Raw genomic sequence first — 144,179 nt, forward strand, 5'->3', positions numbered from 1 at the left:
GTCGAGACGGGCAAAGTGTTCAGTTCAAAGGCAAAAAGGTCCTGAGGATTATTAGAATTATCACTTATCATGAAATGACCATCAGGTTTGGAATCAAATAGCTCCACCTTCACTCACCAAATCAAGAGACTTACTCCTCATTACAACGTTAAAAGCACAGCAAATCCTTTCTTCACCAGCTTCAGTGAGTCTGCAAAGGGGTGATAAGAGCCATCAGCACAGTAAAAGTATAGAGGGGTTAATACTTGTTCAATTTTTAAATGTAAAGATCAGTCGTAAGTTGAAGCAAAGCATCCTGAAGGAAGAATCTCCAGCACCTTGCCTGAAATACTGTACATCTCTATGCTAAGGGCCACATCATCTGTTGCCTATGTATCAGAGTCAGTGACGGTCTGGGGTGGAGTCACTGTGGATTTGGGGTGCACTAGAAATGCAGGACTGATCAATAACCTATACATGTTGATGTAAACAGATCTTTTCTATTCATAAAAATTATAATTAAACCTTATCAGGAAAGGACAGGATCATCCCTATTTTACAGGTGGCAAAACTAAGACTCAAGGAGGTTAAGTGATTGACCCATGTTGGCAGAGGTGGGAATAGGGCCCAGGTCTTTTGGAGAAAAAAAATACAGCAAGATTGAAATTGCTTCATGGGAATTATGAACATTTTGGACAAAGCTGAGCTAAATTATGGGGAAACCTGCTTCCTTTTTTCCTCTCTGCCCCCAGTACTGGGGAGGATTTGTGGTTTGCTATGCCACATTCAGTTGGTTCATGGCTGCCATCACAAGTCACAAGATTTTGACTTGAAACTGGAGATACGTCTGAACCACACAATGCAGAACCAAATGCAGATCCTGAATCCTCCATAGTTCCAGAGTGTTCAGAACTGGTGTTTTGGCTAAGGCAAATCTAAACTGGTTGCATGCCTCTGTCTATCTTTTAGATTCCTCCCTTTTCCCCAAAGTTTGGATTCAGGGTTCTGGTTCATGTCTACTTGAAACATGGCTAGGTTTTGCTTCAAGTTTTCAGATGTTGGCAACCCAAGCTCAGAGTGAAATTCAAGGGCTGTGAATCCACACAAATCAAACCAAAATACAGGTTTGTCAGACTGCCTGTGAATCAAAACAGCACGGCTCTGCTATTAGCGTGAACCACTTTCTTCTCTTCCGCACTAACCACTTTACATATTTTCTTTTCTAAACATGGAGAGTTTAAAAAAAAAAGTTAAACATCAGTCTAGGAAGAGGAAAAAGCTAAACGGACGGGACAGGTGGCATGTGACTAGCAGGTTTCTTCGGCCTGCTTATGCCCTGAAGGCATATGACAGAATGGGGACTGCTCCGTTTTACCATCATAAATTCCACCTGGTTTTTTGATCATATGACTAGCCTTTCTGTGGATAAATCAGCATGTTCTGGGTCCATAAAAATAACTACTCAGCCAAATTCTCTTCCCATTTGCCATGCCAGTGCAAAGCCACGTAAAAGTAATTCACTGTTCACCTCCTGTGCAAAAGTATACATAGAGGAAGATACACTACAGCTTCCCTGAAGACACGAGGGTGAAATTCAGGCCCCAGTGAAGTCAAATGGGAGTTTTGCCATTGACTTAAATGAGAACAGGATTTCACCCATGGAGTCTGCACATTTTCCTCCCCTTCCCGGTCATTCAGGACTCAAAAGGCAATGGTGAGGGATCTGTGGAGATCCCCAACCCCAACCATGCAAACACAGAGGGACTCTCCCTTTGCATTCACCTGCAGCATCCCCAGAGCTTGTCAGTAGGACAGGACCAGTAACTGTGATGCCATTTGCTGCAGGGACCCCCATCACGCTTTGTGACACTAGAAGAGTGAAGCATCGACCCTCAGCAGTATTACCGCTCTTCAGCTGAGGTAGAGCATGGAAGTTAGTGTGGTTTCTTCTTGGGTCAGCCTTTAACCTCTAGCCACGCCCACTTTTTCATGGCACAGGAGCCACTTGCATATTTTGCCGAGGAGGAAGATAGTTAAGGGAAGGCAGTCAGTACAGCTGAGGAGGGAGATTGCATTTAGTTATTTGCCCCATCCAGGGGGCCCCACCAGAGTTTTCTCCGTGAATTTGATCCCCTCCTCACCACACAGCCAGCAGAAGGAGCATATGAGCCAATATGATCATGTTTAATAATGAAATGTCTCTCTTTTAGGTTTCAGAGTAGCAGCCGTGTTAGTCTGTATCCGCAAAAAGAAAAGGAATACTTGTGGCACCTTAGAGACTAACAAATTTGTTTGAGCATAAGCTTTCGTGAGCTACAGCTCACTGCATGCATCCGATGAAGTGAGCTGTAGCTCACGAAAGCTTATGCTCAAATAAATTTGTTAGTCTCTAAGGTGCCACAAGTCCTCCTTTTCTCTTTTAGGTGTGTATAATAGACAAAAGCATGCAAAATGTCTCTTTGTTCATTTAAAACATGAGAATTCCTTAGGAGTGACTGTATTATTGTTCTGTAAATATACCCTTTAAATTTTCCAGGGTTGGACGTCAGAAGGCAAGAGCTGTTGCAGAACAGACATTTTGAAAAGCATCTAAACTATTTGCCTGCAATGGTCCCTGTAAACTTCACACATGCATTGCCATGCAGCAATTTTCAATATACTGTGCATGCCACAAGCCACTTTCTCTGTCCCTGGGGCGGGCACTGTGAGGGCCAAGCTGGTGACTTGGGTCGGGCAGAGCACCACAGCTGCTGAGAGGTAGAGGCAAGAGCAGGACCCAGAGGGGCTGGAACCGCTGCCATGGGGCCGGGGTCAGGATCAGAGGGCAGGTAGAAATGGGAGTGATCGGGTCTGGGCCAAAGGCAGCTATCCCTGGAGACAGAGGATACACCTTCCCAGCCTGGAGCTGGCTGCCCCTTACTTCCCCCATTGAGTCTCAGTTGCAATGAGCTCCCCAAGCAAAGCACCCACACTGAATCCCTTTCTATCCCTGGCACCCCGACAACCCCGCTCTGCCCCATAATCTTTGATTCACCTACTCCTGACATAGAGCAGCCAGCCTGACTCCCCCTTCTATTCCTGACACCCCAAGTTCCCCGACACCCCAACTTCTTCCCACCTCCCCTGGCTCTCCATACTCACCATTCAGAGCCCCATTGTGATAACTGGGCCTACAAATGTGCCCTAATCATCAGCTCCACTGTAAGAAGTGAGTGAAAGTTTATAAAGTGTCACCGTGTCCTATAATAACAAATGTTGATGGGAAAAGGTGCAAAAAGGAGACAGAGAAAGTGAATTAACCCAAACAAAAAGGCCTAATGATATCATTCAAGGACTCTGCTAAGGTCATGCCTGGTAAACACGAGAAGTGTGGGACCTGAAATCAGTGTGACCCAGAATTGGTGTGTCAGTAATTAGACCTCGGTGTTGGACAAAATAATGAAGGGATGAGTTATTCTTCCCATCACTTATTTTTGGGGCCCTCAGAAAGAGCCTTTGGGGGGGAAAACACAGCTACTGTGATGCTGGCTGATGGAAACGTAAGCGAAGGAAAGAAGAGAACTTCCTCATGGCTGCCCTCCCCACCATCTTCTGGGACCCCAGATGTTCTTCATCCTACTCCTGAGAGATATCTTCACCAGAACAGGGTAGAGAGACAGCATTGCCGCCTCCACCGGTTCCAGCTAAATCCCAAACATCACCATGGACATGAGACTTTGTCACCCACCCCAATACACACACACACCTTGTGTGTTCCTTTCCTTCCCCACCTCATTTCTTCTCTTTCCTGTCCCTCTTCTTTTGCTTTCTGTCTATCAGAGTCTGGTTTAGCACGCCAAGAGTGTATATTTTGCAACACTGCTATAAGCCTGTGACCACAAAGAGGCAGCTTAAAGCAAGGTTCTAAACAGCCTGACACTGGTACAAGTTTGCCAGGTCTCAGCATGGCTGATAAAACCACATGCTGGGCCTGTGTCTTTTGAGAGGTGAGGTTGCAAGTGAGAATTAACACCAGAGAGAGAAGTTGCATTTCTATCTTTGTTGTTCTTTTCTCTTCTCTCTTGTGTGTGATTTCCGTTGACTCTTAAGAACAGATCCTCTAATTTGGATTAGATTCCTAGGCACTTTTGAAAATCCCACTAGGCACCTATTCTGGATCCTTAGGCACCTAAATACTTTTAAAAATCTGGTTTTTTATTTGTAGAAAATAATTTTTGGAGTTACTGAAATATATTGCAATAAACTGGTCAGATTAAGGGTATAGAAAACTCAGTGCTTGTCTTGAATTTTGGATCAGATTACTACGTGATTTCAATCCATACAGAAATACTTTTTAAGACTACCTTTTTTCTTCGGAAAAGACTCTCAGAATCACTTGACAACACTATCTTCTTTTAAGAACTGAAAACTATTTTTATTTCCTTGTACCAAAGACATTTCACTAGCTACTCCTTGTGAGGAAGATGTCATTGTATACCAGATGTCATTTCAATTATAATCAAGCATTTAAAAGAAATAGTTTCAGCCCTTGTACATTTTTCAGCTTTCTTTTGATCTCAATATTTTCATCTGTTAATGGCCCAGTCCTGCCCTGAAAAAAACTGTTTGAGATCCTTGTAGAGGAGCCTTAGATATTATGAGAGAACACTGAGAAAGGCTGAATTTTGCAAAAGAAAAGTCAGTGGGAATTGAGGGCCCTTAGCACATCATAGAATTGGACTCTAAGATAAATCAGGGGAGACATAAATCAACGATTCAGGAATAATCACTATTGTCCTTATTTTAAAATGTCCCGTTTGTACTGTGGTTGTCTTCTTTAGCACTAAGGCATGCTTTTCCCCACCACAGAAAACACCACACAATTTGCCATAATCCATCAGGATTGGTAGTCTCATCCCAAAAGAGGCCAAAGCCTGGAATGACCTAAGGACACTCAGGTGGAGATGCTCAGATGCATTGCTAGAGACTTGGGGATAATCTTAAGCAGCACCTGCCACTGCCACTGGGCAAGCTGATGAGGGTATAGGTAGGGTCCAAACATGGACTCTGGAGAGTTCTGGGGTAGAGATCCCTCCTCCAAAAGAGTATGCTAAAATGTTAATTTGATTGTGGGGAATATTCGCCAGCTTTCATTCTTAGTCTTACATTTACACACAGAAATCACAGGAAATCAACATATTCTGCCCACCTGCGACATGATCAAATGCCCCCTTAAGTCAATGAAAAGACTCCCATTGACAGTGGTTGTTAGGTCACGTCCATGCAAAGGAAAAATGACCCAAATGCAAAAAATATGTATTAACATTATATGTACTGTACCATTAAATGATCCATTTTGATGCCTAACTCCACTCTATTTTCTGTGTGTTTTGTAACTATAATTACAGTTCAAATTATAAATATTTAACTCGGGGAACTCCCCTTCCATCTGCCTTTTCCTTAATTAATTGTTAATTTAACACATTTATTTTTATATCTTGACAAGGTCAATTGCGTTCCTCCTCCTTTCCTCCTCTCCCCCACCCAATGAGCATTGCTTTTCAATTTGCACACATAAGTATCAGAGTAGCAGCCATGTTAGTCTGTATCCGCAAAAAGAAAAGGAGTACGTGTGGCACCTTAGAGACTAACAAATTTATCTGAGCATAAGCTTTCGTGAGCTACAGCCACGTACTCCTTTTCTTTTTACACACAGGTAGTGATTTCTGTCAAAGACAAATAAACATTTCTGGAACAGTATCTATAAAAGGTTGGACCTGCAAACAGCATGTCTTCAGATCAGCTGATGCTATGGCCCATATTGACATGACTACTCCCCTTCAATTCAGTGGGTAAAGGCTGCAGATCCGCCCTTTATTATAGTGTACTTTACAATATATTGTCATACAAAATGTAAAATATTATATTGTTTGGCCAGTTAGTGGTCCCAATCCTGCACTGAAATCCAGTCGTTTGGTGGTGGTGTTCAGTGATCACTCAGTACTCCAGGAGTTTCCAATCATAGAATCATAGGACTGGAAAGGACCTCGAGAGGTCTTCTAGTCCAGTTCCCTGCACTCAAGGCAGGACTAAGTGTTATCTGCTTTCTTCTGTATCTGGTTCCAGCTATCTGTGTGCATAACAATAAGAACTTCACAGCACCTGGCCCAGACACTGTGTCTGGGAGCTCAGCTCTTTAAAGGCATAGTCCTCAATACCACAGCATGGACCTGGCAACTCTGCAGACTTCCGCTTGCTTTGCTAGTGTCTCCCAATGCAGAAATAGAGAAATTATGAGGCACCATAATATTCTGGCCCAGATTCTGCCCTGCACTGAGATCCACTTAATGCAGGAGATCAGAGGGCTGTCAGAGAATCAGTTATGGCTCCCCAAGTCTCTGACCTGATATACCATTCTCAACCCCAGTGTAAGCTAGACTACCCTTAGAGTTTCCAGTAGTTTGCAAGGAATCCACCTGCCCACGACATGTCCCTGCTCCCCCAACACATCCTGCGCAGTCAAGGGTGGTTGGTGCAGGAACCTGGTACGATTCCTATCCCTTTACAATGAAAAGGACCATGGGATCTCTAGAAGAGCTGAGCAAATAATTCAAATCCACACTTATCAAATAATTTCTCTGAAAAAAACTGCCAAATTACGTCCAATATACTATTGGATTAGCTCTAATCTTTAACAGCCACATGTGTTTAAGATCTCAGTTAAAGATTCCATTGAGAAGGCCTCTTTTCAGCAGCACCATGACTCATGGGCCAGTACTGGGGGCAAGATTCAGTACTGATTCAGATGGAGGAGGAGGATGAACTATTGTGTCATCAAAACCACTTCCTATGGCATCTCGGTGCTCTTCGACAGCTTTCCTTGCAAATACTGACTAGCTTTGACCCCAATTCACTTGTATTATGAAATCTGATGGGATCGCAAAGTATAAAATTAATCTCAACACACATACTCAACTAGTAATTGAAGCAAGAAAAAATGTCATATATTTTACATAGGAAAACAACATCTGTTACACTAAAATGTGACTATTCACTTAAACCTGGAAGAGAGGTATAGTGCTATCACTGAGCAGGTATGCACAAAACATAAACGTGACTCCGCAACTCAGGACCTTAACTCTGTTATTATGCAGCCACTGGGCTTTTTTTTCCACATTTAAAAGTTAATCCAAGTGACAACAGGATTAGCTATTGCATATCCCCTTACCCGTAAGTTTGTAACCTCAAGATGGGCAAATGTTTGGAGGCTGCTTGCCAGGATTCCTGCTCTCCCCAACCACAGTTGACACAGATACGTGGTATTTTGACTACCAACCTTGAGTTAGGTCACACCCATGTATTGTGATAGTTTCATGCCTGCCCTTAAATTGAATGGCCTATGCATAAGAACACAGATAACAAAGAAACATTTAGCTGAGCAGCCTGCATAACACTGTAAGTGCTATATGTCTCAATAAACTATAGGGCATGCTTAAAATGGAGAAATTAACAGATAGTCAAAGATGGGAATATCTCCTTTATATACAATGTAGCATTCTCTTCTGGGTCTGGGTGGGACTTCATCAGACAAGATAAATAAAGAACTTGTATAGTGATATACATATTGCCTTCACCTTTTCTGTACTAGTTTTATCTTCTCTATGTATAGCTCTGTAATTCATACCATTGTGTGGATTCCATATTACGGCCTCAATTTTACCACTGTGTATTGATGATTATTCAAGATTATTTTTATGGGACAATGATATGGTAACTAGAGAACTTTCTGTTCACTCTGTGTGCCCTGACTAAAAATTCCCATAGAATTTAATAGAAAATTAGGGAATTCCATGGAATGCTTCAAAAAAATACGGCAATGTAATATAGCACACAGATGAAGGATGACCCTGTGGTAACGAACTGGGACTCAGGAGTCCTGGGTTTGATTCCTAGTTCTGTTATAGATTCCTATAGGCCCTGGGAAAATGCTTAATTTCTCTGTGCCTCAATGTAATAGAGAGCTTGGAGATTGCAGGATTTTATTATTCTGTGTGTTAGTGTTTATTTGTACTGCAGTAGCAGTCAACCCCGCAGGGATCAGAAAACACTGTGCTAGGCCATGTACAAACACAGAACAAAAAGATGGTCCCTGACACAGGCACTGAGTTTCCAATGTGCCAGGAAGTGCTTGATCCCCGGCTCTGCCCTAGGCATTGCCCCCACTCCACCCCTTCCCCAAGGCCCCCCCCTCCCTGCCTCTTCCTGCCCCCACCCCGCCTCTTCCCGCTATGACTGGGAGCTGCCACCTGATGTGCCAAGACTACTTCTGCCCTTGCTTTCCCTGCCAGTTTAGGACTCCAGCACCCTGTCTTGCTGAGCCAGACATGCCAGTCTGCTCCGACACAGACCCAGGGTCTGATCCACGTGCCCCAAAGCTGCAGGCTTGATTGAAAGCCATTTAGGAAGTGTACCTGTCCTTGACACTCAGATGCCCAACTCCCAATGGGGTCCAAACCCTAAATAAATTCATTTTACCCTGTATAAAGCTTATACAGGGTAAACTCATAAATTGTTTGCCCTCTATAACACTGATAGAGAGATATGCATAGCTGTTTGTTTCCCCCCCCCCCCCCCGGTACTAATACATACTCTGGGTTAATTAATAAGTAAAAAGTGATTTTATTAAATACAGAAAGTAGGATTTAAGTGGTTCCAAGTAGTAACAGACAGAACAAAGTGAATTACCAAGCAAAATAAAATACAACATGCAAGTCTAAGTCTAGTACAGTAATAAAACTGAATTCAGATAATATCTCACCCTCCGAGATATTTCAATAAGTTTCTTTCACAGACTGGACACCTTCCTAGTCTGGGCACAATCCTTTCCCCTGGTATAGCTCTTGTTCCAGCTCAGGTGGTAGCTAGGGGATTTCTCATGATGACCTCCCCCTTGTTCTGTTCCACCCACTTATATATCTTTTGCATAAGGTGGGAGTCCTTTGTCCCTCTGGGTTCCCACCCCTTCTTCTCAATGGAAAAACACCAGGTTAAAGATGGATTCCAGTTCAGGTGACATGATCACATGTCACTGTGAAACTCCAAGCCTTCATTCCTCCCAGCCTGACTCACAGGAAGGCTTCCCTGCAAACAGAGCCATCCACAGTCAATTGTCCTGGCTGATGGGAGCCATCAAGATTCCAAACCACCATTAATGGCCCACACTTTGCATAATTACAATAGGCCCTCAGAGTTATATTTCATATTTCTAGTTTCAGATACAAGAGTGATACATTTATACAAATAGGATGACCACACTCAGCAGATTATTAGCTTTGTAAAGATACCTTACAAGAGACCTTTTGCATGAAGCATAGTTTAGTTACATTATATTCACACTCATCAGAATACTTTCATAAAATCATATAGAGTGCAATGTCACACCCATCCCCTCCCTTGAGCTCACCCCATCCCCGCTCTCCCCTCTCCCCAGAGACTCCTGCACACTGCGAAATAGGTGATTGCAGCAGGTGGGAGGCATGGGGAGGGAGGGGGAGGCGCTGATCAGTGGGGCTCACCGGCAGACAGGAAGCACTTGGGAAGAGGGGGAAGCTGATAGAGGGGCTGCCAGTGGGTGCTCAACACCCACCATTTTTCCCCTGTGGGAGCACCTACGGAGTTGGCACCTATGGTCCCTGACCCAAAAAGCTTCCAGTTTAAGTTGCCATCCAGATGTGCTGTTTTTCGCTTTTGTATGATAAAAGATATAACATGAAAGTGTTGCCTGAAAGCACCTTATTTTATACCTGTGGCACAAGTTTAGCCACAAAAGATGAAGCCATAACTGTCCAATACACAAATATTGCATGTATTCTAATACAGTGCAATGGGCAGTACAGACAGAACAGAGTGGAGAATGAAGTCCCATCCCGGTGAACAAAGGCCAACCCCCTGTCATTTCCAAAAGTTTGCCTATGTTGGTTTTGTTTGAGGGATAATCCCTAATCAAGTGAGCCATACAGTAAAAGCACAGACCACCTGGTTCCTAGACACAGTCATCCAACTGACAGTCTGAAATACTTCCATTTGAGCTTTTCTTCTCTTTTCCAGGTCTGTGCATCACCAATTTCCTGTTCCTACAGGATGTTCTATCTTGATCCCAGTGCTGATTAACAGACAAGTGCTGTGAATGGAGTCTGCCTATGTGGATGAAGCAAAGCCTCCTGTTTTCTTGATTTTCAATGCCTTTCAGAGCATCAAGAAAGCAGCACTCATGAAAAAGAAGAGGGGTACAAAGGTAAAATAGAAGAACCTAAGGTTCTGGTAATTCTTAGCAAATACCTACAGCTCTTATGCAACATCATGTGTCACTTTAGGGAGTCCTTACTTTCCCCGTCCTTGCAATAACATTTAGCTTTAGGTTGATGTTGGAGTTGAGTACTCTTAGTACAGGCAGGTGCTGATTTATGACTGCTGATATTGAGATAGTCTCCCAAGGTGTGTGACTAGATCTGGCTATCAGTTTTACCCACTACCAAAGCTCTGCTGAAATCCAGGCACCCTTAATATACAATAAGGAAAGAGTTATTTGGAGCTTAGAACATTTCTCTTTATGTGGCAAGTGAGGTCATTTTATTGTCCATATGAATGAGAACTCTCTGCAGTGGCTCATGAATTGGTCAGATCTCCTCTCTAAGCAAATACCCTGGAATCTCTCACCTGAAGTATTTGTTCTCAGAAGAAGTGACTGGACCTGATGCTCCTTCCAGCTATGAAGACCCAATAGTGCCCCCTTCATCCTTCTTTAGCTGGTCTAACCTATATAAACCTTGCCCTGCTATCTTGTCATAATTTCAAAAACCAGCCACCTGTGAAAATAGCAAAGGAAAATTTCCATCAATAGTCAGAGCTTTGTTGCTCTGCCCAATAATGGGAACCCCGCACCGTGCTACCTGGATGAGTCACTGTATTTTGTTGAAACATGTTAACTGTCAAGTCTTCCCTTGAGAAAAGTACTGTATACAATTATAAGTGCCCACGTAATTACAAGATGAGCTGTTCTGTACCATTATGATCAGCTATTTCCAGGCCACCCTGGGATTGCTAAATTTTGATTGATACCTCACTGTGTGCACTGCCCAGAAATTTGGACTGACATTGGCAGGCATATCAGATACTTGATTATTTGCCAGATGACAAATCCAAATCAACATCAAGCTTCCGACACATGAGAACATGCAGCTGCTGATTTTCTGAGAACTGTTCCAAGAAGTATTGGAGGTGACGAGTTTTCTCATTATGCAGGTAGATTATTTTATGACATAGACAGAAACTCTTCCTTCAGCTAGTTGGAAATGGTAGGTATTTTCCACCCAAAAAAGGGGAAGAAATGAAAACTTTCAATTTTTTTTACAACCCCTCCAAAAAGAATTAAATCTATTTTTTTTCCTTTCTCACTTGTATTTTATTTCCAAAACTTTTTAAAAAAAGTTTTGGTTATTTTCAGTTTTTGAACACACACCTGCCAAAAATATTCTGGTTTCATTTGTTTCATTACAAAAATAGATATTTAAAAAAAGCTGTAGGGAGGGTTCGTTGGAGCTTGTCCCTCTCCGTGGTGGCAGGGAACCACACCGCCTCCCTTCGTCCTTGCACTGGCCGCTGGGGGAATCAGTCAGGCCACAGGAGTCCTGGCTCAAACCGTCTGGCAGGGGCTGAGCACGCACAGGGAGCAGTTAACAAGCCCAGGCCCTAGGGCAGGGCAGTAGAGAGTCACAGCTCAAGCCCTTAGGCAGGGGCTGAGCAAACACAGGTTACATCGTCAGCAGGCCCAGGCCCTGGGTCAGGGCGGGGCAGCAAGGAGTTCATGGCTCAGGTCCTGAGACGGGGCTGAGTAAACACAGGTAAAGAGCACACCCAGGCTTAAGGCTCCGAGCAGCCTGGGAGACTGCCACCTATGCGTTGGGTGGCAGGGGGGATGCAGGCCCTCCCACTCCACTGCATCCCAGCCAGGGGCCCTCGGAGCAGCCAAAGGCCCACTGCTGTGTCAGTGGGGATCCTGGCCAAAACACACTGGCATGGGTTCCAGCAGTGTTGCAGCCAGACTTGGGTCAGCTGCCCCCAGGCTACTTCCCAACTCCCCCTCTGAAGGTACCTGGGTCAAGGATATTTTTCAAGGCATCATAAAAATCTCTTAGACTAATATTTAAAAAAGTGATTAACAAGGCAAAAGTGTTTCTCGGTTTTTGTATCTACAAAGATAAGTAATGAGAATTTCTAACGGCAGAGTGAACAAGTGAGGAGTTCAGATATACACCTGCCTCCTGGAATAACTTCCACAGTCTGCTGAGTCAGCTGAAGTTCCTGTTGCCACAGTGAATTCTATTTTTAGAAATGTTCAGCACATTCTGCAAACCATTTTGTGAGTTCATTTCACCTGTGATGCTAAAGCAACAACTGGCCTGACCCTGGGCAGTTCTGCACACCAGATAACTAATGTTTTAGCAATAGTTATATGGTGGAAGATGCTTTAAGTCTTTTAAAAATAGGAGCAAGTATACTGTAGTCAAGGAGACAGTAATCTCATACGATGCAGAAATGGAAGTGCAGTTTTTAAGTGTCTCCTTACAGGCAACACATAGGCTATGCCACTGAATTTTTAATGATGTTACTCTTTTTCCTCTTTTTAATTCTTGGTTTGGGTTCTATGGCATGCATTGGTGCTGATGTATTTATTCCTTATATTTGATTTTCTGTACAGAGCCTGCCTGGAGTGCCTTGAGGGAGTGTGGGAAGAGGTGCTTTACAAATAATATTAGCATCAAATTAGTCATTAGTCAACAACATCTCATAAATGTGTTGACCCTTTTAGTAAATTAAACAGCTCTAATCCAAATGAGAAAATTAAAGTGAATACACAAATGCTGTAGAAATGAACTAGTAAAACAAGAATCAAGTATTTCAATGAATTACTTGAATCAGTATCTCACTATTGGGAGTTATAATAATTCTTCTAAACAAAACCTCTTTGGACAGTGATTTTGGAAAACAGTTGTAGAGAATTCATTGCATTGACTCTCTTGTGTGTGTTGTCCAAGGGCATTTATTATTGGCTAGCTGAGGCCCTGATTTGATCAGCCAGATACATAAGCACATGCTTAACTGGGAGCATATAAGTATTCCCATCAGCTTTAAAGGTACTACTCATGTGCTTAAAGCTAGGCTTGTGCTTAGGTGCCTTGCTGTACTGGGATCTTTGGCCCAGATCCACAAAGATATTTATCCATCTAACTCCTAGATTTAGGTGCCTACATCTCTTTTTAGGCACCACTGTGATCCACAACACTCTTGCTCATCTGCCACGTAACCCTGTAGGTTCATAAACATACTTCGTTCTAAGGTTTTGCAGTAAAAATTCCCTAGGCATTCATGTTTCTGCCCCAGGCCTGTGCGCTAACACCTATCTTGTGTCTACGCTCCAGCATGGTCCACAAGCCAGGGGAGATGGGTGCTCCTCCATCTAACTCACATGCAGGGCCTGATCCAACGGGCATGCTCAGAGGCCACCTAGATTTACAAAACTGATGTTGTGGGGGAATCCTCCCCTAATCTTTAGTGCAGCGGTTATGGTACTCACTCAGGAGCTGGGAGGCCCCCACTTCAAGTTCCATCTCTGACAGACAAGAGATTTGAAGGAGGATCAGTGGTTTGAGCATTGGCCTGCTAAACTCAGGGTTGTGAGTTCAATCCTTAAGGGGGCCATTTAGGGATCTGGGGCAAAAATTGGGGGATTGGTCCTGCTTTGAGCAGGGGTTGGACTAGATGACCTCCTGAGGTCCCTTCCAACCTTGATATTCTATGATTCTATGATGATTCTAAGGAGGTGTCCTCAGGGGGGTTCATCACCACTGGATCCTCGGAGGAGCTGGCAAGGGGTAAGTTCAGCAACTCTTCTGGGTAGCTGGTGAGGGATAGGCTCAGTGACTCTCCCACACGCTGATCCATGTCAAGTATCAGCCGGTCGGGCCAGTCTTCAAGTCTGCCACTGGTTGCTGGAGTCTCCCTGGAGGGAGCTGGGCCAAACACATCTGGCCTCTCCAGCGGCTGCCTCTCAAGTGAGCTCTGGGGTTGGGATCTTATACTTCCTGTCCAGCACCTGACCCTCTGGCTCTGCCCACTCTGGTGTCTGGCGGAGCTCGTCCCTCTTCAGGACGGCAGGGAACCACACCACCTCCCTACACAAGCATTTTTGAAAACAGGGCATTTTTCATCCCCCCAAAATTCCAAATTAAAAATTTTAATGAGCCGTAATTGCAAGAAAACAACAAAAAAGTTCAGTGAATGAGGTGATTCTACAAAGCAGAACAACTCCAAAATGTCTCCTTTCTCCCTGGGAAATCCACTTGACTTGTGGGATGCTTGCAGCGGAGAAGAAGCTGAATCAGACCATCATATCTGAATATGCCCAGTGTGAAAGGTAGCGTGTGAAGCTGCATGCATGCTTATGTTCATGAATAAATAATCACTACATCTTGCAGGAGTGATGCTACAGTGTGGCATCTTTAGAAGGAGATCTACAGATGTACTATACATACTCACCAGAAAGTCTGGTAGATCATACCTTAAGAGCATAACATGAGGAGAGAGAGCACCTGGATCAGTGCCCCAATCACAAAACCACCGCTCTCGATGTTGATACCTCCACTAAGAGGCAAAGGATTGAGCACATGGAAGCTGGAGGACCACTGCTATCTGTTCCCCCAATCTGTATCTGTACTATGGATAGCTAGATGGCTTAACTTGCCAGGACTCTCAGCCAGGCACCTTTGAGCGGCACTAAGGGTGAAGTTTACCTGTGAAGGGCCTGTCTAAAGCACTCTCCCACAGGTGTCATTTTAGCCCTCTTCAGGTGAGAATGAACGTGGGTGGAGCAGCTGTTGGAGGGGAGTCTCTGCAGCCTGATTCAGCACAGTCCCTGCACCAGTCATGAATGGGCTGACTAAGGGGTAAGCCATAATTATACAGATCCAGTGCCCCAAAACCCCTGCACAGGGTGTTCACAAGAGCAGCAGTCAATCTTACAGTTAATGCATACCCTCAAACCAAATTTGGTTCCTCAATACAAAATCCAGTTACTTGTGCTGGGATGAATTTTACCCTAAATGCATTTAAATATTGGTAATGATTTATATTGTTTCATAACTCACAGCAGAAATCTTTCTAAACAGAGGACCAAACGCTGGACCCATTAAAATAAATGAGTGTGCCGTTGATTTCAGTGTGAGAAGGATGTATACAGAATGGTAGAGAAAATATACATTTGAATATTAAAATGAAGTCACTTGAACATCATTTTCCATTTGACTCACCGATCATTCCTACACTTTTTAAGATACTTTTTCTTTTTCTTCACAGGATAAGTATAAATCCACGCAATTTACATCAAACTCCACTCCCAAGCCTGACCCAGGTAATTATTCCAAATTACCCAATTTGACAGAGTCTGAAGTGGCACTTAACTCAGGTGTAGCATTATGCCTTTTTTTTTTTTCATCCTCTTCTTTGAATCGGAAAATTTCAAGGTTGAAGTAAATGACTGGAAAAAATAACTCTAAGAAATAAAAACATAGCCATCGATATCATCTTACTTTGCACACTAACTGGAGTACAATTAGGAAGACTTTGAATTTTCTAATGCCCCTTTTCCTCCTCTGCACTCGGATACCCAGCTCACATTTTCTAAAAATCCTTCCTGGGACATGTGGCAGTCTGAGCTGTCACTGGCTCCAGAGAGCCAGTACCTGCTTGAAGAATTATGTATCTGAAGATGGAGCTGGGTGGATCACTCTTTTGTTTCTTCTAGAGAACCACATTTCCAATACAGATGCTCCATTTGCTGCTTCTTAATGACTGTGATCACTGAGCACAATAGAATTTGGAGTTTTGAATTAGACACAACTGTCACCTTAACATATGTAGGTACTACAACTATGACTGTCTTCGTTAATTCTAAGGAACCTACAACCCTGGTATCTAAACACCAGTTTATACACATATATGTTATATAGTTGCATACAAGTAATTACTTATGTATGCATGCAGTCTCTTTATATCAATCTGTGTTTCTAAGATTTTGGGGGCAAAAAAAAACAGTCATAAGAAATTTTAAAATATCCTTGAAACTATCAGGCTATATGGAAATAGCTTTGTTATTAAATCTCATTAGATCCCTTTATAAATATTGAAGCTGTGAAGGGATCTGTGGTCCTCAGCATGCATGCAATCTGCCTAAAATGCTAAAAGAATTGCTTTACAACCTGACACTCAGTTGCAAGCCTCTATCTACAGCTCCAGTGAAACAGTTTGATAGCATGGCCATTTGCTGTACACTTGGGGTTTCAGTGAATGGCTCTTGGCATGGATTCCAAACCCCACAGCTTTTGTGTTTGAGTATCACAATAGTGGGGTACAATTACAGCAGTGAATTGGCCCATTAAACCTTGGGAATAATGACAGCTGCTGGTAATTACTCCTAATCCACTAATGAGCTATTGTTTGCTACCAGTATTAAATGTAAGCCTAATGACATGGAAAAAGCACAATAGAGCCAAAACCTTCTACTAAATCAATTTAATTGTATAGATGCTTGCTGAGCACCTGTCTTGTGATGCTGATTCATACAGAATTGTTTTAACTGCAACATGATCTTCTGTGGATTATGTTTCCTTCACCTTAGGGCAGGTTCAGAAATCAGAAAACAGGAACCGATTAATTTGCTGGTTTTAGTATTAAGATTTATTGTACATATTGTGGCTTTTCCTTGAAGTTGATTGGCAGACATATGAAATTGACCAATAGCAGTGAAAGCACTGAAGCAATAAGAAGGGTAGACCATTAAAATTCCCTAATAGGAAGGGAAAAATTCAAACCAACTGCAGTACAATTTAATGTCAGGTCTATTGGAACTATACATTTATTAAGCAAAAGAAATGATAAATGAAAGATATAAATTATCATGACAGCAGTTGTGTAAAACTAATCAACTTTAGCTTAATACACTTTAAATGCCACGGCTCATGTTTTCATTACTTTTCTCAAGATTTGGCATAGGTTAATATTTTTACAAATTCAAGACAGTAAATTTATTACTTTCACAGCAAGCTCAGCAAAGTTCTACACCACGAAAATTGCAAAAATGTTCTGAGTTTAATGAAAACTCCTTTTTCTGAAAAAATTGAATTTTTGCTGGTGACACCTGCCTTTTGCTGTGTGTGTGTGTGTGTACATAGGGGTCGTGGCTGGTTTTTTGGCAAGGGTGTGTGTTTGTTGCAAAACTATCAATATTAAAATTGAACTCTGCAATTCCATGAACTCACAATGCTCATTTACTCCTTTTGCTCCTCCTTTCCTAATGTGAACTTCCCATGGTGTCACTGTCTCCTAAAGAGGAGGAGAGCATACGGCAATAGTATGATGCAGTGTGACCTGGCAGGCTAGCTGCTACTTCTGGTAGATTCCATGTTGTTATAGCTGTGTTGGTCCCAGGACATTAGAGGACAAAGTGGGTGAGGTAATATCTTTATTGGGCCTACTTCAGTTGGTGAGCGAGACAAGCTTTCAAGCTTACACAGAGCTCTTTTTCTTCTTCTGGCCCATGGCAGATTCAGCTCCTGTTGGGAACTTGATTCGGACTGCCACAGATTTCCTGTACAACCATGAGCAAATCACATTGACGTTACTCTCATGCTGGGGTAAATTAGAAAGAACTCCACTGAAGTCAAGGGAGTAAAAAATGTGAGATCAGAGACTGTGCCCTTAACAATTCTGAAGTCCTTACTTGAGATAAGGATTTGATTTTGCCAGAGTAATAGTCTTCAGGATTTGGCCCTCTTTATATATAGGGTCAGATCCTCAGCTGGTGTTAATTGGTACAGTTCCCTTAAAGACAATAGAGCTTTGGTGTCCTGGTTGACACCAGCTGAGAATCTGGCCAAATGTTTTCTCTTCTGTGAGACTGGGATAATACCACCAGCTACCTCACCAGGAAACATTTTGTAAAGTGCTTTGAGATCCTGGGGTAGAAATCACTATAGCTATGGACGTGATTATTGTTACTGCATGTAAATAAAGCAGGCTGTATTTTTTTATATTAATCATTCAAGGTCTCTGTATTATAATTATTCTGATATGAAAAAAAATCTGTCCTTCAGAAAATTTGTAGTCTGGTCCAGATTATTCATCCCTCTGATCTTCTTTGGTGAACCCCGCACCAACATTTAGCTTCTGCTTCTCCATAGCACCCAGCTATAAATTTGTGTTTGGTGTGAAAGCTGAGTGACTCTGGCCCACAAACTGATGCTCATCCGTCTGTATTTATTCAAAGAGTTCCCATAAAAAAACCACTGGTCTCCGCCGTATAAGCAATGTGATGAGGAATTTTTAGTCTGAATGCAAAAATCTTCATATTATATTATATTTATGATTTCTCAGTGCCGAGGCAGCTCTTGGCATCATAATGTTTTTCTTTTTCTTTTCCCTTCCTTATCCCTGTCAAAGGATTTGTTGCTTCCTAAACATTCTCAGACCACATGAGGAGACTGAAAGCATTAAACCAAAAGAGCAAGTAGTGCAGTGTGGAAATTAATGCGTTGCTGGTTTTTATGAAAGCTATTTGACTCTCAGTACAAACAAAAGGTACAAGTCTATTGTGCCACCCATGCTGGGAATTCCAAAGCCTGAAGATTGTTCAAACTGCTTTTGAAAAGCCAGGCGTGTTTTGCTTAACTGGATTGGGAACTTTTTCAAGGCACAACTTTTGAATGAGAAGAAATAAGAGATTATTAACAAAAGAAGGGGATAGAAACGCAGTGTTCACCAAAAAGTATCCAGCTTATAATATTGAATATGCCTAGGTATTTTCTGACAAGAGGTATTTAATCTTGTAATTTATTTTGTGAGTCCAAATAAATTAGGTTAAATTCTGATATTTATCTGTCCAATGATCTGGTCATTTGTATTTCTCTGGGAATCATTTTGTGCATATTTTCCCCTGGTGTGTAAGCTGGACACTGATCAGAATGCCTGGCTGTGGACTTAATCTATTAATTTTCCAATTATCATTCTTTTTCAGATTCATTCAGTGAATATGGGCTCATCAGTAAAAATCTGGTGAATAATCACCATTAACCCACATAATCCCTAATATGATATTTAAAATAATGTAAAGTCCTTTGGCGAGCAGGGGTGAAAAATGAATATATATAATATAAAGTTGTATTAATGTCTCATGTGTCTTTAAAACCAGGGGCATGCATGAAAGGATTGGTCTGAGTAAGGGATGAGGTGGAGCTGTCTTTTGCAAACTTAACTTATGCTGGCCTTTTTAGCCTATTAATTTGCACCTTTTCCCCTTTTGTCTCCTTCCCATGTATCCCAACAAAGCTCCTGTGCATAAACCTGACGTCAGAATTCAGAGAGATTAAAATTTAACTGAAAAACCAATTTACACACACCTGTTCCTTAAATTCCTTTCAAATCCCCAGATAAGTGCTAAATATCTGGGGGTAGAACTGTTGGCCCTAACAATATGTATTTCAAGCATTTTGATGTAAACTGTATCCTGTGATTGTAGAACCTCCCCTACTCATTAAAACATTCCAGGCAGTAATAAATCTGTCTAGTTGGGGCTAATTTATGTCTAAGCAAATGATTTCCCATTTTTTTATAATATAAATGTTTAGACTGCAACATTCTCCCCTCTCTGGAGATTGTGTATCTCCAATCATGGGAGCAGCGATCTCACTAACACCGTTTCACGCACACTACTTTTACTGTGCCCGGCTCAGCAGGCCAGTGATCTCTTGAGTGCCTGGAGAACACTTTCCAGATCATATGAACGTCTAATGCCAAGCAGACAACACTGCGACAGCTGAGAAACAAAGATAACAATTACAGCATCTGAAAAGGAGAAGGAACTCTCTTCGCTGAACCGCCAAGAAAAGCAATTGTGCCCTTTCGTAGAAATCAAGAGAAGGGAAGAAAAGGAGTTAGGGCTTCAAGGATTTTACAGATCAGAGCAAAACTCTACACTCCAAAAAATACCTTTGTTCCAAAACGTATGCCAGGCTTTTTTATTTAAAATATATTTTGTGAAGCTTCCAATATGTTTAAAGAAACAAGACAAACAAAGGGAAAAGTGAGAGTACAGATACTAAACATAATACAACAAGGAATTAATCCAATACATTCACTCTGGCAAAAATGCCATGGTACACGCGCGAGGGCAAAATTATAATTACTTTAGTCTGATTGTTACATTATTTTAATTGCTCACTCTGGGGATCACTTACTCAAGTAGTCCCAAGGGATTCAATGAGACTGCTCGCATGAGTAAATGCTCACTAGTGTCAGTAAGAGCTCCACGATCTGGCCTGATATAACAAATCATAGATTCATAGATACTAAGGTCAGAAGGGACCATTATGATCATCTAGTCTGACCTCCTGCACACCGCAGGCCACAGAATCTCACCCACCCACTCCTGCGAAAAACCTCACCTATGTCTGAGTTATTGAAGTCCTCAAATCGTGGTTTAAAGTCTTCAAGGAGCAGAGAATCCTCCAGCAAGTGACCCTTGCCCCATGCTACAGACGAAGGCAAAAAACCTCCAGGGCCTCTTCCAATCTGCCCTGGAGGAAAATTCCTTCCCAACCCCAAATATGGTGATCAGCTAAACCCTGAGCATATGGGCAAGATTCACCAGCCAGATACTACAGAAAATTCTTTCCTGGGTAACTCAGATCCCACCCCATCTAACATCCCATCACAGGCCATTAGGCCTATTTACCATGAATATTTAAAGATCAATTAATTTCCAAAATCATGTTATCCCATCATATCATCTCCTCCATAAACTTATCAAGTTTAATCTTAAAGCCAGATAGATCTTTTGCCCCCACTGCTTCCCTTGGAAGGCTATTCCAACACTTCACTCCTCTGATGGTTAGAAACCTTCGTCTAATTTCAAGTCTAAACTTCCTGGTAGCCAGTTTATATCCATTTGTTCTTGTGTCCACATTGGTACTGAGCTTAAATAATTCCTCTTCCTCTCCAGTATTTATCCCTCTGATATATTTATAGAGCAATCATATCTCCCCTCAACCTTCTTTTAGTTAGGCTAAACATTCCTCGGATCATCCTAGTAGCCCTGCTCTGTACCTGTTCCAGTTTGAATTCATCCTTCTTAAACATGGGAGACCAGAACTGCACACAGTATTCCAGGTGAGGTCTCACCAGTGCCTTGTATAATGGTACTAAAACCTCCCTATCCCTACTGGAAATACCTCTCCTGGTGCATCCCAAGACTGCATTAGCTTTTTTCACGGCCATATCACATTGGCGGCTCATAGTCATCCTATGATCAACCAGTACTCCAAGGTCCTTCTCCTCCTCCGTTACTTCTAATTGATGCGTCCCCAGCTTATAACTAAAATTCTTGTTATTAATCCCTAAATGCATAACCTTACACTTCTCACTATTAAATTTCATCCTATTACTATTACTCCAGTTTACAAGGTCATCCAGATCCTCCTGTATGATATCCGGGTCCTTCTCTAAATTGGCAATACCTCCCAGCTCTGTATCATCCGCAAACTTTATTAGCACACTCCCACTTTTTGTGCCAAGGTCAGTAATAAAAAGATTAAATAAGATTGGTCCCAAAACTGATCCTTGAGGAACTCCACTGGTAACCTCCCTCCAGCCTGACAGTTCACCTTTCAGCAGGACCCGTTGTAGTCTCCCCTTTAACCAATTCCTTATCCACCTTTCAATGTTCATATTGATCCCCATCTTATCCAATTTAACTAATAATTCCCCATGTGGCACGGTATCAGACACCTTACTGAAATTGAGGTAAATTAGATCTACTGCGTTTCCTTTGTCTAAAAAATCTGTTACTTTCTCAAAGAAGGAGATCAGGTTGGTTTGGCACGATCTACCTTTTGTAAAACCATGTTGTATTTTGTCCCATTTACCATTGACTTCAATGTCCTTAACTACTTTCTCCTTCAAAATTTTTTCGAAGACCTTGCATACTATAGATGTCAAACTAACAGGCCTGTAGTTACCCGGATCACTTTTTTTTCCTTTCTTAAAAATAGGAACTATGTTAGCAATTCTCTAATCATACGGTACAACTCCTGAGTTTACAGATTCATTAAAAATTCTTGCTAATGGGCTTGCAATTTCGGGTACCAATTCCTTTAATATTCTTAGATGAAGATTATCTGGGCCCCCCGATTTAGTCCCATTAAGCTGTTTGAGTTTCGCTTCTACCTCAGATATGGTAATATCTACCTCCATATCCTCATTCCCATTTGTCATGCTACCATTATCCCTAAGATCCTCTTTAGCCTTATTAAAGACTGAGGCAAAGTATTTGTTTAAATATTGGGCCATGCCTAGATTATCCTTGACCTCCACTCCATCCTCAGTGTTTAGCGGTCCCACTTCTTCTTTCTTTGTTTTCTTCTTATTTATATGGCTATAGAACCTTTTACTATTGGTTTTAATTCCCTTTGCAAGGTCCAACTCTACTTGACTTTTAGCCTGTCTCACTTTATCCCTACATGTTCTGACCTCAATAAGGTAGCGTTCCTTGCTGATCCCTCCCATCTTCCACTCCTTGTATGCTTTCTGCTTTTTCTTAATCACCCCTCTGAGATGCTTGCTCATCCAGCTTGGTCTACAACTCCTGCCTATGAATTTTTTCCCCTTTCTTGGGATGCAGGCTTCCGATAGCTTCTGCCGCTTTGATTTAAAGTAATCCCAGGCCTCCTCTACCTTTAGATCCATAAATTCTTCAGTCCAGATACAATTACAGTATTTTGTGGGTCAAATTCAGTCCCTTTTTGGTTATGTGACAGGCAAACATTAAGGAATGAAAAGCAGTTTTATATTCCAGCTGCTCCTAGTCCTATATAGACTTCTCCCACTCAGATTCTTCCCACTAGGGCCAGGCATACTCTGTGAGCTGAGGTAGGCCATGAATGCACTATAATATTCCAAGCACCCTCCCTAATCCCAACCCAGAAAAAACCCTTCATGGTGTGAATTGTGCAGGTTAAGCAAAACCTGGAGTGAGAAGGAACATCCCACCAGGCTGCCTCTTGTCTTGCATATGCCTATATGGAAGAGACAAACTGCATTTGGCTGTAGGAATAATGCAATTTTTATTGAGCCATTAATATCAATACAGTGCTAAGTGACATACAGGGGAAAGCATGTATTCCAAGGCTGAACCTCAAGTCTTCTCCTCAGTTTGTAATATTTGCAGACATGAAGATTTCCCAAGGCTGAAGCTAAGTAGGTCATTCTGCTGTTACCCACCCATGGGTCAATTTGTAACTGGGCTGCAAATTGCTCTATTCTATTTTCCTACATTTATCAAGAGATTAGCCCTAACAGGGATCCTAACTCTAAAAACACCCTCCAATTTTAGGAGGGCTGAAACTGCAGCTCTGAACCCAGATCAGTTTTTCATCAGTTTTTAAGTCCAAAAAGGACCATTATGATCCTCTGGTCTCACTCCCGGTATAACACAGGCCAATGAATTTCACCCATTAATTTCCGCATCAATACCATAACTTGTGCTTGAGCTATGGCATATGTCTGTTAGAAACACGATAGCTTGTCTCTGCAATGCACAGAACCAGAACCTCAGATGGGAACATCCGACGTTTGCAGGTGCAGGTTCATAATCCAGGTCTGAAGCCTGAGGTGAGGCTGTAGATCCAATCATCTCTAGTTTTATTGCACACACTGGCGTGAGGGCTATCAATGGGATGACTCAAGTGCCTGAAGTTACTTATGTTCTGAAGTTACTTATGTTAGTTTTGTCTGCCTTTCTGCCCCAAACACATCAGAGACCATTTTATCTCTAAGACAGCAGATTCCAACCTCCCTTTCTTTTTGTTAGGTTTCCCCATCTAATAATACTTAGCCATGAACAGAAAATTATGTGGGATTATCAAGGATTTTTAATTCATTAATTTGGATACATTTTATGTGCAGAATCACCATGTGTTCAGATCAAGACTGAGCTAGAACCACACAAATATTACACACTGCCTTGTTAATGCCAGCAAAGCCCTTTTTATTGCATAATTCTGCAGCCTGTCCGTCGTTTTTATTTCATTAATTTTTATCCTGATAATTGGAAGCAGCTTCTCACTTTATTTTCTTAAGGTTTAATGAGCTTTATAACTTCATGCCTCCCACTGAGGGGGGCTTTAGGTCACTTTGCACTCTAGAGGACTGCAACACCTTTCACCTTTTACTATACAGCAATATAAGACCATGCTTATTGCTTTTTGGTGATCATAGAACTGTAGAAATGTAGGGCTGGAAAGGATCTTGAGAAGTCATGTAGTCCAGCTCGCTGCACTGAGGCAGGACCAAATAAACCTAGACCATCGCTGACAGGTGTTTGTCCAACCTGTTCTTAAAAACCTCCAGTGATAGGGATTCCACCTCCTCCCTTGGTTCCCTATTGCAGTGCTTTAACTATCCTTATAGTTAGAAAGTTTCTCCTGATATCTAAGCTCCCTTGCTGCAGATTAACCCCATTACTACTTGTCCTGCCTTCAGTGGATGTGGAGAATGACTAATCACAATCCTCTTTATAAACAGCCATTCATATATGTGAAGACTGTTATCAGGTCCTCTCCATCCCCACTCCCAATCTTCTTTTCTCCAGCCTGCATATGCCCTGTTTTTTTAAACCTTTCCTTATGGGTCAGGTATTCTAAACTTTTATCATTTTGCTGCTCTCCTCTGGACTCTTTATGTGCATATTAGATGCGTATATATACATGGATATCATGTGGAGATGCCACACATCATGCCACACATCATTCTAAGATTTTAAGGTTCCTTATTGCAGTGACAACGGTGGGACAACAGAATACGACACTAGAACCTCTATGTCTCCTCCATATATAATGCATATCTTGGTTGCAATGTCTCAGGCTGTGACACAGACCTCTCCAAAATGTTCCATGCCCAATCTATATGAAGTAGAGTTCTCCTGTGTTCCTGGGGTGCCTCATTCTCCAAGGTATCATTTCCTTCTTGCATACACTCTTGATTTGCATGATTTTTAAAGCAATCTGGCCACTTAGGTGGAGGTTAGGATGGCTGCCTTGGCAATGATGTGCTTTCCAACTGGGGTTTCTTTATGAGGAAAGATTAAAAGCACTAAATATGAATAGCTTTTAGGGGGCACATATCTTCCTACAAGGGTGAGAGGAAATGTTTTGGGTATATGACTAAGAGTGTTGGTTTCCAGGGAGGAGAAAGACTATGACTGTAACTAGGCCTTTTGCAGGTTCTCAAGGAGGTAGGGGAATGCGTCTCGAACTCTCTCATTTTCCTTGTATACCTACTTGTTCATGGCTAGTCATGATCTAATTCAATATATGCTTTGAATCTCTTCTCCTATAAAAATGGTTACTCCCCGGCTGGAATTGGGTATAGGACAAATATTCTCATACATCCTCTAAATCTCCATGATGCTTGTTTCTCCCGCCCTCGCAAAAAAACCTCAACCCATCTGGTTATATTGAGAATTTTAAAGACTCGTCATGTCGAGTCCAGGATGGTAAGGGAAGTAAAAGAAGGGACAAACCCACGATTGATATCCATTTGGTTCAATGCTACGTTGCTGATTAATTAGTGCTTGGGCTCACTGGAGGAGCTATTGCAGTCATTCTTGCAAGGCTGTGATGGGAAAAGATAATCTTGTTACATTTTAAAATCTCAGACACAGAGACAGTCTCCCAGCCCATTTCAATTTCCACTGACTGAGTATGTAATTGCACTTTTCAAACATAATTATTATGAGTTCTCTCATGTGGTTCATCTGTCTTTGATAACGACCACAAGGCCCATAAAGATGATAAGAAAAAGTCAGTAGTAGCCCTTCAGGTCTTAAAAAAGCTTGGAAAAGAGCCATGTCAGTCAATGAGAACGTAAGAGCTGCCATACTGAGTCAGACCAATGATCCATTTTGCCCAATATCCAGTCTTCCGACAGTGACTGGTGCCGAAAGCTCCAAAGGGAATGAACAGAACAATTATCAAGTGATCTATCCCCTGCTGTCCAGTCCCAGCTTCTGGCAGTCAGAGGCTTAGTGACATTGAGAGCATGGTGTTAAATCCCTGCCCATCCTGGCTAATAGCCATTGATGGACCTATCCTCCAGGAGCTTATCTAATACTTTTTTGAACCCTGTTATAGTTCTGACCTTCACAACATCCTCTGGCAAGGAGTTCCACTGGTTGACGGTGCGTTGTGTGAAGAAGCATTTCCTTTTGTTTGTTTTAAACCTGCTGCCTATTAATTTAATTGGGTGACCACTGGTTCTTGTGTTATGAGAAGGAATAAATAACACTTCCTTATTTACTCTCTCCACCCCAGTCATGATTTTATAGACCTCGATCAGATCTCCCCCCCCAGTCATCGCTTTTCTAAACTGTGAACAGTCCCAGTCTTTTTAATCTCTCCTCACATGGAAGCTGTTCCATCCCCCTAACCATTTTTGTTGCCCTTCTCTGTACTTTCTCTAATTCTAATATATCTTTTTTGAGATGGTAGAAAATGTGAGAAGCTTTGGAAATTAACTTCATTCATGGAATCATCATATTATATACTCTACAGATCAATCAAACTCCAATATTAATGAACAGAGATGGTCATAGATGTTTGTCAGTCTTGTGACTCATGTAGGTGTCAATGCTGGATAATAAGTTCATTCTGACTAAGATATAAAAGTTTATCCCCATACATATAAAGTCAGATTTTTGTATCTCTTCCTCTTTAATTCTTTTGAAGGGTTTTGAGGTTACAGATGACTGAACTAAGCAGCATGTGATAAATGTTCTTACAGCGTGTGTGCACGTATGCACATGCCTCATAGGGACAAAAACCTATCTGGTCAAAAAGGTCCAAAGTCATCATTAAGGAATAATTTTGTAAAGAAGGTGTTAGAAGCCCATCAGTTGAGACCTTTAACTAGATGTAGGGCAGAAAATTAGACTAGAGAATGACCTAGAAAATATATAATACTGTAGGGAATTACTCTGTACTTGTCTGCATTCGATTGACAAGATATAGGTCTTTTCCTCTCTAGCTTATATGGTATACGTCTTATAAACCCCAGAGTGTTTTTACTCCATGGGCTAAAAGTGTCTTGGGTCCATTACCTTTTCAGAGGGGATTTACGAGGCTATGTTGATCCAGAAGCTTTTTCATGTATATACGACACAGCATACTAGTGAGTTGGAACCTCATACTGCAGTTGGTGTCCAAACGGATTCCTGGAGCTCATTCGAGATGCTTCTGACTTTGAAAGAGTGTGATCATAAACTTTAAGCAACTGACAGAGCATGGTAAGTGTATGTAACCACCATCCTTCACCGCGTGGACAATGTTAGCACCACTGCCTGATATGACAGCCCTGTGTCTCAGAGGGCTATGGGCAAAGCCATGCTCCAGACTACAGCTGTGTGGTCTGTATAAAAATATTTAATGCAAAGAGCTACGTGTTTCTTAATGGCATGTGGTTTGGAGTAAGACAGTTTTCTGTAGGAATGTTCTCACATCGCCCAAGGTGCTTTGGATAGGACACAAAATGAACTCTGTAACTCTGAGCCACGTAACAGGGCACCTGGCTTCTGATTAGTCATTTCCAGGGATCCTCGTTTTCTGTGATTAAAAAAAACCCAACATTTTCCCCTCAAAAATTAAAATTCGCATTTTTCTGTGATTAAAATGAAACGCTGAACTTTAGTTTCCCTAGCCACAATATATATGGGTCTCAGTTGAACACAATGTTTATTGATATACAGCAGAACCCCGTTTATCCGAGCCCCCATTATCTGGCTCGCTGTACCGCCAGCTGCCCGGGGCTCGGGCTGTCAGCTCTGTGTGAAGTTGTGTGGGGCTAACAGCCTAAGCTCCAGCCACCTGGGGCTGACAGCCTGAGCCTCCCTCCCCACCCCATCCAATCTTAAAATAAGAGTTAGAAAGCTGTTTGCCAATGCCCCTGATTGTCCTAATTTTTGATTATCCAATCTGGCCTCCGCCCCAATTAGATTGGATAAACAGGGGTTGCACTGTAAATTTAAAGCACATTCAAAAATCAACCAGAAGAGGGGGCGGTTGAGCGCATTGAATAAGTGACACTGGTACTTTCAGTAAAATGTAGTTAAGAGTTCATCTATTATTTTATTTTTTCACAAAATGTAAAAATTAAAGATTCGTTGTAAAAACGCAAATTACTCATTTTTCTGTGGCAAGAGGATTTGTAAGTTGCCTGGTGTCATGGGGCTGATAGATCCCATCACCCCTTGGGGGCGGGGGAGAGGTGCCTCACAGTCCTGCAGTCGAGTCTGAAGGCCTGCCCTGTGTCTTGGGGCTGTGCAGCTTTGTTGCCTTGGTCCTCAATACAGCCCTTGCTCTCAGGGCAGCAAAGCCCAATGGCCAGAATCAGGGATATGGCCCTTGCTCTCAGGGCAGTGCAGCCTAGTGGCCAGAGTCCATAATACTGGTGAGTGGGGCCAGCACCCCGGGGTGGGTGGTGGCCAGGAGAGGGGGACTCGGGCCCACCCTCTCCACCGGGTCCCAATCCAGGGCCCTATCAGCGGCGGGGTTGCCCACCACCAGCTTGGCGGGGCTCCAACTGAAACACGCCGAGCCTTGGTCTTGTTCTGTCACCATTTCCCTGCAATACTTCCCGTGGTTACTTCCTACCCGAGTCTCTGGGATTCTCTATCTCTGGGATTCTCCGGGATCTCCCCTCTCCGCAATCTCCTGTGCTGGTGTGTCGGGGTCTGTCTTCGACTGGCTGGCCTCCACGTCTTGGAGTGCAGGCGGTCCTCCGTCAGGAGCTGACGACACACCTCCTTCCCTGCCAGCGGTAAGCCCCGACTGAGCTGTTTCATTGCACACGCCTCAGCTCAGTAGCTGATTCTCACCCCAACCCTATGGAAATGTAAGGCTCCTTGTATACGTGTTGCCCTTGGGCTACCAATTGCCTCTTGTCTTGAACATACTGCAAAATATTCTCCTTTTGTGCTCTCAGGAACGCTCCGCTTTCTCATGGCTGCTCACTGATTATGGCCACCCAAACTTTTATTTTCATGGCCTAATGCTGAGGGAGACCAACTTTCAAATGTAATCTTTATTCCTTTTTAATCCCATCTGCTGTCCACAAGTGATAAGCCATCCTCAGAAGTCCTGGCTTCTTATCCCAAGCTTCTCCAGTCACTTAGCAGCTCCTTTCCTACACACAAATACGCAAACACAACAATGAAGGCTTTCTGAACCTACAATAGTACTTCTGCTCCCCTTCTCCCGTGGTCACTTCAGCTTGGGTGAATACTGAGCTGTGACTTCTGTAGCAAAACCATCTTTTCAATACAGAGAGCATAGTATCAATATCAGGATTTCTCACTTCACACTGGATATCATGTATTTTTAACTTTGACAACCAGGCCGTTGTACTCTTACAAGGCAGAAATAAATAGCTTTCCTTTGCTGAAATCCCCATTTGTGTGGGGTGCTCAGTTATGAACACTATTTTCTGGGACACTACTTCAAACTGGGGCCCTTGTGAAAAGGCTATGAAATCTTCCAGATCCATAAATTAGGTGGAAAGTAGGTTTTACGTTTTGGATTAGATTATACACACACACCTGCCCCTAAATTGTCTCACCTCAGATGCCTTTTTACTTTTCCTAATTGCATCCTTAATTAAATGTTCTAAACATTTTCCCCGGATAACTCCCTTACACGCAGGCAATAATGTAGCACATACATTTCCATCTCAATAGACAACTTTGGAACCAGCGGGCCTAGGTCTGAAAAGTGTGGAGCATCCTCAAATCCCATTGATTTAAGAATGCTCAGCATACTCTAAGAGGTGCTTTGCAACTCGCATGATCGGGCCCAATATAACCTTTTATCAGTTTTGCAACTGAAATAGGGCTCCAGGTATCAGCTGGTTGGTTAAGACATCACATCATTACATGTTAAGATCTGAGTCTTTTTTCAAATTCTACTTTCTTTGTTTATGTGCTTCTTCAATGTATTCTGGGTTCAGATCATGTATTTGTTTGTTGCCCTATCCTAAAGCACTAGGCATTGTCTGAAAGGCATTTTTGTGATTCAGCACAGGATAATAATTTTAATAAACGTTTGTTTTTCCTAGAAGCAGCTATTACTCAACCTTATTGACTATTCATCAGAAACCATATTTCTTTCATTCACATCTAACTTCTAATCCAGACAAACAATGTTACAATAGAGATCCATTCGCTGCTGACTTCCACACCAAAACTGCTGTTGTCGAGTCCGTTCTACCCTACCTGACAGTTGCGAAGGCTCTACAGACCCGAGGAGACCTGGCTGAAGTATTTCATGAGAAATTCTGGGCACTGATAAAATCTTAACAAAACAAAGCATATGTTTAAGTAGCTCAAGATTACATTTGCCTCTTTATGTGCAAACCACAGTTTAAAAGAACAGCCAGCAATGAAGCCATCAGGTGGGTGTAAACCTGTGTCATAATGTCACCAAACCACACGTAAGCCAGTGAAATAGTCAGATATTTGAAAAAAGAGGGGATAAGTAATCCCCATAACAATGGCAGTGCCAATCCCATCTCAGATGAAATAAAGATAGCATTGGGGAACATGGCCTTCCCCAAATACCACTGAGTACAGGAGATTTAAAGAGTAGCAAATTCAGCAAACAATGGTAGTATGCTCAGGAGTAAATGTTTCTGTAGCAAACGACTTAAAAAATATAAGTTCTCTCATCTGTTAGCACAGGGAAAGCAAGGGTTTGATAACAAGATCTTGTCCTATCAAATTCGCTGCTTGCTACAGCTGCCACCAGGCACTGCAGTTATTAGTATGGTTTTATCATCCTTTGCCCACTACCATCTCTCCTCTTCTTTTGGATACTGAAATACCCTGAGCCTGGCTGCTACAACTCATGAACCGATGGAGAGGGAACACATTCAATGCTATATTAATTATACCATTTGGCAATGGTTAGGCTGTAAAACACACGGAACTTTACTAATGGGACTATTGTTGAACCTAATTTATTCATACACACTTGTCTCAACTGATACCTTGTCCTTCCAACAGCCCCTCCCTATTGTCTTACCTGTCATGTTTTGTCTACATTTAAATAGTGAACATCCTGGGATAAAGGCGCTCTATGTGTTTGTTTTTACAATGTGTAGAATGATAGGGACCTGACCCTTCACTGAGCGCCCAAGGCATTGCCAAAAGGCCTGGCTTGACAAAGCCTTGGCTGGGATGATTTAGTTGGTGTTGGTCCTGCTTTGAGCAGGGGATTGGACTAGATGACCTCCTGAGGTCTCTTCCAAACCTAACATTCTAGAGGCAATGTTTTGATTTTGGTAAATGTCATTGGAATTGTTCAAAATTTTGAAATTTCAAAAACATATTAACATTTTTGAAAAAAATGTTTGTGAAATTATTACTGGGTAGGGGTGGGGTCAACAAAATGGATTGAATTTTAAACCTGTGATGATTAAATGGGTTAAAATTCTCCAAAACGACTTGCGAGTGTCTCTGTGAAACATGGCTAAAATACGAACAGCCTACGTGCGTCACCTACAAGTATCATTCTGCTCAAGTTCACAAGCATAAATCGGGATGAAATTGAACTAAGGAAAATTCAGGCTGGACTTGAGGTAAATGTCCCACCAGCAATTCCAATTACTGCACTTAATTCCCACAAGTACCTTTTTCACAAGGTGCTAATTCCAGGAATGCCAAAATCAAGATGCAGTCCCCCAAATGGGAGGAGACCAGCACAGAGAATAAACCACCTGATCTCCACTTCCTAATATGCAGATATCTAAGGAGGCCTCCAGAGTTTGCCAGATTACTTCTTCTCATGCCTAATGTGTTTACAAGGCAAATTAAAAAGCAGTCACAGTTGTGCTAGCTTTTAAGGGATGAATTACTCTACACAAACTGAAAGACCATTCACAGCAGGATTTACACTCCCAAAAGCACGTTTATGAAGCAACGTGCTAAGTGACCTGGAAAAGTACACAATAAATAAGAATCTTGTCTATACAGGAGCTTTGCATTGTATGATTAGACTATAGCTGTATATGGATCATGTTGAATAGAAAGCTATTTACTTATTTCTGTACATAATTCCACCTAAGATGAGTCAACAGTCAGTGTAAATAAAAGCTTTATAGTCACTTGACACCAGAAAGAACTGCTTCAAAAGCTGTCCGTTGAATTTGGAAGGCAATCTATAGTGTGCACCACGCACATGAAAATGAAAGACCCTGTGCCTCAAATCCACACCAGTCCATGTATTGTTGCCATCATTTTACAGCAATCTTAAGATCAGTATCTCAATGGTCTGGTTTGTAAAATTAGTCTGCCCTGTGGTGAGGTTTCAGTTTAGGCCCTTGGTCAGCTTTCTGGGTTTCCTTTGTGGGAGGTCTTATTGCACAGACCTGACTACACAGCAAGGTACATAGCTTAACACACTAGCATTGTTGGTGATACGCTAAGAAACAGACGTCTAAAAGGTTTGGCTTTTGTAAGATTCCAACCCGCCCTGCCCTTTCAATCAATTAGCTCTCCGGCACTGGGCAGATAGAATCTTCTGAAACTGAATTCAACCCTATAAAGTCCTTGCTCAGTAAGCTAGCTCAGCCATGAACTGTGAAACAACACGACTGATCAAGTGAGCTCAGAGTTCAAAGCTACTCACGGAAAAAATACACTACTTAATTTAATGGAGATTTACATTTAAAGGAGGCTTCTTCTTTACAATATGGTCTTCCTGAAATGAAGTGGATAGTACGTGTGCCCTCTACTGCTTGGATCAGAACTGCCCTGCTGTGTGTCATAGGCTCCTAAATATCTTTTAAAATGTGGTTCTATATTGCTAACTGCTAATGGAGATTCTCCGATATTCAAGTGCTCGAGCCTGCTTTTTCAGAGAAAGATCTGAGTTCCTTTCCTGTTGTCACCATGAGATTCCCTCAAGTCACTTTGTGCAACAGACTGTTATATGGCCGTGTCAATGGCCACAGATTTGTTCCATCATATTTGTTCTGAGATTTCAGCCTCTCCCATTTTTGTCCTCCTTTATATAAAAAAAAAATACTAATAATAAAATGGTTGGGCTTTTGTGATTTGCGCCAGAAATCACAAACTACAAAGGAGCAAAATGAGATACTAATGACAGAATGTTTGCAACTGCCTTATGGAAAGAACAGTAGCTACATTTTAAGAGATTCCACACCCTTGTTTAATTTAGGTTCCCTATTTTTTAAAAACTATCACAGCACACAAGCTCAATGCTTTTGGATTAACAACAAATACTTGTCAGCAAATAGTACATTAGCTGGTTCTTGGCAGTTTATCAAAACACATCATGGAATTGAGCTGCTCATGTTTACAGTGAGAAAGGGAAGGGCAGGATATGCTGTATAACGGGTAGCAACTCATTCTCTTCACACAGGACTGAACTCATAGAAGAAAAGATTCAGTGAAGCCATTCCTTGAATAAAAGAAGGGAAATATTTTTTTAATCAGTTAAAACTGTTTTATGGGCTGTGATTAATTAAATGTCCACCCATTTCTTTACATTCATTGTAGTAGCATCCATCAAATGGCATGCAGGCTTTTTATTAAATCCACAAACCATTCTAATAGAAATAGACAGGACATGACCAAAGTTACTAAACTAATTTGTATTTCCAAGTTATATAATTCGTCCTGCACCCAACAGAAAATATTGACCATTTACGATGAATGCATTAAAAACCCCTGACTCAGTCTCTAACACTATGTTTTTCTTTTAGTTATTATTATATTTAACATTTATACTGCAGTGGCGCCTAGGAGTCCCAATCAAGGGTCCCATTGTTCCAGGCACTGTAGAAAAGGGTTTACAATCCAAAGAGAAGTGGGAGGGGTGACAGTGTCACTGGAATGATTAATAAATGAAGTATTCATTAGGTACATAAGTGAGCACTTAAGTACAGATATATCAAGATCAGGTTTAAGCTGTGTATTAAAAACTGGCTGTCATTTAATCTTATTGATAGATATAAAATGTATTCAGCGATAAAATAATTCTGCAATATTGCTACTTCTCACCTAGACTGAGTGTAACTGAACAGTGGAAAAATGAAGAACAAGAAGCCATTGGCTTCTGTAATTCAGATTTCAGGTTTGCTCAAGAGTATTGAATGAATTTTCAGATACATCTTTCATGCCATAAAATACTTCTCATTTGCTATAACGAACCAATTTGCAGAGGTGCAAGGGATAGTTAAACAGCTGTCAAGAAGGTTAATTTCATATTCAAAAGTCCTTGCTTTAGGAAGTGTATGTTTCACAGACAGGTTTCTCTTAGGTGTATTTAATTACAGTTTTATTAATGTGGAAATTGGCTGAATGCGGGTTCATCCCATCTGCCATTCAGTCTCTCCCCTAGTTCAGGAAAAGGTCTAAAGTTAACTAGCAACCGTAACAACGTAGATTCTGTGACATTATTGAAAAACAAACATAGATAGCAGCCTCATGCCCCTGACTTGGGTTGTCACTTGAGGACAAATTTTATCTTCCCAACCTCTCTGCGCTCCACCCACATAAGTCTTGATCACTTGGCCTTCATATGGATGTAGTGGGTTGCACCCATAAGGAATTGGTCAACTTTAACAGCCTACCTTAACCATTATGGGCTAACCTTTCTGACAGTGAGTACCATCTTACTCCACAAGTGGTCCCACTGACTTCAGTGTGACTATTGGGGAAGTAAGTAGTAAACAACATGAATAAGATTATCAGAATCTGGCTGCATGGGATGGTCACAGTCATTGTAAAACCGAAGAAGCCCCAATGCCGACTGAATTGTCCCACTGATTTCAGTGAGTAAATCCTTATCAGTGTGAGTAAAGGTTCCACAATGTAATATAATACAGAATATAGAATAGCATTTATTTTATTGTATTGTACTGTGATGTTGCTGACCTGCAGCCTGTGTGACCTTTCACGTAACAGAGAGTCTATTTAAGTTTATTATTTAACACATATGAATTCCATGGTAAAAATACATAATGTAGTATATATCTGCTATGCCTGCATTTCCCAAACTACATATGAACATTTGATTTTACAATAATCATTCACTGTTTAAAATAAAAAGAACAGCCTTATCATTTATAAGGAATTAGATCTAACTCATTACTTTTTCCACTGCACAATGCTTCTTAAAAGCTATTGACATTCACATATTCCTAAACTTCCAGCTCCTGCTCCATAAAACCCCAAGGCTCTTTCCAATTGGATTGATATTGTGTGTTGTTTTTAATGCCAATTGATCGTTACTGAGTTGTAATGATTATAGGCCAGATCTACAAAGGTGCTTAGGCTCCTAACTGCAATGAAAAGGAAATCAGTGGAAGTTAGAGGCCTCACTACCTTTGTGGTTCTGAGCCATATATGACTAATCTGTCTTTGTTAAATGGTTTTTTAATTGGGTAGCTATTATTCTGCAGAGGCACCTAATGGTTTGAGTATGTGACTGAGAGCCAGGAATTCCTGAATTCTAAACCCAGCTCTGATCCTGGCTTCTTCTGTAGCCACTGTTTGGCAAGCCCACTCAACTTCTCTTTGTCTCAGTTTCCCATCTCAATAATATTTACTCACCTGTTTCATAGGGTATTGTGAGGGTTAGTTTATGTTCGTAAAGATCCTTGGAAGATGTAGAACACTACAGAAATGCTAAATGTCACTATTATTTTTCTAATCGGATGGTATTTAACATATAAAACTGTCTTAATACATCTAAATTAAATGCATATTAGAGGGCTTTTAATTTAAAACATTCTTGTAACCTGAAATATCTTGCTCAAACTTAAGATACCAAAATTCTTAAAGCGGAAAGGGCTGCAAGAACCGTAAGATGAAAGGCATTAAAATAAAAACATGTACTCCAAAGGTAAAGAGGCAAAACTGAGTAACCTTGAAGATCAGGAGAGCATTCTGGAAGGTTAAGTTTCCTGAGAATGAGCCAGATGTTTTATTAGCTTTTTCCTGCAATAACATACCAGAACATGGTCTTATGCCATTTATCTGCACGCAGAATAATAGTAGAGGAATGTATGGTAGAAACTGTTGAAAAGTGTTGCCTTGAACTGAAGGATTTTGCAAGAAATCTGCATCCCATGGTGGTACTGCATCTGGATGGTGGTACTGGTTTAGAACTGGCTTGAACTACTGCTATCCCTCCATCGATTCCATCAACTGGATTTGAACTCCAAACCCCTTTTTTCCCGAGACTCAGAAGTATCACTTCTTTTGTTTGGTAAGTGAGTTTGCCTTTTTGTTTTGCTTTTAAAAGTTTTCATCTACCTCTCAGTATTTCTAATGGCAACTGGGACAGGAAGCAGAAATACCTTAAGAAAGGGTAATTTTGCCATTTTTCTAACAGCAAATGCCAGGAACTGTTGGGAAATTCACCAGACTGCTCATTATCATGACATTGCTACTCACTTTTCTGAAACAAGAAGTCACAACGTGCTCTGGATAAGCATGCAGAGTTCTGGACTATGTTCACTGGAAGCAGACTTCTGACCATTATGAGCATCGCCTAGCCCTAATTATTTTTTTCTCTCTTGTGAGGTGGGATCCCATAATGCATGTGAAAAGTACCATTTCTCAGTTGTAGAGTATGTGAATGGAGTATATATGTCCATTACTGAAAGTACATCACTTTGGACCAAATTCTGTGCCTGGTTTACATCCAAAGGAATCATAGAGGGTGTTCTCAGTGCAGTGTTCTCTCTTTGCCCAGGTGTAGCTACATCTAATAAAAAGAAAAGGAGTACTTGTGGCACCTTAGAGACTAACAATTTATTTGAGCATAAGCTTTCGTGAGCTACAGCTCACTGCTACTCTGAAACCTCTCCATCTAATGTAACTCAGACACAGGACTCTGGTTGTTGACATACACCTTTACTTAGAAACTAGAACTTATGACGATTCCCAGGGTCATCACAAAATTATTGGTCACCCAAGGATATTGTAGGCCACGTCATATTGGTTAGAAAATCATTTATTCTCGCTTACCAGTATTTTCAAACTGAATCGCTTGCAAAGGATGCTGGTTTTGATTCAGTATGAAGTAAATATGAAGCAAATGCAATTTCTGGCTAATTATAATGACATAATTCTGTGTTGTTTGTGGGGAGGTAATTCAGCTGCTGTTATTATGAATAAGGTGAACTGCTTCTCTCAGCAGTTTGGGATAACCTCAGTCAAGAAAATCCTGATGGCACTAAAGATCAAGAAATTACTTTTTTTCCCCAGATAAAAAGAATCCGTCAGAGGTGAATGCCCAGGATGATCCTGTTGAAAGTGATTGAATAAGTGTTGACAATTGAACTCTGTCATTTCACTGAGAGGGTGGTCTTTGTATTTCCTGAGGGGGGCAGCCCCCGCAGCAAAGTGGACTGCTTGCCAAGTGATGGAGTATTAGGGGCGTGCTCACTGGCAGCAATGGTTACCAATTTTCTCCATCTATATTTTCCTTCCTTTTCTTAGTACACATCTGATCTGACAGCTATTGTGTACCGCAGGCTTGAAAAATAATGAAACAGCATTTTGTGACGTATCTTCTGAGGCTGAGTTGAAAACATAGTGCAATTTCTGTCCCTTTCAATTCTAACATCCACTGGGCATAGATTCTTCACCCTGCCCCTTGAGAACACAGGAACAATTCTACCTTTTGCCTAATGCATCCTATACTGTCTATAGAGGACCCTGTCAATTTCAACTGACTTGCAAGTGGCAATTGCAAAGAACTTAATGGTGGCCCCTAGAAGGGGAGTGATGTTCAAACAGGGTATTTTGGCATCTTCTGAGCTCTGCTCCAATAGGATGACACTGATGTTCGTTACTCCTTGCTAGAAAGATTTTTCCCACCTCATCACCCAGTGGAAGTGTAAACATAACAAATTGTATTCAGCCTCAATACAGAATTCCATCTGAAAGCTGTACAAGTGGCTCCAAATAAAGCCTTGCCGATAATGCAAAGAAACATCATTGTTTGTGTAAGAGACAGATTGGCAGAGAGGCTCTGATATGCTATGAAGCTGCACTTTCAATGAGTAGGGCCTGAAGAAACGGTTCAATGAGGGCTGGGTGCAGATAGTAAGAGAGAGAAATGTGCGCAGCTGAGATTGGAAGTCTTCAGACCAACTGGTGAAGTGAAAGAAGCTGTGAAAGAGTCTTGAGTATAACATAGCTTTGCAAGTATTGCTACTGCCCAATAAGGACCTTCATTGACTGTCCTCTTGCTTTTGTCACATAGAAAACTCAATACATTATCTCATGTTATTGTTTCCCTCTGAAGCTCTTGAAATCTAAAGGCTAAGCTGGCCTCAGTCAGAAGTTGCTCTTTACCAATCACTTCTTATTGGGTTGTATTGTGCTGTTTATTCCTGATATTGCTAGAAAGCTGGTAGATTCTACAACACATATCTAATGCACACCCATGCTTTGCTCTGACTCGAGATCTGATCCAGCTCCAACTGAAGCCAACGGAAGTTGAACCTAGCCCTTGTGTGTAGTACCCTTCTATCCTTCCAAAAATCCACACACCCACAGGCAAGTCTTCTTGCGATATAGCTTTGTCATTTTGAAGTGGCAATGCAGTTGCAAAAACAAGTTGATACATCAGTGTTATTGTAGTGCTTGCTCTCCTTAGCTCGCCTTTTGCAACCACATGTTCTCCTAACACTCGGCATTGGAGACAACACCCATTACCACACATGCAGTGTGCTTGGCAGCTGCAGGATTTCAAATCCCATGCTCTGGGATAGATTTTCTAGCAGTCCCTGACTGGTGCCTTAAAAGGCTTCTTCGTTCGCCTCTTGTCTGTTTATAAGCATGACTAAGGCATATGGAAATACCATGGAACCCTATGAAGGCTCTGGATGCTGAGTGGCTGTTTTGATCTAATATTGGAACAAAGGCTACTTTGCTGCAAGGCATTGTTGACAGGGGAAAAAATAACTGAACCTGATTATATTTTTAACCATAAGATCTGGTATAAAAGCTTCATCTCTTCCATGCTGAACACACAACTTTTTGTAAAAAAAATAGTTTTTCCTCTATGCCTCTGTCTTTGTGGTCCAGAAATACTGTCATCAGTCTAAGATATATTTGCATAGCTGTGTGCAACCCACCTGAAAAGAATTTCCCCTCAAAATCCAAAATGTACAGGCTCTTTACAACTTGTCCCAGCAAAACCAAGGATAGGATATGATGGAGAGGTCCTCAACGGGTGTAAATCAGCAAAACTCTATTGACGTCAAAGAAATTATGCCAATATTCGAAGATCTGGCCCTATGTAGTCTGAAATGAGGAAGCAAATGTCACATTTGCAATTAATTCTGATCTTTGCGGGGGGGTTAAAAATGTAGCAAGCAACAACAACACCACTAAAATCAGATTTTTCTTTCATATTTCCAAATAGTTGCCAAAATAAATAGTTTCAACAGATCTCAGCAAAAATCCATTTGCCTTTGTATCAGCTTAGTCTTCTTTGCCACTGCACTCAGTTAATGAGTTAATTATGAATATTTTCTGTTTCTCCATAAAACAGGTTTTCTTCAAGGTGTTAGCAGAAAAAGTACAATTTTTATTTTCTCCTCTGATAATTCTAAAAGGGCCAAACTTTCCATCCACCTTTATATTGAGACCAGACACGGGAAGTTCAAGTCTTAAGGGAGAGTTTTACAGAAAGTTAGATGCAGATAAAGTTATCTGTTAACATTAAAGTTAGATGCAGAGTTTTACAGAAAGTTAGATGCATGCTTGTAATAGACACTGCATTGCAGCCTGAACCATAACATTTTGCAATAAGGAAATACAAAGCCTCTACCAAGTTTCTGAACCAAAAGAAAGATTAATAATTTGTTGCAAACCTTTGCAATGCGATGTCCTTTCTAGCTCCATTGAAGTTGCTGATTTACCCCCGCTGTGGATCTGGCTCTTTAATTTTTTTAAAGTTAAAATACACCTTCTACATTACCTTCTACAATGGCTTGCAGTTCATTTCCACACATTCCAGATTTGTTCTGTGAGCGATGTGCTGGCTCCTATCTTATTCAAAGATAGGCAAGAGAAGTGTTGGTGACATTCTGCACTCAAGGTATAGCCTATGTAAACACACCATTACTGTTTTGCTTGTTTTCATAAAAATATGGAATGACCCCTTGGCTGCTGATTCCATTTTCCATATTTAAGGGAGTATTTTCACTTACAAAATTTGGCTGCCCACTCTCTTCTGTGTAAAAGACGAATACGGTTTTCTCATTGTTGAAGTGTTAAGTTGTTAATTTCCTTCATATTTCCTCTGAAAAGTAGACCTGTGCAGCAAGGAGATTTCATTTTGAATGTCACCGTATTTGTAACTTACAAGATAAGTACATTTCAAAAGTTGTCTTCAGAATATTTCAGTAAATCTCAAGGAGGGACCCAGTTGCATGGTTTGGCCATGGACTGATATTCATAACCTTTCCTGAATTCGAAGCCTACCTCTGACATCAGTTCCTTCTCTAGCCTCAGGTAAGTCACTTACACTCCTGACCTCCTTTTTCCTTTTCATAAAACAAAGGTAATACTTACTCACCTGCTTCACAGAAGTGATGACAAGACTGAGGTAAGAGTGGAAAGTCCTATAAACACTTCAAAAAAGGGACGATGTTTTCTAAACTTCTGGTCCTGTATGAGCAAACTGAGAGCCAAACACTGCCCTCAACTTTTGGGCACAGCTTTCATTGACATCAGTATATGGCCCATTGTTTGACCGGTTGCTCTGCTGTATGTGGTTGAACAGGGATTGCTGCAGCCTGTGAAATACACAAACACTGACATTAATGGAGTGCCAAAAAAGGGATGGACTATAACATTAATGCAGATTCTACCATCTCGGAACTGGAGAGAATTGTGGCCACTGAAGAAAAGATTCTTCCTCCCTCCGGTGGATGAATTGTTCTTCAACCGTCTCCATAAAGAGAAAAATATGAAGCAGTGGCCAAATATATCTATCCACACATGAAGATCCGCCAGTGTTACAGTCCTAAGTGGTCAGGAATGTGCATTCAGTTATGGGCATTCCCAAAAGGTTACATTCGCCCAGACCCCGTGACATTAGGCTGGCAGCTTTGTCAACCTTCTAAAATGTAGGTAACAGTATTCACCCCACCCACCACCCAGAAATGTTCAGATGCCTCTAGAATCATGGGAGGAAATGACATGTCTGTGTATCATTACAACAATACGCATATCCATGTTCCCAAATAAGCCTCAAATCCAGGTATCCTCAGCCACAGAAAAAAAATTCAGGCCATCGTGAGTTTTCTATCCCTGTTGGACAATGGAGATATTTCAAAGATGATGAGTTTTTAAATAGAAGTTGCCCCTAGCTTGCCATACTTACAATGAGCATCTATTGCATCAATATTCACACCCAGAGAAAAAACCTCGAATCTTGGGAAATAATTTTCCCAAAGACTCAACTTTCATAGGCATCCTCACAGTGTGTTATTTTTAAACACAATTATGTACAGTACTGTGATAAACTTGCATCTTTTGTTTCACCTAGCTAGGAGCTTCTAGATGCTTTGTGAGAGGGCAAGACTGGGGACAAGAAGTGTGTTCTTGTTTCAGCTGAAAAGGGCAAGAACCGCAGAGCAGGAACAGCTGATATAAATCATCCATTTTATAAGTTATAATACAGATAATGCAAGGAAAAGAAACATTTAACAGAAACCAGATCTTTCAGTGCCATTGCTGCATGCCACACATCGCTGAGCAATCTGAATTGCTTTAAACGCTTCTTTTCAGCTTTCACATGCTTGTTGCAGGAATTGACTTAGAGGCTGGTCAAAACTGAACACTTATATCCAATGCGCTTCACATTTAAGGGGGGAGTTGGTTTCAAACCTCTGGACTCCTATAGTACCAGGTCAGATCCCAAATCAGAAGTAGTCTCTTTTCTGGTTCCGGTCAACTGGAGCTGAAATCTCATAGGAATGTTTGTCCTCATGAAATTTTGCCCCAAAATGGCAGAAAGCTTGGGAGAACAACTGATGCAAGAGGGTGGAAATCTTACAAACTCAGCTAATCTCTTGAGATTCCTGCTGTTTAGGTCTTAAATCTTGTGAGAATACCTCATAAGATTTCACTCTCCTCAGTGCTCCTAGTCTGATTTGGCCTCACACTTGAACCCTGAATCCTAAACTAAACTAATGAGGATCCAAACTTTGCCTCTCAAGCTAGGTCTAAGTGAGTACATCTCATGGTGCAGAATAGCTTTCTTTGGAATTTTCATTCTGTTAAATTATAAAGAGCAATTTGTTCTGATTGCTTCCTTAAATAAATGCTAGAACCCCTGTAAATGGTGACTCAGGGTAATGTCAAAATGCTGCCAAGTTTTGAAGTAGATTAAAATGAAACAATAGATAGGATTTTCATAGAGGTGGCTACCTTGTTATTCAGAAGTGGAAACCGCACTGCAGGGGAAAAGGTGGAGGGCATATGTTGTATAGCCACACCGTATAGTTCAAGCACACCAACAACTCCCACACATGCAGGAAAAATGTCCTAACACACTCTTACTTAAACTGAACTGTTTAAATTTCTACTCCGAAACCTTTGTTTTCTTTTAAACTTGTTTTTCCTCCTTCCAAAGGTCACCTGAAGTAGTTCCTATGTTCATTTCTCCAGGTTGCTTTTGAGCATATATTGACTGTTGCCAATTGTCAGCCTTGCTGATTGCCTTTTTATAACATGCTAAACAGCTGGGATTTTCCCCTGCTTCAAAAATGTCCTCTGCAAATCTGACCCCTTTGTCTCTCTTGCTCGCTGGCCCTGCCTCCAGCTGCTATGCTGTTACATATGTTGCTCTCCCGCAGTCCTTCACCAGGCTATTCCTCTGTGCTGTCTACCCTTCCTCCCACTTGCCCTCTAGTCCCAGCTTGTCAATGACAGCAACTTGCTCCAAGCCAGGCATACAACACTGGTAGCTGAGCACGGAGTCAGCTCCTGTCCCAACAACTGTTGCTGTTCTCTGTGTGTCATGTAGGAGATACACAGTGCAAGCTCTGGAAATGGCGATACACCTCAGACTTTAGCTGATTCTTCATGCCGTTGTTTTGTTCCCATTTTGTTGGTGAAGAGGCAAGGTTGTGCCAGAGGTAGCTGGTCACCTCCACAGCCTGGGAGAATATGTCTTGATGGTAGACAGATTGCAAAATGCTCAAATAAATTGGTTAGTCTCTAAGGTGCCACAAGTCCTCCTTTTCTTTTTGAAAATAACTGTAGGTTATCCTCTGTAATATAAATCATGATTAGTTCAACATCCAGACTAACTGCAGTCATTAAAGACTTCATGGTAGTTTTTCTAACAGTAATTATGAGGTTCAGGACACATTTCAGCTACCTTCCTCCTACCAATATTAGGTTTCAGTTTAGATACATATTGTAATTCTTCTTTTCCTGTAGTGTTTTTATGTGCTTTTAAATAGCTGTCATGCCCCGCCTCTTCCCCCCACCTGAAGAAGCTACAATTCAGCAGTGGATTAAATAATTTCTGTATGAGCAATATACTGTGCGCAGTCAGTCTGCTGAATTCTGTAAACAGATCTGAAGTCAATGGCAAAACTCTCATTGATTTCACTGCGGCCACGATGTCACCTTGGACACCCATCCAAATGACTGTAAGATTGTTAAAAGTGGTGAAAATTTTATAATGAGCAATTTATTCCCCCTTCTTTTTTCTGTTCACAAATGAATTGTGAGTATATTGCGATTTTCTCAACATTTATTCGTTATTTGATAATATTCCCCCAATAATTTTTGAAATTTACCTGCTTTGTGAGGATTTGAAATTTGAGACATTTTTGGTTAATTTTAGTTAAATCCATTGGTCCAGAGATTTATTTCTGAATCCTGATTGGATGAGCATAGCTCAGAGTCAGGTTTCCAATGCAATATTTGCATTTATCAACCCAAAAATTCCTTTCCAGGAACATTCTCCATTAATTACTTACAAATCACTGTTTCCATTAACTTCCTACCAGTAATCTCATTCACTAGAATATTAGTGGAAATTGAACACAATAGAGGGTCAAACACTATAGATCCAAATTTGTTTAAAAATTTAAATAAATATTCAGACATACACAAAAATCAGTCTGCAGCCATCTCTGCTTTAGATCACTCTAGCATGCCAAAATCTTATTCAATTTTTAAATTATCAGACCAAGCTTAACCAGAGTATAAGAAAGTAGTCCTTTTTGTAAGAACATCAAATAATAAGTGACACGGATATTTGATCAGTGCTAGGGAACCGGTTTTGATACCGGCCTGGTTCTGATGTAGCAAAGGACAGTATTTTTTTTATTTGTGTTAATAATTTTTTATCAGATTGTGCGCAGATAGGTTTTCTAACCAAACGGAGGCTTCACAACCATTTATCAGGAGCTCCTCCTCTTTCTATAGGCTATACCGCATTCAGTGTAAATGCTGAAATATTTAAGAAGGTGAAACTGTCCCGTATGACCACTAGGTGGCATAAAGCAGTTCCCCTTAGTGCAAGTAAAAGGTTACACTGAAATATTGATATACACAACAATATAATCAGTTACTAAGAATTGGTTTTTGTCTACTAAACATAAAACCCATAGCACAGGAAAAACTGTGATGAATGGCTATACAGATATCTCAGATATCTCAACCCTGCAATGGTTCCATGAACTATGTAAGTTTCACTAGAGCTGGGTAAATGCCACAAAACATTTCCTGAGAGTACACACTCAGATTTTAAAACACGTTTGCTTTGGCCATACACATGCCTCATTTGTGTTTGTTTTCTGCAGGTGTTTGACCAATCTAGACGTAGTTGCATCAATGCTTGTAGAAAGCTCAAATGCTAGATAAGGTATATTTCATGTGGGATGCTGTTTGACACCACAAGGGACCAGGATTTCCAAACGCCTTGGAAATGGTGACACAATAAGAGACAAGAGCAGGCAAGTGGGGACAGGCAGGTCTGTGTCGGGCCTTGAAGGTGAAGACAAGAAGCTTGAAACTGATGTGGTGAAATGGGGGGGGGGGTCACTGGAGGAATTCAAAGAGGGTGGATGACTTGGTCATAGCAAAGGGCAAAGAAGATGATCTTGGCATGACCTGGAAAGGGGATATTGTGGTTGTCAAAGATCCAGATAGGAGGAGATTGGACACAGGCTGGATGTGTGGGGCAAAAGAGAGGGAAGAAACAAAGACAATCCCGAGATCATGGGATGCTGGTATTGTCAGAGATGGCAGGGTTGATAATGGTGTGAAGAAGGCTTTGGAGGAAAGATCAGGAGGTCAGTGTTGACCGTGAACGTGTAGATAAGCGTAGGAGATGACAGAGTGACAGGCTGATGTGCAGGATTGGATGGAAAGAGAGGTTAGGAGTGAAAAGGTAAATCTGTGACTCATCAGCAGAAACTGTCTGAGTAGATGAGATCACCTGGAAAGGGTGTAAATGGTAAAGAGAAGGTGCCAAGGATGGAGGCCAGTGGGACCACCCGTGAGAGTGGGGTGGGGGAGGGGACGTCAGAACCACCAGAGGAGATGCTGATGGGGAAATCAATAGGATAAGAGGAAGCAGGAGAGGAGGAAAGTACTACATGCAAAAGGACAGATGTTTTCAGGGGCCGTAATTAAGAAAGCCAGTGTCCAAAGCAGCAGAGAGATCAAGAAGGGTGAGGATGGATTACAGGCCTTTGGATCTGTCCAAGGAAACATCAGTAAAAGCCTTGGTGAAAGCAGTTTGGAGTAGTCTGGATGGCAGAATCCAGACTGAAAGAAATCCAGGATAGAGTTGGAAGTGGGGAATTTGGCAGAAAAGCTGAAAGTGACACATTCAGTGGGTTTCAATGTGAAGGGTAGAAAGGAGATGGGGTGGTGACGAAGGAGGAAGATGAGTCAATGGTGGATTCTTTTAATGCTGGTAAGAGCCAGGCTCCCTTTTATTTTGAGGGGAAAGCGTCAGAAGAGAGCAAGAGTTTGGGGAGGGAAAGGATGAGAGTGGGGCCAAAGAAGGCTAGTAGCCTGTGGGGTCCCTGGATCAGCAGGCGGGGTCAGTGAGATCTAGCGCAGAGTCCAGGAAAATGTAAGAAGGAGTCAAAGGTAGCAAATAAATGACAGCAAAAAATGCATCTGAGGGTAAAAATAAGCCAACTGTGAATCTTCCTGGACAGAGAACCTGAAATTTACAGGAGAAACTAGCCCATGCCATCAGGTATGCAAAATCTCCAAGGCAAAGTCTACATGTTTAACTATCTGTTTGGTATATTTGAGTGGTGAGAGGTTTGAGTCAACATTCTTGACCCTTATTATTGTAGTCAGGCTACCAAAGAGAAAGATCACTGTTCAGTATGGTACATGGAGTCAATACAGCTAATAGAGCCCAGCTATTTCGAAGCTGCTTCTGCAGTTGCATTCAAAAATGTTTACATCATGCTTCCTTATTAAATATAAGCAATTTTCTTCTTGTATACATTTTCACATCATTTGTGCAATCTGTTTTGTATCAGACTTTGAAATATCAGTATATTCTGTGAAATGTTAGTTTTCTGTTAATATAAATAATGTACCGACATTAAATCTGCTTTTCAAAAACACTTGCATTACAATAAATTTGTAGAACTTGAAGGATTTTAATCACCTTCTACTTAGTTACTCAGTGATGGGCCAAAGAGGCATTCTTTTCACAAATTTAACTAAACCCGGCTTGGCTAAGACATTCTTATCTCATGTAATTGCTTTCTCTACAGCTCTTTGCACTTAGGCTAAGAAAACATTTCAAAATTTTACACAGTAAAATATCTGACTCTCTTAATTTTTTTTAGCACCTTAAGTTTTGATCCAAAGAAAACTCATTGTGGCTATTTTTCCTTTTCCATTGCAAAGAATCATAACCCAAAGAGTTGTGGTGATTACCCGTTAAGATACTGCTAATGTAGGCCTTTTAGTGCTCTGCTGGATCAGGGTCAGAGACAGTGGCTCCCTCTGTTGAGTTCAGGGCCTGCAGAAGTGGCAGTTTAGGTACTCTGGTATGGTCCCATCGAAGTGAATGGACTGTAGAAGCAGGACCGGCTCTAGGCACCAGCAAAGCAAGCACGTGTTTGGGGTGGCACAATTCCAGGGGCGGCATTCCGGACGTCCCTTTTTTATTTTGGCTTGGGCAGTTGCGCTCTCGGAGCTTGGGGCAGAAAAAAACCTAGAGCTGGCCCTGTGTAGAACTCTCATTTACTTCCACCGCATAATGGACCCCATGGAGAGATCTGAAGCGGAGGATAGTCCTTTTGTGGAAGAGCTTAGAGAGAAAGCTTCTTGTGTAACAATGGTGGGAAAGAAAGTGCAAAGGTGCTTCTGAGCGACACTGAGATGCTAGGTTTCAGAGTAGCAGCCGTGTTAGTCTGTATTCGCAAAAAGAAAAGGAGTACTTGTGGCACCTTAGAGACTAACCAATTTATTTGAGCATAAGCTTTCGTGAGCTACAGCTCACTTCATCGGATGCATACTGTGGAAAGTGTAGAAGATCTTTTTATACACACAAAGCATGAAAAAATACCTCCCCCACCCCACTCTCCTGCTGGTAATAGCTTATCTAAAGTGATCACTCTCCTTACAATGTGTATGATAATCAAGGTGGGCCATTTCCAGCACAAATCCAGGGTTTAACAAGAACGTCTGAGGAGGGGGGGGAGTAGGAAAAAACAAGGGGAAATAGGTTACCTTGCATAATGACTTAGCCACTCCCAGTCTCTATTCAAGCCTAAGTTAATTGTATCCAATTTGCAAATGAATTCCAATTCAACAATCTCTCGCTGGAGTCTGGATTTGAAGTTTTTTTGTTGTAATATCGCAACTTTCATGTCTGTAATCGCGTGACCAGAGAGATTGAAGTGTTCTCCGACTGGTTTATGAATGTTATAATTCTTGACATCTGATTTGTGTCCATTTATTCTTTTACGTAGAGACTGTCCAGTTTGACCAATGTACATGGCAGAGGGGCATTGTTGGCACATGATGGCATATATCACATTGGTGGATGTGCAGGTGAACGAGCCTCTGATAGTGTGGCTGATGTTATTAGGCCCTGTGATGATGTCACCTGAATAGATATGTGGGCACAGTTGGCAACGGGCTTTGTTGCAAGGATAGGTTCCTGAGTTAGTGATTCTGTTGTGTGGTATGTGGTTGCTGGTGAGTATTTGCTTCAGGTTGGGGGGCTATCTGTAGGCAAGGACTGGCCTGTCTCCCAAGATTTGTGAGAGTGTTGGGTCATCCTTCAGGATAGGTTGTAGATCCTTAATAATACGTTGGAGGGGTTTTAGTTGGGGACTGAAGGTGACGGCTAGTGGCCTTCTATTATTTTCTTTTTTAGGCCTGTCCTGTAGTAGGTGACTTCTGGGAACTCTTCTGGCTCTATCAATCTGTTTCTTCACTTCCGCAGGTGGGTATTGTAGTTGTAAGAATGCTTGATAGAGATCTTGTAGGTGTTTGTCTCTGTCTGAGGAGTTGTATCGCAGAGCTTGGCTGTAGATGATGGATCGTGTGGTGTGGTCAGGGTGAAAGCTGGAGGCATGTAGTTAGGAATAGCGGTCAGTAGGTTTCCGGTATAGGGTGGTGTTTATGTGACCATCGTTTATTAGCACTGTAGTGTCCAGGAAGTGGATCTCTTGTGTGGACTGGTCCAGGCTGAGGTTGATGGTGGGATGGAAATTGTTGAAATCATGGTGGAATTCCTCAAGGGCTTCTTTTCCATGGGTCCAGATGATGAAGATGTCATCAATATAGCGCAAGTAGAGTAGGGGCGTTAGGGGACGAGAGCTGAGGAAGCGTTGTTCTAAGTCAGCCATAAAAATGTTGGCATACTGTGGGGCCATGCGGGTTCCCATAGCAGTGCCGTTGATCTGAAGGTATACATTGTCCCCAAATGTGAAATAGTTATGGGTAAGGACAAAGTCACAAAGTTCAGCCACCAGGTTAGCCATGACATTATCGGGGATAGTGTTCTTGACGGCTTGTAGTCTATCTTTGTGTGGAATGTTGGTGTAGAGGGCTTCTACATCCATAGTAGCCAGGATGGTGTTATCAGGAAGATCACCGATGGATTGTAGTTTCCTCAGGAAGTCAGTGGTGTCTCAAAGGTAGCTGGGAGTGCTGGTAGCGTAGGGCCTGAGGAGGGAGTCTACATAGCCAGACAATCCTGCTGTCAGGGTGCCAATGCCTGAGATGATGGGGCGCCCAGGATTTCCAGGTTTATGGATCTTGGGTAGTAGATAGAATATCCCAGGTCGGGGTTCCAGGGGTGTGTCTGTGCGGATTTGATCTTGTGCTTTTTCAGGGAGTTTCTTGAGCAAATGCTGTAGTTTCTTTTGGTAACTCTCAGTGGGATCAGAGGGTAATGGCTTGTAGAAAGTGGTGTTGGAGAGCTGCCGAGCAGCCTCTTGTTCATATTCCGACCTATTCATGATGACAATAGCACCTCCTGTGTCAGCCTTTTTGATTATGATGTCAGAGTTGTTTCTGAGGCTGTGGATGGCATTGTGTTCTGCACAGCTGAGGTTATGGGGCAAGTGATGCTGCTTTTCCACAATTTCAGCCCGTGCACGTTGGCGGAAGCACTCTATGTAGAAGTCCAGTCTGCTGTTTCGACCCTCAGGAGGAGTCCACCTAGAATCCTTCTTTTTGTAGTGTTGGTAGGGAGGTCTCTGTGGATTAGTATGTTGTTCAGAGGTATGTTGGAAATATTCCTTGAGTCGGAGACGTCGAAAATAGGATTCTAGGTCACCACAGAACTGTATCATGTTTGTGGGGGTGGAGGGGCAGAAGGAGAGGCCCCGAGATAGGACAGCTGCTTCTGCTGGGCTAAGAGTATAGTTGGATAGGTTAACAATATTGCTGGGTGGGTTGAGGGAACCATTGCTGTGGCCCCTTGTGTCATGTAGAAGTTTAGAAAGTTTAGTGTCCTTTTTCTTTTGTAGAGAAGCAAAGTGTGTGTTGTAAATGGCTTGTCTAGTTTTAGTAAAATCCAGCCACGAGGAAGTTTGTGTGGAAGGTTGGTTTTTTGTGAGAGTATCCAGTTTGAGAGCTCATTCTTTATCTCTCCCTGTTTGCTGTAGAGGATGTTGATCAAGTGGTTCTGCAGTTTCTTTGAGAGCGTGTGGCACAAGCTGTCAGCATAGTCTGTGTGGTATGTAGATTGTAATGGATTTTTTACCTTCAGTCCTTTTGGCATGATGTCCACCTGTTTGCATTTGGAAAGGAAGAAATTAAGATGCTTTAATTCAGTCGACTATGAGAAAAAGGATGGCTATGTAAGTAATGCACTGGAGTGGGACTCAGGAGCTCTTGATTCAGATCTGAGCTCTGCCACCGACTTCTTATATAACCTTGGGCAAGTCACACAGGGCCCAGTTCTGCAAAGATTTACGGTATATGTAACTTTACTCCCTGAATAACCACACTGAACTCTGTGGGACTGCTCATGTAAATCAAACAACAGTCTTTACAAGGCTGGCCTCTTAATCTCTAAAGTGGGGAATGCTTTGAGGATAAATTAATTAATGTATGTGAGGTGCTGAGATGCTTTGTTGCTAATATACCCATAGCAAAGCCGATCAACAAAATTCTGTGTGACTGATTTTTAAGTACAACTCGATGGACCAAATTCAGTGGAAAGTTCTGCTTAAAATCAGTGATGTGACATGTCCCAGTGTAATTACCTTGAAAATAAAATTGTGTGCCTTTCTTTTGACATAAGAAAATAGACTTTGAATATATGTCATGCTTAAGCAGCATAGAAAATAGAATAATGATACAGTGTGTCACAAAATATATACCACCTGTTTACATTTAGAATAATATAATATAAAAACAAATCTCAAACTTCTTACAGAAAAACAGAAGCCCAGTACATTCAAATACACTTTTTCCTAGACTTAAAAAAAAATAATAACCTTTAATAAAATATAAATGAAGCAGATAAATGTGATTTTCTAACATGGATCCCAGGTTCCCATTTATGGTAATCAGTTATATTTAAAGTCAGCAAATTAAAAGCTCTGCTTCCTAATTAAATTAAGACCAACTCCACTCTCTATTACGCAGCAAGAGGAAATCTTTGGAAAATGCCACACGTAGCTGCACACAAATTGCCTTTTCCCAAAGAGAGCGTCAACGTCTAGCAAAATGTACCGGATGGAAGCAGTTGTATCAATAAAGTACACCATTAATTGGCAGTCTGGAGGGTTTTTACCCTTGGCACTTGAGAAATAATGAGAATCAAAACCATTAGTAGGCAGGGGAAAAAAGGAGGTCGAAATGCTAGCTTGAGCTTCTCTGTCTTCTCAATATTATGTTAACTCTCAACTAGAACTTCCAAATTATTTTGCTCTTGCAGTACAGCAGTTGTTTCTTTTATGTAATAAACGTATGATGACTACAGCATGGCACTGAACAATGTTTGTAACATTTCTGCAAGCAGAAAATCAGAGTATATAGATGACAAACAAAGAAAATTATACTATACTGTTCTTGATAGACTGGATTGAGTTTTTTAAAAAGGCTCTTGCAATTGAACTGTAAGTGGGGAAAGATGTGATTTCTCTCAGTGGTGAATATTTTGCATTTTTCTTGATGCTCGTAAAAAGAAAGGATCAAATGCTTGTGTGAATTTCTTCATACTTCAAGATGGGTGGCTGCTCAGAATCACACTGGAAATGAGTCTGGATACCAGAATTGTACTCCTGTGGTTATTCTCAGAATAAATCAAACGTGGGGTGTCCATGAAGTGTGAAATCCTTTTGGCTGACAAATCAGAAGTACACAATTTCTCAAAATCAAAGCATTAAAACACATTTGGAGACTGCTGGGGCACCATAGATTTTTGGGATAAAACTCTACTAATAATCAGTGATATTACCAAAATGTCCAGTACCAACTTCTCCTACCCTGTGTATATTAGCTACCAGCTTAGAGTTAAACAGTGTATCCCAGGAGACCATTAAATGGGTCCAATTAAGCCTAATGATTAAAAAAACAACGTAAAACAAAGACATTAGAAAGAAATATCAGGCCAACAGACAGAGGGATTGTCTGTGAAAGAAACAGCGTCCGCTTTGCATGAATGATCCTGAATCCCTTGTGCAGCCAAAGTTCCCATTGACTTCAGCTGAGTGAAAGTTTTGTGTGCAAAAGTCATATTGTCTTGTACGTATGAAAAAGTACTGCAGAGCACTTCGGAATTCACTTATGCATGAGTAACTTTATGCCTGTGTGTGTGAGACCCAAGGGTCAGGGTCTGTTATGTTCCCCTCATGGCCAATCCAAAGAGGATATGAGCCTGGCTCTTTAGCTCATGCTTTTACCTCCAGACTCCCCTGTTCAACTCCCAGCATGTCATGTCAACCAAGACTGTGGCCATTACATATGTGGGGGGCCTGCTGATCTACAGCTTCAGCTAAAGAGCCAATGTCCCTAGCTGAGGCAGTAACAGACCCATATCCTCTGTTGGTCAGGACCATGTACACACATTGACCAATGGGTTACCTGCGTCTTCTGGACAAAGGAATCTCACCCTGACCTTCTGAGGTTCAGAGAAGCGCAAATCTCAGACAAGTCAGCCCTTCTGTCATGACCAACATTTCGACCAGTGAATTGATCCTGGGACATCCAGAGCTGAACACGTAAGCCAAAGAACCAAGTTCTATAGCCGGGAGCTGTAACAAACCCAGATCTGTGGATCAGGCACGGAGCAGGACATGTAACAAACACAGGTTCTGTTGAAGGTGTGATTGCAGCTGGGGTAGGCATACCCTCACTAGCTTTAATCTAGCTAGTATGACTAACATTGGCACAGCTGCGTGAATCCAGGCACAGGCTAACAATGCAACTATGCACCTAAGGCAATGAAGCCCATGTTGCCATGTATGTTACGTTTAGCTGTGCGAGCAACCTCAGGTGCCTACCTGAGCTGCAATCACACCTGCAATTGCCCTGTAGACAACCCACAGTCCAGTGGGTTATGTTAATTACAAGCTCAGGTCCAAAATAGAAGCATTTTCATTTAATAAAAAAAAAAAAAATGCAATCCTTTGTTCATTATTGGCCCGGCCCAACAGCCACTGAAACCAGTTAAAAAACTCCCACTGATTTCAAGAAGCTTTGAATCAGGCCACCCATATTCCCAAAATGGCTTGACCGAGAAACTCTAAGGGAGTTTTATTTTGCTGGCCAATGAGGACTGTACTTTTGACTAGACTTGGATACTGAACTATTTAGACATTAATTAAGACCTGACTTTTGGAGGTGCTGAGCAACCACAAGTCAAATTGTAGTTAGGCCTTGGCTGTAGTTTACACATACATAATAAAGTCCACATGGCTGATGCACTGCTTAAAAATCAGACCTCAAACCTTGGGGATAGGACTGTTTAGGGCTTTTTTGTAAAGCATTGCCTTAACACTGAACAGCCAGGCTTCCAAAAGTGTGCATGTTCTGAGAAAACTGCAATGTTATCTTAAGCTTTGTTGCTGCGTGATGGGTTATATGCTTGAAATGATAGATTCTTTCCTTTCTAGCTACAAGTTAATGAAGTTTTTTGCATGGGATCTCTCTTTTATCTGGGAGAATTTAATTAATGCTGAAAGTGGTGCAGACAAAATATAGCATGGTTATTTGATTGTAATTTTGCTTGGGAAGAATATGCTATATTGAGTTATTTGGCTAGTTTTCCTTGTAGTTAATATGAATCCTTTCATCTTACACAAATAACAATAATCAAGCTTGTGTATACTCGTGACAGGAGAAAAAAAAGTGCCAATGCAAAATTACTTTCAAATTACTGTAGAAGTTCACTAATTCTCACTTGTCCAATCTGCTACCCTGATAAATCTCACCCATCTTCTCAGCAAAGATTAAATACCAGTAGTGGAATACCGGAGAGAAGTTTCATGTTACTAAGCCTTCACTATGTGAATGAGTCTTGCAGTCATGAATGCAAATTCATGGGGCTCTACTCTATAACTGCCCAATGCACAATAACACCATGAACTCTTCAAAACCACGAAGGAGAATCATCTAACCATAGAAAGCTGCAGGAATAACTCACACCAGATCTGTTACTGTTAATAAAATCTGTGTGTGCGTGTAACTCCTCCGTGCTACGTAGAATCCTTTGCACAGAACTCGTCTCATCCTATTACCTCATGGGACATGTAGTTTCATTTAGATATTTAGGCCCAGTTTCGTGCATATGGTTTGGCTGTTTTGTGGCAAAGCAAGACAACTGTAACCCTTGAGTCATTGCGTGGTTAAGCTAAGTTAGCAGCTGCTTTGCATCCTTGGAGCAGTGCAAATAGAATATCAGTGAAACTAATCCTTAGTTTCCTGCAGTATTTCTTCCCCCAGTTTTTGTCCTTCCCATAAAATTTATACCTAAAATAAGATCAGGTCTACATTACAGATTTGTGCTAACATAGCTGTCAGTTAGGGGCGTGAATAGGTATGATCCCGAACCAACAACTGTGCTGGCAGAAATCCATATTGTAAAAAGCACAGCTTGGCGGGATAGTTGTATGCACAGTGGGCATACTTTCCTTATATGGTATACTGGGGTTCCTGTATTAGTAAAGCACTCTGAGTGTAGACGTGGCCTAACACTCATCTGTATATTGTGAGATTAATTGCCACAGAGTGTCTAGTGCCATGTGTGCCTCTAGTTTTGAAAAAATATTCAGATTTTTTCCCCCTCCATCAATTATCACAGGGTCTGAGTCTGGGGCAAATTATGTTGGTAAGAGCTTTTGCATTTGGGCATAGTTCTTTTGTTTCATTTATATGGGCTGTTCTACTCAGGGGAAAAGAGGACTGAGGAATAACAGAAATGGTCTTAGAATTGTAGTTAAAATGTAACACTAAGTGGAAAGACTAGATGCACCAGAAAAATATTAAGGGCCCGATGGTACAGACACGTATTCACATGGTTTTGCCACAGAAGTAGCCCCAAGAAGCCAGTGGAAATTCTCATGGTAACAAGCATTTTGCCCACAAGTAACTATTTGCAGATCCGGTCTTAATTCCTCAATCTGCTATTCCCTAAAGTACAGGCAAATTCTAGAGACTGGGTGAGAAATTTGACCGAAAAAATACTTTTGCAATGACAGTCTCCTACAACAGAGTCAGTAATGTCAGTCTAGAGCAGGCAGAAGAGAGAAGAGTGGTAACCAGGAATAACAAGAATGGTCGTCATGTTTCTACTGAATTAGGACAACCGCACCAAAAGGCCACAGTCGTGCTTGGGCAGTGGTTAGGGAGTGGGAAGGTTCTTATTTTATTCCAAATGGTTTGCCCTTCCTTAATGTAAACCATACAACAATATGTTGAACCATTAGAAGTCAAGGTGCTCAGAATAAGATGTATGCAGCTGTAGAAAGCCATGGAGCCGAGGGATTGTTGCAATGTGTCGTGGAGAGAACCAAAGGCTAAGAGTTTGGTGCAGAGCAGTGCATCGCCAGCAGAGATTGCCTGACGGATGCGCAGGAGGAGTTAGACCTTCAAATTAAGATGAAACAAAATAATATTATGGAAAAGAACAACACAGAAGTTGGTCATCTGACCCTGGATGGTTCTTAGGGTTATAAAAATAGAGACTACAGCCACTGCACTTACACTACACAGTGTCGTTTAAATTAAAGTCACTTCCCTATTCAATTTCCCTAGATAAACATTAGCTGGCCTGGCATTCACTTTGAAATTGAATCTAAGAAATGGAAATCCTGAGCTGTCAATGATCAGCCTTTGTTCGGATTGCCAGGCCCCTCCCACAGACCAGAACTCAACTGCGAGGGTGTGGGCAATGTCACATGAAACAGCCACATCTGCTTGTATTTCATCACGAAAACGTTCCAGTTCAATTTCAGCCTGACCTTGAAATTCACAAGCTCAAGCAAAAAAAAGCAAAATAACCGAAAGCAGCTACAAAGTAAGCAGGGACTAAAGCAAGCTGTAACCACATGGTGCAGAAAGAATTAAAACCAAATGAGTAACACGTCAAAGTAGACAGTTTACTGCACAGTTTCAGCTCGGGCGGAAAGGCCTGGGCTACACTAGGAAATTAGGTTGGCGTAACCGCGTTGATCAGGGGTGTGAAAAATCCACACCCCAAAGCAAAGCAGTTAAACTGACCTAGCCCCCAGTGTAGACAGTACTAGGCTGGCGGGAGAATTCTAAGCCTCACTACTGCCTCTCAGGGAGATGAACGATCTACGCTGATGGAGAACCCCCCCCCCCATCGGCGTAGGTAGCATCTTCGTTGCCAGCGGTGAACTGTGGTGGTTTATGTGTAGACGGGCCCTAAGTAATGCAAAAGTACTGAGCTAGTCTACTTACCTGCTACCTAATCCAACCTGTACACTACCTATGGGACACAATCTGGACCTGGGAGTTATTTGAGAAATAAAAATTAAAATTCCTCTGATTCGGGCATCTAATGACTCCTTGATGACAATATTCAGGTAAACTTTGCTTTCCAAATTTCCCACAGAACACAGGGGGAAAATGCTTGATAATTATTATTCACTGAAGGCTATGGGTCAGATCCTCAGCTGCTGCAACCTGGCCTGTGTCCCACGGATCTGACCCAGGGGCCCCCTCACATGAGGCGGACAAGCAGCACATATTTATGGGAAAAAGAAGCAACCCTCTTCTAATACAGGAGTTTCCCGTTTGTGCAAGTACAATGGGCCAAATCCTTCTTTCATTCAAACTAGTAGTACCACTGACTTGAGATGGATGCCTCACACGTGTACATTTAAGCATGTGTCAAAGTGGAGAATTGGGGCTCCCCCAAACCTTTTACATTTTCAGCGTAGTGTGTGACCGTGAACACATTCGGCTTCACGACATCCGCCGGTAGCTATGCACGTATCATTTTTACGATTTATAGATTAACAAAAGTAGAGAAGAGATTTTAAGCGATTTACCCAAGGCCATACAATGTGCCAGTGGCCGGGTTGGGATTAGAACTAGGGTGACCAGATGTCCTGATTTTATAGGGACAGTCCCAATATTTGGGGCTTTGTCTGATACAGGTGCCTATTACCCCCCACACCCTGTCCCGATTTTTCACCCTTATTATCTGGTCACCCTAATTAGAACTCAGCAGCTTTCAGCTCCAAGTTCCAAGTTCCTACTGTGCAATCTAAAAATATACCTTTGTGTACATATTGGAACATATTTCAACTAGGCTAAGGCCCTGTTTGTGGCCACAGTTTGAACTCAGAAAATGTAATGCAGGTGCAAAAAGTGTACGAAAGGGGAGGCACCTTTCTGACAATGTACCCCATTATCTCAGAATGACAGTCAGTCGGCAAGCATGTGATTTTTATGTTTATTTATTTACATAAGCAGATGTGAGAAGTGGTGTGTATCAAAGATGTCATCTAGTCCATCCTCTGCAAAATACAGGATTATCCATCCCTACTGAGTGTTCATTAGTCCTTTACCCAACCTGCTTTTGAAAATCTCCAGTGATAGCTTTTTCACAAGTAGACTGTTTTATATACCAAATTTTCCATTTGCCATTATAGATCTGACTATTGATAGACATAAATTATCCAGCACTTTTATAAACCTAATCACAGTGTTGCAGCCCCCTCTTGCCAGTTCCTTTTCCTCTTCAGTGTGTACACTCCACAGCAATATCATGCTATATCATGCCACCTCTTATTGCTTTCTCTTATATTCCATATGCCAGCAAAACTCCCACTGCCTTAATGCCAGGTTGGTCGTTTCTCGTGCTAAGTCCACTGAATGGAATCCTCACCCTAGGGAAGGCAATGGTAAAACTCCCATTGACTTCAATGGGACCAAGATTTTACTGACTTAATTTGCCTGTGTTCGCTGTATTTATATTACAGGTGGCCCCAAATCAAAAATCAGACCCAAGCTCCTTGGGGGAGGGAGCCAAATTATTCCGTATTTACAATTTTCATTGGGTTGGATCCTACGCCCGTTGAAGTCAATGGAAAAGCTCCCGTTCAATTCAGTTGTGCAAGATCAGACCCATAGTGAGTTATTATACCACTGGTCTCACTAGTCCCATTTCTAGTAAAGTTTTCATTGGAATGATTAAGATGTAACTATGTCAGCAAGTTTTATGTCCAGGTTTTATTTTATGCAGAAATTCAGACAGATGGGGAGCACTACACTCTCTTCATTTGAGGAATCTAGCTCTCTACTTGTTTCCTAATAAAAAGTTTACAGTCTCTTCTAATAACTGTTCTTGGGGCAACATGTGTAGCACTGACCATGTTCTGGGAACCAGCGATCCTTCCAGAGAATTACACTGTGGTTTTTTAAATTGTTCTTGTTGAGCTTTTTTCCTTTTCCCTTTAATCCACACTGAGTGTTGCCTGAATAGGAACCACAAGGTCTGGCCCTTCCTATGTCCAGGATCCAATAATCACCTTTTAATAGGTACTTTATAGAACATAAGAATCTGGGATGATGTGTTCATTAACTAAAGCAATGAGGCTGTAGCAAGCAAACAAACCTGCTCTGGATTCTGAAGTCCAGTCCAAACACAGTGATTTCTCTTTCCTGTTTCAGTTACTACAGTGCTGTCTGAACTTTTGAACTGTCCTAATGAGTCACTTTCATTCAGCAAATTATCTACAGTATCCTACCTGAAAACAAACACAAATAAACAAAATTAATCCCCTCTGTAACTTCACTGATTTCAATGGATCTACAGCCGAAACAAATTCCATCTGCTGTCTTAACCTGTGTTCTGTGCAATACTGCTGAGTTTGCATGGTCTTTGCCTTGTTCCCAAGCCAGTGTAGAACCTAAACGCTAGAGTCCATTCTCAGTCATTTCTGGTTGACTAAGAGTTCACTTTAAAGTTGGAAAATTACAAATCTTACTTTGAAAAATATTAGGGTCTGCACAAGATTAAAAGAAACGCCTAGCCCCTGATTCTACTACATTTTAAAGCTGTGCATCAAAACCAGTTTCTTGGATTTCCAGCCATCTCAGTACCAAATATGAAATAGCCTTTCTGCTTCAAGATATATTTAATTCCTACTGCCGGGCCCTGCCCTCATTTGCACCCCTTTAACTGTACTGAAGCCATGGGAGTGGCTTGGCTGGGCTAAGGGCAAAATTTAGACCCTTCTGTGTAATTGCAAAATCAGCCTATTGCTCAAACAAATGTTTTAGTGCTGGATAGCAAATCGCCTTTGTAAATATGCAAGCAGACAGGTGAACATGCAAAGTGTCACAGTGCATTTGAAAGCCTTCACATGAAAAGATATGCCTTTTAAAGCAATCAAGACTGCCCATCCCCCACCATAAAGCTTATTCCTTTTTATTTATTTTTCATCCGAGAACTCTGTCCACCGTGTTTTGCAGTTGAGAGATTTGTGACAGTGATTGGCAGAGGCTAAACAACAGCGATATGCCAAGGAAGCCCAAGTTTTGGCTTTAGCTTTGGGTTGGGTTTTGTTTAGGTTTGTTTTTTCAAAGAGAAAAAGACACTTGCATCTGACAGCTGTCCATAAAAACTGCAATGTACAAGTGGTATAATATAAACTACAGAGAGCCCAAAAGTACCTCTGGAAAAAAAGAAAAATGAGCTTGTTAGAACATTCTGTATTACAGCTGTTTCCCTTGACAGTTTTCTGTACCCTAATATGCTCAACAAATTGGCAACCTGTCCTTATATATTTGCATCAGGATTCCCTTAAGGGAAATGTCTATATTATTCTGTTTTGGATAAAGAAAGCAGTTTGATATGACAGGTAGGTCAAGTGTTTCTTTAATAAAGCATATGGGTAGCAAGAAAGAAATAGGATATTGTCAGTGACTTGACAAATAGGTAGATTTGCTCCCCTTGGGTATAGCCAAAGCTACTAGCTAAATCACCCTTGTTATTTTGATTTAACCCCTTCATTGCTGAATGGATATTTCTTTCCCTAAAAGTGCAGGCGGCAGCAAGCAGTGGACTAAAGGTTTCCTTATAAATTCTGTAGTATTGAGCCTAAATAGGTTTAGGTTTTAATGAACTGACGTAGGACAAATCTTGATCAAAGTGTTTAAATTGCTATATATTATATATACATGCATTAGCCATACACAAACACACACATAGGGACGTGTGCACACAAGCGTCTGTATGTATATGTGTGTGTGTGACATGTGATATATACAACCTCCCTAGCCAAGATAGTGCTTCTCTCACCGTGAGACACCACCACAGTGTCATTCAGTGAAGCCACCTGAAATGGAGCCACCTGGGAATGAAAGAGATGGGGCTTATGGTAGGCTGTTCTCTGTTTATGTTAATGATGCCCTGCCAGGCCCATCTGAGTTGTGGGTGATGAGTCGGGTTGGGCAGCAACGATGCAGGGCTCCAATATGGAGTCTGTGAACGGATTCAATGAAATGTTGGTATATCTGTGCCATTCCTGGAATATTTCACCGATGAGTAATTGATGGGCATTGTGGATTGTAAATTGTTTGTTTATTTGCATATTTTTAAAAGATTGTCAAAGGCACCTGGAGCTTTGTCTGGATGCTCTTTTATTGCAGAGTTGGAAAAAACCAAAATAAATACATAGAGGGCATGTGTCCAAATTCTGGCAGGTACCTCAACTAGATGTAAAAACAACGAGGAGTCCTTGTAGCACCTTAGAGACTAACAAATGTACCTGGGCATAAGCTTTCGTGGGCTAAAACCCACTTTATCAGATGCATGGAGTGGAAAATTAGGTTTAGGTGTATTGCCCACCAAATGGAAACTCATATATGTTGCAAAAGCAGCGTTAATTTAAAGCCATGGGTCAGATCCTGGCCTTTGCCTCTGTACCAAAAACATAAGGCTAACAGGGCAACAGGGGAATTCCCAAGTCATGCGAAGCCAGTTGTACCCCACCCACTGCCCCGTTCCATGGTTCTACATTCTCCAGCTACCTTCTCCAGCTCATCAGCCAGCAGAGTGCTCTATAGGGATCCTCTCTAATCAGCATACCGTAAAGCAGCCCTAAGGCTTCTCTGGGCTATGCCATGGGGCTGTTCAAATGACAAAGCTACCCAAGTGACAAAGCATCAGTTATAAAAATCCTCCCTTTTCCCCGACCAGTAACTGTTTAACAGGTGAATCAACTACATAACACTTATGATTCTGCCTTCTTCATACATAGAGCTCCCACAGCTATTGAAGTTAATGGCAAAATTCCTATTAACTTCCATGATGTATCTCTTTGCATAAGTGCACGGCGCTGTTCATGCCCACAAAGAGAATACAGAGTATAAAAAGTTTACTTTGGTTGCAAACAATCTCCAGGAAAAGCATTCGGCTGGTGCCATTCAAATGATGTCAAAGGGAACCACCAATTCATGCAGAGGTGGCACTCAATGAGAGTCACTCTTTTTATGAACGTATTCTAAGGACTTTGCTTCATAGTGGAAGGTTTAAAATAATATCGTTTGAAGGTGAAGGCAGACCAAATTTCCACAGAGACATGTTTGAATTCTGTCCCCATGCAGCACAGAATCCTTTCAGGAGGAGAGGCTAACATGACAGAACAAATCTAGGGGTTAAGTAATTGTGCTAGCGTCTTCTGATCGAGACCTTAAAAACTGAGGTCCTTTTCCCCCCTGAAATCCCCTTTTCCCCCCACCTCCCACGTATGCTTGTGGGGGAGGGGTTGGTCTCCTTCCTTTCAAGAATCAGAGTTGGCCATGGCTGGAGATGGAACACAGCCCTGAGGTGGGCCAGTGCCCTGTGGTGGCATTGAGCATTCTCTCTCTCAGGTGCGTGGCTGGCTGGTTCTCACTCACACCCTCAGGGTCTAACTGATTGCCAGTGTGTGGTGGGGAAGGAATTTTCCCCCAGGTCAGACTAGCAGTGACCTTGGGGTTTTTTCACCTTCCTATGCAGCGCGAGGTGCGGGTCACTTTCCAGGATCATATGGTTATTATATCTCACTTAATCATTTCCCTGCCATCGCAGGGGCCCCGGGCATTTTGTGCACCTCGGTCCCTTCTAGTCTCTGCCCATGGCACATAATGGTCTGGACTCCTTCGGGATGTAATAATTTGGTGGGTGCTGTTGATGACCTGTGATACACAGGAAATCAGACCAGGTGGTCTGGTGGTCCCTTCTGGCACTGAACTGTATGACTCTACGATAGTAAGGCACCCATGGCACTGTTTATAAGAATAGGCCCTTGGCCAAAGCTTTTCCCTCCCTCCCCTTCGCTGCAGAATGTTTCTATATGGGGCATTCACTAGACTCAACTCAAAATTGCTGCATTTCTGTGGTGGGTGATCTGAGTCCTATATATGTGCATGGATCCTAATTCCCCATTGCTCTGCATCTTGTGCAGTCCTTTACACTAGTGTTAAGTAGGTGTCAAACCCGACCCTTCTGCTTTAGTGGCATTTTCCACTTTGCACTGGTGTAAATGATGACACAATATGTATAGCAATGGTGAGTAAGGCCCACAGCTTGTAAAGTTCTTTGGAGTATTTTGGGGTGAAAATATGAAATGTATTATTGACTATTAATTATTATTATTGCATTGGTACTTAGAGATGATGACAGTAATTATTTTATCATGCAGACGCCAGATGAAGATTGTGGGCCACTTTGTCTCAAGGTGAGTGCTTTTGCCGCTGAAGGAATCTGGATTTGTGCACAACAATCAGTTACATGTGCAGCATTGGTCTGCGCGTGCAGACGTGCCAGTTGCTCTCGCCTTGGGCAATTTGACCCACTATGTCCAGAAGGCAGTGGAGAGGTTAAGTAGGGTCTGACTATGAATTCCCCTTATTTTCTAAAGACAATTTTTGGAAGCGGTGTGTCTGATCTGACAAGATGCACGATGATGTGTGCCCCTCGGACCTGTGACAGCTACTCACGTAAATACATTTGACTAGAGTTTTCAAAGCGTGGATTAGATAAATATTTTAAGGGACTTTTTAAAATACAGATTATTCCCCCACATTAACTTTAAGGGCCCTTTGAAGCTGTTAGGGTCTATTGTGTAAACATGTGGTGCAGAACATTTGTTCAGCTCTTATTAATTTCCCAGTAGACCGGAGTTTACAACTCTACAGTAAAAATTCCCTCAGAGCTGCAACTTGGCAGATAGGTTCATAGCCTGGGAGGGAATTCTCTTCTGAAATCTGAATAAAGAATTAAAGATCCAAGTCATTTTAACCTCGTGCCAATAAAAAAAAACGATAATCGCTATAGAAATTTCTGATCTCCTTGTGCCCAAAGAAAACACAGCAGGTTTTTAAAATATCAGATTTCTTGGGCACTTTGGACTCCGTTTTTGGAATCTCTCATGTCATGTGCATATCCAACCAGTGCAAATTAAAACTAAGATTCTACGCTGGTGCAATGGGGAAAGAGGATGTAAAGGAGCTTTCCCGTCTCACCTCCTACCAACCACAACCCTGAAGCTATAAGGCATGATTTCTCCTAGCATTCAAGATGCAACCAGAGAATAGTGTTCAGATACTCTGCGTTTAGAATGTGTTTAGTGTTTAGATACTATGGCGATGTATTCTATTGAAACATCTGGGTAGATGGATCAATGGGAGAAACAGCCAGAGAGACACAAAGTGAGAGAGAGAGATGGTGTATTTGTCTGTCTGTCAAAGGTTTCTCTCTTCAATATCATTCAAAAGTGATCCACTCTGAACCTTCAGCATGCAGTAGCATAATCAATGCTTCCGTCTCTTTGTTGTGTTATACTTGCTTTGATGTTTTATGATAAATGCTTCAATTATGCCAGATTTTTGAGAGGATTTAACATGAGCCAATTTTGGACTAATTCTAAGTTACTTTCCAGTTCTTTTACCCATGGTTAAAGTCAAAAGCATTGACTTTTAAAATATCTTATTAGTTAATATTTTAACATAGCATTGCCTTTCCAGCACATTAACCTAATTTACACCTGCCAGGCTGCTAATATCAGCATACATTCCTGCCTTCATTACTTGCCACTAAGCACATTTTTCTCCTACTTGTAACTAGTAGCTTTGTATTCTCTTTTATTCATTCTAGATGCAGAGTGCAGACTGTATTCTTCTGGTTTATGAAAGTCATTCCTTTTCCCCATAGATGGTAGTACGCGGAGTTTGGCAGAAGCTTGTTGTGTTTTCCTTATTAAGCAATATACAAGGATAGCAAATAGAGAGCTGTTGTCTGTTCTGGGTTACAAAAATCAGAGAAGTCAAAAAAGAAGACAATGTAAAGCCATACTCCAGCTGTGGCTTAACTGCTATCTTCAGTCCTTCTCATACATAGTAACTCAGACAACTGGTGTAAATAGCCGGGCCCTTCAGAGGCGTAAAATAGGAAGAATAATTACAATGCCAGAAAACCAGAGTAACTCAGCAGTGAATCTGTCCCACACAGTCTGTTTAATTATTACGTGTGTTACTATAACATCTCTCCTTGTTTAAAGCAAAATAATGTTTTCTAATCTAATTTACAAGAAGGGAGGATGGACCAACGTGGTATAAATAGGTGAACATCATGCTGTCTGAGCTGTCTCTCTTTCTCAAACTCCAGATGTCATGATACCTACAGACAGAAATCTAGATGCCTGGATGCAATCTCTGAGAGGTCTTATGATTTATTAAGAACACTGTTGCCCTTGTTTATGGTACCAATGTCCCATTTAGGCAGGAGTCATCCCTCTGTCAAGCAGTAGCGGATGTCTGGGGCTTTGCAGGGCTGCTTCGCAATGCAGAAGAATCAGTGATGCAGAATCTGGGTATATTCTACCAGTCTTGAAATGAGGCAGTCAAATGGTAAGCAGGGCAATCCTTTCTGTCAGGAATGTCAGTCCAATATCAATGCCCAGTTCCCCAGGAGCAATTCTGCCTCAAGACTTAACTCAAATCATAGCCCAAGAAAGTGAGTAACCTGTCCTGCTGCTCACACAGTTCCCTCTCTCCCAAAGCTGCCTCTACCCTAAACGTTGCATAACCCTAACCCAAAATTAACAGCAATGTAGAATGTCCTCCCAAGAGTCAAAGCTTGCTCACACATGAAAGACTATATGTAACAGCACCACCTAGTGACGCCTGCCATAATGCTATCTTTACCTTTGTAACTCATTTTATCAGCCTTGCCAAAAGTTTTTAGCTAATTTTCATGAATGTGTTTTCTTCATAAACCAACTTTATTTCAATTTTTCCTCCAATAGGTGTTTTGGGGGCTTTTAAATAGTGCTTATACCTGGTCAGAAAATGGTAAATGTTTTCCAGTAATATTTTCCAAAGAAACAAACATTCAATTTTTTCACAAAAAATGAAAACTGAATACCTGTATACTAGTTTTTTGGTATTTCAACATTGTATACTGAAAATCTGGGGGGTTGATTTTCATTGAAAAACCAGAACATTTGTAAATGACAGGAACATTTTCCCGCCACATTTTTAGTTTAGATAAAAGGCCATTTTTGCATCAAAAAAGATTTTTGATAGAAAACTTTCAAGCAGTTCTAGTAGTATTTGTTTCACTCAACTTGGACAATGAAATCACTGCTCCTTTTCACTACGGTTTCTGGTCAGTTTCATTCTTTGTTTCTCATCCACTAACACAATGATGATGTTGTTGTTGTTGTTATTGATTATTTATTTATTTATTTATTTATTTCAGTTGATTATTTGTATTACCATGGTATGTAGTAGCCTCAGTCCTGGACCAGGACCCCATTGTACTATATGCTCTACAAATATGTAATGATTTACAAGGCTTCCAGGGCATTTATCAAATCTCAAGGTAACCAGTTTTAAGATATTTTTAATGTATTTAGAACATTTCTACTTAGACAGTGTTTTGCAAAATCTTCTGTCTCTCTCTTTTTGTCCCCTTTCCTCCCCTCCTTGTCCCATGTCTTAAACCTACATTTTAACCTGAACTGAGCTGACATAGTCCCTTTAATGTTGTTTTTTAAAATATGTTTAATGGTGCTGAAAGCTAAGGAAGCTCAAATATCATTCCAAAAGCCTGAACCCACCAGAAGATGAATGCTAACATTCTTATAAAAAGTCTAAAATGGTTAGAGGTTTCGAGGAAACCTTGGTGTTCATTAACAAAATCAGAAATATTACTAGGAAGGAGAAAATGAGCTTTGTCATTTGGCATCTTGACTACCGTTCAGTGTTCCTTTCTTCTGCACTCAGAAAATCTGTTTCCAATAGGCGCACCAGTTGGTGCAAGGGAGGAAGGGGATTGACGATCGTTATTCAGCTCACATAAATGATACGCACACTCCCACATACTCAGGGGAAAAAGACAGTGAATACACAGATTCATGGATGAAGGAAGAGAAAGAGAATATTCCTCTGACTGGTATGGGACAGGCATGTGAATTGTTATAGGGCCTTACATTTTCAAAACAACATTCAAACAATAACTGGTTAGCCCTTGCAAGGCTTCAGCAAGGAAAGTAAGTGTTATCCCAGTTTTACAGATGAGAGAATAGGCAGAGCCAGGATCAGATCTCAGGAGCTCCTGGCTTGCAGGCCTCACTCAGTCCATTAGACAATGCTGCCTCTCACAGGGCTTATTGAAGTCAATGCGAAGATTCCCTTTGACTCCTGTGGGCTTTGGATCAGGCCCATGCACAGCGCTACCGGCTGGAAAAGTGTGCCAGAGTCATGCACATTTTGGAAGTGCTCAGATGAGCACTCAGGAGCACAGTCACAAGAGGTAAAAGGATGTCCCTCAAATCCCCTTGCTGTACCCTGTAAATATATCGCAGCCATAGGGCACTCTGGGATCACCCCATTTATCCTGACTTGAAAGGACAGGAGCAAATGCTTCTGAATAGCCAAGAGAATACTGGACAAAATGTAACTGTTTGCATACAAGAAAACTACAGCAATTTGGCTTACTGTAGGAATGAAAACAACCTGATAGAATGATGTCTCTGAGTAGATGGGTCAGTTTCAGGTGTCTGGTTTCAGAGTAACAGCCGTGTTAGTCTGTATTCGCAAAAAGAAAAGGAGGACTTGTGGCACCTTAGAGACTAACCAAAATTGGTTAGTCTCTAAGGTGCCACAAGTACTCCTTTTCTTTCAGGTGTCTGTAGTTTTAAATAGAAGTAGTCTCTTCCTTTTACTCACTCTGGCATTAGAGTCTACTTAAGGCAGAAAAATTCAGCTGTCTTTGGTGGTGGCTTGTACTTTATTATTCACACAGCACTATTGCCACTTTTGTTAAATGTTTGCTATTTGCATGGAAGTTACCTGCCGATTCTTCCTCCCAAGAGAAGAAACACTAGTGGTTTCTATAGATAATATTCTCTGCTCTTCCACCTCAGCATGGTGGGAGTGTGGTTTGTTTCATTTAGTACCAAACCCACCCCTTCCACCGCTGGGCTTTTGGTTTTCAACTAAAGCCTTTCGTGTAAGTGGAGAAAAGCCAAACCAACAACAGCAAAAATAGTCTTCCTGGACAGCAAAAATAGTCTTCCAGCACAGAACTAGCATTGTTAGGAATTTCTTTTTTCCCCAGGAGGCAGGATTTAGTACCATATCAGAGGACTCCTACCTGTATTCCCTTGGGTCAATGCAGGGTGCTTACATGGCCAACTCATAGTGCATCTTCCTCCCATCCCTCTTGGAGATTCACTATTGGTTTACACTTTTTTGTAAATAGGATGTGCCATGTACATTACTGGGGCCCTACCAAATTCACAGCCATGAAAAACATGTCATGAACCGGGAAATCCATTCTCCCCCTGTGAAATCTTGTCTTTTGTTTGCTTATACTATACAGATTTCACAGGGGAGACCAGTATTTCTCAAACTGCGGGTCCTGACCCAAAAGGGAGTTACGGGGGGGGTCATAAGGTTATTTAAGGGGGATTGTGGTATTGCCACCCTTACTTCTGCGCTGCCTTCAGAGCTGGGTGGCCAGAGAGCGGCAGCTGTTGGCTGGGTGCCCAGCTCTGAAGGCAGCGCCCTGCCAACAGTGGCGCAGAAGGAAGGGTGGCAATACCAGACCATGCCACCCTTACTTCTGCGCGGCTGCTGGCGGCAGCTCTGCCTTCAGAGCTGGGCTCCCAGCCACCAGCCGCTGCTCTCCAGCTACCCGGCTCTGGAGTCAGGCCCGCCCCCAGCAGCAGCACAGAAGTTAGAGAAGCAGTACCACAACCCCCCCCCCAACAATAATCTTGTGACCTCCCACCCTCCCACCCCAGCTCCTTTTTGGGTCAAGACCCCTACAATTACAACACCGTGAAATTTCAGATTTAAGTAGCTGAAGTCATGAAATTTATGATTTTTTAAATCCTATGATTGTGAAATCAACCAAAATGGACCATGAATTTGGTAGGGCCCTCTACATTACAGACCAATCACCATATGCATATTCTGAATGAGAACCTCAGTGCACATACATTATCTCTCTGCAGTGAACCTGAATTAAGAGCACATAGCTGCTATCAAGGCTACTTTGCATCAACAGGCTTTTGCCAAAACAAGGACAGCATCTGTGCAGCATGAATGGGACCCTACCTGGGTGCAGAGATCTTTCAACACAGATCAGATTGCAGGATTGGGGCCTTTTTTGCCTACCTACTGCACTGAGCACTATGACATCTAGTATATTTAGCGTGGGATACTTACACAAACTAGAAACATCCTGTCTTGCTCGCAGCCAGTCGGGATAAATTGGCACCCAGCCTCCGTGAGTATTTCCTGTACCTACTGTTTTTCTAGTGAGTTACTTCTATAGCTGAGCAAAATCCCAAATTTTCATTACATGGAATTTCACTTTCCCATTTTCAAGCTTTGTTTTGCACATCATTTCACATCACTCATATTTTGCTTTTTTTTTTTTCCAGAACTAACAAAAACCTCTGGTGGTTGTTGGTTTTTTTACATCTACATTTCCACGGTGTTTCAGAGGGGAAACTTTATTTGCTAGGGTTTCTTTTTGTTTGGAAAATATATTTACAAATGTTTTCCCTGAGCATAGGCTCGGTGGTGTTTGCCACACGCACACAAAAATTCTGAACTCAATGAACCATGAGCAAGCTAATCGAAGGCAATCAACATGTTTCTCTACAGACATTTCAGAATAGCCATCACTAGAACAGTCAGGTCCCCTGGAAGAGGACACTCCCATTAATCTCAGTAAATGGCTGATGATTTTATCACAAATCTTGCAACATTTGGTATTTTTCTTACAGCATCCCCTGCTGGAATCAGGTTGTTACCCGACAATCTCTGACTTCATTTTTTTTTTAAGTACATTTCTCATCACTCTGACTTCAGAGTAAAGTTTGAAAACAATGAAGCCAAAATGTTCCAACATCAAAAAGCAAATAAAAAGAACCCAAAGTAAAATCATGGGAATTTTAAAAGGTTATAAGTCGATCTCATGATTTTTTGGAGCCTTGTTTATGTTTTTTTGAAAGCTTGGAGGTGGCAACACTGAGCCCATATTTTTTAAATAGAAAAGACTTTACATAACATAAAAGTGTAAGGGACTAAAAAGTGTATTCCTTACACTTTGTCTTCATTTGATCCTTATTTCTTTTATTAATTAATTAATGTATTAGTATTATTATTAATCTAGTCACTTCTTTTAACAGTCTGATAAATTGGTGTGAAACCCTGCATAACACTTAACCACTTAGTACTAGCCAAATGCATCCCTATCAAGTGGAATTTGTACTAATTCTCTCCAGATTAAGCAGTAAACCTTACCATTCATTATCATTAGGCTAAACTGGTTTCCTGGGAGATGTCTCCAAGTCTATGTCTATTTTTCATTCTTAATATTTCCCACCATTGCAGAGACACCAGGGGAAGCACAAGCGGGGGAGTGGAGGGGTGAGTATATTAGTGTAGTCTGGTCACCTGCGCCATTTAACCCTAATTTCAGTGGGACTACCCCTGTAACAATGAACTACATGACTTCAGTTAAAGAATGGCAGATCTGGCAATTTACAGGGAAATCCACACCTGTGCAGAGAGTCAGGATAAGGCATTTGCACCTCTGAAATCCCTGGGTTCGTGGTCGTCATGGCTACCTTGGCCTTGGGCGGGTCCTCTGCTGAATATCACCCTGGATGAGTTGCCGACATTGCAGTGGGGCTGTATGAGCCAAGGCATCCCAATGGAGATTTCCATCCACTGTTGCAGCAAAGCAACTCATCTAAGGGACCCTTGAGGGGTAAGCTACAGCAGCAGAATAATGCCGGCTACAATTTCATGAAAGCCTTGCTGTTGTTGTTGTTGTTGGCTGTTTGCAATAATAAAAACGTGTTACAACCGCAGCAGATCTAACAAACCCTTTCATGTTCTGACAGCAAACCATGGCCCGGGCTCTATAGGAACCTGGGTATAAATAATAATCTGTAGGTCTGTTCTGTCATGTCGTACAGCCATGTATATGAATTGCCAACTGACTTATACAAGCTCATGAAAAACTTTATTCATTTTTGTTCTGGTTTGTGCAAATATTGTCAAGGAAAAATACTATCATTCTACAGATCTGTCATCGTGCTCCATTTTGTTTTGACAGTGATGAGTCACATTATGTTGGAGTTATATAGTATGTACATACCATTAGGATTGCACATTTCATAGTCAGCTTCTGTCACCACAAGTGGTTTAAATCTTTTAATGACGCTCAGCCACACAGAGACCCTGCCATGGCAGTATTAAAAGCGATGAAAACCTGCAAAGAACAGCACATAGCCTCTTCTGTTTTTTATCACTCAGTTAAACAAACAAATACAATTTTCACAGCAGCTTTCTGATGCTGAATTGTCTTCGTCTGAGGAAAAGCTAAACAATCAGAGGTAGCCTGTATGCAGGAAAACAAGCAAGGCACCGTAAATCATATTTATTCTGACATAGCCTCAGAATCATAAAACAACTGAAAGGGATACTTTATTTAGAAAACACATATGGCAACACTAAGGAATGAAATCATTTTTGCTGGTTAAGCATCGTTTGTTCTATAGTTGGAGATAATTAAAAAATAAAAAGCAAAATTATCAATGGTATATCTACATACAGTGGTTGAAAATAAATATGATTTGTGCTGGGTCTACAGTAAATTACACAAACTGTACTCTCTGGGCCTGTTCATGAGAGATGAGAAAGAAGAAAAAAAATAATTTATAAAAATATTTTGTTATATCGTATCTTTGTCTTATTTTAAAGGCATGTACTATCTTATAGCTGAGTGTTCAAGGGATACCAGTAGCTTGCAAATTTCCTGTCAGTCAGACTATTTCATTTTGGTAAAAGTAACCCCAACCATTACTAGGATGTAAGAGAGTCAACTGCATTTGAATTTCACAGTTTTGTTTCTGGTCAGTTGCACTCGTAAGCACTCTTCCCCAGATGCTGCAAAAGACGGTTCACCAAGGACAACAGCCGTAAAGCTGAAAGTGGAGAGGCAGGAGCCAGAAGGCAGGTGTGTGGACAGAGAAAGGGACTAGGACAAAGAATATTTGTGTTGTTGCTCTCAGGCCTATTACTATTAATTATTAATTATTATTATTATTTTATTTTATTGAAGAAAAACCTAGGAAACCCCAGTCATGGACCGAGACCTCATTATACTAAGCACAGTACAAACACAGAATATGCAAAAGACACTTATACACACTGCATGGGGGTAGGATCAAGTTCCTATTTTACATAGTATTATTATTATTATTTATTTCAAGAGTGCTCCTGTAGAAATCTGATTTTTTTTAATTAGGTTGCTTTATTCAGGTTAACAGTGACCCTTTAATTCATCTGTTCTTCTGCTTGGAATATTCACATGCTGTATATTATTCCTCTTTTGCTGTATTCAGATGGGCCTGTGATAGGCCGATGCTGGAAATAAATTTAAGAAGTTCTCTCTAAAAACATTTTTGATCATGCTTATTATAAGCATGATAGGATAGAATATGTATCCATATGTAATTCTTTGCCAATGGAGAGACAAAACAGCACAATACATAATGATGCAATTATGGGGTGTGACAAATAAAGTCATTATAATAGTACTTGAAGTCATTGAAAACATGATATAGGAATGCAAACACACCCTGAGCACTTTACAACAGCAGCCCTGCAAAATACTGTCAGTATTATTATACTAACTTTGTGTAATTGGAAACTGAGGCACAGAGAGATTTTAAGGCTCTGATACTGCAAACCATTCTGCATGGGCATAGGGGGTCCATCCATATGTACGATCATGCATGTCCATCAGCTTGTATGACCATGGTCTAAATGACTTCTCCAAAGTCACATAATAGGTGAGAGAGATTGTCACAACTGAAGGTGGTCTAATGAAAGAGATTACCTCATCCACCTGATCTCTCTAATATCCTGGAACCAACAGGGCTACAACAACACTGCATACAACAGATGAATGGCAGTGGTAAGAATAAAACTCAAACTCCTGAGTCCTCTCTCATGCTCTGGCCACTATAAGCATTGCTTCCCCCACTACTTCTATTATATATTTATGGCATACTTGACATTTTGAAATATACCACCCACCTTCAGTTTTAATGCACAGTTTTCCCAACCACAAAACCCAAAAGCATCCTGGCATGTCTCTTGGATATAGGGCATTGAGTAGACTTTAGCCAAAGCATCTGAAAATAGAATGGATGTAAAAAGTGAAGACAGAAACAGGTTGACACTAACCCTGGTCGAAATGGGCCAGTCCAGTTTTCTGAAGCATCTCCCATCCTGCTGATGAGCTAAAGTGTCTCAGTCTTTAGAGGGACAGGTTTTATTTTTATTTTCAGCCTTGCACTACAGAAAAACTTCATGAAGAAACCTAGTGCCTGTATATTGAGGAAATAATGCTCAAGGAAATAATGTGAATATGAATGGGGAACTTCTAAAGAACTTCAGGAGTGAAGTAGAACTGTCTGTCATGGAAACAGTGCTCCACCCCAGCCCTTATCTCTCCGTCATTTCTTGGATGTTGGAGGCAAGTATCAACAGGTAGATGTTATGTCTTATGCCTTAAGGGAATTACAGCGTGAAATACACAGTTCAAACTGTGATGAAAGCACCATTTTTCTGATGTGGAGTACACTTGGAAGAGGTCATGTTCACATTCAAAAGCTTTACAATGAAAAGCAAAGGGCTGTGACATGCAGGCTGCATGTCCCATGACTAGGCTCGGAAAGATTGGATTTTTATCGGTAAACACCAGTAAACATCAATCTCACTGTATCCAAAACCAATGAAAAAATATTTCCATCAATACTCATCAAAATTTACAGATTAGCAAAGTAAAAAACTGCTGTTTAAGAACTTCTTAGAGTGTGATTTAAGGATATTTCCTTTGTATATTTTGGCATGTGATGTCAACAGTGTGTGCTTTAATAGTTGCATAAAGCTTTAACTTTTTGAATCTCAGTGTCTACTGCCATTAAATAATTGTTGTTTGACCTCCCCCTGCCATCATTTCCTGAAACTGTGAAAACGTATATCGATAAAATTTTAAAAAGCTTAAAACCCATAATTTTGCATAAAATGTAAATGAAATAAAAATCAGAAAATAAATAGACATCAATATTATTTGCTGAAATTATTAAAAAGTTAAAATCGAATTCTGCCAAGTCGGCCTATGGCAGGTCAATAGCCACTTAGAAGAGGGCTCCTTCGTTATGAAATATTGGATTGTCTAGTCCTAATGTCTCCTTCATTCACTGCTGCTTTCCAAACAGCTTGACCTTTCCTTTTCCATCATTTGCCCAAGCAGTTAGCTGATATTTGAGGCCTTGCAGGTTGTCTATGTTAGCAGGAGAAATTGATGACAAAGGCAGGTATGTACTTTATGCAATCCTTTTTATTCACAAAGAATGTGCACAAAGCCCTATTTCCCAGAACATAGTAGGATCAAGTGACAGGTGGTAGTTTCCTTGCTCACAGTTCCAAACCTATCTTTCCAGCCAGCACTCTGGCCAAAAAACTCACTCTTAACTTTCTCTCAGGGCCACACTATCCGTGCTTCTCTTGCTGCCTACATGTTTTATGCTGTTTTCTCTAGGCTTTTTGCTGGTTCTCTGTTTCCTTTTTTACCTGCACATACAGACAGCCACAACCAAATAAATCCTTAGCCTCTGTGTTTGCATTCCATCCAGTCTTTGAGCTATGGTTTCCATTGTTTCCATTAAAACTAAACCAAGGGGCATTTAATTGTTCCCCCATTTACCCTGAATGGAAGATGGTTAGTTTAGCTATCAGCATGAACAAGGTCTGTGACTCTCCATAAAGAAAAGTACCCATGCTAGAAGAAACACAACCTATAGTGTAATAATAACCAGGCCCAGACAATTTTGATATCAGACCAACCCTACTCATCAAGAATGAAGGAATAGGGCTATGCTGCAGTCTTGCTCTTCTAGGTGGAGTCTAGTCATTGTTTTCCTTTATTTCTCTTCGATACATGCAAGCATCAGTTGCTAATACTTACTTTGCACTCTAGATTCAGACTGCTCCCCATTCAATTCAAATGGCAGTTTTTCCAATGAGTTTAGTGACAGTAGAATTGGACCCACACAGTGGTTCTCCTTTGTATATGTTACAGCACTTTATCGCAGTGGTTAATTATTCCTATTTCACAGATGGGGAAACTGGGGAAACATAGAGTGATATGCCCCAGTGAGTCAGTGGCAGAGTCAGGAACAGAACCTGGTTCCAATCCTTTGTTCAGTCCATGAACACTGGAAAAGCTGGCAAGAACTGGATTTTTATGCTTATTCCTTTGAACTGCATAGCCATTTTAGGATGAGCCAACAGATCAATAGAAAGAAAGCATGGTGTATAAGGAGGAGCACACCAATACCCACAGAAATGGGCACCTCTACTGATGATATATGGGATTAGGCACATCATTTAAGGTTCTATTGTTACGTTTTTAGCTTTACATGCCCATACATTTTCCCATTTTATTTTCCAACCACCCACATTTGTTTTTGCTACACAGTAGACCATCCAAACTACATGACATATCCATTTTTCAGCAAGACAAAGAAAAGAGAGAGGACCTCACCCAGGCCACCAACATGAGACAGCCTCCTCCAGCATTCCTCCCTCTAAGGGAGGAGGAAAGGGAGCAGAGAAAGTAGGTTATGTTTACTTTGCTCTTGTGTTTACTGGCATCTTAGCTGTGGGAGCAGTTTGAGAGCTGAGAAAGAATTTCCTGGGAGGGACCTGAAGAATGCTCATAGTATTGAAGGTAGCAGGATCTAGGATATGATCTATGGGGAGCAGTATCCGTATGAATAGTGAGTAATCACCACATATGAGTCTTTCCCCAGCATTTCTTACCATTTGGGTGAGGAAATTAATATGTTCCTTATAAATATACATTTTCTGATTAAATGACTCAAGGATCATTGGTAAATTTGACAGACACTTTGTTGTGTTTACCCATGGTGTGCATAATTGGAGCTAACATCAAACTACTAATAATGTTGCCAACTCTCACAATTTTATCATGATTCTTGCCATGGTGGTCGTTTTCCTTGAAGTCTCAGCTACTGGAGTCAAGTGATTTTGTAAAAACAAGAAAAGAAAGTTGAGAATCTCACAAAGAAAGTGTCTAGCCCTTCTGTTTGAAAACATGATCCAAGTGAAACCTAAAGGCTCAGAAACCAGAGAAAGGTAAAAACAACCCAAGATATATTATTTTGTTTAAATCTCATGATTTTTAAGTCAGTCCTAACTCATCATTCTGGAATCCTTGGCATTGGCAACACTGTATTGACCATCCGTTTAAAAAAGCATAGGGCCTGCTTCTCCACAGACTTGCAACTTTTGGCCATTTACACCTACATGAATTGTGCCTGGTTCTCCACTGCACTTCACCAGTTTTATGTTGGTCTAACTTAATTGAGCTCAATGGTGTTATACCAATGCACTGCCAAACTGGTGCAATGGGGTGAATGGAGAGTCAGGCCCATTAAAATACTACCAAATCAGAACTCTCCCCACACAGAAACCTGAAATGGTGTTTAACACTCACTTTGCACAAGCACAAACGACTCCCCAAAGCATGAGACCATAGAAAATGGGCCCATAATATTCATTCTAGTTATTTACTTTCCAACTGAGGGGACCAGAAGAGATTACATTTATATGGCAGGACTCAGACTATTTGCCTAATTGTATATAAGGGCATGCGGTAAGCTTAAGATAAATGTTAATGTCATTTTAATTAAATGCTTTATATCAACATCTGGTTTGCTTTGCTTACAGTAGGTAACTTCCTACTTCCAGTTACCTTTTAATATCTATCTTAAGAGTCATCTGTGAGATGCTTTTATTGATCAAGGAATTGTGGATTTTCATTTCTTTTTATTGTATTATAGTCTGAGACCTGGATCTAGCAAAGCACTTAGGTACAAGCTTACCTTTAAACACACTGACTGTGAAATCAATGAGACTACATGCCTGAGTAAGTTACTGGACCAGGACCCTAGTTCATAAACACTCTGAGCATTTCCTCTGAATTTCTGGTGTTTCTGAACCAAAGGTAAGTTTAAACATATTGGCCCAAATTGAAGCCTATTGTAAATTAATGCAACTCCGCTGAAGTCAGTGGTATTACGCTACGACTGAATTTTGCCTGTATTACACAAAATTGCTTGCCATAATGCAAGGCCAAACAAAGTAAGGGGGAAAGGCATTCAGATACAGTGCTTGAACTTTGCTTTGACATGACATCGTTTGAGAAAGTGCTTTGCTTCTGAATAATGGCAAACTGCTTGGTGAATGCCCTAGAGCTGTCATAGCATAAATGTGATGACAAGGGGTCAAAAACTTTCTGCTGCTATGCAAAGAAGAAGAGAATTTGAAAGTCACTCCCATTTATCTTAAATGTTTGAACCAGGTGTGCCTACAAAAAAGGGCTGCTATTCATTACTGTATAGCAATTGTTTGTTCTGTAGCTAGTGATGATAGGTAAGTGACCTGTGAGTAAAGCAAATAATAAGTTAGTAAATGAAACAGCATTCCAAGTTAGAAGAAAACAAAGTAAACAAGGCCTTAAAATGACAACATGAAGATGAGAAGGCTAATCCCTACTTGGTTATAATTTCATTAACTACTTAACCCCAGATGAAGTGCTTTTTGCCTTAAAGTAATCAGTGGACACAGTTCCCAAATCAGCTCTGAATTCATATATGCTGTAAACTGCTGTGCCTATTACTAAGAAGCTGCACTGAATTAGGTTGCAGATTCCCAGGTGATGAATTAATACAAATGGAGGAGCCTTCTCTGGTGATCAGTCAAGTGGCAAAGGCAAAACCCAAACGGGTCGACTGGTTTTCACATGCGGGGTTAAATGTATATGACTCTTGTGCACTCATTGGTTTACTTCTTCCACAAATGCCCCTGAGGTGCCTCTTGCACATGGTTTGCTCTCCCTGAACTAGTCCAGTAGGCCACCATGCTCTCCTCCTTCAAGTCCTTCCACAAGACCCCACTTCTGCTTTGATGTCTACAAGCAATCAGCCAGCTCCAGATGAGCGGGTAGAAGGGTGATGGAGGCTAGCGGGATGATTTTTTTAAAAATAATGCTGTACCGTCAAGCCATCAAGCTGTGCACATAGCTACCCAACGTTATCATGTGATCATATGGCCATTATACCCATCTACCTGCCTTTATCCCTTCTGTTGCTTTATTGCACTCACCTGTTGCATTTTGTCTCCAATCAGCTTGCTTGCTCATTGGGGCAGACACCAAGGGCCGTATATTCAAAGGTATTTAGGCTACGGATGCAGATACACACCCAGCGGGATTTCCAAAAGCACTTACGCCCGTTAAGTCCCCTTGATTTAAATGAGAGTTAAGAGCCTAGGCACTTTTGAAAACTCCACTGGGTGCCTCTCTGCATCTTGAGGCCCCTAAATACCTTTGAAAATGTGCCCCCAAGTGTTCTTGTAGGGTCGTGCAGTGCCTAGCACAATGGGTCTCTGACCCTGAATGAGACCTCTGGGCATTATTGCAACACAAATAATAAATCATGAGACAGATAAAAAACACTAATACCTGGACAATAGGGAAAAATCTTTGCAGAGAGATGGACTAGATCTTGATCCTCTAATCACAACGTCACACTGGGAACTTGCCAATGAGCTACCGTCTATACCTACTTTTCCTTTTCTCTCCATATATTTTTATTCGGCAACGGACTTCAGGAAAAGGGGTTTCGCATTACATCGCCCATGATGGCCTGATAGTGATAATGATGTAAGCTTACTAAGCATATCCACTTGCTTTTGTCAGAACTAGAAAATGAGCCTTCCCTTCAGCGATTAGTCATCATAAACATAATCGCTGCCATGTCAGCATTGTCAGCGCATGTTCTGTCAGCCCCTCCTAGCCAACAAGTGCACAGAGCATCATAACATGTGGTGTAACATAAGACAAAAAACATCCAAGGACCTAATTGTGTTGGAGAGACCTTGTCATTAACCCACTTTAAATGAGCAGACGATGAATATTACACAAAGAACTGGAAAAGCCCAGCTAAGTGATAAGATCAATTAGTAGTGCCAAATGTTTCCTTTAATTATATATTGCTGGTGCCTCGTTTTCCAGGGAACTGCTTACACAATTGCACAGTGAAACAAAAGAAGAGATTAAATTCTGTGGGAGAGAAGTCGGAGACTATGCTTTTGATTCACAAAGAAAAGTTTTCATACAACTGACTGCTGAGAACTTGGAGATTAAAGGGCTGGGATGGTTAAAGGGAAAGGATTTTCTTTTTTTTTTTAAGATGTGGAGGTAATAAAATACTCATCAGCCTGAAACTGAGACTCTTTCAGTCCCCTGCCCTTATTAAGACTGCTTTAATATTCACCTGGGATAAATGGTATGACTCAAAAGGCCCAGTCCCCTTAGCACTCCCATTTTATTAATGCTTATAACTTTCTCCAACCAATTTCTTCTGGGCTTAACTTTTTCCTTACATCATAGCATCCCAAAGTTGAATGTCAAGATGACTGGCTGACTGGTGGATTTTGAAAGTTTGAGTAAAACTTTGGGGTGATTTGAATGTGAAAAACGCATTACTTCATATTTTCTGTTTGTGACCTGATTACCTGAGAAGCTGTGCAGCTGGAAATGTCCATTTTGCAGCTCTCACTGAGACTGAAACGTTAAACCATGTCTGAAGAATCTATCTACAGCCCAGACCTGTAAATTGGTTGTTATCTTTGACTCCAACTCCCATCTTGGCCCACAGATCCACCCTGTTTCAAAATCTTCCTGCGTCATCCTCTATGACATTTTTAAGATCCAACCTTTTCTCTCCACCATCACAGCCAAAACTCTTGTTCAGGCCCTTATCTTTTCCCATCTTGACTACTGTAATCGCTCATTCTCTTGGCCTGGCTGGCACACACCTCTTCAGGTCCATTTAAAATACAGCTACTAAGATCATCTTTCTGACTCATCATTATGACCATGTCATCCCCATCATCTGAGTCCCTCCACTGGGTCCTCCACTGCTGGTGCATGGAGTACAATCTTCTTGGCCTTACCTTTAAGACTCTTCTTAACCTACAAGATCAGTCATCTGACTTACTCCACGACACTTCTGGAATGAAGTTTTGAAATGAACCCACAAAACTAAGTCTCTTAAAATTCATGTCTCCCCAGATGCAGCAAAACATTTTGCATCTTGTTTCAATGAAATGTTTTTGGGCTCAAACTATGTGCATGTAACCCAGTTAGCTTTGTTTCCATGTGGAGGCCCAAATCAAGCCAAGTTTCCCATGGTTTGGGGTTTCTTAATGAAAGGTTCGTTCTGTCAATGGGAGCTGTAGAGACTCAGCACCTCTGGAAACCAGACAGCGTGACTGTATACCATAGATGTGATGACAGCGGTGAGCTATATTTCATGACTGTGGCATCACAGCAGGGGAATATGACTTTTTAAATGTACTGTGCGAAATCCAAAACATCTTTTACAGCAGCTTAACCAGTGGAATGGCTGCATTGCCAACCTCTGATATCACAGTTCCGCCATCCTTCTTCTGCCTATTGGCCATAACTCGTTGGTCTGCTTGAAGCCAAGAGTGGGCTGAAAATAATGCACAAGGTTTTTTGTTCTTTGCTTTTTTCCCCTTCGCCTTACAAACATCTTCCAGTGATTCGAGGTTGCCGCCAGCACAAGAAATCACCCTTCATGGCCAGTAAACATGTACTCCATTTCCACAGCTAACTTGTGCAGCCTGTCAGCACAGAAGCACGGCTTCCCTGAGGTGGATCCCATAAGAATAAGAGCACACTTAAAACCTGGGCAGAGGTAAACAAGAAATCTAACTGCTTAGTTCCAAGACAGAAGTATTTTTACAATCTTAATCCTAAAAAGAACTAAGTCACATCATCCTCTCTCATATAAATACACTGTGATAGACCCAGACCAGCTGGGTACAGCAGAGCAGCAGAAGGCAGATATACTGGCCACTGGGTTGACAGTTTTCTGTTCCCTGACTGACCAGAGCAGGGGCTCCTCCAGGCTAATGAGAACACCTGACTCCAATTAACCTGCAGAGTCAGGTGAGGCCATTAAGCTAATGTGACCACCTGACTCTAATTAAGGCCCCTCTGATACTATAAAAGGGCTCACTCCAGTCAGGCAGAGGAGAGCCAGGGGAGAGGAAGTGTGGCTGAAGGGCTGGTTAATGAAGACATCCTCAAGTCATTGGTGAGGGTGAAGAAGGAAGAAGCAGGAGAACTGTGGGGAAGTGGCCTAGGGAAATGTAGCAACTCTGGCAGTAAAAGGTTGGCTGCCAACAGCTGCTACCATTAGGGTCCCTGGGCTGGAACCCAGAGTAGAGGGTGGGCCCGGGTTCCCCCCAACCCACCACTACAGAAACACCTCCTGGGAGGGGAAAACAGGCCCCTGTCAGGACAGGAGGTTAAACTGTTTTGGCATGAGGCTGTAGGAGCAACAGAGACTGTGGGAATTCTCTCACCAACCTCCTTGCTGGCTTATGATGAAAAGGGCTCAGTAGACTGTATCCCTGGCCCTAGAGAGAGAAGGGCTACGTGGAGGGTTGCAGTGAGCCTCTGAAGCTAGCCTAAACCGCCTGGAAGCGTGGGACCCCCGGAGACAAGCTCGGAGCTCTGCTACAACACCCAGAGCAAGCTGAGCCGGAAGAGCTGTGTCAATGCCAAGAGAGGTGCCAGACAAAGCAATACGCTGAAATGCCTAGAGGAAATACCTTGGCATCAGCAGAGGACTTATAACCCAGGCCAGAACTACTCTGTGACCAAAACAATTAATGTCAGTGTCAGCAATGGAATAACTGGGGGGGGCAGGAGCAGCAGTGAGTTGAACTCCAGCCATAATAGGGAGCTGGAAGGCATTCAGACCCTGAATTAGAATACATCCATTTGTGCTTTTCTTTGTAAATGCGTGGGTGCGGTGACAAAGTCTGTGATCTGCACAGGGATGCCTAATAGGCACATTAATAGGCCGTCAGATGCAGATTTTTCTAAGAGAAAGAGAGAACTATGTCCTTGCAAAGAGGGTCAGCCAGAAATCCATCGATCTTGAGAACTAGAAAGTGAATGCTTCTTAAAGAGCAGACCACAGATCCAGAACTTGATTGCAGAACTCTGAATCACAGCGAAAAGCAATTGTTCAGACAAGTATTCCCACAGACTGGAAATGCATGTCTGAGTAAGTGACTAAGGAGGGAGAATTTGGCCTTTAATACTATAAATGCTAAGGAAGCCATGGTTGTGTGGAAGTGGCTTCATGGCTTTCCAAGATAATCCTATTGACAGATCATCCCATATTAAGCAATTCATGGTGGGCCTGAGAAGCTGCTATATGCTAATGACCTAGCAGTAAGGGCTTTCTAGCAGGACAGTGGGGTGGGAGGAGGTATTGGTTCATATTCTCTCTGTATATATAAAGTCTGCTGCAGTTTCCACGATATGCATCTGATGAAGTGAGCTGTAGCTCACGAAAGCTTATGCTCTAATAAATTGGTTAGTCTCTAAGGTGCCACAAGTACTCCTTTTCTTTTTGCTAAAGGAAATGGTTATGCTCATTTGCATCCCCTGCCTGCTTAGCAGGTCAGATCACTTGTTTACTAAGACTGAGGTCATGTGGGTCAGTAGAGATGCCACAGGGGAAATAGCTATAGAGATCAATGGAGCATGAGTAAACCAGACTGATACATTCAAGTACCTTGGAACTGAATTACAGAAGAGCGTGAGTTTGAATGTGAAATACCGTCCAGACTGGGGAGCACTGGAAAAGCGTGGAAGAGCATCTCAGCTGTTGTGTATGACAAGCGTACACCGCTGAGACTGAAAGCCCAACGGAAAAAGACAAGGGTGAACCCTTCAATGCTATGTGGTACAGAAGCAGGAGCAGTAAAGAGTGGTCACGTTCAGCACCGACGGGTGTTTGAGATGCGATGTCTGTGTTCATAAAAAGGAGTTACACAAAGGAACAGACTTTGAAATGAAAGCATTAGGATGGAAGTCAAAGTCCATTTTATGGCTGACAGGATCCAGAAAGCATGGCTTTCCTGGGTCAGATATATACAGTGGATGACTGAAAAGGACCTTGTGAAGACAGCATGGCAGGAGAGGATGGTAAGAAAGAGACAAGGAATGCTGAGGCAGTGATGGATGGATTGCATTAAAGAAGATGGTAAGCAAATGGACCCTAGTGCTGTTTTGGACAGATGAAGATGGCAGATGTTTGCATGACCACCTGCCCCAGATGGTGGGATAAGGGGAAGAAGGTGAGCCTGAGTCACACACTTCAGCTCCTGATCTGTAGCTGAACTTTCGCAGAGGATTGGGATCCAGGACTCTTAAGAAAAAGGAAATTTCACGAGATGCAAGAAAGCATTGGAACTTATCAATAAAATACACTTGCTAAGCTAGTATTAAAGGCAATATTTTAATGGCTTAGAACAGTGGTCTCCAAAGTGGGGTGCACGCACCCCAGGGAGTGCACAAGACCATCCCTGTGGGTGCGCGATCCAAAAAGTTTGGAGACCACTGGCTTAGAAGATTATGTATGTACTCCCAGCCTCATCACTAGTGACCTCTCTGAGAACAGTTTATCAGCTCCTTATTGTGTGCTTATTCCTTTTCATTCACAGAGCGATAGAACACTCTCCACTTCTCATGTTTGTAGGAGGACATGATGGTGCTCATTATGTATTCCTCAGTTTTATTCCTTAACCTTCAGATAACTGGCATGAAATATACCTGCTTATATTGTTTGAGCCAAAATGTTGAGGCATTCGTTGGGAGCAGTTAATCCTAGGGAGTTTGTACATTTGGAATGCTAGAGACGGCCATAAGATATTCTGCATGAGGTTGGATTCTCAAGGATGAAGGCTGATGTCTAAGATAAAGTGATGATTATATGCCTGATTCTGCAAAGCACTGGGCATCCTCAGCTCCCACTGAATGATTAAAGTCTGAGCTCATCATCCCTCCAGTCTTTCTCTGGCCGTCATTAATCAGCAAAACAGTATAGAGATGACATACATTCAGTATGGCTACTCTCACACAGTGCATGGAGGAGAAAAGGCCAGAGCCACACCAGCAAGTGAGGGCTTTAGCAGGCTTTGTGCACTGCGCCTTGATTTGCATTCCGTAGATTTGAGCCCTGTCCAAGGCTCTGGCCCAGTGAATGTTACTTCGGACTACAGGCCAGCCTAAGAGAGACAGAGAGTTTGACCAGCCTGACAAAGACATACCTCCAAACACATCAGTATAAAGTGACCTTTGGGGATATTGTTTGGATGTTTAAAGGGAAAAAATTCTGTTATCATCAACAGACGTTTTTCCCCATTTATTAAATGCTCATCATTTGTTTTAATGTTTTCTCTAAACAAAGTGACTTTTTTCTCAGCTCTTTGAGCTTTTAAATGACAAGACTGTTATGGTAAAAAGGAAAAGGGTGATGATTTACATTTGGAGAAGGGGGGAAATGGCAGATAGGAGGGACAGCTGCAACACGTCGGCCATGGCACTCCTCTAACCAACTATTTTGTTTTCACTCTGTCCTGAGCATGCGATCTTCCTTTTGTGGACAAAGTCTTGTGTTTGCCTTATGATTAAGAGGCCTGACCTAAAATCCACCTACATGCTGCCACGCAACTATGTGACTTTCACATTCTAGCTTTTGAATGATTAACATTCAAAGGCTTGCACATTCAATTAAAGGTCCTTAGGCGCTAGTTAAAAGAAAGTGACTCTCAGCCAGAGAATGTAGCATGTTTAGGAGATACAAGAAGTAGATGGGATGTTGCTTGTTAGAGCTCCCTTGTGGTAGTTAACCTTACAATGCAGAGTGGTTGATCTGCAACATCGTTGGTTTAAACTTATTATTGTTGTTGTTGTTCTTGGTGTTGATATCGTAGCCCTCAATCATCAGCCTCAAAGTACCTGGGTGGGAGCCCTGTCATGGAGCAGGTCCATTGTGTGCCTGCCCTAAATTGATGGCCTGTCATTTAGTGCACGTTTCCTTACTTGTGTCCCTGTGGTGTCCCTTTTTCTCATAAATGCTGCAGTATGATATTCTCCTCTTGCATCTAATTCCTTCCCTCTTCCAACCCACTGTGTCCTGCCTTTCAGCCATTGCACAGTGTCATATCCAAGTAATTAGCTCCAAGGAGTAGGCAGGCTTTCCTGTCCTTTCCCAAGGCTGCTCTTTAAACTTGGCCCATCCTTGCAGACTAGTTTTGATTTTGTGTTGCTCCTTTTTTTTTTTTTTAAAGCTGGGATCACTGATTCCTACTTCAGATGCTGTCAGCTGTCTCTTTTTGATTTATTTTTAAAATGGAGAACACTTTGTGATACATTTAACCAAGTTATTGGAGTTCTCTTTTAGTCTCGCTCAGTACCTGAAAGCCCTCTGACCACTGAATCTTCAGGGGAGTTTTACTGCTCAATCCACTTATCTTTTGGGGGTGAAATTCAACCCTCTGCACAGGGTCTGCACCATTTAAGTCTCAAAATCAGACTTAGACATGACTGACATGATGCACAGGCCCCATTCAGCCCCTCTGCACAGCGGGTGAACATCACCCTTTGAACACAGATGATTTGGCAATGTCTGGGCATAGGAGTCATAGGGCTAGATTCTGGCCCTTGCTTTGATGGCATCAAAGGCCATAAAATTGCCCTAAGTGGGTAGCTGAGGGGAAGCCGTAGCTGCATGGTAGTGTAGTAGTAAAGTGCTATGGTGGAATGGGATATGGCGCTCCAGTGATTCCCACTGGTTTAATAGCCCCCTGGAGGCCAGTAATAGGTGGTATAATTTAGACCAGCTGCGTGATACTCGGCTTGTACACAGTCATGGTAACAGTCCACAAATTAGGCATGCTACCATGCACATATTTTCCTGAAAGTAAAATTAGAACCAAAAACTGTCTGTTCATGTCTACTTCCCAGCAAAAGATGTCATAGCTGAGTACAGTATTGATATCTCATGAAACTTGTTTAATTATCTAAAATATACGATGCTACATGCATTGAGTATCACAATTACAACTCATCTACAAGTGAGAAACTGGATGCACAAACTACATTTTGTGTTGCATGGTCCTTGCTTTAATATCGTGAAAAATTCATTCGTTCACAATGCATTGCCCTGTTGCTGGGGCGAATTAATGAGCTCTCTCTGTGGTCTCATTTCTCTTTGTTGCTGTCTCTCATTCCGTCTCCTTTAATTGCCTTTCCTCATGAATCAGGAGATTCTCCATCACTCTGTGACAATAGCCCTGGGTGTGCAACCCACAAAAATGATTTTTCAGGAAATTTTTTTGACTAGAAAACACCTGACTCAGAGTTTTTTAAAGCGAGAGGGTGGGTTGGGCTACCTAATCACCCACAGGTATTTGCATGCCATCTGCCTCTTTATTTTCTTCATATGTACATAATCTCCTGGAAGTATGGAGCTATTTAGCCCAAGAGAAAAGATTCCAAAGAATGTATGTGAAAATAATGATATGTCATGTCTCACCCTCACCACAGCCTTCACAAAACTGATGAAGCCAACTTGAAGCTCTAGCCAATATAACATAGGGCATGGACAGAACCAGTAGATATTGATCCTCTTTCTCCCTGGTGGTTTTTTTTCCCTAGCCTTTGATTATTATTTTTCAGAACTCTGAAACGTTGGTACAAATTTCCATCTTGGAAGCCCAGCAAACTAAGCAAGAAATACATTAATAGAAGGACAATACAGCAGAGAGGAAAGGGTTTTTCTTTTGCAATTTATGAGTACAGCTAGCATGGCTTCCAGGCCCATGTGCAAAAATAACTATAAACCACACCCAAAGCAATCGTGAAGAACTTCCCTGTATACACAATGTAAACCTCTGGTGCCCACTCAAAATAACCCCACAGAAAAAGCCAGAAATAGTCTTTGGAAAAGGTCAGTAAGCTTATGCGGGTTCTGTCACACCAAGTGGTGAGCAATTTCCAAAGCCAAGGACTCTCCACTGGGACTCTAGATCTGTATGTTTGGAGGTTAGGAGCAGACTGTTCTGTCATCTTGAAAGTCCCAGCTGATCTCAACAGCTGGGTTATAACTCAATGAGGGTACAGAAGTACAGAGGGCTTAGACTACACAGCCTTATAGATAAAAACCAATGACTGGCAATCAGTGTAGTCTCTGGAGCAAAGGTCTAATACATCCCATGAATGAAACACCAGTAAGCCCCAATTCTGCAAATTGTTTCATATAGGTGGAGCCCCAACTACAATGGGGCTCTGCTCAGTCTCAAGGATGCTCTTGTGAACAACCTGCAGGTTCACAGCCTTTATAAGAGCATTCAGCTGCGTTCTGTCCTAACTGAACTATCCTCAGTGATCATCAGGAGAAGAACTGGGTGACATTTTTTTAACCAAAACTTTTTTTCAGTGAAGAATCCAGATTCTGCAACAGGAAAATATTTTGAGGAGTTGTGTCCATTTTGCTGTGTTTCGGTTATTTTTAAAAAAAAAATCCAAAAATATCAAAAGCATCATTTTGACATTTTCTGAATGAAATGTTTTGATTGAAATGACTTTTCAATTTGAAATTTCCTTTAATTTTCTTTATTTTTAATATTAAATTTAAAAAAAGCTCGAAATCAAAATGAAACGTTTCATTTCAGGTTGAACAGAGCATTTTGTTTAACCCCCAATTTTGCTTTTGGTTGGTTGGTTGGTTTGGGGAAGGGGTTGAATTTTTTGCTTGCTGAAATGTTGAAAATTTCATTTTTGGTTTGATCCTAAATTGTGGGGGTTTTTTCCTTTTAATGTTTTGGTATTGCTAGTGAACTAGAAAATCCATTATTTCCCCAGCTCCATTCAGGAACAGCTCTAGAAAAGGCAGATTGCAGTAATCCATCCTGGAGTTGACAAAGACATAAATTATTGCAGCAAAATCTGTATTTAAAAGGACAGGTTGCAACCTTCTTCTTTGGAACAGTGACCGTGTCTTCTGTAAAAAAAAAAAAAAGTATTCCTTTGCCTACAGTGTGCTTTCTTCAGTCCAGATGGGCACTGAGAATTACATCATTGTTAGATTATTCCCTGGAACTCTGTTACATGCACAGAATTTGAGACTGCTAGCTCTGTCCAAGAAATTACTTTTCTACACATTCTACCTACTTTGAACATAGAAAAGACAATGGCCGGAATCTCACTATCCCCACTATAAGGGCTCTTTAGGATGCCAGAGTGATGTACAGGAGGCCTGAGTGTGAATGAGAATTTGCAATAATTGCCTCTTCTTTTCACTGTTTATTTGTATAGTCCAAACAGCCTGGTCTTCTTTTCTAGTCACTTGTTGATCTCGTTCATGCTTGGAACACAAATCTCTTCCCCATCTCAAGGAAAACTGTTGAAGAAAATTAGAGATAGGCCCCAAGACAAAATATCAGGTAAAATCTTGGCTCCATTGAAGTCTATAGGAATTTGGCCACTGAGTCCAGTACAGCCAGGATTTCATCCATCACATCCAAGCACCCCACAACAATGAGATGTTCAAAATCCAGATTGCTTTGAATATTGCAGCTGGGGCCCATTGCTAAAGAAAATGGACCCCTTTCCATAATCCATAGCATATTTAAAGCAGCAATTCCCATTTTTCAAACCAAGTCCTCAATCTAGTCATTCAGCTTTGTATGCACTATTCTTCAGATAGATTAAACCTTGGTTATAGTAGTCAATTTAAGGGAAAATCAATGCTTGGCTAAAAGTTTCAGTAGCATGATGAACAAACAAAGGCAAAGATGGTCAATGTCTCTCAGCGGGGAGAGAGTCTTTTATAATACTGCAGGCGCCTATCAGTAGTTAAACTGGAATCAAACTTAATCCCTGGATTTCTACCCTCATATGGCCATTAGGAGTATACATTAAAGCTTAAGAGAGCAGGCTGTATGTATCACAGCTGGAGTGACGTGCCAAGGTTTAACATTTCAAATGATGAGAAGTGATTGCATCCAGTTTTGAATTTCCTGTAAGCTATAAGAGAGCAAAAGAGATAGCAACATCGCAGTGAGAAAACCCGAATCAATCTGTGAATCATTAGCATTCGAAAGATAAGAGAATGATACTTTCACAAGCAAAGTGAAGAATTATAGCTAGACCCTGCATTTGCAGTGAAATTAATGGCGGTTTGCAATAGCATGGCTGGTTGAGTCATGCTAGCAGGGTATTGCTAGCAGAGTCTTCACGGGAATAAGAAATACTATTTTAAATATAATAAAAATATACAATAATAGAGTGCGAGACCAGGCGATGGGATACTCAAGTTCTGCTCCCAGCTCTGCCACAGACTCGACGTGTGTCATTGACCATGTCACTCAGAATGTATGAATGTATGTAGAATAATTACAAGGGGCATTTGGGTCTTCAGTGCCTAACTCACGTTGACTTTTGAAGGAATTTGGGCCAGACTCCAAGAGGTTCCTTTAAAAATCCCCCTAACTCCTCCATGCCATAGACTCCACATCTATAAAAATATAGAAAATAACACCCACCCTTGGGAACGTTGGATAAAAGATGCTGCATACGTGCAAAGTATTATTATTAGTTATTATTTAGTAAGAGTGTTTAATATTAAACAAGTAATTTCACAAACAGTTAAAGAATAATAAACAATGTAGCTATCTGGGACAGAGACCATCTCTTTACTACCTGTGGTTGTGGAATGCACAGCACAATGGGCTCCCAAATCTAATTGCGGCCTTTAAACACTATTGTGGTAGCAGTAAAAATAATAATGTTCTCTTGAAATGATCGGGCCACTTGTAATTTCTTGTGTCTTTCCAATTTTTTAGGAAAAGTGCATGGACTAAGTAGAAATTTCCTTCTAAAAACAACTTAGCCCAGCCCCTGGCCAGATCATAACTTTCCTTTAGGTGACCTTCTAGAGCAACTGCCCAAACTTGTAGGTAGTGAGCATCTGGATTTGAAATGTAGCAGCCACACACACACACACACACATGACACAGATTTCAGAGTAGCAGCCGTGTTAGTCTGTATTCGCAAAAAGAAAAGGAGGACTTGTGGCACCTTAGAGACTAACCAATTTATTTGAGCATGAGCTTTGGAAGACTCCATTCTGAAGGCCAAATTCAACCTTCGTGTAACTGCACTGACTTCTGCGGATGAATTTTGCCCTGAATGTTCAGCCATTAGTTGGCAGATATAATACAACAGCTTCAGACTTATTTTCATGTTTTCTTTTTGGGGTTTTAACCACAGCTCCAACGCTTTATCAGATCTGCCATGAATTATCTTTGTGACAATTGTCATAAATTGAATGGGATACTCAAGTTCTGCTTCCAGCTGCAGAATTGCTCCCAACTCTGCTGCCTCAGAAATTCATTGTTGTATTTTGTTTTCAAACTACCTATTCATTCACCAAAAATGTGGACTTAAATTAAACAATCAAATGCACGTACACCTGTGCTGTTTTGCAGATAAATAGATTAGATTAGAATTGTTTCTTACACCAGCTATCTAGTGAGAAAATCTATCCATTTGCACACACAAATGCAAGCTGCATAAATATCATTTAAGTTTTTTGCACACAAAAACTGCTTTGTGCAAAACTGAATGCACAATTTTGGGGGAATATACACAATTCTACTAAAAGAAAAGATTCTACTAATGGTTTTAGAGATCATTTTTGAAAGTTTGGTGCTAATTCCACCTTTTTCAAATTTGAGTGCCTAAAATTAGGCTCGTAACACCACTTTCATTGGCTGGTCTGATATTCAGAGGTAATGAGCATCCGTAGGTGCTGCTGAAGTCAAAGAGAGCTGCATTTGCTTAGCATCTCTGAAAATCAGTCCACCCATTCTGAAGACTCTATGATTTAGGTGCCTAGCTTTAAGCAGCCAAATTTTAAATGTTGGGAGTAGGTTTTCTTGCTTGATGATCAAACACAATATCCAGTGCCATTATATCTTGCCTTTGGGGCAAGATGTTAAACCCTTCTGATGATAGCCCTTCTCCTAAACTGTAGTTGGGGGGTTTAAGGGTTAAATTAACTTCTTTTCCCCACCAGCCCATTCCCAAGATTTTTGGATTAAATCCAAACTGGATTCATTCCAAAGTGTTTCCTGGTTTTAGCTCAATCCCTTTGCAGAAAACTGCATATCCCAAAACCATAATAGAGGATTTGGCAAATATCACTGGCCTTGTTTAACATACTTCCAAAAAATATATGCTTGTTCTGACTACACACAGTGTGTTTACGCAAACATATTTTACAGAGGAACTTAAAAGCATGAATGTATTCTCCCTTTGCTAGTACCATATTTTCCCGTACACTCATGGGTATATTTCTCCTTTTAATATAAGAAAGATTTTAATAAACCATGTCAGATTTTTTTTCTTTCCTTTCAATGAAATGTTACATTTGGCCCAAACCGACTCTCACCAAAGCCAGTAGGAGTTTTTCCACTGACATCAATGAGAGCAAAATTGTGCCCACTATCTGAATTAGGGGGTGGAAAAGCCATCCTGAAACCTCCTCCTCCCCCAGCCTCCCACTCCACTGCCCACTTGCACTAGACCAGGAATGGAGCTTTTCTTATTATCACATCAGTATCAGCAAGGTCACTATGATATCACACCGTATTTTTTAAAAGAAGAAAAATCATACTATATAAAGTTAATTTTGCTTTGGAACTTTTATTGGCTTGTAAAATATTTTTACATTTATTACACTTTTAATGAGATCTCCTGGAATCAACAGTGGTGTAAATAATGAAAACAACACTAGTAAATGCCCCAATAAACCTCGCACCAGCCCTTTGATGCTAATTTGCAGGCCTTGTGTTCTTTCTCCCTTCCCCCAGCCTCTGCCCTTTAAGTGAATACCTAAGTCAAAATGGCAAGATATCAAAAGGGAGACACATCACTTAGGTTTGCAGGTCACTGCTCTGGTGCTAAAAGTGGCCTGGGTGATTAAAAGAAAAGGAGTACTTGTGGCACCTTAGAGACTAACAAATTTATTTGAGCATAAGCTTTGCAGCACAATCTTACGAACATACCCCAATTCTTCATCCCTGAACTACAGGCAAATACAGACTTTAATAGAATAAAGTCCTAACAGCACAGAGCCTTGATCATGATATACTTGGTGTACATACACATATATAGGGCCTGATCCAAAGCTCACTGAAGTCAATGGGAGTCGTTTCCTTTCCACCTCTGTAGGCTTTGGTACAGACCCATGATGCTATAGTAGTGAAGAATTTGTGAGCAATTAGCTTGTGGTCAAGCACGCACTGTTATTTCTTTATCAGGCTGACAAATAGTTATGGGCTAGATTCTGCTCCCTTTACCGGTGGTGAGCAGGACCTTTCTCCTCAAATTGTCTCATCCTGCACGAGTGGCTGCAGGATTGCACCCGCTATTTGCAGCTGCAAGGGACTCTGTCTGCAGTTTCGCACTCACAGTTGATTTCAAAGGGGTGAATTGAGGAGTAAGGTTACGACTCCGGATGAGTAAGAGTACCGAAATCTAGCCCTGTCATTCTAGATGGGCCACATTTTCAAAAATGGCTTCTGATTTTGTACCTGCCATGAGCTGTAACTGAATAATTTGTGGAGCTTTTAGCAGAATAGAGACATGGAGGCATCTAAGGTCTGGATTCTGCTGCCCTTAGTCAAGCTGAGTAATATCTTACACATCAGGCAAATGCCACTGCTTTCCAGTATAAGTGTGAAAGTAAAGACACAATCAAACCTTCAAACCCGCAAACACTTATGCACCTGAAAATCTTTACATACTTCCATTAACTTCAATGGGGGATGCTGAGTGTGCATCACTGAAGATCAGGACACTGATTGAGGCACTTAAACAAGGATGATTTTGAAAATCTTGGATGCTTCTTTACAATTCCAAGAGCATCATCCTTCTCCAATTGCCGTAAACCTTGTTTTTATTAACTTATATTACCTTCCCATTGTCCCACCATTTCAGATATTTTGTATGTTGTCTTTGCTATTTGGAACAACACATTACCTAGTAAAATATTTTTCTCCATCATTCCATTCTCCTTAAAGGACTGCTGCTGGCACCGTGGATGTTTTCCTTACTTTGGGCCATCTTTTCAAAGCAACCTGACTAGCTGTGACCATTAAATGTGCATGTGATTACCGCTTCTGCACACACAAAAGCAGGATTCGCAGGCACATCAGGAGGAATGCAGACTTTGTAGGCAGTTTTGAAAACCTGGCCTTTAATCCCTTGGCATTTCTTCTTTGATATAAAAATATTGTTTACAAAGATACATAAAAACAAGCAGGTTTCCTTTTTATGAAAGAAAAAGGTGATTAACCCTTGGCTTGAGCCAAACTAAGAACCAAGATTATTTTTTCTTCTCTTCTTATTTTTAGAATGTAAAAAGTAATCTTTAACTATTAAATACATCCTGCATTAACACTTTCTATTTGGCAAACTTCAATCAAAAAACAAATAGAACTGGCCACAAATTCACCATTCAGGCCTTTAACGCATTAATCCTAACCTTTCTTAAACATCAGGTATGAGTGAAATGAGTGAAGCTTCACATTGCCAAACCAATAGTACATATAATATCTGTCTGCTGTGTGGTTAGCCACAATTTATCATGAGTCTCTTGGACACTCAGATTTAGAGATAAACCAGGCATGGAAACACCAGAATACACCAATTCTGGGGTCATTATCCTGTCCTTGAATACATGGCTATGCATAGTTGCCAACCTTTATAATCAGTTATTCTGAGTACCGATAGAAATGCAATATCTTATCATTATAATACTTGGCACTTTTATATCACCTTCCATCTTATGTTTCGAAACACTCTACTGACATTAAAGAATTATGCCTACCGCCACCACCATGTTCTGGCAAATGTTATCTCCATTGCACAGGTGGGGAACTGAGAGACAGCAAAGTTATGTAACTTGACCAAGAACACATATTGCATCAATGCAAAGTGAACAATTGAACACAGAAGTCCTGACTCCCGCTTCCCTGCTTTAACGAATAGACCATATTTCCTCTTTTAATTTTCCAAGATATGCAGTAACACATGCCTATATGTCTGAAAGCTCCACTGGTCCCTCTCTCAGTGTTTGACAACAGTTCAAACAACCATAAAAATGCAACAAATTTCCATGGGTGTAAAAGCAGCAGCTAAACACAGAACAAATCTACATAGCATTATTCTGTATATCATCATATCATTTAAAGGACAATCCTACATTGATGGACCAATGAACGGCGATGCTTCCATCTAAATTCCCATGTGATGTTAAATTACAACTCAGATGCATTTGAAGACTTAATTTCAAAGCCTACCTCATTGTACATATCGATAAAAAATGGCTTTCCACATGCTATTGTAATTCTAGTGGCTACAGTAATTTAATTTCTTTGTTCCATAAGTTCCAAGCAGCATATTAGATTTCCCTTTGTCAATTAATCCTCTTGATTCTACAAGAACTTAGGGCCGGATTCAATAAAAATTCCTTCCAGTTTTACCCACACCCTAACAAATCACTTTTTCCAGGGCTTATCCAGCCCTGCTTTGGCTGCTACTACATAGATCCTGGACAAATTTCAACTTGAATAATTATGCTCTCCCTCACTAACATTCCTCCTATGATGTTTCAGTTGAATACAGTATTCTTCTTCACTTCCTGTCCTAAACTGCTTTTTAGTGCCACTGTTCAGAGGCAGCTGCATTTCAGCAGTAGGCGAAGGTGAGTGCATCTGGAGTTTTGGTTCAGGTTCATCTCCAAGTCTATAGCTTGTATTTTCATTTTTATCGTACTCTGAGATCCTCTGTGCTGAAAGGCCTGATACAGTAGGACCTCACACTACTGGCTGGAAAACTCACTGTGCATTAGTGGATTTTGCAAAGTGGCATTCCATAGAGCAAAAAGCTAAAATAACGCATCACAAAATATTTGTTTCAACAATTACATTCTAATTATGTATAATACTACATAACATACTAATAAATAGCCTTTAGGATGGTGTGTTGTAAAAAACTATAAGGAAGACTCAGTAACACAAGATCTGACGATTGTCTTTTCAATCCTTAGTGAAGTGCGGGGAGAGGACCACTAATTTATGAGTGGATTAAGCAGTATGCAGATTAGCTGTGTGTCATCTGTTAGATTCTACTTCCTATACATGAAAGATCATTAGGATTACAGCTTTCCCGGAAGGCAGCACGCCCATGAGTTTCTAATAATGAGGCTCTACTTTGTATAACTGGAAGATTATCAGCCACATTCTTCCACCATTGCCCTGAGTGGTTGGAACCTCACTCCACCAGACTGTAAAATACACACTTCGCTCTTTGCGTATGAGAAAACATAGCAGCGCCCATCTACTGGGTTTGGGGGGAGGGATAGCTCAGTGGTTTGAGCATTGGCCTGCTAAACCCAGGGTTGTGAGTTCAATCCTTGAGGGGGCCATTTGGGGCAAAAATTGGGGATTGGTCCTGCTTCGAGCAGGGGGTTGGACTAGATGACCTCCTGAGGTCCCTTCCAACCCTGAGATTCTATGATTCTATTCAGTGTCGTTTTCCAAAAGCTGATACAGGCTGGAAAGAAGCATGCCAACTCGGCAAGGTATTATGTGCTGCTAAATATGTCTGGCTTCACGTGAATTTCCCTGGCCCAAACCCTGCCTGACTGAGCTACTGGAAAAGATAGCTTCTTTGCTTTGTATACAGATGTGTCCAATAAGGGGAATAAGTTCCCGTGGTGGGAACTTTCTTTACCCCTCAGCAGCAGCAGCATTAACTGTTGTTCTCTATTTCTATGATGGGAATGCTGCTTCTATTGCCACAGAAATCAAGCCATGCTGAGAGATCAGAAGCTTCAGCAGAACCAGATGGTTGCATATGGGGCCGATCATGCAAGTGTTGACTGTACATACAATCGTTCTGCGTTGCTTCCAGTCACTGAAAGCTTCTCAGTGCAGGCTACCCTGGCTTACATTGTCTGTAACACCATGAAGCAGGCTGCAATAAACAAGTTGCACCAGATATCGAAGTATTCAGCACAAAAGTGCCATGTACAACCCCTTCTCAATCAAGTGCCAAGCTCAATTCGTGGATTTTAAAATTCTGTTGTGGACTGGATGCAGATTCCATAGTATCGTTCTGCTGGGGGACTAGCAACCACTAGAGCCGAGCAAACAATGTGAAACAAATAATGTACCCAATGAATTTAGCTTATTTTCCCGCTTGTGGAATGTTCCCAAGCAGATTGTGATGATCTCCTTCTACTGATTCACTATTCTGTGAAATTAGTGAATAATTTTCCCCCACTGTATGGAATGATCATGAGCAGTCCACTGTGAGTATTTAATAGTCAAACATTGAGCTGTGTTGCTCAGTTGTGTGACTGGTTGGACAAGTCACATACTACTGTTTCTATTCTCTAACTAGATAAACAGGCAAGTATTTCTGGTACAAATGCACACACATGTAAATTTAAAATTCAGGGTCTGCGGTAACTTACTCATGCAGCTTTGAATTTCGCTTTCCTCTGAGCATTCATACCAGTCAAGTGCGATCACTCAAACGTTCATGGGAAACTAGACACTGCAGATTCCCTTCTTCCACAGTGCACTCCAAAAAGTTTCTGTTTTTAGGTTACAAGCTATTTAGGGCAGGACTGTGTTCCTCTTGTGCCTCGCACAGAACTAGGACATTTTTGCCCTTAGCAAATCATCAGTAACAACAAAAGGGACATGAGCATAGCCCAGGGGAATTTATTTACAAATGCAAGCAAGTATTTGAGTGGATTCTTTAGTAGCCACATGTCCAGTAATGGATTGTATGAGTCTTACACTGCTAGCCCGACCTGATAAGGATGCTGACCATCTTTCAGACCACCACTTTCCCCTGTGCAACCATGGTAGATACAATCAGCTAGAGAGAATTTATCTGCCCTCTGTTTGTAATGCACTGGTTGTAACTCCATAACCCACCTCTCCAAATAATCCTACTGAGGGTGGAGTCGGTGCTTTCCCTGGGTCATGCACAACATGCCCACTGGAAGAGCATGTTTGAAGACTATAACACCAACTCACAGAGGTACAGACTTGTTCCTCCACTAAAGACTCTTCTGGATAAGCCTTCATTTGCCACCCATCCTCAAAAGGGACTCAGTGAGTCCTTGCCACTGATACATGGCTTAAGGTAGACGGTGATGCAAAGGATAAATGATAGATTCTTGGGATGGGAGTTAAACACAAACTGCACACATTGCCAAGCAATAGTGCAGGGAAGGTGAAGTCCTACATTGCCACCACTGCTTACTTACAGAAAGAGTTTGATTTCAGTGAGCTCAAAAAACCGTGTCTCAAAGAATTTATTTCCTTCGACAGCCTTTGTCCGTTTGCTGGGTATCTTCACTTCACACCAGCATTGTCATAGATTCCCCACATGGCCACACGCATGCTACAGGGACCTTTCACAGTTATACTATCACAAAGTGAAGTGTGCAGAACGGATGAATGTATTGCGGAAGCACACTGCACTGCCTGATCCTGCAACAATTTTGCATGTGTATCATCCCAGGACAACAGTGAGACTGCTAGTATGAGAAAGGACTACTCTGTCAAGTACGGGTTACAGAATCGAGCCCTATAGTGTGGTTAATTTAAAGTGCAGGGAATTCACGGCCTAATTCACTGATGTGTGTGCTAAGCATTGCTATTAGATGTTAAATAAACGTGCATAATAATAACAATAATGAAAAAAGACATGTATGAACAAAAGGCACAGGAATGGTATTAATCTGCTGAAAGCTGAATTCTCAATTCGAACTGATTTCCATTAAACGCGACAAGGGGTTTTTACTGTTTTGTCCTGAAAGATGATATGGTTCGCAATGGCACTTGAGCAGTGTGAAACTTACCACTGAAACCAAGACCAAAGAATAACTAAGCTTCAGAGTTATTTACTTCAGGTTTCATTGCAAAGCTATTTATTTTGTAATACATAGAAAATTGCTTATAAGGTTATTTATTTTTGCCCCTTTTTTTAGGTCAACAATGGAAAATGCTTTTAAAACAATGGATTTCCTGTAACTTTTGAGTCGAAATAATCCAAGTTGATACAACTAATTGCCCATTATTCTTTCCTTTCCAGCATGTGACAAAGATGTTATGCCACAGACAACTGCCATAGAGTATAATTTTGCCTCCATACTCACACTCCAAGTAAACTGTTCTGCAGTGATGAGTCCTGCTCAGTCCTTAGACCACAGCACACCAAAAAAGTGAGGGCGGAGGGGGTTTGAAAAGAGAACACTTTGTGGTTCCAGGGACTGGGGATAGTGATTTCCCCCTCCAAAAAAATGCAACCTGAAAAATGGTTAAACTTCCTCTTCCAAACGTCTTTGTCTTGAGGAATCATTCCTGTCAGTAGATGCCAATCTGATGAACAGGAAAACCATGGTTACAGGGGACACACCCTAGTGAGGACAGACAGCACAAGTTACATGGGGACACAGGCAGCCTTTTTACTGAATATATGCTTGTACAAATACAGAGCTAGTTCTCTTCTGCCAGCTAACTGTCATCTGATCTGAAAGGACTTGGCAAACCTCCTTCCTGTCTTCATGCCCCAGGGTGCACCTGGTTGAGGGCATTGTGGGTCAAGGGGTACGTCTTCTCTGCAGCTGGGAGCAGGTGTCCCAAGCTGGGTAGACAGACACACGTTAGCTCTGCTCAAGCAAGCACTCGAAAAATAGCAGTGTAGGTGGCATTGGCTAGCTGCCCAAATATGGACCCAGGGGTTAGGCAGGCTTGTACTCAGGTGACTAGCGCATACCCCCACCCCACCCATGCTGAAACATCCACACTGCTATTGTTAGCACACTAACTCGAGCAAAGAGAGCTCATGTCTGTCTACCCAGGCTGGGAGGCCTATGCAAGTAGGCCTCTTGCTATCCATGGGGCTATTGTACAGCTCACCCCTCTTGATACTTGCTGGAGCTCTTCTTCTGTGAAGGGCTTAACTGATCCTGAATGCCTCCTAACCTTGTGCCAGGGTACTGAAGGCCTTACTCCATATGGTGAGGAGGTATTTGTCTGTTGTTTTTTGTGGGCAGGTGTTGGAAACCCACTGCTTTTACCACGTGCTAGAACAAGCTTGGCAATCGGGAAATAGTTATGGTTTAACAGCACTGGAAAATGCTACATTTAACTTTTTTTTTAAAGGTTTCTGGAGTAGTTCTCAAGTCAAATGAATATCCTTCTCTGACAGTGTCAAGGTTCCTCCCCCACTCTGAACTCTAGGGTACAGATGTGGGGACCTGCATGAAAAACCTCCTAAGCTTATCTTTACCAGCTTAGGTCAAAACTTCCCCAAGGTACAAAATATTCCACCCTTTGTCCTTGCCGCTACCACCACCAAACTAATACTGGTTACTGGGGAAGAGCTGTTTGGACGCTTCTTTCCCCCCAAAATACTTCCCAAAACCTTGCACCCCACTTCCTGGACAGGGTTTGGTAAAAAGCCTCACCAATTTGCCTAGGTGACTACAGACCCAGACCCTTGGATCTTAAGAACAATGAACAATCCTCCCAACACTTGCACCCCCCCCTTTCCTGGGAAATGTTGGATAAAAAGCCTCACCAATTTGCATAGGTGACCACAGACCCAAACCCTTGGATCTGAGAACAATGAAAAAGCATTCAGTTTTCTTTCAAGAAGACTTTTAATAAAAATAGAAGTAAATAGAAATAAAGAAATCCCCCCTGTAAAATCAGGATGGTAGATATCTTGCAGGGTAATTAGATTCAAAAACATAGAGAACCCCTCTAGGCAAAACCTTAAGTTACAAAAAAGATACACAGACAGAAATAGTTATTCTATTCAGCACAATTCTTTTCTCAGCCATTTAAAGAAATCATAATCTAACACATACCTAGCTAGATTACTTACTAAAAGTTCTAAGACTCCATTCCTAGTCTATCCCCGGCAGAAACCAGCCTATAGACAGACTCACAGACCCTTTGTTTCTCTCCCTCCTCCCAGCTTTTGAAAGTATCTTGTCTCCTCATTGGTCATTTTGGTCAGGTGCCAGCGAGGTTACCTTTAGCTTCTTAACCCTTTACAGGTGAGAGGAGCTTTCCCCTGGCCAGGAGGGATTTCAAAGGGGTTTACCCTTCCCTTTATATTTATGACAGACAGTAATAGCACTCAGTGTTCCACATCATGTCTGCATTCATCATTAATACTTCTCTAGTGGGAGGAACATTTTTGGTGGCATTATCACTGTTTTGTATTTAAAAGGGGGCCATTGAAAAGTCTTCAAGCCCAGTGGCTTGCACTTGCTACTTTTCTTCCCAATTTCAAAAACAATCTGTTCCTTTGCAAATATTGTTAACAATTTTTAGGACACATAGCACATACCATCATCTTTTTTAAACCCTTATAATTAGTACATATCCTTGTTTAATAGCCACCTGCCATATTCCTCTATGGTGTAATTCTACTGGATTGCGCCATGGGTCAGTTTATGACTAGCCTTTGCCATGCCTTTTCTTAATAGCCTTTACCAAGAACATTTCTATGGCTCCTGTTCCTTCCCATTTCCTTGCTAGCGTTTGTGACACTCACCCATCGTGCCTTCTCTTGAGTTAGATGGAAAGCTCTTGGGGGCAGGATCCGGTCATTATTATGCATCTGTATGGCACTTAATAATAATAGCGAGGTCAAAAGAATATAACTAAATTTATTGTAAGATGCCATTACAACGTTAACCAAAGATGCACAGTGTATAACAGAAAAAGAGGAGAGAATGAGTAGAAGAAACAAAGTTGTTTCATTGAAAATGCATTATCTGATTAAAAAAATATGTTTCTGCAACATATCTATGCACACAGGTAATGCTAATGAAAAGAAAGCTCCTAGCGTACACTCCTTTAGGCAACAGCAATAAGGCAGGGTGCATTTCCTGGGGATTGGTAACCAGCTGAGAGGAGTTGATATGCTTTGCATCATTAACCCCAGCCAGTCATTTATTGAGTACATAGAGGTCATTACTGTGAATGTCAACCAAGCAAAGAAAACATTTTAAAGTTGCAGAGGGAGTTCCCTGGGATTTTCCCTCTTTTTGTGGAATTTTTAACCTTTGTCAGGCAACCTAGTTTCCATGGTGACCAACATATGGATATGTGGTGCGAGGAGGCAACCAACCGGCATTAATTAAACCAAAATTTGCAATGGCTGGTACCTAAATAGAAGTAAGCGGTTTTCAGCACACGCTACGCTCCCACTGAGGTCACTGCGAACAGCGTCGCTGAGAATTACACCACTTTGTCTTAAGTATCTAAATATGGACTTCGGTGTCTAACACCCGGCAGCTTGAAAAGATGGCCCTCAGCGTCCATGAGCTTAGGCAGCACATTTCAGGTCTCTTTCCACTCCACGTGCCCTGAGGAATAGGACATTTCCTGTTGTTGCGCCGCACTTGGAAGGCCACATCTCGTACGGAGCTGACTTTGTTTCTTTAAGGGGGTGCTCTGTACTTCAGAGCCAGCTTAAGTACTAGGGGATGCGGCAATTGCTAATGTACCCGTGCTTTTTTAGTAAATACCTGAGCAAATAGGCAGAAATGTGCAACATAAGTAAATGGCCTTGAGCCTCTTTTAATAAAATGGCTTGTAAGGGTTGGTTTCTTTCATATAAATGTGCATGACTATCACCCCAGTCTTTTGGGGCTATCCACTGCTTATGCAACAAATTGCAGTATTGTTACGCAAGGAGCAGTAGGGGATTAATGAAGGCAGCCCGATCATATCATAGGAAAGCTTCATGCCTTTGTTTCTCATGCAAATTAAAATGAATTCTTCAGGCCCAGGCCAGCTCCCAGTGAAGTCAGTGAAAAGGTTCGCACTGACTTCAATGGCAGTTGGATCAGAACCACAGTGCCCCGTCCTGGAGTCTTTACTTCATGGGGCTGGGGTTCAGATACTTGCTGCAGCATGCAAAGGACGGACAGGTACCCACACAAAACCCCACTCCTAAGTGGTACAGTGATCCTTGCGCTGGCAGTCAACACATGGATGGATTTGGAGTGAGTTAGTGGATACTGACTGACCACTGGCATGTGACTTTTTATAATCTTCCTGATCCAGGCCATGTGACTGGAGCCAGGAAATAAAGATGACCAACACTCCTGAGTGTTTCTCCCTTATTCCAGGTACAATCTCAGGTAGATGAAAACCAAGGAAATGTTCACATTACCCCTGCAAAGTGCATATTAAATAAGTTTTACACTGAGCACTGGCTCCTATATCTGGAAAGGGAATTCAATCACTTGATACACCATAAAGATTTTCTCTCCAACCTTTTATTTTTTTTTAACGTGGTGTCTTGCTGACAGAGCTTTGACATATGTTGAATCTCCAGATAGAATATGTCCTAGTCTAATCTCAGTGTAAAATCTAACATGAGTCATGTCCTAAAACACAATTCCTTAGGTCATCATTATATAGCAGTCTTGTCATGCTTCTACCATGTGACCTGAAGGAAGTGGAATGAAAAGATTTAGTGTGAAATTTCTAAAGTTCTCAGCACTGGCTTAACTTGCCTCCACTTGAACTGAACTCAATGGAAATAAAATTAGGCCAACACAGCTCTTTTGAAAAATCCAATCAAGATCATTGTAAAATGTGTAAGACTATTTTCATCCACTTTAGGCTTATTATTTTTATATTGCATCTGTAGTTATCTTAGAAAATAAACTCATGATTTATAGTCATTATAATTCTGCACCACCGACACAGTGCAATGGCTTTTTTAGGGGAGAAAGTGAAGAATAACTTCTCCAACTGACCCAAGGGGAGGCTGTTGGATTAGCAGAATGTTATGACCCCCAGGATTGTTCTGCACCACCTTCCATATGATAGCTCAATGCTGCTTACAAATAATAATGAATTAAGCCTCACTTACAATTCTGTTGAGCCGGTCCCTCTTATTTTCTCCATTTTACAGTTGAAGAAGTTGAGGCACAGAGAAGTTAAGCGATTTGATGAAGATTATACAGGAAGTCTACAGCAGGCTCAGGAATAGAACGCCGGCATTCTAACTCCCAGTCTCATTACTTATCTTATATCCATTGTATCACAGATTTCTACACTCTTATGTTCTAATACCCAGCTTTCTATATAAGAAAAATGTGAAATAAAATTAAGGGCTGGGACTTTCAAAGGAGACTAAGTAAAGTGCCCAACTCCCAATGAATTTCAATTAAATTTGGGCTCCTAACTCACTTGTCTACACTGCAATTAAAAGGGTATGTCTACACTGCAATTAAAAACCCATGGCTGGCCCATGCCAGCTGATTCAGGCTCACGCGGTTCGGGCTAATGGGCTGTTTAATTTCAGTGTAGACGTGCAGGCTCGAGATGGAGGCTGGGCTCCAGGACCCAGAGAGGTAGGAGGATCCCAGAGCTGAGGCTACAGCCTGAGACCGAAAGTCTACACTGCAATTAAACAGCCCCACAGCCTGAGCCCTGCTAGCCCAAGTCAGCTGGCACAGGACAGCCGTGAGTGTCCAATTGCAGTGTAGACGTACCCTTCGGGTCCTCTGAAACTCCCAGCTAATATTATCTGTCATAGAGAAAAACCTACTGATAGATCAGTCAGTGAAATCCGTTCTGGTTGCTGGATTTCAGTGATTGCTACAGATTCTCACACTGTCCACAAGAGCTGGGTTTTTCATGAGCATCTCAGAGTGAGCCAAAAGACGTGTAAACAGGTGTAGCTATCGAGCGCCCTACTGGTTTCACATCTGAGGAGGCAACAATGCATAAATTATTCTTTCCAACGTCAATTTTAAATTATGCTCACTAACAACCCTATACTGCCACTGCTCTTCATGCATAGCCCCTAGTGATGTCAGTGGAAGTTTCACATGTGGTTTGAGTGAAATAAGGCCCTCAGCTGCTCCAGAGCCACCTGTTCCAGACTGTGTCATAGGTAGGAACATAAGCACTTCATTACATTTTTTATTTTTTTATTTTAACCCAAACCATGTTGGGTCCCTTTATGCTGTTAGACGTTCAGTAGCACAAACAATCAACATGCATGTGAATCTGCTAATCTGCACCATTTACAGTAGAGCAGAATGTGGAATACAAATTTAGTACAACACTCAGGCTGAGATTTGGACACGCAGCTTCCATTGAAATGAAATGGGAATTATGCACCCGGACGCCTTGTGCAGCTTTGAAAATACCACTCTCAATTTTCAACACTTCCAAGATACAGCTACAGAGACCCATAGACTGCCCTTCAGCAGTATGCGCTACATCCAGTCATTTCAGCCACATCTTATCATAAAAATACCCAAAGGCGTATAATACATTTGCCTACCAGTATTTGTCCTGATTGGAGATGGCCCCACTCCCTCTTTCCTTTCATTTGTAAAGAGGGAGGATTCATATGTGTTATTGTAATTACTTTATGCAAATCAAATACAAATTCTGCAGCCAAAAATCCCAGCCCTTGCCTGTGTTTCACACTGAATAAACACCCACAGAGTTATCAGAGCAGCCGCTCTCCAAATCCCGCATGGGAGAAGAACAGGTTTGAGCATGTTTTGCAGGTCATTCTATCTTCCTTCAGTTGGGAGCTCAACTATCTAACAAATTAAACTATCTACCTGTGTGGCATACTGAAGCGTAGCTGAATGTGATACATGTGGGCAGTTGGATTTCATAGCAAAGATAATAGATTTAAGACTTTCACATTCATAATATTCCACCTACCTTCCCCCAAAAAACAAGCATATGGTTTTCCTTACAGGGCTTTCCTTTTAAGGTGTCTCCTACCAGTAAATCTCCTGTAGGGAATTCTCAGCCAAAATCTTTGTTGCTTTAATACAAAGCTTGAAAACCAAGAAATAATGACACAATGCTGTTTTACAAAGGATGGAAATATAGTTACAAAACATTGTTTTTTGGGGAAAAAGGCAAAATCATCTAAAATGCCATGGAATTCCAGATGCATCAAAAATGCAACAGAGCTAGAAAGATCAAATCACTGTGCAAGAAAAATGTGTAAAAGGGGCAAAAAAAAGCAGAGAAGAGTTCCCATTCAGGTGTTCTGGGTTTAAATTTAAGGGCAACACGCAACCTCACTGAAGTCAATGGGTTTGTTTGGTTTATAACCCTCAGAGCAGAATTTTTGCTCCTAGATATTTTAGAGTAAGACATGTGCAACTGCCCACATCTGAAATCTGGTGCCAAAGTGCAAAGATCATAAATATTTTCCTTCCAAAAAACTGTAGAGAAGTGAAAAACTAGCTGAAAAGGAACTTAAACTCTTCTTTACTAAAATGTTGATTTTGTTTCCTTGCACTAGGACTTTGGGAAACTAGGTTCCCAATAATTTATGAAGAAAAATGCTTTTCCCCCCCCCCACTTTTTTTTTTTTTGCCAGTAGTGTGCAACCTACAGTACCACCTGCTAGCTTATTTTAGTTGTGTAATCTAGTAAACTCAAGTTTATCTTCACACTTAAGTTACAATATTCCATGTCACATTCAAATACGTATCCTATCTTCTTTCCACTGCTTAATCCAGTCTATTGCCCCTTTATCTTTTACTCCTACCTCATCTGTTGAACAAATGTCACTGCCACGGTTACTAGAAATATTTGAACCTGACAGCTGCAAAAGCTCAAAGATAACTAGACAGGGATAGAACTATAATTAGGTGAAGTATTTAATTTTGGTTTTAAATTGTCAGGACCCAATACTGGAATCTTTACAGACTTGGACAATCAAGACAGACAATGTACTTTAACAAATGTTATGATCATTTATTTTTCAAATAAATAAGGATGAGTAATAACATATGACCTACAGTTTATTGTGCTAAAAGGGATTTTGCCTGTGTAAAAGTGAAGCCCAGATTGTACTATTTAGTGTTCATACTAAATTGTACCTTTTGCAGTGACTAGTCCTGTTGAAATCAGTGGGGTCATTTGTGGAGTTAAATACTACTTGGTAGAGTAAAGGTCATAATCTGTCCCTGAGTGAGTAGGGACTGTAGGTTTGAGCCCAATAAAAATAACGCATGGCAGTTTCACAGAGTTTTCAATCGTCAAAGTGCTTCATAAACATTAACCAGAACTTACAACATTCCTGTGAGATAGGTAAGTCTTATTATCCCCATTTTACAAATTGTTACCTGAGACCCAGAGGGTGTGCGCCTTGCTCAAAGCCATCAAAACATCAGCGTCAGAGATGAGCTTAGAACCTTGGAATTCCAGCCTCCAAGTCTTGTGTCACTTTGATTTCCCTTTGTATATGTGTAAATATAAATGTGAAACTGCAGAAAAGATGATAGCTGGCCCACTTATAATTTCATTTCCTCTTTTCAAGTACAAACTTGCTTCTCTTTTGTTCAAGCTTGCATGTGCTGCCCAGTAATATTATCTTCTGTAGCTCAGTATGACCAGCGCCTGCCAAACATTCAAAGATCAGGAGTCAGACCCTTAGAAGTTATGAGATAATAAACGTTGGGATCTTTTGATTTGCCTTTTGCTTTCTGAGCTGTTAGGCTCATGTTTCCAAGCTTTCCTTTGCAACCATGAGTGCTAGATACTTACTCTTTTTTACAAATCGAGAGATGAGATTCTCATGTAGCCACATGGCTCCTGGAGCTGAGGCTTTTAAAAAAAAAGAAAAAAGCTAAAGTTGGCAACTGCATCTTTGATGCTATACAGGTGAAAATACTGTTCCCGGGAACATCAAATAGTGCTTCTAATTGACAAAGATGAATATAACTAGAGAAAAGAAAGCTTTTCAAGTCAGACATTACACACTAGTCAGACCTATGTCTCTTAATACTTAACTCCAGAATGTCTCCTCTGAAGCCAGCAGATTTACACTGGTGTGACAATGATATGAGAAGAGAACAGGTTGATACAATAATGGAATTGGCTACCATGAGCAGCTTAAGAAAAATAACTTTGGCATGAGTTCAGAATTTTAGGATTTTGACGTGGGACAATTTTCTCCCTCCTTATCCATAATGCAGCTCTGGGAACCACAGAACAGAACTCGCATGCCTCGTCTGCTTTCATATCACATGCAGAACTCTGAGGGTGCCTGTCCCAAAGCCCAGTGAAGTCAAGGGAAAAGTCTCTGATTTCAGTGGGCTTTGGGTAAGAACTGTGGAATTCCCACACATGGAATGCGCATTGAGTAGGCACTAGACACCTACACTGTGCTTCAGGGTTCCAGTGTGGACAAGAATGAAGGATTTGGCTCTTGGTCTTTCCAACTAGGTATATTTAATAAATATCAGCTCTCTTTTTTTTTTTCTAATCATTGATATTTTCACCTTTTTAATCTTGAATGCTATAAAGAGAATCACTTCCTGAGTCAGCCTCTAATCCAAAGTATATTGAAGATTCTCATTGACTTAAATCAGGTCCTTGTGGCTAAACCAGATAATTCCATTACAGCACAGCTGTGAGCAAGGGAAATCCACCAGGAGCCAGTTTTGTGGGGTAAGGAGAGTCAGATCAGAATCTTGTCCCTAAAGAGTCCAGAACAAATGTAACAACAGTACAGCAATTCTTTTCATTTTTGCCTTTAATTTCAAAACATTCGTCTTCTCTTTGATCTTCAAGGCATCATTGCAAAGTAAAGATTATGTTACAAATAAATATTAGGTCATTTCTACTTTGTATTCAATAGTAATGTAACAACACATACTGCTCAATGTTACAGTCAATTGTTAATTATGCAATTAATGAGGTAACATATTTGGAGTAATGAAAAAAGAAGAAGCCTATAAAGTCACTATACCCTAGTAGCTTTATTATTATGGATTAGGAGAACATTAGCTGTAAGACAGCAAAAGAATCATATTTAGCTCAAGTAATAAAGTTATACGAGCTGCCATTTCATAATGTTAAACAAGACCTGAGGGAAGATTAGCTCAAAAGATTACACAGGTGAATCCTTTTCCTGTGCAGAACATGAAAGATTATTGTAAACATTGTTTTTTTTTAAGCCGGTCTCTTCAAACTCAGTCACAATAAATTAGCCATGTAGACTGATATAAGCATGGCACCCAGCACTCAAGCAGGGTCTTCCTGAGAGGAAGAGTGATCTTGTGGTTGCCCAAGTAGACTGGGATTCAGAAGATCTGGGTTAGGCTCCCACCTCTGTCACAGATGTTTTGTGTGCTCCTGAGTAGATCACTTAATCCCTCTGTGCCTCAATTTCTCATCTGTATAATGAGGGTAATGACATTTGCCTACCACATAGGAGTGGTGTGAAGAAATCACGATGGTGTAAAGTCTAAAAATGAAATTTTAAAAAGTCTCCTAAGGACTCACCCTGGTAGCCAGCCAAAGGTAACACTCCCAACGGACACCCGTGGGCAGATGGGACTGGCTGGGGTGGAGGATTTGTGGCTCAGATACAACCTGGGATTAGCAATCCCTGATCCAGAAAGGTGGCTGGCTGGGTAAGGCTAGCACACAGCAATTTGCCATGGTTGACTGATGACCAGTTTGATAATTAGGCTATAAAAGGGGATAAGGAGTTGCTATAATTGATAAAGTGCCTTAGGTGTACATGCTGTCACTGCCAGTCATGGCCAGTCAGACCTAGTGGTCAGAGTGGGAGTCAGGCCAAGTCAGGTACCAGAGGGTCTGAGTCCAAAATAGGCCAGAGGGTAAACCAAGAGTCAGGAACCAGAAGGTAGGCAGGGTCAGAAACACAAGGTTTGAAGCAAGACGGGCAGGTAGTAATCTCTATTGTTGCTCAGACAACTCCTTAGCATGGCTTCCTGGCTTAAGTACCAGTGCCAGCCAATCAGTGGGCTACAAGGAGCTGCCACTCAGGTCCTGCTGGGCGGTACTTCCTGCTTGGCCCAGCCTCACAGGGTCCTCCCATGAGAGCCTAGCTTAAGCCTCCTGTGGAAGTATGGAGGCATCAGTGGCCCAGAACCCCTATGGGCCTGGGTTTTAGCCCTGCAAATTCTTACACTTGCTGGCAGAAATGAGCAGGACACCAGGATGGCCCAGCCAGGCCCCCTAGTCACATCCCCTCTGCTGGTAACACAGGAGCTGCTATGACAGCTCTCTACCACCTAAGGATTCCTCTGTGCCAAGCAGTCACAGCACACTGGAGAACCAAGGACTACTGAATGTCAAGTCAGACATTTTGTTCTTAAATACATGCCTTTGTTCCCTGCATTGCTCAGTAACAATGATGACCTTGTTCCTGACAGAATATCAGCCTTAACTCTGAATTCTGTGGCTTATGCAGGTTTGTCTCACCATCCTATTATTATTGAAATGTAACAGAGTTAAATCTGAATTCTCTTTCCACCTTAAACCTTTATGTTAAGAGACCTTCCCATCACAGTATGCTCCATGCCTTTCCCGTGCTATGATTCCACTTTCCAGGGCAACTTATGTTTAGAGACCTTAATACATAGTAGATTATGTAGGTTAAGGTTATTATATTATTATTTCAATATTGAAGGCAGTGGAGAAATCCGTATTCATGTCAACAGATGAAAACCCCAACCACGCAAGGAAGTACTCAGAAATGAAGGGAATGAAAAGTCAGTGTGTTACGCCTTGTCTACATACCAGCTTCCCTCAGTTTAACTAATGGAGTGTTTTTAAAACAATTTAGTTAAACTAGTACAAACCCCTGTGTAAACGTTTCAATTTAAATCTGGCTTGCTGGTCTACATGAATAATTAGTTTGTGGCAAGCTGGGGTGTGACCTTCTATGCACTAGCCTGACGTGAACTAACTGTCCATGTGGACCCTTCTGATGCACATTAACAGTTCATCAGTGTGCTTTGATCTAGTCCTGTTTCAATATTGAACATTCCGAGCTGATTTAGTTCAAACAATGGAACCCTTTGTGTAGACATTTAAATCAGTTTCAAACTGATCTAGTTAAATTAGTTACAACTTGTGTGTATGTAGACAAGGCCTAAATTGATTCCCTACCGCAATAGGTTAAGTTGTTAAGGAATCAAATGTTGTGTATTGAAAAGGCCTCAAACTAAATTTATATAAATTAATTTAAGCGCATCCATTTAATTAAAATGGTTTTTAAACCAATTTTAGTTAAACTGGTGCAACTTTGTGAGTAGCTCAGTCCTTAGTTTAGACATTGGCAGCCAAAAGTTGATTGAAAGGATGGACCTTGCCCCATACTTGGAAAGCCAACAAGCCCCTGCTTACATATGAATGTGAACTTTATAATAAAAAGAAAAGGTTGGGGGAAATGGTAGCTTGCAACTTACTTGTCTGACTTAGATTGAGCAAGTCAAATCAAATAATAATGACATTTTGCTTTTGCTTTTTAACTTGATGTTCACTATCTTCAAGCAAGATGACCCAAAGGCTATGATGAGAGCAATAACCATTCTGAAACGTTTATAAACGACCCTCTTAACTGTTTATGAGACATTATCTGAGGTAAAGCAGAGTAGGAGAAATAAACTTGAAGTAGGAAGCACTGGCTTGCCTCCCAGATGGAGTGTGATAAAGCACCCGTGTCAGTGTTTCTTCTCAGTTTTATGGCAGCCTTTAACTGCTTGGTGTTTGGGATTTTTTATCAGAAGACGGAAAGAAAAAGGAATGGATCCAAAGCAAAGTGGTTTTCCCAAACAATATTCTCCAAATGACTTTATGTGAACAGATACTGTGTTATCTGGCTATCAAGATAACACCATTTATTTTTTTACTTGCCACAACAGCCTGCTACTCAGATTCCCAGTCCTGGTATGTATGCAGAATTCCTGAGCAAAGCAATAAATTTTCAGAGGGGTCTGGGTGACCCAACTTCTTTTTCCCTGTGAGTAAGGAACTTTAACAAAATTAATCTATGGCCAGATTTGCCTCATTAAATAGACTCTTATTGTCACGTTCAAATGGCTTGTTTGTTTTTAGAACAATTAATGTAATAATTACATGAAGGCTCTTGTATTTCACAAAACGTATGTGTTATGTGGATTTTGGCAGAACCCCTGGAATGGTCCAGACTTTTGTGCAAAATGCTCTCCTGGAAAACTGAAAGTATGTGAAACCTACCTTGTTTCATGTCTCATCACAAACCTAAAATCAGCTCAGCTGAAAAGTTTCACCAACCTTTTGATTGAACCTCAACCCCATTTTGAGGAACCTGCTGAGTCCCAGTGGTTTTGACTAACTTTGCTTTGAGTTTTGGGGTGCATTCAAATGAGAACTGAAGGAAATGGTATACTTAAATTTAGATGTCTAAACACAGATTTGTGCTTTTAAGTACCTGTTTTAAGCATTTAATCAGCACCTAAGTGCCCAAAATATGTAACTGGGTGCCTAAACATTGATTTTGGCACCTAACTTTAGATATTGAAAATTGGACATTTATTGGTTTTAAAAGAGAGGAAAGCTATGTCAAGAGTGTATTGTGCTCAATCAAACCAAAATATGGACTTAGTCATCCAAGTTAGAAAATAGCACTCTGTGGCTTTAATTACAGCCATTATCTCATTATTCTTGTTTAAGGGCTTGATTCTGAGCCATTAAACTCAATGGGCGTTTTCCATTGTTTTGAATGGGAGCAGGATCAAACTTATCCCTAAGTGCATATCAACCACTACAGACCATTCCCCATGAAAATGACAATTAAGTAGTGCTGGTCAACATTTTTCAACTCTTCTTTTGGGGGGAGGAGCCGGGGTTAAAAATGGACTTTTTTTCCAAAGCAAATTTTTTTCAGGAAAATTTCCCAACCTTGTTGATAGTTTTCACTTTTTACTGAAAACTTCATGGATTTTTTCTCTTCTTTTTTAATTTCAAAACTGCTAACAAACTGTTATGTTTAAGCTAAACATCCATTTAGTGAACATTTTAATTGTGTTTTTGAAAAAAGTATAGAACAAAATTCATGAAAAGGAATTGCAAACACAAGAAATGAATCCATTTCAGCCACTTGAAACCCCTTATTTGTGGGGGGGAAATGAAATTACAAAGTTGTTTTATTGTTCATTTTTGACTAGTTCTACAATCGACCAGTGGTCACAACATTAAATAATGACAAGTGCCATAGGTTATAGATGGAACAAAGGACCTGTAAAAGGAAAGAATGGAAGAGCTACTTGAGCATTGCACAGTAGTAAATCCTTAGCATCCTCTCTGACTGGAATTGCAATTATGTTTCATGAGGACAGAGCCAGAGAGTTGAGTAAGCACCATGTCTCATCACCTGCAGAGCCAATTTTTGGTTGGATCAAACTCTGTAGACCTCTGCCAAGTCTAACATAAACATATCATCAGTTCTCTTGAAATGCGGCTTCCTCTTATCCCTATTTGATTGTTTCCATTTATCTCTCCCAGACCTGGCTCCAGCCCGCAAGCAAAAACAAAATCAGAAATTACTTGTCTTAAAGAATTTGCCTGACAGTCCCCTCATAAACTTTGGATGTCACTAAAATTGAAATGAGTCTGTGGAATATGAGATTAAAAAACACAGACTGTCCAATACTATTAATCTATACCTCATACTTTTACTCTCAGAACACATCTGCATGGATGGTGTAGACCTACAGCCTAGTTCTGATATTACCAAACTCCATTTTCACACTGGTGTCACTCCACTTAACTTCAGTGAAAGTCGCTCCTGATTTCCATCAGTGTACGTGAGGTCCAGCCATAAGCCTTTAGGCTGAGGTTTTTCAGAACTGCCAAAGGGATCTCGATACCCATTTCTCAATAAAACTGATCAGAAATTTCCCCTCAAAACCAGCAGATATCCTCACTGATAGCTGTGCATTAAGTTAAGCTCCATATCTGCACATACCCCTGAGAAGGGCCTTTGTGCAAGGGTGGTGGGGAGGTCCCATCCGAACATGGCTGGTGCTGTACTGCTTGAAGGGAAGGGCAAATTGGCCTATAAAAACATCTGATACACTGCACAGTGGCCCCAAGATCTGTGGGATACCCCTGCAGATCCTTTAATTTTGCAGGATTTAGCATCTGTGCAGTTTGTTTGTTCCATGCGACCTACAGTACGTCCCCCTTGAGTGAAAAATCTGCCTGGAAATCCACACATTTTAAACTCACAAGAGTTCCTCACACATTGTGCCAGATCCTCAGCACCTGTAATTCAGCAAAGCTCCCTTGATGTCATAAAGCTATGCTGGTTTACACTAACTGAGGTTCTGACCAATCATTTCCCCTCCAATGGGGTTCTCTCTGGAAGGTGAGACTGGTCCATGGGAAATGTTTATATAACATATCTTCTCTGACTAGTAACGAATAGAAATGCCAATTACTTGCACCCTCATTAGTTGCCTACCCAAGGAAATAAGTAGTTATTCCGAAACCAACTGCCCAATGAAAGGTTAAGCACAGAATTCCTCCAACAACTTGAGCTGCAATATTGGTGCCCTTGTTATTTACTGGTGGAACAAAATGTAGCATCCAAGCATAAAACAGGCAATAAATCATTATGCTTTGCACAATCCCCTGCAAAGCAAAACTACAAAGATTTACAGGGCTCTCTTATGTAGCCCTGTGGTTGCAAAGGGTCACGTTGTTTTGAGTGTCTGGTCTTTCTTACTGTAACAAAGATAACCCCTATAGACAGAAAAGAGTAATGCAAATCATTTCTATTGTAAGGTCTTATGATTGCAGCCCCATTGGCCTGCAGTGGTGAACCGCGGCCAGTGGGAGCCGCAATCGGCCAAACCTGCGGATGCAGCAGGTAAACAAACCGGCCCGACGCGCCAGGGGCTTTCCCTGAACATGCGGTGTCCCAAGTTTGGAAAACACTGCACTAGGCCACACCAGCTCTTCCCCATGATGATGAATTAATGAATTTTATGGGAATATTTACCAACTCTGTCCACATATCTATTCAAGGGACACCATCATAGGACCTAACCACATCAGCCACACCGTCAGGGGCTCATTCACCTGCACATCTACCAATGTGATCTATGCCAGCATGTGCCAGCAATGCCCCTCTGCCATGTACATTGGCCAAACCGGACAGTCTCTACGCGGAAGAATAAATGGACACAAATCTGACATCAGGAATCATAACATTCAAAAACCGGTAGGAGAACACTTCAACCTCTCTGGTCACGCAATCACAGACCTAAAAGTGGCAATTCTTCAACAAAAAACTTCAAAAACAGACTCCAGTGTGAAAGTGCAGAACTGGAATTAATTTGCAAACTGAACCCCATCACATTAGGTCTGACTAAAGACTGGGAGTGGTTGGGTCATTACGAAACCTAAACTTAATTTCCCCACAACTAATTTCCCCCTACTGTTACTCATACCTTTTTGTCAACTGTTTGAAATGGGCCACTCTCATTACCACTATAAAAGTTATTTTTTCCTCCCTTGGTATCCTACTGTTAACTGAATTGTCTCATTAGATTAACTTCATAGCTGGTAAGACAACTCCCATCTTTTCATGTATTTATACCTGCTCCTGTATTTTCCATTCCATGCATCTGATGAAGTGGGTTCTAGCCCACGAAAGCTTATGCCCAAATAAATGTGTTAGTCTCTAAGGTGCCACAAGGACTCCTCGTTGTTTTTACTAAATAAGTATTTTACCAGGAAAAAAAACTATTTTATTTACTTTAAGGGCTGGATTCTGACACCCTTTCTCACACAAATTCGTACTTTACTCCACTGAAATCAATGAAGGATCAGGCCCTAGGTTTGACATCAAATAGAACTACTCACAGAAGGCTTGAGCCTGCTCCCATTCAAGTCAAAGGAAAACTTGCATTAACGTTAATGGTGCAGGATCAAACCAGAGCAAGGTATCACTCAGCATGAGTAAGAGTTGCAAGGTCTGGCCATATGTTATTAAAATAGTCATTTTTGTAGGTTTTGGTTCTATTTCCCAGGGGAGAAAAGCTGTCAGAAGCAGCTCAGAATCTTAGATTTCTTACATGCCTTGGGGCTTAGTAATCCCTTTTTGTTTTCTTTGTTAGAAAGTTAGGAGATCAAGTATTTTATTTTCATTTGTACATATGACAAAATATCCAGACTATGACCCCTAGTCGGTCCAATGTTTTGCTTGCATTTATGTAAGTAAAAATTACTTCCTTGGAGCTACATGAAACTGAGTGTTATTTTCTGAAAGTGGATTCTGAGATGGGCTCCTTGTGTGGGAGTTTTTACGTTACATTGCAGCATGGTGCATATTGTTAATATTTAGGATCAGGTTCTGAGCTGCACCTCGAAGAAGCATTAAGCTCCCTTTGTTCCCTCCCAGTCCTGGGTTGTGGAGACTCCTGGCATAATTCAGCCCTGGGGTCTGTCTGAATTACAACAGCCTCCCCAGGCTGCCCTCTGGGATGTAGCATTGCTTGGATTCGCTGCAGTGCTATGGGTTGCAGCCCTACTTCCAACCCACCCCCCTATGCCCTGGTTTGCATGGCAGTCCTCGGAAGGCAGCTTTATGGCAGTCTTCCACATACAGTACCCACACCAGGGGAATCCTTGCCTGGCCTTTATGCACTCCCAGGGCCAATGGGGGTGGGGCATTTGGTCTGGGCCTCAAGCTCAAAGGAGGCCTCAAATTTAGACACTTGTTAATTTTTTCGCATTTGATAAGTTTTGCAACTTGGTTTTATGCGCATCCCTATCGGACCATAATGTGACATACTCTCTCAGCTTAGAGCTGCAAATTTAAGCAGATAAAGAGCTATCACCATTCAACTATGGGACAAGAGCATTTGAATGGGCTCACGGTGCTTAATGTCAACTGTGACATTGCACAAAAGCTAGATTTTTCCTCAATAATTAGTGTATTTGCACAGAAAAAGGCTAAAAAAGCATTTGTTAAATAAAAAAATATTCAAGGAGTCTAGTCTGTAAAGAGCAATAACTGGAACTCTAAGCTACAGAAACTCTTCAACTTGCCTAAAACAACATTTAGGGTGAGAAATTGTTACTTGAAACCTGTCTCTTTAGATCTTAAGCTTAGTATGCGTGTTTTGTGTTTTTTTTTTTGCTTAGTAATATGCTTTATTCTGTTTACTATCCCTTATAATCACTTAAAATCTGCTTTTTATAGTTAATAAACTTGGGGTTTTTTTATTATTAACCCCAGTTTGTGCAATTTCTAATGGGGGAGAGCAAGAAGTTGAGCATATCTTCCTCTACATTGAGGGAGGGGGTAAATTTATGCGCTTACGTTGTATAGATTTCTCTACAGTGCAAGACAATATTATTTTGGGTGTATTTTCCAGAAGGGAGCTGCGCCTGAGTTCTGGGCACCTTCCTAGCTGAGTCTGCTCATAGAGAGCTGTTTGCAGACTCTGTCTTCCACAGCTGGCTGTGTGTGTGTGTGTGTGGTTGTGTGTGTGTGTGTGGTTGTGTGTGTGTTGCAAGAGGCCTGAGAGCCTAATTCAGCAAAACAGGGAGAGGGAGCCCAGGCTAGTGGAGCAGGCAGGCTCAGTACATCAGGTGGCATTCCAGAAGGGGGGTCCAACCTGTCACAAGAACAATCAGGCTCTGATCAAATACCCACACATTCAGAATTTCCACTGAAGTCAGCTGGGCCAGAGATATTCACAGATGTCACTGAAATATACTGACAGGTTTCAGAGTAACAGCCGTGTTAGTCTGTATTCGCAAAAAGAAAAGGAGGACTTGTGGCACCTTAGAGACTAACCAATTTATTAGAGCATAAGCTTTCGTGAGCTACAGCTCACTTCTTCAGATGCATATCGTGGAAACTGCAGCAGGCTTTATATATACACAGAGAATATGAAACAATACCTATTCCCACCCCACTGTCCTGCTGGTAATAGCTTATCTAAAGTGATTTCCAGCACAAATCCAGGTTTTCTCACCCTCCACCCCCCCACACAAATTCACTCTCCTGCTGGTGATAGCCCATCCAAAGTGATAACTCTTTACACAATGTGCATGACAATTAAGCTGGGCTATTTCCTGCATAAATCCAGGTTCTCACATCCCCCCCACCCCCATACACACACAAACTCACTCTCCTGCTGGTAATAGCTCATCCAAACTGACCACTCTTCAAGTTAAAATCCAAGTTAAACCAGAACATCTGGGGGGGAGGGGGGTAGGAAAAAACAAGAGGAAACAGGCTACCTTGCATAATGACTTAGCCACTCCAAGTCTCTATTTAAGCCTAAATTAATAGTATCCAATTTGCAAATGAATTCCAATTCAGCAGTTTCTCGCTGGAGTCTGGATTTGAAGTTTTTTTGTTTTAAGATAGCGACCTTCATGTCTGTGATCGCGTGACCAGAGAGATTGAAGTGTTCTCCGACTGGTTTATGAATGTTATAATTCTTGACATCTGATTTGTGTCCATTTATTCTTTTACGTAGAGACTGTCCAGTTTGACCAATGTACATGGCAGAGGGGCATTGCTGGCACATGATGGCATATATCACATTGGTGGATGTGCAGGTGAACGAGCCTCTGATAGTGTGGCTGATGTTATTAGGCCCTGTGATGGTGTCCCCTGAATAGATATGTGGGCACAGTTGGCAACGGGCTTTGTTGCAAGGATAAGTTCCTGGGTTAGTGGTTCTGTTGTGTGGTATGTGGTTGTTGGTGAGTATTTGCTTCAGGTTGCGGGGCTGTCTGTAGGCAAGGACTGGCCTGTCTCCCAAGATTTGTGAGAGTGTTGGGTCATCCTTTAGGATAGGTTGTAGATCCTTAATAATGCGTTGGAGGGGTTTTAGTTGGGGGCTGAAGGTGACGGCTAGTGGCGTTCTGTTATTTTCTTTGTTAGGCCTGTCCTGTAGTAGGTAACTTCTGGGAACTCTTCTGGCTCTATCAATCTGTTTCTTTACTTCTGCAGGTGGGTATTGTAGTTGTAAGAAAGCTTGACAGAGATCTTGTAGGTGTTTGTCTCTGTCTGAGGGGTTGGAGCAAATGCGGTTGTATCGCAGAGCTTGGCTGTAGACGATGGATCGTGTGGTGTGGTCAGGGTGAAAGCTGGAGGCATGCAGGTAGGAATAGCGGTCAGTAGGTTTCCGGTATAGGGTGGTGTTTATGTGACCATTGTTTATTAGCACTGTAGTGTCCAGGAAGTGGATCTCTTGTGTGGACTGGACCAGGCTGAGGTTGGTGGTGGGATGGAAATTGTTGAAATCATGGTGGAATTCCTCAAGGGCTTCTTTTCCATGGGTCCAGATGATGAAGATGTCATCAATATAGCGCAAGTAGAGTAGGGGCTTTAGGGGACGAGAGCTGAGGAAGCGTTGTTCTAAATCAGCCATAAAAATGTTGGCATACTGTGGGGCCATGCGGGTGGTGTGACCTCACAATTAGGCCCCTTAGGAATAGACCGTTTTTATACTTATTTTTGTTCCCTGTGCTAGTTCATAAATCAATATGAAAATCAGGGTTGGTCAATTTTTTCTGAAATTAGATTTTTTGACAAAATTGTTCATCGCAATTTTTAATTTTGATTAAAAAAAGCTTTATTTCTACTAAATGTTCACCATTTGTTCTTACAACCAGCCATAGAACCAGCTGAAAATTTTTAAACTTCAGAATTTTGATGAAAATGTTCATCATCATTTTGAATGTCTATGAAAAAAGGTGAAAAAAATGACAAATGTTCTTTTTTATACGTGTGGACCAATTCTACTGAATATGATGGCTACATTAAGAATTCACAGGTCAAGACAATTTTAAAAGAAAATGATACCTTTCTTTCCATTATCAGCTGGAGGGTTTGTTTGCACCACGTTTATTTCATTTTCAGAGTGCATTGACGGCCTGTGAGGCAGAAGTCACATCTAAATTGACATCTACATCTTAGTGCCATAACAAGATATTCTTATGTTTTGCTATTCATTTTTTAAAACCCATTATTAACTATTTACAATGGCTGTTCTAAATCTTTGTTTTTCTGAGGATTAGACAAACATTTTAATATTGAACAAGTCTTAACAAATGCTGGGAAAGATTTATTTACTGTATTGAGATAAAAAGGAAGATTTTGTAATAGAACAAAGTAATATGTATAGGCAAGTTATTTCATTAGAACAGTAGGAACTTGTTAGATCACAGTGAAATGGTATTTACTGAAAGAATGAATATATGTTAGAAGAAAGAGGAGCATTTCATTAGCAATGTATTCCATTGTACAAACATGTAGATCAGCAGAATTTCTGAAGAAATAATATTAGTAAGTGCAATAGCTAGCCATTGATTTTTGACACAAAACGCCCAATGGCTTCAGTTGAATTCCCCATAATAAAGTAAATTTTTCAGCCACCAGATAATTTGTTCTGAGAACCCCTGATCTAGACTGAACCTGCGTATAACACAGACCATACAACTTCCCTAACCTAATTCCTGTTTGCTGATATATTTATACATGGCTTCATATTATAAATCTGGTAGAAAATGTTTATAAATTGATATCGTCATAACTCACGAGTGGTGCCTTCCAAACCAGTCGGACCACTCATGTGAGCAGCAATATATATTTTGAAAAAATCGAGAAAATGAAAATGCACAGGTTACCATTGATATCAAGCATGTGTATGTGTGTGTATAATATGAGCAATATAGTTTACAAAATATACAGCTGTGAATATGTGACTCATAGTTTGAATCTAGTCCACGTAGTTCAGAATTATAAAAGGGTGCCAGTTTCATCATATTCAAAGCATATTTTCCATGGTCTGGCCTGACCACCAACCTTCTTGCAACAACGGCTGGTCTGTCTGAAGCTGTGTGCCTGCTGCCAAGCGGCCAGTGTGCATTCAAGTGGGCTGCTTTATCACTTTCCCCACTTTAAGTCAGTCTTCCGCCACTGGACTGACTTTGTGAGTCTTTGCCTTTATCGTGCGCCTGGCATACCCTCTTTTTGCCCAGTCTCACTCGTAGGTTTCACATCAATATATATAATATACACCACTGGTCACAGCATTGAGCAATCAAGTCCAACGTGTTTACATTACCAGCTTTTTCACTGAGATGCTTCCCTTCCTTCTAGTTTGCAGATACACACAAGGTTTTTATAATAAAGTGAACTAATGAAACTTTGTTCCCTTAGGTGAAAAGTGCCTTAGAAACACAAAGTGCTTTACCAATATGTAATAACTAATTTAGACTCAATGCTGTATCATCAGTCAACAAGAGATTTACTACTGGCTCTGTAGGACCAAGAGCAAGACCCTAGTTTTCACCACACATCTGCAAGGAAGATAAGAATCAGTTTCCTCTTTTCACAGAGGAAGAAACTGATACTGAGGACCTGATTATCTTTAATGCCCCTTGACACCGCTCTGACACCCACTTTGCATTGCCAGTGTGGTGCAAAGTGACCATGTAAGGTGTGATAAATCTGCACTCAAAGTGTCAGCGTGGGGAATTAGCCTTGACATAAGGGAGAATCAGGCCCCAAGAGAGAGATTAAGGCTCAGGTCCTCAAAGATATTTAGGTGCCTAGCTCCCATTGATTTCAGTGTGAATTAGGCACCTAAATGCCTTTAAGGATCTGGGGCTAAGTGACTTGCCTGAGGTCACAGAGCAAGTCAGTTGCAGAGCTAGGAATAAAACCCGGACCTTCTGACCTCCCCTCACCACCACACTGCCTGTCTAAGCACCTCCCTTGTTTTTTAGGTTTTTTAATCCCTCTCACTTGTTGTAAAATAAAGTTGGCAAAAGTCTCATCCACATGGATGACATACACACAGCCCTTCAGTGGAGCAGTTCTGCAATACACATTTGCTAGGGTAGCCCTCTGCACAGCACCTAAGCAACAGCAGATTTATAATCACCTGCTTTCTTTTGCGCCTGTTGTTGCCACAGGCTAACCAGGACAAGTAAAGATGATGGGTGCAGAGCAACAGAAATAATTAAATGCTTTGCATCAAAAGGAAAGTCCCATAATGGGTACCATAAGCATCAACAAGTCTGCAGCCTGAGGCATGCCAATGGGTCAATAAGCGAGTGCAGAAGCCCTAGGACAGCTGCCAGTCAGAGCTCTAATTTGTAGTGGCTGGGCGGTCCACCTTGCCAAAAGGGTTCATCATCCCTATACCCAGCATGCTGCTATAGAACAAACCAGAGTGTAAATGTACACTGCTGGGAATTAATAACCAAGCCTTCCATGTCCCCCCTCCCCCGTCCCACCCTTTTGCCCCTTGAATGGTCCCTTGAAATATGTGCTCAAAAACAGGTTCTTTAATAATAAAACCCCCTCCAACAGTACACGTCTACTTGTCACCGCCTCCCCCGCCCCACACACCGGAACCCATACAGGGTATCATCAAACAATTCCAACCCATATTCTATGGGGACCTCATCCTGAAAGAAATCTTTCCTAAACCCCCTCTTCCAGCCTTCAAACAATCCCTTCAAGCTCATCCTCAGAAGCAAGCCCCCCACAGACCAGGACCCACCATCTCATAGCAGCACCAGACCCTGCCATGACAATACATGCAAAACCTGCAGAGGTATCTCCATTGCTACAGTGATCCCCACACACACACACAACACACCTTTCAAGATCCATGGGTCCTATACATGCCTATCACATGTGGTATACCTCATCCAGTGCACTAAATTCCCCAGTAGCAACTATGTGCGTGAAACCAGACAATCCCTACTCTGTCGAATGAACTCACACAGGAAAATGATAAAAGACAAAAGCCTCTCCTCAAGAAACCAGCTCTTGATGCTGATAATCTTGCTATCTTCCCGTTGCCCACTGCTCTTTTTGGAGGGAAAAGTTTTTGAGAGACTGGTGGCACAGCAGTGTTGGAGGTGAAACCTCTCCACCAACCCTGCACATTTTTCCACGCAGAGGACAGATCAGAGCACCAGCACCTTCGCCTGCCCCCACTCGCCCTGAGATGAAGCATAGATGAGCTGCTCAGGACCTTGGCCTTCCCCTGTCTGGAACAGGACAGGGAAATTCTCGCTGGGGAGAGGAGAGGCACTTCGGTACAAGTTCCACCAGCTATGCTTTAAAAAGTCGGGGGCTCTCACTTGTTAAAGCGACCTCGAGCGTGATGAGGTTTGCCCACATCCCTGTCCATGGCCGTTGTTCCCTCTGTGACATTAGATCTTCACTGCATGCCATTTGTGGTGTGCACAGGAAAGGGGTAGACCAGATAAACGCAAAAACCATTGTGGGTGAAATCTTGGCTCCATGAAAGTCAATGGGAGTTTTGCTATTGGCTTAAACAGAGTCAGGATTTCACCCTTTAACAAAATGTGGTGACCATTTCCAGTATGGGCCTCCACTTTATGAGGCAGCAGGATCAAGAGACAAAGCATATATTATGTCAAGAAAGAGATCATTGAGGTGTCAGCACTTCACGCCCTAAATATGTATATATTATTCTGCCCCAGTGTGATTTTTCAGCCAGGGAACCCAACACTCAACTTCACTTATTCAAATAAAGGGCGAGAGAGAATTTGTAGAGAGAGGGGGATATTTTCTCTCTTTCATCCAGCCCACAAGGGACCACGAGGAAGGGGACCAGCCTGGGGGACCCCCTGCTTCAACCAGAGGCAAGGAAAAGAGAGAGCAGTAAGGCTGAAAGAGACCAAGGGATGGCAGCAGACAGCAAATTAGAAGTGAGTTTACAAAAACAGTGGATGGGCTGCAGGCACAGGGGACTCACATCGTAAGAGTGCTTCGCTGTATGGGTCTGGTTGGGCTCCATTGGAACGCTGCATTCAGGTCAGGGCACCTCATAACCGGGAAAAATAGCTACACTTTGGAAGGAGTTCAGAGAAAAGCAGAAAACTGCGATAAGAGGCCTGGGGTGAGGGTGTCGACTTCTGAAGAAAGATTAAAAGAGCTTTGTAGGTACATTTTAGCTAAGAGATGACTAAAGGGACATGATAACAGCCTGCAAATATTTGCAGTTTATAAACATCAAGGCAGGAGAGGAATTATTTATGATAGGACATTGGGGGGGGGGTATTACTAAGAGTAATGGGATGAGATTAAGATGGGAAAACTTGAGGTTGAATATCAGGAAATATTTCCCAACTGTGAGATGTGTTAGGCTGTGGAATAATCTTCTAAGGGACATGGTGGAGCCACGCCAATTGGGAAATTTAAACTAGACTTGACTAAACACTAGGATCCGTAGGGAACAATGGTCATTTCTATCATTAACCTTTGTGATTATTTCCTCCCTGACCCCTTGGGCAGTGGTCAGGTGAGTGTCTGGGAGGGAGCCTGCCCTTCATGATCAAGTAGTACATGCCATTAACTCCACTGTCAGGAGCAAAAGGAGATGACAAAACATCAGGTCCTAGCTCTCTGGGTCTACTCTGGCACTAAGCCCATCGACCTGAGGGAGCTAAGGCTGTTCAGTCTCTGGCAGGATTCGATCCACTCGGGTGCATATTTGTCCAAAATTTTAACCAAACCAAATCCATTGGTCTGGATAATTTTGCATAGACCACAATTTGTAACCAGATGGCAAAACAGGGTCTAGAAGCCAAACCTGTAGAGCTACCAGGCAGCTACCATCTCCAGGCTGCCACCAGCAGCAGCTGTAACCAACTTGTGTGCTCCACCACTTCCCATGACCCACTGTGGACATAGACCATGGGAAGTTCCACCTCAAGGTTTGACAGACAGCAGCCCCATGGGTCCTCACGGCCTCCCTGCCCTAAACAAATGCAAGAGGCATTCCAGAAATGTCCAGGCAACAATGCAGATCTTCTGTAGCTACCATGACCATTCCAGCTCCTTGTTCTTGAATTCCTGGCTTGACCTCAGCTTGATTTGGACTTCGCTTCCTGACTTGGACCCTGCAACCTGACTAAGACTCTGACCCTCTGTATCGACCCTGGCCTGGACTTGACTACGAACTCCTCCTCTACTCCCACTCTCAAGGTCTGACCCTTTGACCTTGACTGCCCTTGGTGGGTTCGTGACATTAGCCTTTTATCTTAACCAGAACTGTGGCATGTTTGAAACCTGTATCGAAATGCTGTGGGCCAGATCAACCTGTAATTTAAATCTCAAAGCAACAATTATGGTTGTTCTTGCAGAATGTCTAGCTCATCTGAAATTAGAAAGCGCCTGTGCTCATGAGAATTTCAACCTGATTCTGGTGTGTAGGTGTGCATCACAGGACACGCAGATAACATGAGTGCCCGTTTATTTTCCAATCCTTTTAACCAGACGCGAGTGTTTCCCCACAAACCTGATAAATGAGGAGACCTGATCAGCTGAAAAAGACGGAAGAATTTTGGAGGAGCCTTACCCTGTGATATGACTCATTGTGCTACATTTATAATTCCAGGATTGGAAATGCTCAGCAGGAGCAGCATTAGAGAGTAGCAATGCTGGAACAATGTAACCTGTCAAAGTTATCGCTAAAAGCATCAGGTATAGACACATTGCGATTTGTGCATGATACCAAATGTATAACACTCACCTTTAAACAAAGTGACAAAGACCCAAAATGAGGGGCATGGTATGATGTTATCTGATTACAATATGACTATATAGATCATTGTTGCAACCACTGTTATATATTTGCAGCAAATATTGTACAAAGGTTGTCAAGTGAGGTGTCTATGAAAAGATTATGATTTGCTGGTTATGATTATGCTATCTGTATGTAAGTATCATTTTTGTATGTGAAGTTATAAGTATTGGACTATCCACCAGCTTTATGGGGATTGTCTGCCCCATTCTTTGCAGTTCACCCTAATTGCGTGACCATAGCTGTCCCCCACTGGGACACCGGTCACAGCCAGTTATGCCAGGTAAGATATCTGCAAAAATGTTATAATTTGCCAGGTATGATAATCTTGTTTATATGATTTTTGGATAAGATCTAAATTATATATGGACCTGGGTGTGTGGCTGGTCCTTTGGGATCAGGAGAACCTATTATTTGATAAGACTAGTTATAAAGAACAACTCATCCCTTAATCCAGTGTTTTTGGTGGTGATAGGAGAACTGGAATGCCTGAGGAAACTGCCTTTATGTTTTCTTCTTAGCCAGTGTGGTGAAACAGGAGTTTACTTTTGTGTCTGGATTGGTATATCTTATAAAAGAATAACCACCAGTTTTGGGTTGTGTTTGCCCTATTTCTCAGCAGTTCATCCTGAATTTGACATCCTCAGCTGTGACCCACAAAGGCATGGCTACACATAGCAAAAATAAAATAAAAAAATAAAATGAAATAAAAGAAAAAGAATGTTGGAAAAAGAATGAAATCAAGAGTAATTGCTTTACTGAATGTGGTATGTATAAAACTTCCCAACTGATTAGCATTTATAATGTTAATTAATAGTAAACTGTGAGTTAACACCATGTTTGTATGGGACAAGAATAAACTTCAGTCTTAAAGAATAGTGATATCCCTGGCAATTAAGTTTAGCTGAGAGATAGTATAGAAAGATAAAAAGTGTAATCATTGTTTAATCTTTTTTTTAGATAGCTTTGTTTTTCAGCCAGGTTTTTTGCATCTGTCCAGTTTACAGTCAAACCAGGAACTAGGGGTTTCATCATAGACCAATGGTCACATTTTCAAAAGCAGCTACGTGACTTAGAAGCCAAGGGCTACTGCAGTGCAGACTAGAGGGGTGTAAATTGCAGAGTACACTGAAGTGTTGCAATCTAACTGCACTGTGTGGACACTGCCGGTGCGAACAAGAGGTGCGCAGCTTGCATTATTATATTCCTGTTTGAAAAAGGACTATGTGAACATGAACTAGATGCCTGGTAGTTCACACTAGCCACATTCACTTGGGGAAATTAGAGCTCAACTCTTTGCTGCACTTTGCAGTTCACACCCCCATAATCTATACTGTAACACTATGTAGACAAGCCCTTAGTGTGACTGAAAATCAAGGTAAGCTCCTAAGTCACTTAGGTGCTTTTGAAAGTGTTACCCCAAATCTCTAACAGTATGTGTACTGAAGGAAATAGTTTTCAATGCTAGAGCACAGTATGGATTAGAACTGGTTGAAATTCTAATTTTGAAATTTTGTTGATTTTTTTCTTTGACATTTTGAATTTTAACAAGAAAAGGAAGAAATTCACATATATTTGTGTGTAATTTTCCCATCTTTCAACCAGCCCTAATACAGATACTTTAGACTAAACAAATGAAGTATATAAGCAGACTGTCTGTAAATAGATTTGCTTCTGAGACAAAACAATCAAGAAACTTCACAACAGACCAAACAGATATGTTACGAGAACTGGGTGGGAAATGGTTTCCCATCCCTGAAATATTTTCAAAATTTCAAAAAAAATTCACATCTCAGATCAGGGAAAAAAGTGAAAATCTCAAATATTCACAGTCCAAAAAACTGAAAAAAAATTCAGTGTCGGTCAATTGAAATGTTTTGTTTTAATAAATTTGATTGGACTTTTGACATTTCTTCTACCATTTTTGTCTAGCTAACAAATTTGTCAACAAAAGTCATTTTTATTCAGAAAACTGGAATTCTTCATTTAAAATTTGCAAAAACTAAATATTTCTACCGTTTCAAAACTATTTTGTTCAAGTTTTTCAAATCAGGAGATTCATCAGATCAAATCTGAATCACTTCTGTTCTGGGACAGCTTAGGTTGGAACATAAGAACGGCCATACTGGGTCAGACCAAAGGTCCATCTAGCCCAGTATCCTGTCTGCCGACAGTGGCCAATGCCAGGTGCCCCAGAGGGAATGAATGGAACAGGTAATCATCAAGTGATCCATCCCGTGTCTCTCATTCCCAGCTTCTGGCAAACAAAGGCTAGGGACACCATCCCTGTCCATCCTAGCTAATAGCCATTGATGAATCTATCCTCCATGAATGTATCTAGCTCTTTTTTGACCCCATTATAGTCTTGGCCTTCACAACATCCTCTGGCAAGGAGTTCCACAGGCTGACTGTGCACTTTGTGAAAAAATACTTCCTTTTGTTTGTTTTAAATCTGCTGCCTATTAATTTCATTTGGTGACCCCTAGTTCTTTGTTATGAGAAGGAGTAAATAACACTTCCTTATCTACTTTCTCCACACCAGTCATGATTTTATAGACCTCAATCATATCTCCCCTTAGTCATCTCTTTTCCAAGTTGAAAAATCCCAGTCTTATTAATCTCTCCTCATTCCATACCCCAATGGCAGCCATTCCATACCCCTAAGTTGCAACAAGCTGTCATTTTTCAATCATAAAACATTTCATCAAAAAAATCCTGACTAGCTCTGTGTGTTACTAAGCTCTGCTTTGAATAAAAATTGTGTCACTTTTGGGCACATTTGCACTTGTTATACAGCTGATAGAAAAAGAGCTCATAGCTGAATGATGATAAGCATGGGATCTTCCATCCGAGCAAGTGTTTGCATGAAGTATCCTTTGCCTTTCAAAATGTTGCTGCCTTCTCTGAAAAATGCAAATGAGATGCCAAGACTCCAGTATTCGGAGTTTATTCATTAGTGATGGCACTTTGCTCCAGTATTCTGTGTTTACTATTCCTTACACCTCAGTTCCACACCTAAGAGAACAATGACCAGAGCAGCTCATAGCTTTGGTATGTTTTGTTTTGTTTTCTAATAAATAAATGCCATCTGTGTTTGAGGCTAGATCCCTTCCACCGATGTATTGCCCTTTGTGATTTATGTCTCTGGGTGAGTAACAGAGCTCCTCCTGTCTATACAGGGGAACAGCAGCAGTGAATTGCAAAAGATTGTATATTCTCCTCAGTTAAAAAAACATTCCCTACATCCACATAAATACAGTGCAATTATTTTATTAATCAGGTCCTGTATCATGTGATGAGTGTTATTAGAAAGGGGGGGAGAAGCTGAAATGTGTGAATATCAAGTTACTGGAAGAGCAGATTTAATGGGCCCTTGGGTAATAATCCATAAAAAATAATCCATAAAACTTCAAAGGTCTGCCCTGAGCAGATACCCAGTTTGTTTAAAGTATCTGCATGTCACTGCAGTTAAAGTTACTGCATGATCTTTCATACATCCTTATTTCCCATGTACCATTTCACCTAATGTTATCTCTCACAATTTTTGTTTATGATGCAATCCAAAATTATAGTATGTCACATGGGGGGGGTTACATTTTAAAAAAAAAAAGACCACAGCACAGATCAGACACATATTACAAATGAAGAGAGCAGTTACACTATCCAAAATAAATGAAGGGGGACATTTTTTTAACTGCAGTCTTCAACCACCAGCAAGTCTCCATGTAAACAAACCATAATCAATGATCCTAGCACTTTTGAGGGGGAACTATTCAAAAAGGTGCCGGGGTGAGATTTCTCAGTGGCAGATTGTAGCTAGTTCTGAACTATGGAAATGAGGTAGAAAAAGGACTAAAGACTTCAAGCAATGCCAATTGTTATTCAGACACTGCACTTGGAGTAGAGTGTGGTTCTCTAAAAAAAAAGAATTTCCCTATTTTTACAGGTTTCAGAGTAACAGCCATGTTAGTCTGTATTCGCAAAAAGAAAAGGAGTACTTGTGGCACCTTAGAGACTAACCAATCTATTTGAGCATGAGTTTTCGTGAGCTACAGCTCGCTTCATTGGATGCATACCGTGGAAACTGCAGGAGAGTTTATATACATACAGAGAATATGAAACAATACCTCCTCCCACCCCACTGTCCTGCTGGTAATAGCTTATCTAAAGTGATCATCAGGTTGGGCCATTTCCAGCACCCTGATGATCACTTTAGATAAGCTATTACCAGCAGGACAGTGGGGTGGGAGGAGGTATTGTTTCATATTCTCTGTATGTATATAAAGTCTGCTGCAGTTTCCACGGTATGCATCCGATGAAGTGAGCTGTAGCTCACGAAAGCTCATGCTCAAATAAATTGGTTAGTCTCTAAGGTGCCACAAGTACTCCTTTCCTATTTTTACAATACTACAAAACTTAGAAAGTACAGCAACATCAAAGCCAATACATTTGGTGATGTAGGCTGGATGTTTATGGTATTTAGATGCCTAAAGATGCAGATAGATACCTAGCAGGATTTTCAAAGGCACCTACGTGCCTAACTCCCAAAATCAATTGGAGTTAGACACCAAACTTGCTTAGGTACTTTTGAAAATCCCTATCCTATACCCTCCTATCTACATCTTCAGGCACCTAGATACCTTTTAAAATCTGGCTTGTAGTCCTTACTTCAGCCACTGACTTTATTATGAAAGAGTTTACAGCAGCCACTTCCATAGGTAAACAAATTTGGTCTAATTTCAAACTCATTTGAATGTCTTAGGTCCAGAATTAGGGACAGAGCTTGAACCTTTGAGCTTCACAGTTGGGCCTGACCCAGTGAGGTACTGAGCATCTCCCAATAGCTGAGTGGCCTCAATTCCAGGAGGAGCGGTAGACACTCCTCCTTTACAGAAGCTGCTTAGCATTTCACAAGCTAGGACCTTTTGGGTAAAGTTAAATGCTGTGTGATAGTAGAAGCAATATTCTGTATGTATAGGTCAGAAAGGAAATAGACACATAATATACAGATACACACCATGCAACTGGTTTGATGCATTATTGATGGGATGCAGGATACTGGGCTTGATACCAGTGGTCTTATCCAGTATGGGAAATCCCATGTTTCAATGTTTACTTAAGTATGAAGTGGAGTAAACTTTAGTCCTTAAAAGCAAACATTTAAATGCACTCGCTAATCCAGAGACATACAATATGTAATTATACTAACACACCTTGAATATTTTTGGCAATTTCAGCTATTCACCAGAATGAGTATCTTTCTTTCAGGACCCTAAGATCAAAATTTACCAAGTCACTGCCAAAAAAGGAAGGAAAACCCTGACCATATGGAGAGCTTCAAGAAAGACACAGTGCATTCCAAAGAATACAAAACAGACAAAATCTTCAGTTACACAATACCCAGATGGAGATAAAGTTTCACAAATGACCGTTCAAAGATCTGAAGTTAAATACAAGCCAACTATCTATCTAGGTTCCTATGCTGGATCCATCATCATGGTATCTATGCAATGAAAGTGGGCAGAAGAAGATCTCGCTCTCTCCTTCTCCCATTCTGTATAGACTTGAGGACAAGTGAGTGTTTGTATTTGATTTTGGTTTTCAAATATGTCAGTTTGGTGAGGTTATTGGGGGAAAACAAGGTGACAGAGAGTCCACTAATAAATAAAAAGGGTTATTAAATTAATGGCAACTTTAAAAAACAATTGACATTCCTAATTATGTAAATATGTCTTCAGTAAGAAAAAGACAAAAGACAAGAATTCTGAGCAATGTAGAAGTAAGGCAAATCTTGTAAACATAAGAGAATGTCACAGTAAACAAACATCCTCTGTATTTTCCACAGTATGCATCCGATGAAGTGAGCTGTAGCTCACGAAAGCTTATGCTCAAATAAATTGGTTCGAATACAGACTAACACGGCTGTTACTCTGAAACCTGACAGTATACCTGGAAATGTGAACATCTAGAAATCAGCTGGTCAAGATGACAAATATCCTTGGGCATTATGTGCCTCACTGAAGTCAATGAGCTTTGGTTCAGGCCCTAGAAGAATGACCTAAATAACTTACCATACCAGCAAATTTCATGAGAATTAAACTTATTTTCTCCTTTTAAAATGCAGCTTTGATTTTGAAGGAAAAAACGGGAAAAACTCTTATTCTCCTGAGTTTTAGCTGTCTTTTCCCTAAAATGTATATTCCTATGCTTTTCATATTTATGGTGAATGAAACATGGAGAACTCAAAAAATAATAATGTGATGAAGTTGCAGGAAATTAGCTTTTGTCCACTCAGACATCGCCTTTCAATTCTCAACTGCAGTCATAAAGCAAAACTGTCAGTTCTCCAGAGGTTGCTGGAGTTTGGGTAAAGAAGTAACACTCAAGGTTCTAAACCACATACAGTAGAATCTCAGAGTTACGAACACCAGAGTTACGAACTGAGCAGTCAACCACACACCTCATTTGGAACCAGAAGTATGCAATCAGGCAGCAGCAGACACCCTAAAAAAAGTAAATACAGCATCGTAGTGTGTTAAACATAAACTACTAAAAATGGGGGAGGAGGAAAGCAGCATTTTTCTTCTGCATAGTAAAGTTTCAAAGCTGTATTAAGTCAACATTCAGTTGAAAACCTTTGAAAGAACAACTATAATATTTTGTTCAGAGTTACGAACATTTCAGAGTTATGAACAACCGCCATTCCTGAGGTGTTCATAATGCTGAGGTTCTACTGTAGCATGTTAGTGCGCTTTAAGCTTGGAAACAGAGGTTCAAAACCTAATCACGTCACAATGGGAAAGGAATGTGGTAGTCCCCAAAGAGAGTCTTTTGGCTGCATCACAAAATCAAGACCCAGGAGTGGAATAGCTGGAGCATTGCAAGGCAGGATTGAGATGCACTGGCAGAAGTCTTTGAGGAACCTTGCACAGCACCTGTCTGCATTAGACTGGCTTGAACCTGAGTTACCAGTTCACCATCAACAACATCAAAACAATGAATGTTTAACCAAAGGTTCCTGTTTCTTTTAGAACTAATCACATTTTCCCCCTTCAGTACCTATGACCTTCTTATTCTTCTGCTGGAAGCTTTCTCTCATTTATCCCCCAATGAATTCAACAGCCCTGCGGGACAGTCTTGGCAAATAAAGAGGCCAACTAAATATTTATTTGTATGAGACATTCATGAGTAATGAGATGCATCTTGAGAAATCCGCGGTGGAGTTTGTTGCATCCTCCTAAGTAACTGTAGCTGCCTGGATAGTGCAAATTCCCTAGGAAATGCCACATCATATGGAATGTAAGCTATAGATAGGCTTGGGAGATCCAATTTTTATCAGAAAATGTAGTAAATGTCAATTTCACTGTAGACACACAAACCAACAAAAAGTATTTCCATCAATAATAATCAAAATTTATAAATAGGTAAAGTAAGAAAAATGCTGCTTGAGAATGTATTAGAGTTTGATTTAAGGATATTTGCTTTGTTTATTTTGATGTGAAATGTTGACAATTTGTGTTTTAACAGTTATAAAAGTTTTAACTTTTTAAATCTCTGTTTCTATAGTCACGAAATAATTGTTGGCTGACCTTCCTATTGTCTGATCCTCCCATATTTTCCCACAACTGTGAACATTCAAATTGATAAAAATCAAAAAACACTTAAAAATAAATATCGATATTATCTGTCAACATTATATGAAAAATAAAATTTGAATTCTGCCAAGCGGAGCTATAGACTGCATTATAAACTGCTCACCAATCTGCGTGTGGTCAGATTTTGCCTGCTGTTTGGTGAGCAGATGCATGTATGAAGGGAGGCATCCTCCAGTTTGTGCCTCTCTGCAATAGGCAGCTAGAACATGGGAGGGGAAGTTATAGCAGGCCCAGAGGTTCCAGTGCTAAACACACCCAAAAGAGGAGTTATGGCTGGAAGGGTGGAGACGTGACCAAGGTCCTGCCCACTGTGCACCAGCTGGCAGTCCAAGGCTGACACAAGGGTAAACCCATGGCAGCATCTCCCAAAACAAGCATGTTCCTCCTAGTATAATCCCTCTCTGCATTTAAGGAAGCCATAGCTCTAGCAGGAAAATGTAACAAAATACTGTCAGTTTTTAGCTGAATGAGGCCCTATGGACATAGCCAGAATATGCAGAAAGTAGTGTCATAGAATCATAGAACTGGAAGGAACCTCGAGAGGTCATCTAGTCCTGTCCCCTGCACTCAAGGCAGGACTAAATTTTATCTAGACCATCCCTGACAGGACTAAGGTTTATCTGGACCATCCCTGTCAAACCTGCTCTTAAAAATCCCCAATGATGGAGATTCCACAACCTCCTTAGACAATTTATTCCAGTGCTTAACCACTCTGACAGTTAGGAAGTTTTTCCTAATGTCCAACCTAAACCACCCTTGCTGCAATTTAAACCCAATGTTTCTTGTCCTATCCTCAGAGGTTAAGAAGAACAATTTTTCTCCCTCCTCCTTGTAACAACCTTTTATGTACTTGAAAACTGTTATCATGTCCCCTCTCAGTCTTCTCTTCTCCAGACTAAATTAAACAAACCCAATTTTTTCAATCTTCCCTCATAGGTCATGTTTTCAAGACCTTTAATCATTTTTGTTGCTCTTCTCTGGACTTTCTCCAATTTGTCCACATCTTTCCTGAAATGTGGTGCTCAGACCTGGACACAATACTCCAGTGAGGCCTAATCAGCGCGGAGTAGAGTAGAAGAATTACTTCTTGTGTCTTGCTTACAATACTACTGCTAATGCAGCCCAGAATGATGTTTGCTTTTCTTTGCAACAGCATTACACTGTTTACTCTTATTTAGCTTGTGACCCACTATGACCACCAGATCCCTTTTCGCAGTACTCCTTCCTAGGCAGTCATTTCCCATTTTGTATGTGTGCAACTGATTGTTCCTTCCTAAGTGGAGTACTTTGCATTTGTCCTTATTGAATTCCATCCTATTTACTTCAGACCATTTCTGCAGTTTGTCCAGATCATTTTGAATTTTAATCCTATCCTCCAAAGCCTTTGCAACCCCTCCCAGCTTGGTATCGTCAACAAACTTTATAAGTGTACTTGGTATTCCATTATGCAAATCATTGATGAAGATACTGAACAGAACTGGACCCAGAAGTGATCCCTGTGGGACCCCACTCATTATGCCCTTCCAGCATGACTGTGAACCACTGATAACTACTCTCTGGGAATGATTTTCCAATCAGTTATGCACCCACCTTATAGTAGCTCCATCTAGGTTGTATTTCTCTAGTTTGTTTATGAGAAGGTCATGAGAGACAGTATCAAAAGCCTTACTAAAATCAAGATATAACACATCTACAACTTCCCCCCATCCACAAATCTTGTTACCCTGTCAAAGAAAGCTATCACGTTGGTTTGACACGATTTGTTCTTGACAAATCCATGCTGACTGTTATTTATCACCTTATTATCTTCTTGTTTGCAAATTGATCGCTTAATTATTTACTCCATTACCTTTCTGGGTACAGAAGTTAAGCTGACTGGTCTGTAATTCCCCTGGTTGTCCTTTTTTCCCTTTTTATAGATGGGCACTATATTTGCCCTTTTCCAGTCTTCTGGAATGTCTCCCGTCTTCCATGGCTTTTCAAAGATAATTGCTAATGGCTCAGATATCTCCTCAGTGAGCTCCTTGAGTGTCCATCCCCTCTCCCCTCAATGAAATTTAATCCCTGTCAAATAACATGCACTCACCTCATTCCTGCTCACTTGCCAGCATGGACATCTATAAAACTAATACTTGGGACTTGTGCATAGAATGTAGATGAGTTGCAGATGGGCCACAAGGCACTTAAGTAATTTTAAGGAAAGTTGGGAAAGGAATTATGTATTATATTATTATTTATTTACTTATTAAACCTAGAGGGACATAATGTATTAGATATAAACATGAGGTAGTGAGACGTACTCAAGGAACATGAGGTACTTAAATTTAACCATGAAGGATTTAAGACGCAGTGAAATCAAGCTTAAATATTTTCCTAAACAGAGATGGATTTAAGCATATGCTTAAATGGTTTCCTGAGCTGGGACCTAGGTAGATTAATAGAGCAATGAATCAAAGCCTAAAACACTTGCCAGGTTAAGATCTAGTATAGCATTTAGCAAATCAAGTATAATATTGGTCCTGTCTTCAACATATAAGTAAATGAAGTTAAATACACACAGAACAACTATATTGTGTGTATATGATCAAATTAACCTGACTCAGATTCTTATTATGTACATATTTAAAGATACATATGTAATGTCAGGTAGTAATTAAGATCTATACGTAATGTCAGGTAGTAACTAAAGAAGAAAATGTCTGAATGCCATGAAATGAAGCACTAGAGGTACTTGGATCAGTGTCTAGACATAAGTAACTTTTCACTAATACTAAAATCCCCAAGATCCTGTTCTTTGGCAGAAAATGACAGACAGATATCTAGAAAGTGTTGTGATTTAACTGGTACATAAACAGCAGGCCACAAGCTGTAAAATCACAATACTGTCAGCTAAAAGATGAAAATACATTAATGATGAATATTTCTGCTTCCACTGATGTTTAAATTGTACAGAAACATCTCCAAAAAATCACTCTTAAGAAATAATAAGCAGTTTTATAGGAATAAATGGCCTTTCCATTAACCACAAACAGTGCTGTAATTATTTTTAAAGGCCTAACAGAATTAGATTGTGTATTAAAGCCATTTACAAAATTGTTTGTTTGCTGTGTGTGATTCTTGATTCTGCAGCTCAGTTTGCCAATAGCTAGCGACAGTCCACCTACAAAAGTATATAAACACAGGCACACAAAAATCCAGATCCTCATTCCAATATCTCCTTTTAAAGAGGCTTGCAGACTATGTGAATGGAATTTGTTTTAAACTGTTGTTAATTGCTGATATAAGACAGTGAAAGATTGCAGCAAACTTTTCATATAACAGTCGCCAGTTAAGGCTGTGTATGTATCAGAGTTGTTTGTTTATAATGTATTAATTATTACTGCTCTTATTTCCATGATTTAGAAGGGGCGAAGAAGTTTATTGTTTTTAAAAACCTCAAACCAAGACAGCTGCAGGCACTTGTATGCAATTTTACCAGCAAGCAGATAATAATGTAAACTACTCATTTTTGCCTGTCCAGAAATTAAGATTACAGTTATTAATCTGGTGCGGTTAAACTGGTCACTGCACACACCTTTCATTAGTGTTTTGGAAACAGGAATTATCCGGTGCCATTTTGACTTAGTGCCATTTTGATTACTAGTCCACAAACACATCCCAGGTGTGTCATTATTTGCACTAATCTTTTACACTTCTATAGTGCCTTTCATTCAAGGATCTCGATGTGAATGTAACCTTACCTCTGTGAGAGAAGTATTATTATCCCCACTCTGCAGATGGGAAAACGAAGGCACAGAGAAACTTCCACTAACTTCAGATTAGCTTGGGTCAAAGCCCCACACACGGAAACTGTGGTCTGACCCAGCATAAAGCAGGTTTCCTAACTTCTGATCCTGTGCCTTCACCACAAAATCATACTTCATTTTAAACTCTGAAGGTGAAATCCTTATTGAAGTCAGTTGCAAGACCCCCATTGCCATCAAAAGGGCCAGGATTTTGACTTAAGAGAGACTTATATATAATCAATTGAAGTTAAGGAGTGATCTCAAGTAGTTAGGGATCTAGGAGACAGAATGCCTGGGCTCTAGCCCCAGCCCTACCACTGACTCATTGTGTGACCTTTAGCAAGTTACTCTCTATCTTAGTTTATTCCTCTCTAGAACTGGGATAAATTATGGACTGGGATAAATTATGGCTTTATCCATCCACAATGGGAATCCTCTACAGGAGATTAAATTTCTTCCAGGGGTACTCTGCATCTCTGTTAGTGTTTCTAGAGTGCTTTGAGATCTTTGAATGACAGGTACAGTGGCTTGAAAACTTGCCATGGCTTACCTAAGATAAACAGATAAGGTTATCTCAGTATTTGCAGTATTCCCTTGTCCAGATACATACTCTAGGCACAACCTTAAATACTGCAAATACTGAGGTTATCTAATTACAAATACTTTTTTTTTTTTTTAGGTATGGAAGGGAATTGGCAAGGTGTCAAGAGCCACCACTGTAGTACAAAAGTGTGTAAGATTACTGTGTTTTTCTAAAAGCACATTTTACAGATCATCTTCAACAGAAGGGCTATTTTAAGTCACAGAGACATAGCTTTGGCACACAAAAGACATTCGGTAACATTTTCAAAAGCACCGAAATGACTTGGGAGCCTGAGTCCCAGGTTCAAAAGTGAAATGGGCTCTCAGGCGCCTTTTGAAAGGTAATGGGATTTAGGATGCTACATCCCTAAAGCAAAGGGCGCTCTCAAAAATTTCAAGGCCTGGCCTACTTTTTCACAGGGGTTGTAAAACAAAACTGGTGTTTTTTGTTGGTGCAGAAGCCAGAGCACCTGGAAACGGTCTGATGCCATTTTGACTTGGGAGCACTGCAATTACCTGTCCAGGAGTCTGTCTCATTCAAATGCAGCAAACAGCAGTATAAAAACTGTTGACTGTTAAGTATGAACCCTGCTCGGCTGCCTTGCTACATGGCTATGCAATTGCATGGAAGCATGAACGGTCCAGTGTTATTAATGCCACCGACGCCACGGTGGAACGGGAACTTTGGCAGATGATTGGGATGGTCTTGCACAGCAGCAGTTTTACTGTATTTCTGGTGCAATAAAATTATAAGGAAGAAATTATTAAATTTTCACTGGTGAAATGGTGTGTCCTCAGGGAGGTTCCCAGTTACCTCCCCCATTATATGTCAGGACGCTGAGGATTATTAGAGCGGAGGTGTGAGACCTTGGTGCCTACTGTCTGTGCCAGCAGCATTATCACACCATCCTAGAGTAGACAACCCAGTGAAATGCACATGTACTAGGCAGGTTATTAGCTACACAATCTGGGACACATTCCTCCCCCAAGCAACTCTGCTGGACCCAGTGTGTTTGTAACAACTTGGGCTGTTGCTCTTTTTGATTGTTTACATTACAGGGGAAAGCAGCGACTGCCGGGGGTTGCTGGAAAGCCTCAGTGTGTGCCTCTGGATACACTGGGGGAAAGGGGTGAGGCAGGTTGGATGGAATCGAGATGGCTGCAGCAGTTTAGGGCTCTTCCACATTCATGTGGGGCTCGGTTTCATTGTATTTCAGGGGGCTTTTGGAGCTTGGGCTGGGGCTGAGGCCTGCTTTAAGCTATTAAGCCTTGTATAGGAGGCTGGAAGCATTGGGAGGAGCAGACAACACAATTGCTGTAATTATTGTTTTCTCCCTTTCTCTGCCTGTTGTTGCCTCCAGGTCTCCCATGCCTCACTCCACCCCATGCATCCCTCTCTCCTCCGTTTCCATCAGGCACCCAGGGATCTGCACAACAGGGGAAGCTCCCCTTCCTCGTGTCCATGTAGATTTCACGTGTAAACATCTGTTCGAGGAAGACGTTATAACAACACATCATTAAACATTGATTTAAAGACAATCATCTTTCCTCTCTTTAATTTCACAGCACCTTTAAAACAGCTGCTAGGCTGCAGCAGGGACTATCAGCCAAACAGGAAACACATTGTTAGCTGCTAGCGTTAAAACAGTAGAATGCATTAATTTATGAGCTCCTGCTCCCTCTCCAAACGTTTTATTATGTTAATATCACCTTAATGTGATGGGAAGGCCCTGGTGCCAAAGTCTTTTTGGCACAGTGTGTGCCATCCTAAATTACAGGCTGGATCCCTTCTGGAGCGGTCTTTGGAAAAGTGGAGTAAACCATAAAGCACTAAAGTTAATATTATCTTACAGTCTAACAGCCAGCTAATACCCAACATGTGAATCCCATTTACTCCTTTGCTATGCAACAAATGGCAAGTGTGGGATTGGATTGTTCCTGGTTTTATGCTATTTATCTTTGGGATCCATTCCATATTTGTCTCCCTTGTTTTTCAGATACACTTATAGGCCTTGAGACTTGCTAAATCCCAAGAGATGCCCCTACTCAAACCCAATTTTGCCTTGTGAGTGTCTCCTGACACTGTGGGCATGCTGGTAAAAGCCCTGGCTTTGGTGATTTTCTCTGAAAAAGAAAAGAAAAGAAAAAAAAAGAAAAGAAAAGATCTTGGAGTTGAATTCACTAAGTAGGGAAACTATAGAAAGTTCTCTAAAAGACTGAATTCATGTAAAGGGTCTTTAAAAGGATAGATAGATAGATAGATAGATAGATAGATAGATAGATAGATAGATAGATAGATAGATAGATAGATAGATAGATAGATAGATAGATAGATCATTTCAGCAACTAAGTGGTTAAAACCCCCAGGTCCTGAGTTTTTCCTGGGGCTTTTCTTTCAATAAAAATAAATATATGGCTAACCCTCTGCTGCCCCTTCCCTTTCCCCTTTCCTTTCCCTTTCCCCCCCAAAAAGGGCAAGAAAAAATGAACTTCTGTGTCCTTTTTCCTGGCACATGGGTCCTGAGTACTGCGGGCTCGGTTACAACACTGGGGGGATTTAGTAGTGTTCCCACACCCCGGTCCAATTATACCACCTGATCCTGAATAAAATACAAACCAAGGGGGAAAGTAGCTGCACCCAGTGCTCCTGCCCCAGTGAGAGAAGAGCCCACGGCCAGGAAACTCATGGCAACCCCCAACCCCTTCCTCCACCTGCAAATACCCTGCACCTATTAGGCTGTCCTTTGCAGGTTGACCCTGCATCCTGTTATGTAGTGAGTTAATCAAAGGTATGGCTAACTCCAGAAACTGGGGGATTAGGCCTGGGAACCGAAAGGAATCCCCTTCTGCAAGTCCCCAGGCAAGTCCTTGTTAGCCAGCGCTAGGATCCCTGTTATAGATCCTAGCAGCGGGGTGGGGGAGTTGTTGGGGGGAATGTTATTGCATCTGTCAATAGCAATAGCGTCAAGTGCGGCTGGAGCGCTGTTGGCAGAAAGGGCCGTTGGGGTGTTCAGAGAGAGAAAGAAAAACGAGCCGGCCAATTTGTGTTTCCTTTGCTTTGCCTCCGAGCCATGGCCCTGGGGCCCTGTCCCCTGATGAAGGGCTTCGGATTTGAAAGTAATCATAAAAAAACAAAGTGTTGGGAGCCAGAGACTCAGAGGAAAGGGGCTGTCAAGCGACAGACGGCCGGGGACTCTCCAAACGAGCCTCTCCCGGGGACGAGAATCAACCAGCACCAGTGCCCCCTCCTCGTGTGAACGGGGCACGTACGTCAAGCCTGCTTCGCTGAGCGCAGGCGTTTCTTCCTTCCCAGACCAGGTCTCGGCTGATGAGTCAAGCCACCGACAGTCCTGGGGACCAGCCGGCGGCTCCGGGATAATCACGCCGCCCCCCCCCCCGGCCCCGGAGCCCTGGATCCCTAAGCGTTACTGTGCAGAGAGTTATAAATAAGGAGGCTCCCCCCAGCCCGCCCACCCCTGCAAAGGAGTCCAGGAGGCAGTTCGGCTGCAAGGGTGAATCGCCAGCAGCTCCCACGAGAGGACCGTGTTTCCCCCCAAGGGCCCGAGGCGGGGGAGCCCCCCGCGCACGCGGGGCTCCGCGGCGCGCGCGGCTCACTCCCCCTCTCCCGGGTGTGGGGCACCCTGGGACGCCGGTGACGTCAGAAAGAGCCGGGGGGGGGGACTGTCCCGGAGAAAACCCCAAAGCCCCAGGGCAGGGAGCTCACCGCTGGGTGCTGGGCCCCCGGGACAGGAGCGCGCCGAGCCGAGGCTACCAGCTCTCCACGGGCAGCTCAGTGCGCGCCGGCTCTGCCCCGGGAGGGAGACCCGAAGCCAGACCCTCTCTGCCGCCCCTTCCAGGGGCTCCCCCGGCCGGCACCGGAGCGCAGCGGGGGCCAGCGGCACACCCCCCCCCCCCGCCCCAGAGCAGGAGCGATCGGAGCCCGGGCACATGGACCCTCGCACCGCAGCGCGCTGAGCCGGCGCTGGCCCGGGGCAGAAGCAGGGCGCAGCCGAGGATCCCCGTCCGGAGCCGAGGCGGCCCCTAGCCCTTCTCCCTGGGATTGTATCGGGTGCCTAAGGAGCTAGCCCAGCCCTGCCAGCCGCGTCGCCCGGGAGCAGCTCACAGGTGAGTGCCCCTCTTCCTTCCTTCACCTTGGGAGGTTTGCAGGTGGCAAAGCTCAGCCAGCTGGGGCCAGGGCGCCTGGATCCAGGCGCCTTCTGCCCTGTGGGCCCGGGGGAGGCTCTCCCGGGCGGCGTTTGCCTGGGGTGGAAGTCTCGAGCGCCAGATTCTGAAATCGGAACTCCCCGATCCCCAGCCCTCCCCCTAAATCCTGGCCCTCCGTCCCTCCCCGCCTTTGCTCTCGGGGAGCTTGGCAAGTCCAGTTGCTCCTGCCCTCCAAACCCTGCTATTAGGCGGGTAGGTACCTGCCCCGTTTCAGGACCGTGTTTAGCGAGCCATCCGTTCCATTGAACAAAGCAGCCAGCCTTCCCCTGGGAGGGCTGTCGGGAAGGGGATTCCCTCATCAGCGCGTCAGCTCGCCCCCGAGGAAAGCGCTTCCCAAACAGCCCTTCCACGATGGTGGTTAACTCGGCGACAATTCGGTCTGAGAGCCCTCTCGGCGCAAGAGGGGACGGGCTGGGGAAGCCAATTCCAGCCGCGCTGCTTTTTTCCCAGGCAAACTCGCCCCTTCCCGCTGGTCCCCTGACTGCTGGCCTTCGCCTTGAAGTTGCAGTCCTTGACATCTTTATACCTTGTATAAATTCTTCAGGGTCTCTGCACTTCGTCAAAACTGACAAATACGTTCGAAAATATAATTCCAAGGGGGTTACCTCATTTTACATACTGGAAGATTTAAGCAAAAACAGTTTCAGCTAAGGGTGTTTTTTTTTAATGTGGCCGGGGCTGTACACTATCAAGGCTGGCGAAGAGAAACTCCTCGATAAACGTGACAAGAAACAAATTTTAACATCGCTAATAAATGTTATACTTTTATGGAAAGGGTTCGTGAGATTTCTTTTTTACGGGCTTGAAGCTACTTGATCTTTGGTATTAAAAAATAAACCTTGCTCTTGCGAGTAACTTCTTACAGCTTACAGGACCATAATAATATTTCACAGGTGTAAAAGTTCGTGTGACAATCATTTATGACCCAAACAAGTTGGTTTTAACAGTGTGATTTTAAGCCGTAAGAATTTATTATAGTAAAGGTTAGAAAATGGCATTTTAAAATGTTTTATTTAAATTCGTCTGACTCAGCGATGGAAAGGAGCACTGGATTCATACTAAAGTCTGAAAAAGAGTATCAAAATTATGCAAATGTGTAACAGGTGACGACATATTGATTAGCATTAGGCATAGAAAGAAAAAACGTCTGTGCAATGTTAATTTCCGTTTTTAGAGAAATAATATTTTAGATCCCTCCGAAATCTGGTTTTTAAAATAGACACCATCTCAGTCAGTAGGAATGAGGGCATGTATATATCCTAAAACTCCTTTTTAAGAAATAACTGTAACTAAAACAGTGATAAGGAGAAATGATGCATAAAATTCTCACACCTCTGCAGTTAAGGGGCCTTTTTCCATCTCTTAACTAGGCTAAAACGTATATTATGGTTTCATAGAGAATTATGTGATTAGGAAGTTTTTCTAAATCTTGACTTTAAAAAAAAACAGAATATCATTGTCTTCTTCTTGAATATTTCCAACAACACAAGCATATTTAAATGGTTAATACAAAATTCATATCAAAATAGAACATAGTGAACTATCTTTTGGTACTTGAATTGGCTCTTTAAGGTGTTTTCTGCTTATTTATACAAAATAAATCATATTTCTACTTCCCACACAAGTTTAAATGTTCTCATGGTGGCTCATTGCCCCAGTTGCTACCTACTGATTTTACATTTGACTTCCATATTGTTAGGAGTGCTGTTTGTTTTAAAAAAACGAACTCAAATATAATTCAAGAGTTTCTTATTGGCTTGTAATACTGACAAAGTCCCTATAGAAGTCCAGCCGGGTTATTCAAACAATGGCAACATCCAGTGTGAAAAGTTAATTGTTTTTAATAAAAATTTGCCTTAGCCATAGTAGAGTTAATTAAACAAAAAGTTAGATGATAATCTGGCGAACCCCACAGACTTTCCTTTACAGTTTATTTTATTGTTCACACAGATTTTATTATGGAATTGAGTCTTTCCAAGAATATACCTTCCTATGTGGATTTAGGTAAGACAATAGAGAAATTGAACATGGATTGAAAGTTTTGTTATTTTCCTTCTTGGTGATAAATATTAGATCTGTGTTACTTTTAAGTAACAAAGGAGAAAAAACACACTCTAGTAAAGCATAATTCTTTAGCTGGACTGCCTCCTAAACCTGCTAATAGAAACTAATTCGTTTTGTTTGCTCTGAAGGTTTACATATAACCTGGTGTGCTGATTAACACAGCTTTCTTGAAGGTAGTATTTTCCTATCTCTTACCAAGTTGTTAGTTAAGGTACAGTTGTTCTTACAATAAAACTGGAAGGAAAGTGTCAAGTTCTTATCTTTGAGATTTCTCTATTGTGTTTGTTCTCTGCATAATTTCTAAAGGAAAAATACACAAACGAGACAGCGAGAGGTGTAAAATAAATCCCTACGGACCAAACTCTGCTGTCGGTGTAAATGTGGAGTAACTGCAAGCACTTCAGTGTGGTAAATCCAGATTTACACTGGTGTAGAAGAGAGCAAAACTGGAAGCTATATTCCTTGGTTTCTGAACTTGAACGTCAACATTTTGGGGTGTTTTGTTTTTAAGGAGTTGAATCCACACAAAAGTTAATGGTCTCTCTGATTTTGTATTGTAAAACAGGAAATATCCTGGCTCTACAGAATTTCAGTGTTGAGACCATTAAAAAGCACAGTGCATTACTGGAGTATTTTAACCTTTCAGGATATGTCCTGTTTAGGGGGAATGTGTTTCCCCCATCAAAACACTGCCAGCAATTAAAAGGCTGCTGGAATGAAACAAGGTGGGGTGCGGGGAGGGGGGAATAAAAGGAAACATAATATTGAGTAGCTCCAATTGCAGTCTCTTTTCTGCTTAAACTACAGGTTTCCCTTCCTTAAAAACTAAAAAGCTTCCTAACGAATGATGGACACTTAGTCCTTGGGTCTTTGATTATGCTGGATCAGAGGCATCTTTTTAAATCCAGGGAAAGCCACACATTTTAGATCGAAAGATGCACTGAGTAACATGAGCCGGCTGGCTAACGAATTCCTGCGCCCCTGCCTCAATCAATTAATCAGAAAATCATTTTCACTCTGTGGGGGGAGAGGGCTATGGAACTAAATGATGTTTTTTCCCACCCCAAAATTACTTCTAAATTATACACCTTTATACCTGGATCTCTCCCAGGTCACACTGGGAACTGTTAGTGCTAAATACAAGGGTAAAAGGCAAGACGTGACAAAGAGCAAATCAGGTCTGGAGGGCCTTGAAAGGGACATACAGGCTCCATTTCGGCTTGCCAGTCTGGTTTGGGCTTGCGATTAAGGACAGTCTCAGATGAACTAGACTTGCTTTGGTGAGACAGTTGTCATGGGATGATGACCTACGACTAGATGCTTTTCGGGGAGAAGGGGGAAAACCCCTCTCTTTCCAGCTGCAGTAATAGGAAAAGCACTTTTCCTGCAGTCCGTTGCTGTGTTTCAAGAAAGCCTTGGGGTATCATTTGTATCGGTCAGAAAAATTAAGCCATCAATTTATCCCACGTTTTTGTAAACGCTCCCCAGGTTCAATTCAGTGTGCGGCTTTACTATAAAAGTCACATCATCTGCTTAGACGGTATATATTAATAATTTTGTATTCACAAGGCGCTCTGTACCTTTTCCTATTACAGCCCAATCTATTACATAGCTGTAAAATGGATGACAGTGTGTTTACCATATCTGAACGCCCCTACCC

This window comes from Lepidochelys kempii, chromosome 8 (genome assembly GCF_965140265.1).
Source record: "Lepidochelys kempii isolate rLepKem1 chromosome 8, rLepKem1.hap2, whole genome shotgun sequence".
NCBI lineage: Eukaryota > Metazoa > Chordata > Testudines > Cheloniidae > Lepidochelys > Lepidochelys kempii.